The 144,179-nt window shown below is 41.0% G+C and overlaps 2 protein-coding genes, 1 long non-coding RNA gene and 1 pseudogene across 7 annotated transcripts in view; 1 reads left to right on the top strand and 3 right to left on the bottom strand.

Moving 5' to 3' along the window:
• Positions 1–21,943: 21,943 nt before the first annotated feature.
• LOC102919727 (PRELI domain-containing protein 1, mitochondrial-like) lies at positions 21,944–22,585 on the top strand (annotated as a pseudogene).
• An 11,389-nt stretch (positions 22,586–33,974) lies between these two features.
• Positions 33,975–56,663, bottom strand: LOC143268405 (uncharacterized). Its single transcript, XR_013044258.1, has 4 exons — positions 56,446–56,663; positions 55,490–55,642; positions 36,253–36,357; positions 33,975–34,371 (listed from the first exon to the last, which is right to left on the bottom strand). It is a non-coding gene; the product is annotated as an uncharacterized LOC143268405 (long non-coding RNA).
• Positions 56,664–57,305: 642 nt separating this feature from the next.
• Positions 57,306–109,959, bottom strand: LOC102920034 (protein transport protein Sec23A-like). Of its 3 annotated transcripts, none has more exons than XM_076550602.1 (20): positions 108,299–109,959; positions 106,746–106,991; positions 105,037–105,094; positions 104,453–104,539; positions 101,905–102,141; positions 98,591–98,670; positions 97,415–97,559; positions 92,200–92,358; positions 91,076–91,191; positions 88,753–88,876; positions 85,553–85,633; positions 84,643–84,732; positions 81,909–82,015; positions 76,706–76,859; positions 73,564–73,641; positions 72,025–72,186; positions 67,009–67,095; positions 63,706–63,861; positions 61,595–61,660; positions 57,306–58,631 (listed from the first exon to the last, which is right to left on the bottom strand). In XM_076550602.1, the coding sequence occupies exons 2-20, from the start codon at positions 106,964–106,966 to the stop codon at positions 58,542–58,544; spliced, it is 2,298 nt and encodes a 765-aa protein (XP_076406717.1). In that variant the 5' UTR covers positions 106,967–106,991; positions 108,299–109,959; the 3' UTR covers positions 57,306–58,541. The 3 variants fall into 3 exon arrangements, with proteins under 3 accessions (XP_076406717.1, XP_076406716.1, XP_076406719.1); XM_076550601.1 differs by lacking the exon at positions 108,299–109,959 and adding an exon at positions 107,482–107,548; XM_076550604.1 differs by lacking the exon at positions 108,299–109,959 and adding an exon at positions 107,482–107,519 and having other exon boundaries at positions 106,746–106,987.
• A 28,424-nt stretch (positions 109,960–138,383) lies between these two features.
• The window catches only part of LOC102920348 (SEC23 homolog A, COPII component), a 62,006-nt gene continuing 56,210 nt past the window's right edge, over positions 138,384–144,179 (bottom strand). For all 3 annotated transcript variants that reach the window (XM_076550595.1, XM_076550597.1, XM_076550598.1), the window contains exon 20: positions 138,384–139,742. In XM_076550595.1, coding sequence (XP_076406710.1) covers positions 139,653–139,742 — 90 coding nt within the window. In that variant the 3' untranslated portion in view covers positions 138,384–139,652. The remainder of the gene's footprint in view (positions 139,743–144,179) is intronic.

Raw genomic sequence — 144,179 nt, 5'->3', positions numbered from 1 at the left:
AAATGGCACCATAATTCTGCTCCCAAAAGTTAATCACTGATAGTATTTCTGCATGTTCTGTTCTAGTCAAGGTATCTCAAGAGGTCATTTGTGTAATTAATCAACAAATATTTGTAGTTCATCTCATACGTGTCAGTCATTACTCTAGGTATTAACAACACCATGATGAACAGAACAAAGATAACTGCCAGGGTGGAACCAGCCTTAGGTAATAAGCAAATTTATAATATAAGGATACAGATACTGTGGGGAAGAGGTATTTAAGCTAACCAGAGTCATTTGTAGCAATTGGGGGAAATAGAAAAAAGAGGACATTATAGGAAATCAAGAGTCTAGTTGAGACATGTTCAGTTTACAAGGTACATTAGTTGTCTGGTGGTACATACTGTTTCTAATGGTTCGTGTTCTGTTTCTCCATTTGACATTTAATGAGTACTTGCCCATTAAAAATTATATAGGGGCTGGAGAGATAGCTCATCCTTAAGAGCGCTCATTGTTCCTGCAGAAGACCCAGGTTTTATTCTCAGCACCCACATGGTAGCTCATAACCATCTACAACTCCAGTTCCAGAGAACCCAATGCCCTCTTCTGGCCTCTGGGTACCACATATATATGCAGTGCATGGACATATATACAGGCAAACCACTCACATACATAAAAAAATAAAATGAAAATATATATTCTGGACAAGTGTGATGAGCCATTCCTATAATTCCAACACTTGGCACAGGAAGATTGCCATGAGTTCAAATCCAGTCTAGGCTACAAAGTGAGACCAAAAACAACAACAAAGCAATATATATACATATATACATTCTCAAAAATAGAAACCTAGCTCAAAATTCACAAAATTGATGTAACTGATTACCTATTGCTGAATATTCATTTATGCTTTGTATAATTATAAGGAACTGTCAGCATAAATTCTCTTCATACATATTTATTAAAACCCCTGATTATTTTATTATAGTAATTCCTAAATGTGGAAATACTTGATCAAAGCATATGTACATTTTAATGCTTTTGATTAACACTGCCAATGTTTTTCTCCAGAAAGATTATACCAATTTTCATAGCCACAACTTGCCATTTTGTATGTTTTTCTTTCATAGAAAATAAAGCATTTTCCCTATTTTTAATATAATACAAAAAATGGTGGCTAACTATTGAGAAAATACTACATAAGAAGCCTTATGCTCACACAAACATTATGCGAAGCTTTCACATCTTTTTTGAAAGTTAAGAAATCCAAGCTCACAAAGAGCTAAATAATTTGCCAAACAACCCCCAGATGTTAAGACAGAACTAAGATTTGAAGCCAAATTATCCAGGTTTTATACCCTTTTCCCACTAAATCACACCCTGTGAGTGATTAACTTAATTGATGACTAATTGACAGTAAGTGTTTGGTAGTTGTGTCATTCTTTAAATGTGATATATATATATGTATATATATATAAATATATATACATACATATATATGTATTTGCTGTAATCTTTAAATGCGTTTATATAGATAGATATAGATAGATGATAGATAGATAGATAGATAGATAGATAGATAGATAGATAGATAGATAGATAGATAGATAGATAGATAGATATTTGCTGTAATAACATACCATGACCAAATGCATCTTACATAAGAAAGAGCTCATTTAGGCTTACGGTTTCAGAGGGAAAATCCATAACAGTAGAGGAGGCACCGGAGCAGACAGCTGGAAAGCTGGCCAATCATGTTTCCATCCACCCGTGTGTAGTAGAGAAAGTAAACTCGAAGTGGGGCACAGCTATAAGCCCTCAAAGCCACCCCAGTGACGTAATCCTCCAACAAGGCTGCACCTCCTCAAAGTGCCATCATCTCCCAAAACAGAGTCACAGTCTGGGGCCAAGTGTTCAAATACCGGAGCTCTGGGGTACATTCCTCATTGAAACCACCAGGCATATGTCTGTCAGTCACTTCTGCTTGGGGTTAACCATTCACTCATGCATCCGTTCTATACCATGATAGAGCCATAGAGATAGTACTGAGTAAAAACATGGACACTCATCTAATGGGTATTAAAATCCAAAGCAAGATAGGTAGAAAATTCAGGGTACAGGAAGAAATTTAGGCAAAACCAAGGGAATGGTTTGTTTGGTTTTTAGTTTTTCGTTTTGTTGGTGCTGCTGGTGGTGGTGGTGGTTTTTTGTTTGTTTTGTTGGTTGGTTGGTTGGCTGGTTGGTTGGTTGGTTAGTTGGTTGGTTGGTTGGTTGGTTGGTACGTTTTAATGCTTTTGAAACACTGTCAATGTTTTTCTCCAGAAAGATTGTACCAATTTTCACAGCCACAACTGTATTTGTTTGTTTGGTTGGTTGGTTTGGTTTGGTTTGGTTTGGTTTGGTTTGGTTTGGTTTGGTTTGGTTTGGTTTGGTTTGGTGTTTGGCTTTTAGCTTTTGGTTTTTGGTTTTAGTTTTTGGTTTTCTGAATCTGTTCCTGGTGTTGATAGTTTGAGAAGTTAAATCAGTACTACAGTTTGGAATGGATCAATTCTGGTCCCTATAATCAGCTGAGGAGCCTTAATCTAAACCTGTGGCTCAACTAAAAACCTCATTCCTGTGACCTAACACTCAAGCAAGAATTTGGGGCCTGTCAGAGGCTAGTGTATTCTTAGGAGGCACAACACAAGTCTGTGGTTTCCTAGACTGAAGATTAAAATATGGGAATGAGAATTTCTCTAGCTTCTCTCCCTGACAGAACCTCCACCTGTGTCAGCCATGGCACATGTTGTGAGGGTAGGGAAGGCTCAGGGTCGACCAATCACCTTACCACAGTAATCCTTGGTCCACTTTAGACAAGCTCCTCATTTCAACAGGCCCCTCTCCCGCAGGATCTTCAGTTCCTACCCCCTAAAGGAGCAGCATCTTGCAGAGAGGAAAACTGATAAAGTTGTGAGAAAAGTGATCCATCCCATCATCAGGGAGCTGATGTAATATGTGATTAAGAAAGATAAATGAATAGAGAAGACATTAGCTGGGTAGACAACTGGAAACATCCAGAGCTGCGCTAAACATTGCATTCCTGAGAGTATCTATCTGCTCAAATCTGCTGATGTGTAACTCTCGTCCGACACCCAGGGTGAGGAGCTACAGTTTCTCCTGAACACTCTTCCCTGTGTACTGTGTGTGCTGTTGTCAAAGAATGGAGACTCAGGGGTGTAAACGCTCATTAAAAGCACGGACTCAATCATTCTCAAGGAACGCTTCATCATCTTCCTACAACTCCAGCTAAGGACCCTCTCCAAACCCTTATTTTACATAGATCACTGAACAATTAAATAAACACAAACAGATGTATAACCCCTCTTAAAGAATGCCACAGGGCGTATTTCTCCTAAGCATGTTCCATTTTTTTTCCTATTTATTATTTCACTTCTTTCTTACAAAAGTCTTGGGATTATTGGGGAAATAGATTCAAAATGGATGGCCTGGCTCATACACACAACCAGTGAGTAAGGCCTGGGACTCTACTTCCTATTCAACTCCTAATCCAGTCTCTTTTTTTTTTTTCATTTCATCAGACTTTCATATATTATCACTCCTTTGAATTACATTTTTTAAAGAAAAATATATATATATGTGTGTGTGTGTGTGTGTGTGTGTGTATATATATATATATTTCAGTTCAATAAGCTTTATCATGAAACTTGCTTTTCCATGTGGAGGAACCAGTTGATGGTGACGGTTATAAAACCCTCCCACACCTTTAAGAGCTTTGTTTACTGCTCATTGATCGTGACGACAATGGCACCATAAATAACCCCGGAGAGATTGCTGTGTATAATCACAGAAGACATCCATATGCATGAGTCACCTGTCAGCTCTCCAATCCCATCATTTCCAATACCTGTCAACATGTCATCAAGGACTCTCTCAGCTGTGACACAAACTAAAACTTATTCTCTTAGGAAGTTGAAAATAATGCAGGGCTACACAAGTTTGTGGTTAAAGGACACAAGATAATTAACGTCCACCACTTAGGATGAGTGTGTATAGATTACCCAGGGCACTCAGAGTTGTTCTTTGTACTACCTCCATGATGTAAGGACAGTCTCGAGGGCAGAAATTCAGATCCACTTTTCACTTACGCTTAAACAATCCTCACTTGCTTTCTTCACATGAACCACAGAACCAAAGCATAGAATTCTCTCCCAATGTCTTCAAGGTTGCATTACAAGGAGCAACTTACCCTGACCTGTGCTTATCTACCACAAAAATTTTCAGGAAAGAATCTGATCATGTTCTCACGATGAGCTGTGACGGTGTGAGTGACCAAGAATATGTTTTGGGTGAGTGAGGCATATTATCCAATGATAATATGAAGGCAGGAAGCAATCTGAACTCAAGATAAAGAACCAGCCTTTGGTGGAGCAAGCCCAGCAAGGTGCCATTACACTTCAAAACAGAGGGGGAGATGGAATTTGAGCATGCCAGAGCCAGCAATCTGTCAACAGCAGAGAGAGAGAGAAGTAGCATTTAGACAATCCATGGGTAGGAGGAGGCAAGCAGTAAATGTCTCAGCAAGTAAAAATGCCAAAGCCAAGGCAAAATGATGCAACTTTGACTCCCAAAAAAGCTTTTCCTCACCCAAGAACCTACAGATACTTTCTGCCAAGCACGGTGCACAGGTGCCGGTAAGTGGGATCACCTGACTCAGACAGTTTCTGGTGGTTCAAAAAAAAGTGTAAGCTAAAAATAAAAATTCAAATATATTTGCATTTTAAAGTTATCTGGTAAATACATGTGAATAAATGCATTGTCATTTAAATATTTTAAAAGGCTAATGCATGAATCTATACCCTTGAGTCTATTTCATCCATTCTATAAAATGAGCAGTATAGATAGCAACAATAATGATAGTAATAATAGTAAGAACTAATGTTGCTACACATCAGGCACTTCTCATGAATGATAAGTTTGCTGGCTAGGTTTATGTCAACTTGACATAATCAGAGTCATCTTCGAGGAGGAAACTAAACTGAGAAAATGCTTTCAGAAGATTGGGCTGTGGGCAAGCCTGTGGAGCATTTTCTCAATTATTGATTGATGGGAGCGAGCCCAGCCTATAGTGGGTGGGGCCAAACCTAGGCTGGTGGTCCCGGGTTCTATAAGAGAGCAGGCTGAGCAAGCCATAAGGAACAAGCCAGTAAGCAGTGCTCCTCCATAATCTCTTCATCAGTTTCTGCTCCAGGTTCGCTCCCAGTCTGAGTTTCTGCCTTGGCTTCTGTGGTAGTTTGAATGTAATTGGCTCCCATAATCTCATAGGGAGTGGCACTATTGGGAGGAGGTGTGGCTTTGTTGGAGGAAGTGTGGCACTGTAGAGGCGGGCTTTGAGGTCTCATGTATGCTCAAGCCACACCCAGTGTCCCAGACTACTTCCTGTTGCCTGCAGGTCAAGATATAAGAATCTCAGGTCCTTCTCCGGTACCATGTCTGCCTGCACACCACCATGTCACACCATGGTGATAATGAACTAAACCTCTGAAAATGTGAGCCACCACAATTAAATGTTTCTTCTTTGTAACATTTGCCATGGTCATGGCGTCTCTTCACAGTAATAGAAACTCTAAGACAACTTCCCTCAATAGACTGCTTCAGGATATATAAGCCAAATAAACCTTCCTTCCCCAAGCTGCTTTTGGTTATGGTGTTTCATCACAGCAATAATAACACAGAACTAAGACAATAAGGAAATAGCAGTAACAACAGAACTAGGTACTTTTACTAAACACTGGTTAGCCACCAGCCTGTTTCCAAAGGCTTCACTTGTGAGGTCTTTCACTGCTCTCAGCAAGACTCTGTTATTAGTCCCCACTTGTCCCCGGTTTTGCTTTTGGTTTTTCTTACCTGAAATCAACCACTGTCCAAAATTATAAAATGAAAATTATAGGAAATGCATGATAATGAAATCTCATGTTGTCCCACTCCATCCTTCCTGGAGCATGTCCTTCCACTGCCCAACGTATCCAGGGACACACTCATTAGTCACTTGTTAGCCATTTTGATAATGAGATTGGCTGGTATTACAATACTTGCATTAGGGTAAAAGGTCCAGTGCTACATCACCAGTGTTTCCTTGTTAACTTCATCTCATCACACAGACTTTTAACCATCCCACACCACCATTAGAATGGTATAAGGGGTGAGTAAAGTTGCTTATCTCCAAGCCTGATAATATATTATCCCATAATATATTAGCACATGCCTGTAATCCTAACACTTAGCAAACAGAGAGAGAGATCCAAGACGGGCACCAAAACTGCACAGAGATCCTGCCTGGCTCTGCCTCCCAAGTGCTGGGACTGAAGGCATGCACTACCACTGCCCAGCCTGTTTCCAGTGTGGCCTTGAACTCACAGAGATCCAGACAGATCCCTGTCTGCCAAGTGATAAGATTAAAGGTGTATGCTAACATTGCATGACTTTTGTGTTTACTTATAATGGCTTGGTTTTTCCTCTGGTCTCCAAGCAAACTTTATTTATTAAAGCACAAATAAAATATCACCACAGCCGTATATGAATTTAAAATGTCATATAAAACCTATCACTTTGTACATTCAAAATACACTAATAAAATTTCTTTTAAAAAGAATCAAGGGAAAAGATAACTCTAATCTCTCATGAGAAACAATGGAATAATCTCATTCAGCTGCTAAGGAAGGCATCATTGACTATTCACATGAGATGATGTTCACGGTTTATTCTGCTTCTAAGTAGCAATGGTGCTCTGGCATTACCCCCACTTAGGTGAAATTTATATATGCTTTATAGATAATTTCTGCTCCAGATATAACCCCATTTGGAGTTAGGACTTCAGCATATGAATTTGACAGGGGCCCAATTCAGTCCATAAAATTTGTACAGTATCCCCAGCCCCAAGGTGCCTCTCTCTTCTCCACTGAGATCGCTCTCAGGCTTGCAGACCCCATCCAAGTACTTCCATCTTATTAAGGAGCCCATCAGGTGTTTCCCATGCCATTGAATGTAGCACTTAGGAGGGAGGCCGAGGCAGGCAGATCTCTGTGAGTCTGAGGCTAACCTGGTCTACATAGCAAGCTCCAGGCCAGCCAAGGCTCATAGTTAGATCAAGGAAAGAAGAGAAGAAAAGAAGGTGGGAGAGAGGGAGGAAGGGAAGGAGATAAGTGGGAGAGGGGGAGGGAGGGAGAGAGCTGGAATGATGGCTCAGCTGTTAAGAACACTTGCTGCTCTTCCAGGGAACAGGAGTTCACTTCCTAGGACCCACATTGGGAAGTTCATGATCTATAACTCCAGCTCCTGGGGAGCTATCACCATCTTCTGGCTTCTGTAGGCACCCTCACACACACAGACACATAAACTTTCTTTTCAATTTTAAAAGTGTAAAAAGAAAGCAAAAGTCTTCCACTGAACATTATGGCACATACCTCTAAGCCCATCACTTGGGAGGCCAACATGAAAGGATCATGAGCTCAGAGCAGCCTGGGCTACATAGGAAAAAATTGTCTAAAAAAAAAAAAAATAGTCTCACTGAGCCTAATAAAATTGATCCCTGGAACCAGCATAGTGGAAGGAGAAAACCAACTCCTGTAAGTTATCTTCTGACTCACTTTCATGCTGTGACATTATTGCACACATACAAGTACACACACACACACACACACACACACACACACACACACACACACACAAAATGAAAAGTCTTCCTTAATCTCAGCCATAATAATGTTCCCATAGTGGTGCTTACTCCATTATTGTATGTCTCTGTCCAGTAGTAACACACTGTGAACACCTAGAAACAGCCAGGATTCTGTCAACATGCTGGCCTGTAAGACCTGAAGAGTCTCATTCATCGTATTTGCTGCTTCTGTCACTATTCACAGTAGCCATCCAACGCATGAGAATACACCAATTCTCTCCTTTTTCTGCTAATGACATTTCATCATTCCCCATTACTAACTTTCTCATTCCTCTTAAACTCTTGTCTTTTCACTTTTTCCTTTTCCATATCATCAATTAACATTTTTCAATCCTCCCTGTTTAATTTTCTCTCTTCTTCCTTGCTCTTTCCCATTCTTGTATTCCTTGCACACAAACACTGAAAGCTTGAGGTATGAGGTCTATCTTTATTTATTCATTTTTCTGTGTGGGAATATAATCTTTGCATGTGTGTGCACATGTATATGAACGAATGCAGGTAAAAACCAGAAGCTGATGATGGCTATCTTCTCCCCCTTTCTAACCCATGTTCTGGTGCAGGTAAAAAGCAGAAGTTGATGATGGCTATCTTCTCCCCTTTCTAACCCATGTTCTGGTGCAGGTAAAAAGCAGAAGTTGATGATGGCTATCTTCTCCCCCTTTCTAACCCATGTTCTGGTGCAGGGTCTCTCAGTGAACCTAAAACTCAGTTTTGGCTGTACTGGATGGCCAATAAGACCTCAGGACCCATCTGTCTCTGCTCCCACACAGCCTGGGATTACCAAGGCACACCTAAAATTTACATGGGTGCTAGGGATCCTAATTCAGACCATCATGCATGCACAGAAGGCACATTGCCCACTGAGCCACCTCCCCATTCTCTGAGGTTATGTCTTCATTCTAACAATCCTGAAGTCTGTCTGTAGCACATATCTCCCTGCTGAGTGTCAGTTCTAAACAAAGTCCAAAGACAACCACCTATCGAAACAGAACCTACCCTGCATCAAATCAGCCTCCCAGTTCTGTAGATATGACCTTTTGCTTTCTGATACTTCCTCTATTGAACCACAATACCATGTGCCAGGATGAAGATACCAATGAGAGTGGGAATGAGGACATGATAAAGGTAGATGGTGTGATGATATTGATGATGATGATGATGATGATGATGATGATGACAGCAACAGTGGCACAATGAATAACACTTATTATGCCTGGTTGTGAGCCACAGCCCAACCCTGATATTATGGAATCTCCTTTTGATCCCACCATACTTAGCCAAATTCCCTGAAACACAAATGATACTGCCCATTCTGTCTCTATCTACTCCGCTCTGCATTGTCATCCTCCATCTCCCAAACCCAGTTAATTCACACTCGTCCTTTAAAATCAGGCTAGAGAGATGACCCCGAGGTTAAGAGCAGGTCCTACTCTTACCAAAGACCCAAGTTCGGTTCCCAGCATCTGAGTTAGATGGCTCACATCTATCTCCAGCTCCAGGGGAATGTGGTGTCCTCTTCTTGCACACAGGAGCACCTGCACTCACATACACATACACATAATTTAAAAGGAATTTTTTTTTTTTTTTTTTTTGGTTTTTTGAGACAGGGTTTCTCTGTGTAGCTTTGCGCCTTTCCTGGAACTCACTTGGTAGCCCAGGCTGGCCTCGAACTCACAAAGATCCGCCTGCCTCTGCCTCCCGAGTGCTGGGATTAAAGGCGTGCGCCACCACCGCCCGGCTTAAAAGGAATTTTTTAATTAGTTTAAAACAACACCTCTGGTAGGAAGACTTCCAGAAGACTGTTCCAGTGGCACAGGCAGCATATCTTGCACTATATTTGACTTGGGATACAGTTTGGAACACTAAACTAAGGTTTTTCTCTTCCTCATGGCTTTCTTGACTTTTTCTCTTTCACAATTGGACCAATGGTCTTTCCTTTCCCAGGAAAGATAACATACACATAAACTTGCACACACACACACACACACACACACACACACACGCACGCACGCACGCACGCACGCACACATAAACTAAGGAGTCGTTTACCCTTATAAAGAGAAATTAGATATAGTATTGCTTTCCCCAATCACTAGTCCAAGTTATTTAGAGTTCATAATAATACACTTTCAATTTTTAGAATGTAAATTGCATATTCAGTCATATTAGGTATATTTTTTTATGTAGAATTGATACCAGCCATCCTATATAACACTGTCTGAGGAGAATATTGAAATGAATGACTCTCGCGTTAGCTATTCTACAGCAATGAGATGTTCTCAAGACTGTCAGAGCACAGCTAATCTTGAAGTAAATTTGAAAGCAGTAAAATAGCTAATAGAGTTGCAAGGTGCTAGGGTTCCAGTTATATCCTGCAGACCAAACCAATTATGTATAAACTACAGTACAATTGTGAGGTCTGCCATGGCCACTGGTGACTCATGAGCTCTTGAACAGTTTCATCGATGTTGCTAAACACCCAATGAGGGAACAGATCACCGATACCTAGGACCTGAAACATAATCAATACAGCAACACAGAAGCTGAGTTTATTACATTTCAAAGTAGCAGGCTTTAAACAGATTACAAGAGAATACAAAACAGTTCTTTATGAGTGGACACAGAAGAAACCCTTAACAAACAGGATGAAATACTACCTCACCAGCAAGAACAGATTTTGATTAAATTGCCTCTCCCAACTCAAGGATTTCCCTAGACCTAAGAGCTGAGATTTACTTTTTAAAAAATGTCAGTCTAGGCAGACAAGCCCACACTGGGGAGAAATGTGGCAGATGTAGGTTCTATTTGACTAAGATTCCAAGCTGACCAGTCACACAAACAGCTTGATTACAAATAGCCCCCAAAATAGCTATACAATTGTCAAAGAGGGTAGTATGATCTTATAATCATCCCCAAACTTATTCTGTAAACAGTTATTTGCTAACAGACTAACAACTGAGATTTTTTTTATCTTAATTCTACCAATTGCTTTCAAAATTGTGTTTGATTACATTTAGCCTACATTATCTTTTACAAACTAATTTTCTAAGGCAGAAGAAAACTAAGAGGCTGTGTTGCAAAGAGCAACAGACTGCAATTGTGATGAGGCAGGCAGTCCAAAATACAACCCTTCTGGAAGCAGAGTATATAAATGTTTCCACAGCCTTCATGTGCAGATCAAGTATATGCTGTACAACACCTTCCCACACAGAGCAAAGAGATCCATAGATATAGGGGAACTAAGTATTAAAAAATGACAAAATTTATATTCTTAAACAACTTATAGTAAACCTCATTGCATTAGAATTGCAAGAGATAAGGCTTGAATCAAAAATGCTAATACCAAATAACCTTAATTTGCATCATGAGCTAGAGATTATCAAGAATCTCCATGCACATCATCTTGAGTGATCCTTATCATATTACCCAGAAATACTATTATATCTAATTTTAGCTGAAGAACCTAAAGTTTAGAAACTTAAGTGGTTTGCTCAAGGTCATTTAATCAGTAAGGAATGAGCCAGAGACTGGCTATGGAATCTCTAAACTCTAGCAGTTTTCCCAAAGTATCTACTTCTAACATATCTGGGAATACCTAACTACATCTATATTTTTAACACATTTATTCAATAATAGGTTCCTGTGCCAATGTGTTCAAGGCTACTTGAACAACCTATTGTAGTTAAGGTTATGAAAATGCACAATAGGTTCCACTAGGTTCTTAGCACAATGTTATGTACTGTGTACTCAAAAACAAATCAGATAACCTTGTTAACCCAGGGAGGCAGTAACATCATCAGCATTATCAACAGAGCCATTTTTCTAATGTACCATATGCCAGGCTCCATTATAATTTCTTAAAGAACTAATTCAACTTAATCTCATGAAAACTCTTTGATGTTGGGCAGCATTGTTATTGCCATTTTTATCTGTGGGATTAAAGGTTAAACCAAACTATTCTAGAAACTGAGAAGCAATGAAGAATAATTTATGGATTAATGAATTTTCAACAGAGTTGGTGATACTTCACTTGGGATCTAAAGCATGAACTGAACTGTAAAAGGTGGGAAGTAAACATTTCCTCTCTGTAGTGACTTGAATAAGAATGAGCCCCATAGGCTCCTATATTTGAATGCTTAGTCACCAGGGAGTGGTGCTGCTTGAGAGGGATTAGGAGGTGTGGCCTTGTTGGAAGAAGCATGTCACTGAGGATGGGCTTCGCAATTTTAAACCCAAGCCAGGTCCAGTCTCTTTCTCTCTCTTTCTGCCTACGATCAGCATGTAGTTCTCAGCTACTGCTCCAGCATCTGCCTGTATACTGCCATGCTTCCCACTGCCATGATGATAATGGGCTAAACCTCTGAAACTATAAGCAAGCCCCAATTAAATGCTTTCCCTTATGAGAATTACCTTGTTCATGGTGTCTCTTCACAACAATAGAACAGTGACTAAGTCACTCTCTAAATATAGACCACAAGAAAAGATGGCAGGGCTGAGGAGCCCCCCCCAAATATGTATTATGTGTTACTTAGCCTCCCTATCTTTGTGTTGTTTCTCTTATCTAAACTAACATATCAGTCAAAGCTTAGTTGGAAAGTTTATTGAATGATGGGGAAAATGTCTTTTTGTATGCTGTAAAAAAATATGTTGCTCTGATTGGTTGATAAATAAAGCTGTTTGGCCAATGGTGAGGCAGAATAGGGTTAAGCAGGACATTCTAACTAGAGAGGAGGAGGTTGAAAGGGAGAACAAAGAAGATGCTGCCAGCCAATGCCATGAGAAGCAAGATGTAAAGATACCGATAAGGCACTTTGCCACGTATACGTATATCTGGCAAAGTATAGATTTATAGAAATGGGTTAATTTAAGATGTAAGATCTAGCTAGTGAGAAGCCTGAGCTAATAGGACATACAGTTTGTAATTAATATAAGCCTCTGTGTGTTCATTCGAGTCTGAGCAGCTTAGGAACCACAAGGACACGGGAGCCAGGTGGGCACAGGAAAACTTTTAGTTACAAATGGCACCCAATGTGGGGCATGACCCTGGGATTAAGAGTCCCATGCTGTGCTGACTGAGCTAGAAAAACTTTCAATTACAATTGGATGTGGCTGAAAAGAATAAGGAAGACAAGAATGATTCCAAAATGTCTGAGAGGACCAGGAAGGATGGAGAGGCTGCTCAGTAAAACATAAAAGGGTGGGTGTTACTCTCTGAAGAGGAACATAAAGGAAGCTGTACATGTTGGTGCACACATGTCCAGCCAAAACTGTGCACCTCACACAGGTAAGAAGTCATCTGTCTAATTTTCTTTAAAATAAATGCCATGGAAACTCCTAAGAAATTGTTTTGGTCACAGGCATGGTAAGGGATTTACTAGACAGCCAAGTAATTTGTCAAATAAGCAGTTGAATAAACAAATCTGGACATCCTTGAACAGTTTCAGAAAGACATGGTTAGGAAGTTTCCAGCTTCATTACACTATTTAAAATCATGAGACTAGATGAGCTCATCAATGGAGAAGGAACAAGAAGAGTGCCAAGGCCTAAGGTCTGCAGTGCCCACTGTTGAGAGGTGAGATTGATGAGGAGTAGCCAGCAAAGTCAACCAAGAAAGAATAGCTAGCAACAGGGAACTCAGAATACATCATGGAGAATAAAATTAGAGGGATAAGGTCAAGTTCAGATGATAGATGAGTTTAAAAACACAGCTGGAAATTGACTTCTGGATTTAGTATTGCAGCTATCACTGGCCACTCCAACAAGAGTAATTCTAATGAAATAATGACAAAGAACACCGAAGCAATTTGGAGACAGGGAGATGAAAACTCGGAAAGTTCTGGTATAAAGGAACACCTGGGAATGGAGCACTTGTGAGTAGTTCTAGTAACTGGTACTGGCTGTGCTTTAAGTCGGGAAGCATGCATTCATGGCTGGATGCCAGCAAAAATGACCTAGTAGAGAGGACAATGGTAATGCAGAAGCAAAAAGAGAGAATAAGTGGAGCAATAATCTTGAGTCGATATGACAGGATGGAATCCACGCAAGTGAAATGACTGACCTTGGCTAAGAGTGCAAACAGTTCCTCCATAGTAATCGAAAAGGCAGAGCCCAGAGGCATACAGGAGTAGTGATGGGACTTGGAATGTGCCTGTTATTATTATATTAGAGAACGGAAAGATAAGTCAGCACCTAAAAATCAAGACTGAAAAATACTGTAAGAAGCATTGGCAAAAAAAATGTCTGACAAATACACAAAAAAGAATGAGGTGTCAAGGATGTGGAACAATGGATTCAGTCATACACTACTGCCAGATGTGAACAGTGGTGGGAACACTTGAAAAACAATGCCTTTATTTTTGTGAAGGCCAAAATTCATATACCCCATAGCCCAGCAAAGCCATCTTTAGAAATTAACATTAGAAAACTGTGAGTGTGTGAGCGTGGGCCTTCACAAGACTCAGGCTATGATTACTCTGACAGCAGGTGGTTAAAAAAATTACTAACAAAATAATATCTTCAAGGTATAAATTATTAAGAAAAATAAGAAAATGATGGTTACTACAAGAAAGAAGGAGGTCGGAAGGTGGTGATTGGTAAATGGGGGAATCTGAAACACTAACACGCCCATCTCTTTAGCTGGATGATTTGTTAAACTATGCAAATGTGTTTTGTTCACCTTCCTTTAAACATTTTAATGTTCAATTATGAGATGGGTTTTCAGTCTCTCAGTCTCCCGGCTTAATGTTAACCCATTCAGTTTTGATTTATAAGTCCTAGTAGAATAAACTCCATCAGTTCAAGATCCTCCCACCCCCTTCCACCTCTCCTTCTCCTCTGACCATGACATAATTTCCCTTGGGATTCCATGAAATCCCCGATAGCTAAAGGAGGTTAAATGGTCCACAGGTAATTATCTGGAATCACTAGTAGCTCATCTTCCCTAGACTTGGACAACATGCTCTGGTGTCTGATACACAGTATGCTCACTTTGAGAGCTCTGCTCTGTATTGGTCTTGGAGGTAGCCTGCCCTGAATCTGCTTGTATGAGTCCTAGGCTGTCTGTAAACTACCAGTCCCCTCAGCACTCTTACGTGGCCCTTACGTGCCTCTTACGTGTCTCTTACGGGCTCAGGAACTCTCAATTACTTCCTGTATGGTGCACTGCTGAGCGTAAAGCCCTAAAGAGGCTGCCTCTGCCTCATCTATCCTTTGCTTTCCATCTTCCTGCCCTATGTCATGGAAAGCTCTTTGGGCTCTAGGACGGTCCCAAATGCATGCTTCTCTAGTTTCATACCCCCAAGATGGATGCTCCAGACCTGCCCCACAGATAGCCACATCCTACTCTCCTCTGTGTTCAGGTTCATTTTGTAAGCATTGTCCTCTGAACATTATCAGATTCTGATTCTTAAGATTTAACAAGCCACTGGGCAGCTGGAAAATTCTGAAATAATATGCGTCATTGTCTTTAATCCCGTCGTTTTCCTTCATGCACTTTAAAACTCCATTACCAAGCATGCATTTGCTAGTGTCCATGATTCCTTCATATACTGACGTCATTTGTTTGTTGGCTTGTTGAGGTTTCTGGTAGTGGCAGTGGTGATGGTTTGTTTTTGATTTGTATGTTTGTTTTGTTGTGGTGGTAGTTTGGTTTGGTTTGGGGGGGTGTTTTTTTGTTTGTTTGGTTGGTTGGTTGGTTTAGAGTCTTGCTATGTAGTCCAGGCTGGCCTCAAATTCAAGATCCTTCTGCTTCAACCTCCTCACTGCTAAGGTACACAAGAATATGCCAACACACCCCCCCCAGCTGTATTTGACCTATTTAACGCAATGACGTTTTCTTTGTGTCTTATTACTTTGTATCTCAGTGTTATATCTGCTATTGTATAGTTTACTCAGCCCTCTTATGCTTATCATTTACATGCTGTATCTTTTCCCCCACTTACTTGTGACCTACAGGTCACTGAGGCGCTGTTCACGTTTCTCTTTGTCTTTTAGACTAGATAATTTCCTTAAAGTTCCCTAAATCTTACTTCTGTCATCTTCAATCTACTTTTAAACCTCCTCAGTAGATTATTTCAGATGTATTTGTCAATTCCAAAGTTTCCATTTGCTTATTTTTGTAGTTTCAATTTCTTCACTGGGGAATGAAGAACATTGAGTATGTGGGTGGGTGAGTGTGTCTTTGTGTGGGTGTGTATGTGTGTAAAACGTCATAGTGAAACCCATTGTTTGTGTGCTAACAAAAAATATTTTTTTAAAGAAAATAATAGAAAAGTGTTTTCTCTGGTATCTTTGCACATAGTAACTTTCTGCTTGGAGACCTACCTTTGCTAAGTAAAAAATCTGGTCATCCTCAGGCCAGTCTTCTCTCCTTGGTATGGGAGAAAGCATATATCTTGTATCTTTCTTGTGTCTTTATGGCCAATTGTTTTATGTCATTATTCAGAGGAATTTGTTGTTATTGTTGTTGTTTGTTAGAGATAGGGTCTCAGTATGTATTTGAAGCCAGATCTCAAACTTGAGGTCCTCTGCCTCTGCCTCCAGGTGCTAGAAATACAGATGAGCAGTGCCACACCTAATCCGCCTGTCCTGTAGGGTTTGGTTGAATCTAAGACATCAGAAATTATGGAGACTCTGGATTCCTGGTCTGCAAACATTATTACTCCTGCTTGTAGGTTAAGCAGGTAGAATTCAAGTATCCACTTCTGGCATCCCAATCCCCTTCTTTCAGTCTTAGCTAAGTAGCTTGGAGTCTTCTTTCATATGGATAATTCAGGGTTCAGACAGAAATCCAAGAAGTTGGTCCACAAAATTTTGAGCTCCCTTTTTGTGGCTCTAATTGCCAAGGTCCCTCCCTCCCTTTCAGTCACTGTGGTTGCCTCAAATTCTGTTCTCAGGAAGGCTGTGAGATTTCCACCCATGTTTGGCATCTTCATGTGCCAGCTATGACATCCTTCCAGGTTAAAATGTGAAAGAAATGGGGGAAAGACATTTTCTTTAGCACCGCAGCAACTAGGAAAGTATCTGTGTGCTCCTTAAACAAACTCCAACCTGAGCTCTTATAAGCAATCCTAATGAAACTCATTAGATCACACACACACACACACACACACACACACACACACACACACACACACGTGCACATACACGTGCACACGGGGTTGGGGGAGCTGGTTAGGAAAAGGAAGAGCATTAATGGGAGTGGGTGAAAGGATGAACAGTGGAAGACAAGAGAGAGCAAAAAAAGTGAACATGATGGAAATGCATGTTACACATATACAAGAATACCATGAAACCCATTATTATATAAATGGCATATTTTATATTTAAATCACATGATTAAAATAAAAAGTTCTATAAGAGATTAGAACTTGTCAGTGCTGTTCCTTCCCTTCAATTGTCCGTGTGAAATTCACAGGTACAGGCTTGTTCAGGTTGATGCTCTAATGCCTCCAGATGATGACTGTGGTTTGTACTTCTGCAGGATTTTGTCTATTTGAGAAAGTTCCCTAATAGGAGTTATATGCTTTTGCTGAAAGCAGAATCAAGTGCTTGCCGTTAAAATCCACAGTTCCTCTCTTGCCTCTAGAGTTCTAGTTGTCGCTTTTATCTTGTTGCTGTTTTGCTTTATTTTGTTTTTTCCTTTTCTTTTTCTCCTCCTCATTCTCATCCTCCTTCATTTTTTTAAAAGACTGGATCTCATGTAGCCCAAGCTGGCTTCTGACTTGTTGTGTTGCTAAGGATGACCTAGACCTTTCTGATCCTCTTGCCTCTACCTCCTGAGTGTTGGGATTATAAGGGTGTGTGCAGCCACCATACCTGGTTTATGTGATGCTGAGACTTGAACCCAAGACTTCATGCATGCTAGCCAAGTGCTCTAACAACTGAACTGCATCCCCAGCCCTGGTGGTGGTGGTGTTTGCCACCAAGCCTAAGGTCTTGAGTTGATCCCTGGGCCCACAAGGTTGAGAACCAACTCCTGAAAGCTGGCTTCAGACCTACGAACTGTGGCACATGGACCCATACACAAACAAAAAGACAATTGATTGATTAGAGATTAAAAAAAAACAAAAATTATTTAGGGCACAATGGACTCAATCAATTCTTTCTGTGTTTTCATTGTGTCCTTCCTTCCCTGGGGCAGTATGAATCAGGCTTGTTGTCTAACATTAATGCTGAAATACTAAAGGAAATATGAGGAGCAAGTATAGATGATTTTAAGTATCACTCTGTAAATACTGTGGGTATATTGTGATGTAAATATATCTCAGAGCATTTAAAACTTTAAAACAATCGCTCAAACCAATTAGGCTGCTGATCAGAGTCCCTGCAAAGGTCAGAACTCCAGCGCCCACACCCAGAAGAGTGGCAGACCTGGGTGACAGACACCTCTCAGTGTGGCTCGTGGGGTGGGAAGAAACGAGAAATCCAATGGGGGGAGTGCTCAAAGACACAGTCTGAGAAAATGGAGACATTCTCGGTTTTCACCCACAGCCTCAGGGTGTTTTCAACTAAAAGATACTTAATAGACTCCCCTGAATCCAAAGACTTTATTTCAGAGGCAAGGGAACTAAGTACCACACTTCACAGGCTTCCTAATGTAGTCAATCAAGGGCCTTCTCCCCAGGCACAGGCTTGGCGCTATCATGGCCTGTTCTACAGCAGCATGGGGCCTGTCCACTTTTTTTCTTTTTCTTTTTTTTTTTTCTTCTTCTTTTTGAGTAATGTTGTGCTGATGACTTTAATTTTGAGCTGTTTAAGTCATGCTAAAGCATGTTGGAGAGTTCTAATACAGAACGTTTTATTCATTCTCTGTTTAAAAGTTTCAGCCACAGCAGAGTTAATTGAGGCTTCTTTATGATCTTGTACGATAAGAGCCGTTCCAACTGTCTTTTCTAATTATAATAAAGCCATGTGTCCTCTTGTGGATTGTTTGGCATAGTGTCCGAGTATTGATGGCTCGTGGGATTTTACGAAGATTAATTCAGATGAGCTCATAAGTTTGTTGGCGTAGGTGTCTAGTGGGTGTTCCCATCTGTGTGCAGCTGATATTGAGGATTTTCATATAATGACACCAAGTTGAGGCTTCCCTGCTCAGTGCTGCCTTCAGGTTCGATCATTAGTCTGAATCTGCATTCTTCCTGGAGCATCTTTTTATCATCTCAAATGAGACTGACAAGCTGAGATCGATGAATCATGGAAAAGCTACGTTCAATTTTCCTTCCATGTCCATGGGCTGATCCCCTCGACATTCGAGTTATATAACAAATGCTAGCATCTTCTGGCCAAGTCAATAGACATCAAGGGAAGAATAACTAACTGTGTTTCTATTCAGAAGGCAGCATGTGCTTCCAGTGGCACCAGTGGTCAAGTGAAAAGAAAGTCAGCCACTCACAATACAAGATTAAGAATTCCTACAGAAGTGAGAAAAAAAAAAAAACCACAGTGGTTTACAATTATGAAAATGTATTCATGGAGCCTGTTATTTCAAATGCTAACTAAAGAAATTAACTTAAAAATGAAGGGGAAAATACCTTTCAAAATGATTCACTGAGGGCTAGGTTAGTTCCATGGTAGAGCATGTGAGGAACATGCACAGGGCTCTGGGTTTGATACCCAGCACCACAAAAGTAAGTAAGATAGAATAAAATAGCATAACCCTTTGTTCTGCTAAACAACTGAGCCCACTCAGATTACCCTAAGAGAAATTTAACAAATAACCCCAAATGCCTAGTGAAATTGAAATCAACCTAGCTTTGATGAAAAATAGATATAAACATTTAGGGCTTATTTTTAATTCCTTTCACTTATAATATTTTAAATGTTTAGGGTTTTTTTTAATGTGTATGGGTGTTTTACCTGCATATATGACTCCTCAGCTTGTTCATGCAGTGCCCTCAGAGACCAGAAGATGGCGATAGATCCCCTGGGTCTCTAGTTACAGATGATTGTGAGTTCATGTGGGTCCTGGGAATTAACATGAGTCCTCTGGGAAAGCAGCCAGTGCTCTTAATCACTGAGCCATCTCTCCAAGATCTGGGAGGAATTGGGGAAGGGGAAACTGTAATCATAATATAGTGTATGGAAAAAATCTATTTTCAATTTTAAAAATTGCTTTAAATTTTTTTAATTATTTGAAAAACATTATTTAAAGCTACAATTGTATATCTGAAAGAGAATTTAAAGTGTAACCAAGCCAGATGTGGTAGCTCACACACGTAGTATCAGCATTCAAGATGCTGGGACAGGAGGATTGCCACAAGTTTGACACCAGCCTGAGCTACAGAGTACTATCCTATAAAAGAAAGAAAGAGAGAGAGAGAGAGAGAGAGAGAGAGAGAGAGAGAGAAGAAAAGAAAAGAAAAGAAAAGAAAAGAAAAGAAAAGAAAAGAAAAGAAAAGAAAAGAAAAGAAAAGAAAAGAAAAGAAAAGAAAAGAAAAGAAAAAAGAACTTGGAACTTGAAAGTAAAAATGCTTGACATCTCTTGAGCAATGAGCATGTGAGGAGAGGAATGCATGCTTCAGATGTAACCAGTGAAGACGCAGGCCTCACTCATATCCCAAGGATCGCCTCTTTATGTTGTTGGGCTTTTGGGGTTACTACTGGATCCTCACTAAGCACTTCTCTCCAGTTCCCAGACCGCTGCTATTCACTTTAGCAACAAGCCAATGACTTCTACAACATTAACCACAGGCCACATGGGCCACAAATAAAATGCTGATTGTTTCTGAACAGAACATTATCCTGATTGAAATTAGAAATCATCAGGGAAAGACCCTGCAAAGAACAGTGATAGATGGCTTGTTTAAGTGTTTGCCTGGCAAGCACGAGGACCTGAGTTCTAGACCCGGAACCCGGGCACAGTGAGGAACACTTGTAACCCCAGGACTGGAAAGATGGGGTGTACCTGAGCTGCTGTGCAGACAGTCTGGCTACTTGGCAAACAACAGACCAGTAAGAGACCCTGTGTCAAAAATAAAGATAAAAAGTGACTCGGTACCTGAGGAACAACACCTGAGGTTATCCATTCACCTCCATAGACATATGCACATGCGCACATGCACACACACACACACCCCTACATACACACATACCTACACACCTACACATACATCTACACACACATCTACACACACACACCTACACACACACACAAACCACACATCTACACATACACACACCTACACACACACACACAACATACACACAACACCCCTACACACACATCTACACACACACACACACACACACACACACACACACACAAACATCTACACACACACACACAGATAATGGTGTCTATATGTGAACAACAGACAAGTACAATATAAATATATATATATATTCCATAGTAAATTATTGGTGTGTCCCAACGAGGGGGAATTTTAAAAAGACGAGGATTGTATAATTTTGAAACAGTGATCTTTTACCAAGATAACTAATACTAGGAGTAACTTCAGTCTGAGGTTCAGGTTGCTGAGTCTATGTTTTGTAGAAGTACTTTTGTGTGAGGTTGTGGTGGCCTCTGTGTGGTTGTAAAAGGCTTTTCCAATAAGTGACCAGGCATAGGAATCCTTCCTTTATAACCTCTGGGCTTCATTAACATTGATTTCAACTCGGGTTGACATAGCAACTCCATTTTTAACTCTGAATGTGGTGATATGAATGAGAATGCCCCCCCCATAGGCGCAGACATTTGGACACTTGGTCCCCAGGTGGTGGTGCTCTCTAAGGAGGAGGTACATCCCTGGAAATGGGATCTGAGAGTTTATGACCTCTCTCCACTTTCAGTTCTCTCTTTCTCTGCTTCCTGTTTGCGGTTGAGGATGTGACCTCTCAGCCTCCTTCCTAGTCTGCCACTTGCCGCTACCCCTACCCACCATGATGGACTCTCATTCTTCTGGAATAACTGTAAGCCAGATTAAATTCTTCCATAAGCTGCCTTGGTAAGTAGTGATATTGTATCACAGCAACGTAAGAGTAACTGTACACTGACAATCCCCACTTTTTTCTAAGTATTATTTTTAAATAGCTACCTATTGAACAGAATAAATAATACTTGGTTGAGAAAATTCACAACCCTGTAGTCCCTACGGCCATGGTAGCAACTGGGGCCTAGTGCAGCAGAGGCTGTGGTATGAGCCTGGCAGACATTCAGCAAGCCCTGTCCACCCCTGGCTCTGCACCCTGATGCTGTGCTGCTATGGTGCTAGGCCTCCCCAGGCCGCAATGATGGTGACATATTTCCTGGGCCAGGACATGCTCTAAGTCTGTGGGACCAAGTGTTCACTGTGTGTGACAATGGTACCTGAATCCCTACAGCAAACATAGCTTAACCAAACACATAGTGCACCGGGAGGTGGCCCCTGACTGGAATCTTCTGTCCCAGATTCTTCACCAAGACCAAGAGGATGGCACATGGGGCAGAGCAACTGTTCCTGCCAGTGTTGCTCACTTGGTGCACATTCTGGAGGACTCTATTGTGGGACCACACAATCACATGACCACCTTCACCTGAGACATCAGCCACATCCAGCTTGTGGTATAGAGGAATGATGTGTTCACTGGGTGAACTCTGAAAACAGCTGCTGGACAGAAACCCATGGGAGGCCTTGGTCTCCTCTGGCTTATTTGGCATCCCCAGAGCTGTCCAGGAATTGGGTCTTGCCCATTTCAAAAGCAATGTGACCAAGACAATGAAGGATTTTGAGGACATCTTGGCAAAGCTATTAGGTGAGGCTTGTTCTAATACACTTGTTGAGACAGCAAAAGAAGCCAAAGAGGAAAAAAAAAAAAAAGGAAAAGAGATTGGCAACTACAGAGGAGGCTGAGGACCTGGCCAACAGGGCTGCCATGAAGCAGCAACAGCAGTAGGAACATGTGCCCCATAACACTTGATTTGATTGACCCAGGGGGGAGAAAGAAAGGAAGGAAGGAGGGAAGGAAGGAAGGAGGGAAGGAGGGAAGGAGGGAGGGAGGGAGGGGGGAGGGAGGGGGGGAGGGAGGGAGGGAGGGAGGGAGGGAGGAAGGAAGGAAGGAAGGAAGGAAGGAAGGAAAGAAAGAAAGAAAGAAAGAAAGAAAGAAAGAAAGAAAGAAAGAAAGAAAGAAAGAAAGAAAGAAAGAAAGAAAAGAAAGTTAGTTAGTTTAGGAAATCATTCAGAGTACCCACCCCAGGTGATAAGATGCCACCTAGGCACCACCATGCAGGTCCTATGCACTAAAGAGGGGAGAACGGGAGGAGAGAGTTTCTCCCGACATATTCCCAATGTCTCTCTGACTCCACTTGATGGTTCTCCTATCATATCCCTGAATGTCACTGGACACCATCGCCCTTAGCCTCAACAAAGCCAATAAGCAATGCCAGCTCCCTCTAGGCTCTGGACAACCTCATCCTATGTGGATATAGTTGGTATAGATATTAATGGGACACACAGCAACATTTTTGTTGTTGTGAGTGTCCTGAGGCTGATTTGGAAACGTCCTATTTAATGAGCTCAGTAAGTAGTCCTGTAAGATGTCAGAGAACAAAAAAAAAAAAAAAAAAAAAAATCGAGGAAGCACTTGATAAAGAGGGGATGATTGGAGGGAACAGGAAAAGAGGAGGGAGGAGAAACTGCTGTCGGGATGTAAAACAAATGAAAAAAAATTAATTAATGATAAAAAAAAGAAGGGAATGAGTGAGTGATCGGCAGAAAGTATCTATTCTTATGCCCATCACGAGGATCTTTGCCTCCAGCCTCTCGGCAGAGCCTTACTTAGCTCTATCAATCACAGTCCATTCCATCTTGTAAGTACTCAGTAGTTCAGTGTTTTATTTACTTATAATTCAGTCCAAGTTTCTAATCTTTAAAAATTAACCCCCATAATTGCACAAATTTTTTGTATTTTTACCTGATGTCATTGTTTCTTGTAACAAAACCTTTTCTGATTGAAAAAATTAACCTCTTGTTTATTTACTAGGAAAAAAGTGACAACTTCCTATTGTGTCCTGACAAGGTAAGTGATTGTCAGTATTAAAAAAAAAAAAAAAAAAAAAAACAGATTTTCACATGGAAAATATATTTTTACATACATGTATTAGTGGGGTTGATAGTATAAATTTCAGATAAATAAATAAAGTGTAAATGGCAGTTAAGAACAGTCACACTGAACTGGACAGAGGGCTTCATGGTTAAGAACAATTGCTGCTCTTGCAGAGGACCTGGGTTTGGTTCCGAGCACCCACATGTGCTATGGATGATTGATTGATAAATAAAATGCTGATTGGCCAGTAGCCAGACAGATAGTATAGGCGGGACAAAGAGAGAGGAGAGGTCTGGGAAGTAGATGGCTGAGACAGAGAGACACTGCCAGCCGCCGCCATGAGAAGATGTTAAGATACCGGTAAGCCATGAGCCACATGGCAACTTATAGATTAATAGAAATGGGTTAATTTAAGACATAAGAACAGCTATCTAGAAGCCTGAGCCATTAGGCCAAACAGTTTAAATAATATAAGTGTCTGTGTGTTTATTTTGTAAGTGGGCTGCGGGACTATGAGGGCTTGGAGGGACCCAGAGAGAAACTCTCCAGCTATACACACAGTGGTTCATAATTGTCTGTAAGTCCAGGGGATCTGATGCCCTAGGCAAAACACACACACACACATACACACACACACACACACACACACACACACACACACATACACACACACACACACACACACACACACACATAGACTCACTCATGCACACACAAATAAATCTAAAAAATTTTTAAAGAACAGTGGTATTGCTATGACCTTTAAAATAAATTAAACTTTATTTCATTTTGAAAGTTCTATTTAAAGTCTCTAATATCTTCTGACTAAAATGTCTGAGTTAATCTATTTTCTTCACTAAGATATATGTTCTGTCCTTTTGAAGCTTTTGCAACAAAACAAAACTATGTTTTTTATATATCATAATTCTTTGGAGCATTTACAAAACTAATCCATCTTGAGACAAAATGGAAACATAACTAAGCACTAGATATGGTTTGACTGGAACAATTACATTTACAGTAATTACAATATGTAATTGCTGAAATTATACATTGAGGGAGGCAACCATTTATTTACAAACATTATAAACACAAGAAAAACACTGACAGTTCATAACACTTAAATTCAACTGTGTGTGATACAAGGTGTCTTACAAAGCAAATATAGAATGAATTCCCTTACGACTTCTGGCGTCTGGGTAAGTCTTTTTCCTATTTGTGCTACTTCTAATTTATTCTTTCAATACACGAATCTGAGCCAGAGGAGTGACTTTAAAAACTCTATGACAATCTGCAGTTTTTGAGATGAAGTCGATGTCTGTGAAATCCTGTCAGATCTTCACAGGGGACTGGCTCCTGCCAGCTTCTCTCTCTCCTTAAGGAAGGCAAACAGATGCCTCCTTCATCACCATGTGACCTTCATCCCATACTGCTCCTCAGGGGTGCCCTTAACCAGAACAAGCCCAGGCTCTGGGCTATTGGGAGTTCTAGGGCCTAGATGCAGCCTAGAAGACTGTTTTCCCTCTGATTTGGAGAGGTGTGAGAGCCAACATTACATTTTAAGTTTTAATGACTATGCCTAAGAGATCCATGAAACAAAAATGCCTCCGATCTGCAAGCCCCTTGAGCAAGAACAGATAGTTCCTGAAATGCTGGAGGCTCTTGTTTCTGGGAGATAACAAGCCACATTTTCACTCTCCTAAACAAATGTGTTTCACTCATCTGCACGGGATGTGTTTGATCACTGTCAGGGTCCATGAATCACCCCACAAAAGACGACTGCTCAGGTATGCAAATGCAAAAGCAAGTGTGTTTATTTCTCGAGAGAAAAATTCCTGCATGCAGGGGTCAGCCACACAACAAAATGGTGGTGACTCCAAGAGAAGCTGTCAGAATCCTTTTAAGCACAGCGGGGGGGGGGGGGGGGGGCGGGATTCCAGGGACAATTAGGTCATCTCCAACAAAGCTGATTGGCTAAACAAGCAACGGTTACATTAGTTTAAACTTGATGGGCTGTGGCATCTTTAGACATGTCAGGAGATGCCCAGAGACGTATCAAAAAGAAAGGGGGGGTGGAGGTAAGCAGGGTCTGCCCTTTTCTGGTTGGCCGGCTCCAGCCTGCCAGCATTGAGCAGGCTGCTGAGCTTGGGAGCCAGCCTGGGAGGAGACCAAATGGAGAAGTAGCAGAACGGAAGTGCAGAGCTGGGTGCTGTGCCAAAGACCTGCGCTGAGGCAAGCCAGAGCGGCCAGCTGGGGTTAGGCCCCTAGCTCTGCGCCCACACTCACCTAGGGTATCCTGCCTCCACGCTACCACCAGCAGCCATTGTAATCACATGTGGGCAGGAGGTTCACAGACAGGAAATATGTCAGGATCTACGCTTGCTCCTAATTGGATGTTGGCTGGAGATACGTCAAGATGTATGCTTGCTCCTGATTGAACCTGATAGGAAATACTTAAGCAGCTGCAAAACTTGAATTGGGGCCATTTTTTTCTGGGAAACCAGAGACGAACCTGGCCAGAGCCCAGCCACTTGGCCAGTGTTTAATTAAAGCTTGCTTCAGATTTGGCATTAAACTGTGGTGGTGATCTTGTTCTCAACTGGTAGATTTAACAATGAGATCTTCTCGCGCAGATGACCCTGGAATCTGGCTATCAGGGGCCGAGAACACATGAGGTGAACTTTGAAGTGTGCATGCACTGACAGTTCCCCCACAGCTCCGGGACCTGAGCAGTAACTAAATTCTTCTGGGGAGGGTCCTTTTCTGAGTGACGGAGGTGCCTCTTTATTTAAGGATATCACCACTGCCTCTGACCTGGAAGACTATGGACTCTCAAAGGCTAGCCATGGAAACTTGCAAGGAGATTTTCTAGGTAAGGGTCTTGCCTGGTCTCAATGATGATGTTTCCGGCATCCTGGAAACCAGCTTTGTGCTGCTTCATCAAACCGAGGTGATAACCCGGAAGTGGTCGTGCCCCAGCAATGGGCTTGCAGAGCATCTGTAGAGTGTGGTTCGTGGGCGGCGGCAGAGATTCAAAACGGTGTCTGTGGCCCTCCAGTGGCTGTTGGTGAAATAATAGTAAGGCTTTTGGGGACTGTGCGGTCTCTTTGGGGGGGGGGGGGTGACCATAGGTAAATAAACAAGACGCAAGCTGCATTTCTGGCCTGGGTCAGGCTCCTGTTGCACACTCTGCCTGGAGAGAAGAAACAAAAGATTTCCAAAGAACAGTCCTTCGTGTTGGGGAGCTTGAAGGAAGCTTGTGTCCCGATCACATCATCAGAAAGCAGGAAGAGGCTGAAGTCAGAAATTTTTAAAAACGGGGTATGACTAGTCAGTCAGTGGTGGCGCAGGCCTTTAATCCCAGCACTCAGGAGGCAGAGGCAGGCGGATCTCTGAGTGTTCAAGGACTGGTCTACAAAGTGAGTTCCAGGACAGCCAGGGCTGGTACACAGAGAAACCTTGTCTAAAAAAAAAAAAAAAAAAAAAAAACCTTAAAGCAGAAAGAAAGGAAGGAGATTTTCCTGGGGACATACACAAACACAAACTGTGCCCTGGGATCCCACAAATGCTTCCCTCTCTCCTGGAATTTACGTGTGAGAGAAGGAAAGACTTGAGAAAATCCTGTATCACAAGCTGTAATGAACCGGTGAGCACTAGGGGCCTCCGCATTGGGTTAGGGCTTACCCCTGGCCCCGACAGTTTATAGGCAGACTTTTATTCTAAGGTTTTTATTGTTAATTACTATAGACGGTGACAAAAATAAATGAAGACACTGTAAAAGATTAAGAAACCTTACCTGAGTCTTAAAAACACGGCCCACCCAGGACTCCAGTTCCTGACTTTTTTTCCCCTCGAGTCATAATGAAGTCACAGTGTTTACTTTGAATTGAAAACAATAATTATGAAGAAAAATAATCCATTTCAAGGGTGTCTTCAGCGTGATGGGACTGCACAAAAAAAACGTAAGCCTCTGTCCAGCCGGCGTGGAGCACATGAAGGGGCATCAGCCGTGTTGTCTCGGGACTCAGTCTGGTCTTTTAACCACCGCTTCCGGCTCCATGAAGCCTGTTCAGCAGGGACCGCTACTGATCATAAAGACACAGGGGTCGACTCTGACCAGGTCTTCTCATTCTCCCTGCAGCTCCTCAATAGTTGGGAAGTGACTAAGGAAAAGTGGAAGGGGTTAGGTGGTGGCACCATCAGAATTAATGGTAAGGAGCAGTATGGGAAGGAAGGAGAGCTGAGGTCGCCACTAAGTTCCTGTCGCTTCACTAAAAGAAAAAAGAATTCCCGAGGATCAGCAGCGAGAGTGGCCAGCTCAGAGCAAGCAAAGGCAGCAGGCCACAAACTTGGTGTTAGGCCTCTTCTAAGTGAGGAGACTGAGATGCAGAGGTTAAGAGAAATGCTCATGGGCGTAGCAGTGGTACAGTGCTTCTCTGGTATGAATGAGACCCTGGGTTCTTTCCTAGCACTGTTTGGTGGAGTGTGATGGGGGGGGCGGGGAGGAAGGAAGGAAAGAAGGGAGAGAGGGAGAGAAGGAGAGAGGGGGAGGGGAGAGAGAGGGGGAGGGAGGGAGAGAGGAGGGAAAGAGGGAGGGAGGAGAGAGAGAGAGAGAGACAGAGAGAGAGAGAGAGAGAGAGAGAGAGAGAGAGAGAGAGAGAGAGAGAGAGAGAGAGAGAGGATGGAAGGAGGATACCCAAGCTTACCCAGCTGTAAACTACAAATCATTCCCTGCATTCAGATCAGTTTGACTCAAACCTAACTCCCAGCCTCTCCCGCAGAACACCCCCTTCCAAAGCCTGGGGTCTTAGTCCCTGAGGTGCTTGCTAGCATACAGATCACTGCCTTACCCCAAAACATCAGAATCCGTCTCTCATAAAGGAAAATCAAGTCCCACTGGGGACAGCACATTCAGGTCAGCAATCTGATTTTAATAAAGAGGCTGGGTTAGCCCTTCAGAGAGGGCCCTGTCTCTAAAACCTTGTGTCCCCCTTGCGTTCAGAAGGTGCAGACTACGCACAGACTGAAGCAGAGACGGTGCCTGTGGGTTTATCGCCATCACCTGGTGAACTCCATGTGACTGCCGTGTGTGAATTATTCTCCTGAAATATGTGATCACCGCATTATAAAACTCTAATTGTTTTTTCCTATCCTGCATGAACTGCCTGGAAGATGAGATGCAAATTAACGCATAATATGATGATAGCTGCTCTCATCCTATTCAAAAGTATTTTTCTTTTCCAACAGACTCAGCTAAGTGACCCTTATTTTGTTTAATTTACAATATCCTATTCCAGCCCCCAGAACCAGGAAAGACCATGAATAGCCAAAGCAAATCTTTGGAAGTAAGAATGTAGCTGGAAGGTATCACAATACCCAAATTCAAGTTAAACTAGGGGAATAGAGTGATGAAAAAACAACAACAGCCTGGTGCTGGCATAAAAACAGACAACCAGACAGATGGAGCAGAACAGAGGACCCAGAAATAAACCAGCAAAGCTATGGTCATTGTGCTGGCTAGTTTCATGTCAACCTGACACAAATCAGAGTCGTTTGGGAAGAGGGAACTTCGGTTGAGAAAACACCCACACCAGACTGGCCTCTGAGCAAGCCTGTGGTGCGTTTTCTTGACTGATGGTCCATCTTGATTGGTGGTTGATGGGGTAGGGCCAGCTCACTGTGGGCAGTGTCACCCATGGGCTGGTGCTCCTTGGAGCTATCATAAAGCAGGCTGAGCAAGTCGTAGGGAACAGTAAGCGACACTCTCCTATAGCCTCTACATCATCTCCTGTCTTGTTCCAGTTACTGCCCTGACTTCCCGCAGTGATGGACTCAAAAAGAATCTACAAACTGAAATAAACCCTTTCCTCCCCAAGTTGCTCTTGGTCATGGTGTATTAGCACAACGATAGAAACCTAACTAAGGCACCCATCTAATTTTTGACAAAAGCACTGGGGAGTGGGGGAGGTATTGGGGGGGGGATGATTGCCTATTCAACAAATGGTACTGGTAAAACTGGCTATCCACCAACAGAAGAATAAAATTAGATTCATATCTTTCACTTTGTGTGAAAATGAATTCAAAAGACATCAAAGCCCTTAATTTAAAACATGAAATGCTGAAGCTCCTAAACAAAAGCCTATGAAATAGACTTCGAGACACTGGGGTCAGCAAAAGCTTTCTGAATAGAAAGACCTTCAGTAGCTCAGGAACCAGCCCCAAGGATGGGATGACATGAAATCAAGGTTTCTGCATGCAAAGAAAAATATCAGGAAAGCACACAGACAGCCCACAGAACAGGAGGAAATCTTTGCCAACTACATTTCAGATGATTCAGAATTTATAAATAAAAAAACTCAGAAATTAAATGCAAAGGGAATAAAACTGTCAATCAACAAGTTGGCTAATTAATTGAACAGATAGTTTTTCAAAAGGAGAAATACAAATGGCCAATAACTACTTTTTAAATGTGCTCAACATCTCTAATCATCAGGTAATCACAAATTAAAACTACTTTGAGACACCTCTTTACTGCAGTCAAAATGACTATCATAAAGAAATCTGACAACTAATGCTGGAAAGGGTATGGGGAAAGCAGAAACATCTTTCACTGCTGGTGGGAGTGCAAATTAATCAACACAGCCATTATGGAAATCAGTTCAGTGGTTCGCCAAAAAATTAAAAATATAACTATCTAAGACCAGCAATTCTATTCCTGGGCACATACCCAGAGAACTCCACACCTCATCACAGTGATTTGCACAGGCATGTTGACTGCTGCTCTCTTCACCAGAGCAAGGAAATGGAATCAACTAGATATCCATCAACAGGTGAATGAATAATGAAAATTTGGTACATAAAATGGAATATATTTAACTCTAAAAAAAACTGAAATCATGAAATTTACAGGAAAATTGATGGAGTTAGAACATATATTATTAAGCAAGTTCACCCAAACTCAGAAATAAAAAGAACAACATGTTCTCCCTTCAATGAGGACTGTACTTTATAATATAAACTGTATATGTGTAAACAGCTGTTAAGCGTGGATATTAAAGGTACATGGGTATAAAGGTACATGACTTGGTACCTTTTCTCAGTTCTGCCGTCACATCTTGCTTCCTCTGTGTCTGGCTGGTGACTCCTGACGCAGCCCTTTCTTCTACCCAGAATTCTCCTCTTACCTGGCCTATACTTCTTGCCTGGCTACTAGCCAATCAGTGTTTTATTTATCACCCAATCAGAGCAACACATATTCACAGCATACAGAGCAACATTCCATAGCAGGTAAGAGTACTTGTTGTGCAAGCATAAGAACCCGAGTCTAAATCCCCTGGAATTCACACAAAAATCCACGAGTGGTTATACATGCCTATAAAACCCAGAGTGGTGGGGCCAGACAGGAGAAGCAATTGCTGGAGTCTACTAGCTCCAGGTTCAGGGAATGTCCTTGTCTCGAGGGAATAAGATGCAGTGTGACAGAACAGGACTCCTGATGTCCTTCTTTACTCTCTGTGTGCATGCATGGGTGTGCACACATGCACACATGCACACTCATATACCACTCACCTATACCTCATACGTACGCAATAACAATAATGGAATGACAAAGTACAGACCTTGTGTTTCTAACAAGTATTTTTAACTGGGGGGGGGGACGGTGAAAATATAGAGGGTATGAAAACATTCTGTACCCCCTTATCTTCTTCTACACCCTTAGTAACCCCCTTCTGCTTTCATATTTTCTGAGTTCTCTTAGATTTGTTTATTTAATTTGTGTGAGTGTTTTGCCCATTTGTATGTATGTGCACCGTGTATATGTCTAGTGCTGGAGACCAGAAGAAGGCATCTGATCCCCTGGAACTGGAATTACAGGTGGTTGTGAGCCACCATGTGGGTGCTGGGAACTGAACCTGGGGCCTCTTCAAGACCAGCAAGTGCTCCTAACCACTGAGACACCTCTTCAGCCTCTCACATCTTTTCTTTTTTTCTTTTTCTTTTTGGTTAAATCTAGATTTTGCGTATGAAAGAAAGCATGAGATGTTTGTCTTTCTGGATCTGGCTTATCTTTAACACGACTATCTCCAGCTCCATATGCTTTCCCGTCATTAACATAATACTGTTCTTTACAGCTGCATAAAACTCTGGTGTGCACACATTTTCTTTAACCATCCATCTGCTGACAGACATCCAAGGTCACTCCATCACTGGCTGTCATGAGGAAGTGCTGCAGTCAACATGGACATGTAGCTGCCTCTTCAATACGCTTCCTAAGATTCCTTCCAGCAAATACTCAGAATTGGTAAAGTGAATCATTAGGTCTGTCTTTAGTCTAAGGAACCTCCATGGTGATATTCACATGGCTTCACCAGCTCACAGTTCTACCAATAGTGTAAAAGAGTTTTTTTTTTCCCCCTGCACTCTTTGTTGGGCTTTGTTTTCTTGAGGACAGCCATTCTATCCAAAGTGTGATGCAATCTCAAAGTCATTTTGAAGGGCTAAGGATGTTGAACTTTTTTTTTCATTTTTTTTTCATATATTTTCAGAGACATTTGAAAAGTTCAATTGCCCATTTGTTAATTGGATTATTTGTTCTTTGGGCATTTAATTTTTTAGTTCTTTATATATGTGGCTATTAATCCCATGTCTGATGAATAGTTGACAAGGACATTTGCCCATTCTGTGGGCTGTCTCTTCATGCTGGGAATTATTTATTTCACTGTATGGAAGCTTTTGATATGACATAATTCCATTTGTCAGTCCCAAGTCAGAAAAGCAAATCTGTAACAGCCTTAAAAAATACTCTCATAATAACCTCTCCATACTTTTTCATAATTGAAATCTGTAAATATTTCCTAGCCTAAAACAAAATTTTAGTCTTTTTGTACTTACTTCTCACTAATTTATTTTTGTCATATTTCCCCAGAATTCCCTGTGCTTGTGATTAATTTCTTGATTTTTTGTCTTGATTTTTACTGGTGATATTCAAATGTCCACAAGCATATTTTTATATAACCTTTCACCTTGGGCTTTCTGCAAATGATAAAGGTTACATGGGTCAGATAGTAGGGGAGAGGTTCAGAGCCCTCGCTGCTGAAGAGTGAGCATTTCCAGCCTATTCTTCTGTATGGTGGTTAGCCAAGAAGGTCAAACAGAAAATGAGTCACAGTTGAGAGTTTGTTGCTAACAGGCATGTAGGAGGCACACGGTCTTGCTCATTATTCTGTTTTGGATTCAATATTAACATGTCTTGGATCATAATGCTTCCTTTATTGTTTCCACCATTAGCGTGGTGCACCCAACGGGAACACAGGCCCACCACTAAAGAGCTATCCACAGGAGAAACAAGGCAGGGTACCAGGAGCCAAGGTAAAACAATTAGAGGGGAAGGGAGATGCTTGGCTCCTGACCTAAATTGAATTGCTTTTAAGAGACAGAAACAGATTTTTAATTATGTAATCTCTTTGGTTCTCATTTCCTTTAAATTGTAAAGGTCAAATTCCCCTTGCAAATGCTAAGGGCCGGAGCTGATATTTATTGTCTGTGCTGACGGCGTTGACTAAAACCAGAAGTGCCCCCATGCAGCCAGATGCAGCAAAGCTTGTTTTGTTGTTATTCATTCCTTTTTGTTACCATCCCAAGTGCTATTGGAATCATTAATAACGGCTGTCTCTTTTTCCTTCTGCATCTCATTTCTCTTTTCAGACACTATTCTAGGGTTGGGAATGTGGAAGTGTGTTTGCCGAGCATGTGTGCAGTTCTGGGTTCAAGCCACAACACACACACACACACACACACACACACACACACACACACACACACACACAAAATTAATTAATAAAACAAAATGCTATTCTAAGAGGAAACAGTCTGCCTTTTCTAAGGAAAGGAATTATTTAAAGTCATGAAGGTTTGCGATAAGCCGAAATCTAGATAGCTTCTACTTTTGCAAGACTTCACTTTGCCTACAGAAGCTGCCCTTCGCGGGCTAGTAAGATGACTCAGCGGGCAAAGACACTTGACACCCAATCTGATGACCTGAGTATAATCCTCAGGATCTACCTGGTGGATAAAGAGAGCGAACTCCCACAGGTTGCCATCCGACCTCCACGCATGGGGTATGACGTGTGCACATGCGTGCATCCGTGCACAAATAAGTAAATTTAAAAAGTTTAAAGCTACTCTCCTCTCACTCACATCTCATTACATTTCCATTTCAATAAAGGAAGAGGATTTTCTTCTCACACCTGCGTTTCAACCCTTTATTTCTCTCCCCTCTGCCCGCACCTTATCTCCCCCCTCCATCCTTGGAGGGCAGCAGAGATAACTTCTTCAGCAGCAGCCTCCCTCTTTCCATTAGCTCCCCTGTCTTGCTGTTCTGCATGTTGGAGCTGAAGCTCACATCACTTCATCTTTCCTTGCCAAGAAAGCTCGCAAGTGGGCTGCGTTTGTTCATACAACCAAATGTGAAAGGTATGAAGGTGCAGGTGTGCCCGGAGCTTGGATCCCCATCGTCAGACTCTCTTCCTCCTCTATTTCTTGATTCTGTTTTCCTTGCAGTTTCTTTTTCATTTGGGCTCCTCCAAAATGACTTGTAACCAGCACTTAGAGAACCCAAGAAAAAGGGGGTGCCATTCCTGCGGAAGATATGAAGACATTTCCCTCTGTAGTAGACGAGCCTGAAACATCAGACAGCCTCATCCTTGTCTTGACTTTGCCAAATACTTTTCCTCTTTTCCTTTGCCATGTACATTTCTTTCGCTGCTGCCCTAACCTCTGCCTAGTAAATGAGATGCCATATGGGGAATGAGGATTGACTAGGAAAACTAAAGCACAGCTATATGGAGAGAATATCAATCATCTGGGGTGGGGGGTTATTGCAGTCTGGGTGACCTTGGAGGCACATGGTTAACTGCCTCCCTCTTAGCGGCATCTACCAGTCTTACAAGTGTTGAGCTCATTCACTGCTTATCACTAGTTTTCCTCTGAGGTAAAAACATTCCATCTTAGAAGAAGGCTCCTTAAGATACCTGGTGTACTAGCCGGGTAGTGGTGGCGCACGCCTTTAATCCCAGCACTCGGGAGGCAGAGCCAGGCAGATCTCTGTGAGTTCGAAGCCAGCCTGGGCTACCAAGTGAGCTCCAGGAAAGGCGCAAAGCTACACAGAGAAACCCTGTCTTGAAAAAAAAAAAAAAAAAAAAGATACCTGGTGTACTAAACAAGAGTGAAACATTCCATCTTGCAGGGAAGTTTGTTGAAACCAGGGAAGTAAACAACTCAATCACTCTAGGAAGTTCCTGAAACTGAACAGATTCACTAGGCCTTTCCCTCCCCAATCATATATGAGCACTAGGGACTTCTAAGAGACACTCTCAGACATGCTGAGCTGACTATAAGAGGCTCAGACCAGATGAGCTACCTAGAAAAGACAGACCAGCCAAACTGCCTGTAAGAGGGGCTCTCTAACCTGTCAAACTGGCTACAAGTTATGTCATCAGCTCCAGATTCCAGCTTTCCATTTTTCCATGCTGGGCTGGGCTTTTGGCGATAAAGTTATCTTGAGTCATTTCCACTCGCAATAGAACTCATCGGTTCACCAAGTTGGACTTTAGAAGTAAGTGACACCTTACTTTGGTTTGTCATTGGTTCCATATCTAAGGTGAGTAGATGCTTCTTCACATCTTCTGAGAAACAATGCCACACAGCCATCACCAACATCCCTGGCCTTTCTTAAGCAATGTGGTGCCTATAGCAGTATTCTCTTAGCTGTGCTTTAGAGCTTGAGTAAAATCCGTAGCCTGAACTTTTTCTTAACCATACCTGTACATTCTCAGTATCTCCAACTAGGATGTAACAACTAGACATCAATTTCACTCCCTTGTATGATCTCCCCATTATCGATGTCTGCCCCGACAGAAATCACTGTGAGAGTCGATCAGTAGCCCCAGTGGATGATAACTCCCAATATCTGCACACTGTGCTTTCATCCCATGTACTTGACAGGTCACTGTAGGGCCAGCTTCAGTCACAGGATGCAGTAGAAGTGATACTGTGCCTGCCAGTTTCAGGTCTTGGGGAAATCTGGAACTTCTGCATTTGAGCCCATGGGGATTCTGAAGTAGTACAAAAGAGTCCCAGTGTCCAAATTTTGTCTAATCTCTAGGTGACCCAAAAGTCAAATGAGCAACAGCAGTGGCCACAGGCAAAACTACACAGCTGTCTAGCTCTATCGATACTGAAAAACTCTAAGAAAATAAAGCTTTTTTTTCCTTTAAGCCACTAAATTTGGGGGTTTGCTGTACAGCAGAAAACAAGTGCCAGCAAGTGCAGTGACTGATGAAGGACAAACAGTGTTAAGGTGTAAAATTGGTCTTCAAAACAAGTCTTTGTGCTGACAATTCCCATGCCTTCACAGACGCTTGCAGGCAGCAAGGTGTAACCACTATCTCCAGCTTCCCCACACAGTACCCTCAGTTCAATGGTACTGCTTTCAAGTGCATGGCAGTGGTTATACATACCTCGAATTCCAAATTTGGGAGGTGGAAGATGGAAGATTGGAGATTTAGTTCCAGATCATCTTCGGCTACACAGTGAATTCTAGGTTGGGCTACGTGAGATACTGTCTTTTTAGAAGAAAGATAGACTGATTAATGGAATGCGTGGTCACATCCTAACATACCCAACGGGCTCAGCAAATGAGTATGCATTTTGATTAGATCCTCAACTAATTCTAATACAAAGCCAAGTTTGAAGCCACTATGCTAGTACATTTGAAAATACACCAAACTCAAGTAAACTATTGGTATTTACTTCTTGGAGCATGTATTATACTGATGGCATGTGAACAATGATGTGGCTTTTAATTACATGGGTTGTTTACCCTTGACATCTTCAATTCACTGGATGTCATCAGCCATACTCTCTAATGCTGACTTGTTTAATAATGTAATACCTGAAAGCATGAGTTCTTAAAAAAAAATCACAGTAATCATCCTAAAACTGGAACCACTATTCCATAAAATGACAAAGGAGATTTAGGTTTGGTTCTTTGAACAGAAGCTAATGTATCTTTACTATCATGTTTCCAGCTATTGTAAGTCATGTATATAACAAAGATATTGCAGTAATCATTATACCACCTAAACAGTGGTATATACTATTTAGCCTAAGTGCACAGCAAGCTATATGATCTAGGTTTGTGCAAGCATTCTTTGATGTTTCTGCAACTACGGAGTCACATAACAATGCATTTTACAGAACACAGTTCCAGCGCTAAGCAACATACCACGGTAGCTCAGTAAATACACTTTAAGCCTGTTTTAAAATATATACTTGCCTTCATGTTTCTCTCTTTATTAACTAAATACTGTAACATCAAAATCAAATTTATTTCTGGTTAAAATCCTCCAAAAGAGCTACCTCTATATTCGCATGAAAGTGCCTATGAAGAATATGGGACAAGGGACCATTGAGATGGCTCACTGGCTAAAGGCACTTGACACCAGCCCTAATGACCTGAATTCATCCCTTGATACCCAAAACCCACATGGTTAAAGGGGTAGAATCAACTCCTGCAAGCTGACCTCCACTTGTGCACTGTGGCCTGTGTGTGAGCACACACAAATAAATAAAAATAAATAAATGTAAATTGTGTGTGTGTGACCAATCTGGCCACATACAACTGAGTGATGAATAACTTCCTGGCAGAGCCCCACAAATTAATGAGATAAAGACAAGCTTGAATATTGGGAAAACAGTTTAACAAAGCAATACCAAAAATATGACTGATGTATTTCTTTTCATCTTCCACAGTGATCTGAATCTTAAAACCCAGATTTTGCTAATAAAAACTGGGTGAGTGAAAAACAGTAAGATATTAGAAATTGAAAAGTAAACCAGTCCTCTCAAGTAAAGAAATCAAAGACATGGCTTTACTCCTCAACAATTAGAGAAATGTAAGTGAAGGGATGCTTTGGAAAACAAAATCTTAGAAGAAGACATATTAGAACAAAGTGTGGGGTGGGGGCGGGGAAAACTGCAATAATGAAACCCATTGCATTGCATGGTTACTTTAAAAATTAATTTTAAAAACATGAACTATGAGCTAGGAGGGGCAGGCCTGTAATCCCAGCACTCTATAGGCTGATTTGAGAGGGTGAAGAATTAAGGGTCACTCTCTGGATGACAGCAAGCTGGGGGTCATCATGAGCGACATGAGACTGGTCAAAAAATAAGAAAACACCAGCAACAAAACTTTGAAGCTGAGAGAAGAGGGAGGGGGGAGAGAGAGGGAGGGAGAGAGAGAGAGAGAGAGAGAGAGAGAGAGAGAGAGAAGATGAAAGCAAAAGAAAATAAGATCTGTATTTCAAAACAATGGAAGTGTAAAAACATAAAAACAAAACATGAAACAAGATGAGAGAGACTAGACATGCAGAAGTCAACAGGCTTCAGAATGAACACAAAGCTGCTATTTTCAAGAGACCCACAGAATATAAAGTGACGTGGATGAGATAAAGGGAAACTAAAAGGAAAAACACAGGGAGGACAGGGATGAAGAAGCCGTGATGGAATTACAAGTACCACACGCAAGACGTTTAATGCCAAGGCATTGCATAAGGCAAAGAGGAGCACTGTGCAGTATTAATAAACATGTTCCTTGGAGCCACATTAATAGTCATAAATGTAAATGCTGGACAGAATTGCTCTGAAATACTTACTAGAAGTGATTTTAAATGCCAGCATACATTTTCAGTAAGTCCGCACTAATAAGAGGCTGGCACAGCCTCCATTTTGACAAACCAAGCAGGCAAAACATACACCAGAACAATGCTGTAAAAATGGCTAATAAGACCAATTAATGGTAATTACCTGATGCAAATCACATTATGCACCGCACAAACAAAAAGTTACCTCTCAAAATCTTCTAACCTTTTATGTAGAAAAACAAGTAAAACTATCATTAGAATCTATTCAGAGACAGCAAAAATGAACACATGAATTATAAAAGAGTATGATATCAATGAGGCTCTGAGAGAAACTATCAATAAACTCTTTAAATAGTAACAATAAGGTGTCAAAATTAGCTGAACAATAAAGCAAGTTAAGGGTAAGCATGAGAAAAAACTAATGAAAGAACAGTAAGAAAACTGAGAAGATTAGAGTTGACGATCCCCAAAAGATGGCTTTCTGAAAGAACCAATAACATGACAAATTTTTGTTTCTTGATAATCTCATACATGTATACAATGCTTTTAGAACATATCCACCCCCCACTACTTCCTCCACCTCCTCTGGACTGCCACACATACATTTCCCTCTCAACTTCAACTTTGTGTCCTTTTATTTTTTTTAATAATCCATTGAATACAATTAATGCTGCCTATATGCTATGGGTTTAGGGCCATCTACTAGAGTTTGGCCACCTACCATGGGCCAAATAAAACTGACTCTAAAGAAAATCAGTCTCTCTCTCTCTCTCTCTCTCTCTCTCTCTCTTTCTCTCTCTCTCTCTCTCTCTCTCTCTCCCAGTTCCTCTGGTAGGGTTGGAACCTCAGGAGTTCCTTCCTGATCTGTGCTGAGATGCTGACTGGCTTGACTTTGTGCAGGTCTTGTACAGGATGTCACAGATGCTGTGAGATCATGTGTGAAACACCCTGTCACGTCCATGAGACACCACTTTGCAACATCCCTCTCTGACCACTGGCTCTTATGATCATACCAGCCCCTCCTCCAGGACATTCCCTGGAGCCTATAGAGTTGGGGCAAGAGGGAGCTATACTGTTGTTCCATTTAGGACCTAAAAACTCCACAGTTACTGTATTTCTGTGCTCTGACCAATTGTGAGTCTCTGTCTTAACTAAATTCAACTATAAAAAAGAAGCTTCTTCAATGAAGAATGAGAACCGCATTATCTATAGGTATAGGGTAAATACTTAGAAGGCAATTTGATGCTACTTCCATTTAGCAAAATGGTAGTAGCAGGTTCTCCCCCATGACCTCTATAGCCACAGATTCTTGGCCAGGCTCACAGTGCTAAGCATGAGTGCCCTCTTGTGGAGTGGGCCTTAATCTACTTAGGAAGCTGTTGGTTACTCCCATACCATTCATTCCACTATTACGCTCTTGCGTATCTTGCTAGGCTACTTAGTGTAGCTCACAGGGGCCACCACTGGGTAAGACTAATGAAAGCTATTCTCCCCTAGCAGCTTGTATAGCACCTGTCAGCACGATGAAAATAAAGCAAAAGAAAGAACTAAATAGTAAAAATCTAAATAATTGACAGAATTTTAACACACACACACACACACACACAATGAGGGAAGGAAAAAATTGGGTAGGATGAATTGTGCTTGCAAGTCAAATGCTAGGGGAATGGAGACCAATGTATTTTTGGCACTCATGGGCCAGCTATCCTAGCCTAGATGGCATATTCCAGGCCAATAAAAGAACCCCCCCTCAAAAAAAAAAGAATTAAAACATGTAAAAGGTCTTTACAAAAAAAGATATAATACCCTCCCATACACATCTCCAGTTACTCTGCAAAATTCTAGCTACTACTGCCTGGATATAGTTGAATGCATTAAGCTTGTCCCAAGGAAACTGCTTTGAATTTGAGAAGAGACAAGATAAGAGATTAAGGAATTCAAAGTTGTTCTCCAAAAACAGCAAACAGGAAGTGCAAAAGATGTCTGCCTAAGAGGTGGGTGGGGACAGGTGGTTCTCTATGACTTCTCCTATTCTTTCTATTCTGGCACACTGCAATCTCTGTTCACCAGGGGCAGAGGGGCAGAGAATGAAGGGCTTCCTGGCTGTTTATCCCCAAACCCATTAAAAGCTGAAAACAGTTCAAACTCGACAAGTTGACATGGATCACTGGGCTAACTCTAGGGCTGTGCCTTCACGCATACTGCAGAATCTAGGAGTTCTCATTTGTGCCTACTCGGGGGGCTTCATGAAAAGGCATGGCCATCATCTTTCACAGAGCAATATCTACAGCACTATTTGTTTTTAATTGACTCATTCCACTTATTCAACAAAAGAATTGCCAGACTTTTAAATGATAAACACTGTAGTAAACCCTAAAAAATTCCAGACTTAGGGGTAAGAATGCTCTTAATGGAACTCCCACAGAACATGTGTGTTTTCATGGGGAAGACAGACACAATGCGAAAACAGATAGGTCATAATATTGGTTCTGTATGTGGGGAGCTATGAAAGCAGGCCATGAAGGTCAAGGAAATGTCACTGAGACGGCATCTCTAAGAATAAGTGGGGGGCGGGGGCAAGTAAGACAGCTCAGAAGGTAAAGGCATTTGCCACCAAGCCTGGTGACCTGAGTTCAACCTGAGTTTGAACCTGGAAACCTACATGCTATAAGGAAAGAACCAACTCTCAAAACTTGTCTTCTGATCTCTGCATGTGTACACACCTATACAGAGAGACACACAATATAACAAAATAAACAAATAAGATGTAAAAACAGCAAATACTATTAAGAATGAGTGTGTCGACATTTAGGCTCGGTGGCAGCTGGTGGAGACATTCAGGCCCGGCGGCAGTCCACAGAAGTAGACAGGCCACGCGGCGAAGACAGGCGGACGCAGATCAGCGACCTGCGGAGGTGGACGGGCCTGGTGGCAGCAGCCTATACAGAGAGACACACAATATAACAAAATAAACAAATAAGATGTAAAAACAGCAAATACTTTTAAGAATGAGTGTGTCGACATTTAGGCTCGGTGGCAGCTGGTGGAGACATTCAGGCCCGGCGGCAGTCCACAGAAGTAGACAGGCCACGCGGCGAAGACAGGCGGACGCAGATCAGCGACCTGCGGAGGTGGACGGGCCTGGTGGCAGCAGCCTACAGGGACATACAGGCCCAGCAACAACCAGCAGAGACATACAGGCCCGGTGGCAGCCCGCAGAGGTTGATGGGCCCGGCAGCAATGACAAACAGAGGTAGGTAGGCCTGCAGTGGCAGCCAGCAGAGACATACAGGCCCGGTTGCAGCCCACAGAGGCAGACAGACCCAGCAGCAGCTGACAGGGACATACAGGCCCGGCAGCGGAAACAAGTGGACGCAGGTGGGCCTGTGGCGGCAGGCCACAGGGGTGGACAGGCCCGGGGACAGAGAGGGGCGGACGCAGCTTGGAACGGGGACACCCCTAGCCCCAACACCTGGGGAAGAGGCTATCTCCGTGGGTCGGAACCAGGGCGAGTCTGGGCACTCTGTCTGGGGACAACCCAGGGCCCAACTGTTGATCCTGTGAAACCCAACAACTTGGAGGTGTTGATGAGACTACCCTGCTCAGCTGAAACCCATCTGGGAGAGGATTCAGATGCCTACAGTTTGAAGTCTGAAGAAACAAGATCAGCTGAGGAGTTGACAAATGAACAAAACGTGACCTGGGAACACAGAAGAAGGCACTACCCAGTCACCAAACCAGATCACCAGAATCATAAGTATATAATTCACCGACTGAAATCAGCTGTCCCTGAAGAAACAGCCCAATAGCACCAATTAAACCAAGACTAAAAATTAGAACAAGAGAGGCACTCTCAGACACAGACACCACCTGCACCGCACAGAGGAAAAGATGAGTAGACGCCAGCGCAAAAATACAGGCAACAACATAAAGACCTATATGGCAACATCAGAACCTAGTGATTCTACACCTGCAAGACCTAAACATACCATGACAGAAGAAATAGAAGAAATCAACCCTAAAAATGACTTTAAGAAGATGATAGAGGCCCTTAAAGAAGAAATAAAACATTCCCTCAATGAGGAAATAAAAACTTTCCTTAAAGAGGAAATGAAAAATTACCTTAAAGAGGAAATAAAAACTCTCCTTAAAGAGGAAATGAAAAACTCTCTTAAAGAGGAAATAAAAACTTCCCTTAAAGAGGAAATGAAAAACTCCCTTAAAGAAATGGAAGAAAAAACGAACAAAAAATGGGAAGAAATCAAATCAAGCCAAGAAAAAGCAATTAAACAGATGAAAGAAACATTCCAAGATCTGAAAAATGAATTTGAGACAATAAAGAAAACACATGCTGAGGGAATGCTGGAAATAGAAATCCTGACTAAACGAACAGGAACTACAGAAACAAGCATAACAAACCAATTGCAAGAGATGGAACAGAGAATCTCTGACACTGAAGACACGATAGAGAAAATAGATTCGTCAGTCAAAGAAAACACTAAAGACAAAAAAGTTGTAACACAAAATGTCCAGGAAATTTGGGACAACATGAAAAAACCAAACCTAAGAATAATAGGGATAGAAGAAAGAGAAGAATACCAACTCAAAGGCACAGAAAATATATTCAACAAAATCATAGAAGAAAACTTTTAACCTAAAGAAAGAAATACCTATGAAGATACAAGAAGCTTACAGAACACCGAATAGGCTGGATCCAAAAAAAAAGTCCCCTCGCCACATAATAATCAAAACACTAAACACACAGAACAAAGAAAACACAGAGCAAAGGAAAAAGACCAAGTAACATATAAAGGTAAACCCATCAGAATAACACCAGACTACTCAATAGAGACTATGAAAGCTAGAAGATCATGGACAAATCTCATGCAGACACTAAGAGACCACGGATGCCAACTCAGACTATTATACCCAGCAAAACTCTTAATCACCATAGGCGGAGTAAACAAAATATTCCAGGATAAAACCAGATTTAATCAATACCTGTCTACAAACCCAGCCCTACAAAAAGCACTAGAAGGGAAAATTCAACCCAAAGAAGCTAAACACATCCATGAAAAATCAAGCAATAGATAATCCCACACCAACATACACCACAGAAGGACAACACAACACAACCACAAAAAATAACAGGAATTAACGATCACTGGTCATTAATATCCATCAATATCAATAGTCTCAACTCACCTATAAAAAGACATAGGCTAACAGAATGGATAAGAAAACAGAACCCATCCATCTGCTGCATACAAGAAACACCTTAACTTCAGATAGACACTACCTCCGAGTAAAGGACTGGGAAAAGGCTTTCCAAGCAAATGGACCTAAGAAACAAGCTGGTGTAACTATCCTAATATCTAGAGAAAAAGGATGTTTCAAAAGAGAAGAAGTCTTGTGGCAATGCCTCAGTGGTCCAGGTAACTACCAGAACTCGGAAATCCGCGACAGAGACTAAGGCAGCAGAGATCTAGAGTGGAGTGCTGAGTTCTGGCAAACAGCTGCATCTTTCTTCCAGCTTCAGATTTTGACAGTTGATGAAAGATACGACAAGCATTAATGTGTGGGTGAAAAGCTTGGCGAAAGTCTGAGTGAAGTTTTAGTTAAAGTTGGTTGAACTTGGGATTGACTGGGAGGCCAAAGTTTTAAAAAGCAGAAGATTCTCTCAAGACACAAGTTGTGTGATAATAATGTGTTTTGTGTGTGTGAATGAGAATTTGTAAATGTTGAATTCTAGGCTTCGACAATCGTCAGTGCAGATCAAGCTGCAAGTATTTATGTTTTAAAACTTAAATTATAAAGCTAGTTACGTCTTTCTAACAACTAGTTTTAATGTTTATGAGCATATTTTATCTACATTACCTTTTCAGGATGTTGAGAAAGATGCATCACAAGCACAGACTGGAGGCTGGGGGCTAGATGGTTTTGAGGAAGAGGTCTTGGTGGACTCTTTCATAGAGCAAAGGGAAGCAATGCCTTCTGGGAAATGAGCTAAGTTTTAATCTAGTCTTTAAGATTAGAAGTCAAAAACAAAAATATTAAGGAAAGGAAAACCTAATTGATCTTTGAAGTATTGTTATGTGGAATTGAGTGGGACTTTTGAGGCCTTTCTTCCAGAAAACAAGGACTTGGTTGTCAGGCCTATATTAGGCCTAAACCTTGGTGCCATGTAGTTGTACTTAAATCATTTCAATGGAAAGTGTCTTAGTGATTGGAACTTCTAGTGCAGTTTGGAGTTCTTCCATTTGAAAAATGTGATATTTGCATGGGATTGTTTGAATCTTGTTTTCTAGTCCCTCCCCATCACCACCCTCATAGTCTGAAGGTAGATTTTTCTCTTGATAAAGGAACGAAAAAAGTGAACATCTTGTTTGTAAATAGGTATCTAGTAACTAGTGGTAAACTTGAAATGGTAGAATTCTTTAAAGCCTAATTCTAGGTAGCCTTAAGAAAATGTATCTTAATTATTTTTGAACCTGTATTCACCTTGTTTTTTTCAAATATCTTAAGTTATATTTTCTTTTTCAGAGCTGCTTCTTATTTGTGGCTACTTTTTTTTTTAATTGAGGCATAATTCATAAAAGGGTATATTGTTTTGATGAGACTTGTTACAACTGTGGCTGGATGTCTTTCTTTAGTCTTCCAAGAAGGGCCATTTTACTTTTTTAGAGTTACTTTTTAAAGTCATGAGGTCAACAACTTGGACTTATTATGCATGTAAGTGCTAATGCAAATTAAAACCCAAGTTGACCTCCAGCAGCAGTTCATTCTATGTTGACAGTGAGAGAACACTTTGCCTGTTAGGATACTGTTACTCGTGGACTGAAATGCTGAAGAAACCCCTCCCCCTATTTTGTTTTTTGCAAAAATCAAGGTATATTCTTGGGTTTCCTGGTTGACCTCAACAGATAAACTGAGATGATAGTCTTAGTTCAGAAATTATCTGAATGTAGATTTACAGTCTACGTGTACAGCTGGTTAAGTGAGATCGCTTTCACAGTTCTGCATGTATCCCATCGGCTCCCCATTAGTCACTGAACTCTTAAAACTCGTATTGTAACATTATCACAATGTTTTGCGCCAATTTTATAAACTTTACAGTGCAATATGTGTTCCTTTTCTGAGGCAAACCAAAGGTATATTTCTCAAAGGTTCTGATGCTAACAGCAGCGTTGATGGAGGATTTTTTACACATTTGTAATAGATAGAAATAAAGCAGAAAAAAAGAAGAAAAAAAAGTGGTGGAGGAAAAGGTGAACACTGCAAGAATACTCAAAAGGGCTAAGAGTTGCAAACGCCAAGAATGGCTTTGCATAGTAAATGAAATAGAACAGCTCTGAACTATAGCTTACTTTTCCTGGTTTGGTCTGACAGAATGATTGAATGCTTTTGTACAAAAATCAGAGCCTTAAAAACAAGGATTTGGTGAGATTGTAAAATGGTGTGCCACTTTGGCAAAACAGTTTGGTGGTTGGTCAAAATGCAAAACATTGTTACTCTGTTACTCAACAATTCTACCCTTAGGAATATATCCTCAAACTACTGAAAATGTGCACCTATGAAACATGTACATGAAGGTTTACAGCAGTGTGTTGCTAATAGTAAAAAAGTTAAAACAACTCAAATAGCTATCAAATACTGGAGAGAAATAAAATGTGGCTTATTCATACAATAGAATATTATTAAGACATAAAAATGAATGAGAAACTGACAGATTAAATGACTTTGGTGAACCTTCATAATTTCATTTGTAGATCTTTCCATTTCTAATTTATAAATACATTTGGGGTTATAAATTATAAATGTACTGCCTCCTGTCAACATTGTATACTTCTATTTGATGATTTCTGTGTCAAACATTATATGGAAATGTTTCCAAGTATTTTCTGTATTAACTGTGAATGAATAGAACAAAATTAATTGCCTGTGATGGAAAAAAAAAAAAGAATGAGTGTGTCAATAGTGAAATAGTGGTATTTGTCTCTTGAGGTTAACCAACTGCTGTCCAGTTGGACTTAAGGCCTACTTCTGGGAAGTGGAAGGCTAAGTCAGGAGATGCTGCCAGCCGCCGCCACCGCCTCAGCCGCAGCCGCCACCACCATGAGAAGTAAGATGTAAAGTACCAGTAAGCTACAAGCCACGTGGCAACTGATAGATTAATAGAAATGGGTTAATTTAAGATATAAGAACTAGATAGCAAGAAGCCTGCCAATACAGTTTATAAGTAATATAAGTCTCTATGTGTTTACTTGGGCCCAGGCAGGACTGGAGAAAACTCCAGCTACACTCACTGACCAAGAAGGAGTTCATGCCTGCTACTGTATACCTAGCCAGTTACCCATAGCTGGAGAGATTATAAACTCAAGAAGAGAATGTACTTCTGCCAGTGTCCTAAACTACTATAATTTCTGTTTCCTAAATACCTGTCTTTATACTCATATATGTATAGCTCTCACCAGCTGACCTGAGCTCATGGGAGCTCACCGACTCTGGACCACCAGCTAGGGAACATGCATAGGACCGACCTAGGCCTTCTGCATGTGTGTGGCAGCTGTGTAGCATGGTCTGTTTGTGAGGCTCCTAGAAGTAGAATCAAGACCTGTCCCTGGCACTTGAGCTGACTTTTGGGAACCCATTCCCCCTGTTGGGTTGCCTCGCCCAGTCTTGATGCAGGGGGGAGGAGCTTGTTCCTGCCTCAACTGGATGTGCCATGCTTTGTTGACACCCATGGGAGGCCTGCCCCTTTCTGAATGGAGATGAAGGAGGAGTGGGGGGGGGGTAGAGGAGAGGCAGTGGAGGAGGGAACTGGAGGAGAGGAGAGGGGAGAAACTGCAATCGGAATGTAAAATAAATGAAAAACTTTAATTAATAAAAAAAGTATAACTCTCACACACACCTATCAAAGAAGTTTCTTTTTACAACATATGGAAACCATTGCAAAGACCCACAACTGGTCAAAATGCAGAGAATAAGTGATTGTGGGGTTCCCAGCCCCCCCCCCATACATCTGTAAAATAACCCATACACCTAAAGTTCAAGAAAAATCACAGAAGCGAGGGAGAAAAGATTGTGAGAGCCCGAGGTTCAAGACACCTGTGGATAGACAGCGCCCTCTAGACACGACAGAGAAAATACAGAAGCTGCCAGAAAATCTAAAATCAGCACAACAGATTTGGTCGCAGTGAACAGTTACAGACCGTGGACACAGGGACAGATCTGGAAAGTTGCCATGGCCCACAGCTAGCAAAAGGACATCAGGGTCCTAGTCACCAGGAAATCTGTGCTGATGTCTCCAGGGATGTCACTGAGAGAAAAACCTTAGAATATAGGGTGACCGTCAGGTAAGCTAGAGACCAAATGGAACAGCCCCTTAGGCAGAAGCCACAGAGGACCCCAAGTCAGTGAAAACCAACACATTTGGACCACTGTCAGGGGAAAGGGACGGAGAGGGGCATGTGTTCAGGGACAAACACCCTGCTGGCAGCTCAGGTGGCTCACAAAGAGTGAGATGGTGCCTATCTCAAGGCAGTCCTTAGCACACAGACCACATGCTCTCCGTGTGCAGTGAGTGCTCCGTTCTTGTTGTCAGACACTGCTGAAGACGTTATCAATTTGCCATCTGTGAGCAATCTCCTGTCCACAGTGTCATCTGTGGACTTTACTGTTTGCCAGTCATGAAACCCTCCTTAAGATCCGTAAACATGTGTTTCCATCTCTGCAAAAGGCAGGTGACAATGTAGTGTAGTTCTCACCCAAGAAAGACTCAGAACCAGGCCTCCTGAGACCATGAGGACGGAGAGTACTTATAGGGCATTTATTACACGACAGTGTTCTAAACACATTACAGCACTCAGCCATTCAACTCTCACACACCTCTATGCAGGTCTATGATTTTTTTTCCCCTCATGAAGGTAAGGAAGCAGGCCCAGAGAGTTTAGGAAACCTCCCCAGAGTTACTCTGCAGCAGATGGCAAAGCTGAGCCTTGGACCCCATTTGGTGTCCCAGAGTTTCTGCTGAACTCTGTTACTTCTTATTTGTGGGTCAAGTCAGCATGAATGGGATTCCTCCTTAAAAGAAATGGCCGGGACCTGTTTCCCCTCTTTGCTGGGAAAAGATACATCTGAAAATACTTTTTCCTTACTCAAAGTCTGCTGCCAGTGGCCATGTCCAAGGAGCAGCAGAGGGCAGCTGACTTCAGGGGATTGGCCCACGAGGAAACAAAACCCTGCTGGGTAGATCTCGGATAGACAAGGCCCAGGGACCACAGACCCCAGAGTATCTTTTGCCTCTGCCACTCCTCCAGCATGGCCACTGGCAGTCTGCCGTGTATTTTATTAAATAATGCTAAGTGGATGATACATACAAGAACTGTGAACAACCTATAAATTTGATTGGATCTGGCAAATGAATGCAGCTACTAGAGCAGAAGAGAAATTTCTGATCCCAGAAGTGCCAAGTCAAACCTAATAATATAGAAACAGTCTATTCCCATTGGAATTAGCTCTTCGTCTTTTAAATACCCTGCATATACATTGAAATGCATGACCATTGCCATTCTAAAACAGTTGTTACATTTATTCTTGCTTTGGAGAATAATCACTAAATAATGGAACTGGTTCTCATAACTTGGTGAGAGAGACAGAGACAGATGGAGAAAGAGAGAGGGGCGAGGCGGGGAGAGGCATTTCATGCTAAAGCACTGGGTTTCTCAAAAATAACCCCCAAATGAAGGGGGGGGGACTTGTTTTCTTTTTGTTTCAGGAGCAAGTATCCTACGTAGCACATCCACCTTGGTAAAGGTCATTTCTTAAATGGTGTACCGACGGTCAGAAAGTTGAAGTGACCTTCCCACAAGCCAGTCATTGGTTCTTTTCTTGCTGACAAAGTGGACCTCGAATGGAGGTATCAAATCTTCCTTACTGGAAACAAACAAACCAAAATGCAGAAAAAGAATTTTCTGGGCAATTCTGGTTTTTTGTCTTTCATTTAACAATTATTTTTTTTAAAGGCTAAAAAGCTATTATCCTCCAATCCTGATAATGCTTTTTAAAAGATTTAGTCTCTTATTTTATGTACATAAATATTCTGCCTACAGGTATGTATGTGCACCACATGTGTGCCTGGGGCCTGCAGATGCTGGAAGAGGGCATCAGATCCCCTTGAACTGGAGTCAAAGTTTTTAGCTGCTGTGTGGGTGCTGAGAACTGAACGCAGGTCTTCTGAAGGAACAGCAAGCATTCTTAAGTACTGAGCCATCTCTCCAAGCCTCTAGCAATATTTACAAAAAAAAAAAAAAAAAAAAAAAACTAAGGGCTGAAGATGTAGGCCAGTTGGTAAAGTATTTCCCTAGCATGTATGAAGTACTGGGTACAGTCACACACACCTGTAATCCCATCACTTCAGATGTAGAGGCAGGTGGATCAGAAGTTCAAAGTTAGTCTTAGTAACATAGTGAACTGAGACCATCCCAGGCTACTTGAGACTTGTTCTTTAGGAAACAATCTTGGGGGCTAAAAAATGATTCAGCAGTTAAGAGTACTTACTGCTCAGCTGGGCAGTGGTGGCACACACGCCTTTAATCCCAGCACTCGGCAGGCAGAGGCAGACCTGTGAGTTCGAGCCAGCCTGGGCTACAAAGTGAGTTCCCGGAAAGGCGCAAAGCTACACAGAGAAACCCTGTCTCGAAAAACAAAAACAAAACAAAACAGAGTACTTGCTGCTCTTGCAGAGGACCTGAATTCAATTCCCAGCACTCCACTCAGGATGGCTCACAATTGCCCAGGACTCCGACTCTGGTAGATCTGATGCTGCTAGCCTCTGTGAGCACTGGCACTCGAGGACATATACTTACATGCACAGTATACACACATACATATCATTAATAGTAAAATAAATCCTCTTTTAAATTCTCTATATGAACTGTTAGGCTATCCAAACTGGATCCAGCCAATACTCAGACACTGCTGATTAGAAATAGCTGAGATTCTCATGCTCCCCAACACTTACCAGAGTTGCCTCTCTGCACAGAAGACCTCCACTCACATGGCAGAGGGACGCAAACATGGGAACTGAGCCGGAGACAGCTTTGAACTGTACAATCATCCGCTGACTGTAACTTTCTGACATGAATTCCCGGTTGTGGCTGACTCCTGCTGAATTAGGAACAGCCTCATACCTTATATTTATATTCAGGTTGTAAATAAAATGGAAATTCAGCCAATATAGTAAACATTGTACATGAAGATGTAGATCAAACTTGTGGTCACATCTAGAGATGCAAGATGATGTGACTTCCATCACCACACAGGCTTCCCTGTGCTGCGGGCTCACAACTGCCACTTTGAAAGGAATGGAGTCACAAAGAAAATTGAAGTCTTCACATACTTATCACTTTTCTTTGGGGACGCAGACTGAAAGCTTTTCACTTATGATAGGGAGCTAAAGTGTTTTCCCATTATGTACCTTTTCAGCAAACTTTTAAGGTTCAATTATTTCAGACAGAAACAGATATTAGCTTTTGAAAAATCAACAATTAACAAAGTGTGAATGTTGGTAGGGAGGCAAAATCACTTAAAGTATTCGAAAAAATACAAAATTTCAAGTATAGAAAGGAGTCCCGAGTTTCCTGTTACGTGGTAACTACTGCCGCCTGGTGGGGCAAAAGTGCCTGTGCATCCAAACTTCATCTGACGCTTGATGGACATGATGAAGTCTTTTCCTGTTTACTTTCAGTGTGTCTTTCCTTCTTTCATTTCTTTAGTAATTGCATCCTTTGTCCACTGAAAGATCCCTAAGGGACCAGAGTGAATGTAAATGTTTACTCAAGAGCTATGGGAGCAATTCTCCAAGTTTGTGGACAACAGAACAGAGAGAAACATAATGACACATCTCCCAGCGGAACACGAAGCACAGAATAATCTGCATCTCTTGATGAGTTTTGCTTCCCAACCCCTCTAAAATTTAGCAATAAAGAAAACTTGGCTGGAGATAAAACTCCATCACTAATTTTGTAAAGTCACAAGATTCAGAAATAAAGGACAAAACTCTAATGCCTGAGTCACCTAGCGCATGGAAAAATCTTCCACTGATTATTCGAAATGAGATCATGATTTTTTTTTTTCTTCCCAGAGAGTTGGGGGAGGACAAATGATTAAATACCGTATGCCCTTCTCCCTGAAGATATATGACTGGTAGGTTATTTCTATTTCTAACTTTCCCGAATCATCAGCAACTGATATTTTTAGCACAGGGCACTGCTCTATAAATCATTTCACCTCTAGCTTATCAGCGCCTATGTCGCCCACATACATTACATGGAAGATGACTGAATGGTAGCATCCCTAGGCTGACATTTACCAGTGTTATGCAAGGCAGAATAGTGTCAGGTGAGAGTGCGGACTCCAAGCAAGAAGGGATTTTCCTCACCTTTCTTTCTCGTGACTACAGTCTACAGAGGATAGGAACCCCCAGCCCCACCCTGCCCCAGAACAAAGCCAATGGGCAGAAACCCTCAACACATAACGGGCCACATGATGTTGTAACCTCTAGTAACCATTTTCACTAGGAGCAGAAAGGGGCCCTTGCCCAGCATCTGGGAGACAAACACAAATTTTCTATTTATTTATTACATGTGTATTGTGTGATACCATACATGCCTGTGTGCATTTTTTGCATATCTGGGCATGCATGTGTATGTGCAGGTTCACAAGTATGTGGAGGTTCAAGGCTGACAGTGAGTGTCTTTGTTGGTCACTCTCCACCTTATATAATGAGGCAGAGTCTCTCGATGAACCTGTAGATTGCTGGTCCTCCTAGTCTATCTAACTAGCTTGTCCCAGGGATTCCCTGTCTCTGCCTCCTGAGCGCTGGGAACCAGCATTTACATGGGTCCTCACACTTGTATGACAAGTGTTTTCTCCACAGCCAAAGCACAAATTTTTGTTAGAATTGGTTGACATCCAATTCTTGCCATCATACACATGAATGAGAAATCATATTATAATCCACAAATATTTGCAATTATTATGTGTCTGTGTTTAGAAAAAATCAGCCTCTAAGATTTTGGGGGACAGCTTATAAGCAAAATCTGTGACTAAGTATGAAAATATTTTTATAAGAATTTTTATGGACTAGAGAAGTGATTACGGAGCAAGAGTCAAGTGGATGGATCTCAGTAGAAATCTCCATGAACTAAATGAAGAATACATAGAACAGAGCCGTTCCCAGGACAAGCTGATTTAGAATCATCCTTAGGAATCAAAATGATGAGAATTTTCTATGTATCACTTATACTCTTCTGGTACATAAATATGTAGCAAATGACTTGGATTAAAGCCAAGATGATACAGTAGATTCCACGAGAGCTATGGGCTAGACCATCACATGGAAGCGCAGATGAAATGACTTCTTAACCCAACACGGGACAAAACGAGGCCATTGTTAAGCGGGACTGTCTGTAACTGAGAGGCTTCTAAGTGATGCAAAAATCGTCAGGCTGATGGCGCTCACCGAGTGATTAGAGGTGTGATGCCTCACACACTAAACAAGCTTAAAGGGACAGATGGAGACAAAACACAGTATTATGGACTTATTAAGATATAAATTGAGGAAATACACTCACAAATACACAACAGAGTAGACCCCAGAAGTCGTCCTCTGATCTGACTAGGAGCGAATCCACTTCGCAGGCAGCAACAGGGAGCAAGAGCATGTGACCCTTCTCCATCTCCTTATAAAGAGGTCATACAACAGTAGGAAACACTGCCTCCATTGGGCCCTATAGCCCAAGGTCATGGGCAGAACAAATACCATCACATTTCCCCTTTTTGTCTAAGTAAGAAGGTTCTAAACTTAATGAAAATATATACAATAAGAATGATTATCAAGTATTATCCAGGAAAAACATAGGGTAATAACATAAACAAAAATGGAACTACAACCAACAAGAACAACATCAAACAAGAAAGACACGCTAGATGTCCAGAAATGTCCAGAACATAGGCAAATGGCAAATTACTAAGATTACTCCAATAGCTGTCTTATCTTGAAGATTCTGACTCTAGTACTAATGTGTTCTAGCTAAGATATGAGGAGATTGTTAACTGTAACTATCTAGTCTTCAAGTCCATCAAAGACCTGAAAAGGAACATAATAATACCTGAGAAAATGAAAAATGCAAATGAACAATTTCCGAAAATTCTTGCAAGAATAGACAGAGACAGCTGGAAGCCTGGACAGTCACCTAAGGTTTCTCAGCATCGTAGGTGCCTTCAAATTGGCTACAGGCCTATAATATCTAACAGGCCATTTTAAGAAGGAGGAATTTTGAAAGACCATCTTACCCTGGCTTGGCAGAGTTCAACAGTCACTTTCCTTGTGTCCTGCGTGTCTAGAAGGGACAGCATTCATACTGTCAGCAGTCAAGGCAAGGGCAGTTCTTTGCCCAGCAGGCCATTTTGTGCCAAGAAGAAGACAAACTTCCAAATGGAAATGTCTAGAAGCCCAACATTCTCTCAAGATCAGATAGGTGCTGCCAGGAGCAATCACGTCTCACGTCAACAGAATTCTGAGTTATTTAAATGTCATATTCTCTAGGTCTATGAAGTGTTTGAAGATTACCTATCCATCTGACATATGTTTCTGTAAATCTGGAGAACCTAACTAATATAACTATAGAAATGGCAAGCATGGGTAACCTAGTTCTGTAAGTCTTATCTACCTAAATAACTTAAGAACTAAGGCTTCACATTAACAAGGTAAACAGTCTGTAAGCAGATGTACCGTTTAAGAACAATGACCTCAAAACTGTGACAATACACAAAATATCTTAAACAGAGAGAGAAATGTATAGTACAACATTCAATATGACAACAATACCCTTAATATGTATCGATATACAAAATATTTCAAATACGAGTAGAACTATATGTACAATACAACAAATATAGTTTTGTATTTGTATCAGTATACAAATTATATCAATAAGAATAGTTTACATTTGTATCAAATATACAAGAATCCATATCAGTGCAAATTATCCAAGGCTGATAGTTTGCTAAAACAGTTTACTAGTAGATACAATAATCTACCTTAATATACTATACCTATCCATTCCCCTTTTTCTTTTCTAAAGAATACTGAGTGTAAATTTTATTGTTCCACCCCCAAACCTACAACCATCCATCTATAACCCTGAGAAAAATGAAACCTTTGGAAGAGGAGGCGTCATTTTCTTAGAATTGCTTCCTGCTGTTTAGGGGGCAATGGTTTAAATAGTTAGGTCTCAATAGAGCTAGCTGTATAGTCTGTAGCCAGTCTCAGAGTAATGGATAAGATTGTCTGAGATTCTGGCTGGAAAGGGGGAAGTGCTGTGGGATGTCTTTCTGTATGCTGTGAATGTGTGTTGCTCTGATTGGTTGATAAAGCTGCATTGGCCTATGGCAGGGCAGGATAGGGTTAGGTGATACATTCAAACTGAAGGGTGGAGTGGGAGAGACCAGCCTGCCACCCAAGGAGCAATACGCCAGCAGACCAGCAACGCCACAGCCACATGGCAATACACAGATTAATAGAAACGGGTTAACTTACCAAGAAAGAGCTAGCTAGCAAGAATTCGCAGCCTTAGGCCATACAGTGGGTAGTTAATATAAGCCTCTGAGAGATTATTTTATAAGTAGCTGTGGACGGAGGGTGGGAGAGATTCATCCCGACCACAGGACCAGGCAGAACTGGAGAAACTTCCGGCTACAACACAGTAGCTTTTTTTGATAGGGCCTGGTAGTCTAGTTCAGCAGTACTCTGTGGGTAGCACGCATAAGGACCCAGACTCAAACCCCAACATTACACACATTCGCACACACCATTTTCAGGGCCAGGTGTAATAGATCACACGCCTTTAATCCCAGCACTAGGGAGGCAGAGGCAGGCAAATTTCTTTGAATTTAAGTCAAGCTTAGTGTACAGTGAGTTCCAGGCCAGCCATGGCTGAAAAGTAAAAGCATCTCTCAAAAAAAAAAAAAAAAAAAAAAAGTTCACTTTCCATGGTTGTGTGCTAGTTACAAAGGTCTGTGTTGAAGTACATGTGTTTTCCATTACTGATGAAGACCTTCTGTTGTTGGAAACTGAGATGACTCAGCAGGTAAAGGTGCTGGCCTCCAAGCCTGATGACCTAAGCTCAATCCCTGGAACCTGCATGATAGAAGGAAAGAATTGACTTCCACAAGTTGTCCTCTGATCTCCACACATAGCTGTGCATACAAATAAATAAAAGTAACTTAAAATTTTTTTAAAGTCCTCATCTATTTAGAAAGTTATAAATATTAATTCTGCTGGATATTGTTAAATAAAACAACTCAACTGGGTGAAATTTGTCTTTCCTAAGAAAATAGATGCCATGAACATGTGAGGAGTTTGCATGGCACTCAATAAATAAATGTAATTTAAAAAGCATTGCACAGCAAACAGAAGTCTCTGGTCCAAAATCAGATCATAGTGAAATTTACTTTTTTAGCTTCAGGTAGTCATGTCCATAAACTCTGTACTAGTTAACTAACCAATTTCTAAGCATAGACTTAAGTAGGAGCATTTCACAGTATGCATTGGCATTCTTCTACAAACCCCTAAAAAGTGAGAGCTTTCTTAATTAACAACAACTGTTAATTGAGCCATTTCACAATTTATTACTCAGGATCTTATTTTCTTAACATCCCTATTAAAATACAGAAAATAATTCTGGGTGTTACAGCCAGGATTCAATCAAAACATTCTCCTCAGTTAAATAATATTGTACTCCCATTAATATTTCAGCAACTTGATAGCTTTTTAATAGAAATACTTCCTTGCTGAAAAATATATATTTGATAAATCAGTAGGGCTTAATGTTCTCATTAAAAATAGAGTTTTAGAATTAAACATCGTAAGAGCCCATGCGTGACAGCATAATCCATGCCCAAGGGAAGAAGACTGTGTCTGACACTCTGCTCCCTACTTACCTTGTTAGTTCCTAATAAATAGTTAAAGAAGGGCCATCTCATCTAGCTGGATAACTTAAGATGTCAGTTCCATGCCCATGGTCCCCAAACCTGAGTCTTGAGATTTGAAAATGCACATAACCCACTGTCCATCTTCCCAAGAAAGTTCCAGAAGATGCATTAGACTCCCACGGTGGCAGCGCTGACATCTCATTGGAGCTGTTAAAACTGAAAACTCTCTGAAAGAATGTATGGTGGTATTTTCTCAACACACACACACACACACACACACACACACACACACACACACACTCACAATCGCACACGCAGTGTTTCTGTACAAATTCAAGCAGAAGCAGCACTGAGTGGGATGCTCGTGTTTCTGCTGAATTTTACCTCTTCACAAATATTTCCAAACATTTAACTATCAGCATCTTGCAAAGATTTAACGAAGATTAATTTTTAAACTTCTAGAGATTAAGTGATTTTTAAACCTCCTTGAAGAAAGGAATCTAAGCCATTACACAAGGTGAAATGTGATCCCTCCTTTTTGGAGGTGCTTAGGAGATGTTCCACTTCAGAGAGATCTTTATTCATAATTAATCTCCAGATTTGTTATTCTTAAGAAAGGATTATAATCCCTATGACAATTGATTTTGTGGATTTTTGAAACAAACAGCAGAGGCAGATATATCTATATGAGTTTGAGGCCAGTATGGTCTACATAATGAGTTCCAAGACAGCCAGAGTTACATAGTGAAACTCTATCTCAAAAAAAAAAAAAAAAAAAAAAAGTACAGTGCTCTAGTTTTACATTAAGCTTTCCAGATATTATTAGATTGTAAAATAACCAAAAACAAAAACCAAAAAACAAAAACAGAGAAAGAGAAAGGTATGTTTTATTGGCATTTTGGCCTAGCACAGTTCAATTCCAATAACACAGAACAAAGCAATTTATTTCAACAATTGACTATGACAATTAGATGTTCCTGCTTTCCCATCGTCTGATTGTGTTCATGCAAGTACAATCACAGTCACCACTACTGTCCTTGCATTTGCAGCACTTGATACATAAAATTCATTGTCAAACTTATCTACTTTAGCATTGTAAACATTTGCTACAAGTAAACTTTAAAGGTAAAAGTGAATGATACTAATCAATAAATCAAATAGAACTATCTCCACATGATATAACTAAACATTATATAATACTGTCTCAGTAAGAACCACAAATTAATAAATTTCACAAGGAAGAAACCTGAAACAAAAGTGAAGTGAAAACTCCTAAAGTAGTGTTAAAATACTGAAGGATACAATGGAAAATTTATCTAGGAAGGGAAAACAACAAAATGATATAACAAAAACAAAATATGGTTAATAATTACAATAGTCTTTTTACTTCCAAGAATTTTTTCATCACCCTGACAACATGCTTTATTTTTTTAGCTTCCTTACAAAATTACTCTGGTTAGTCACATGAGTTGGGTAGTTGGTGGGAATTTCACATTTAATGTCAGCTGTGAGGTTGTTACCTCACTCAGATTTTTTAGCTCTAAATAATTTTTGCAAGTAACCAAAAACATTAAGTTCCCTTCATAAGAATTACTAGTATAAAGTCAAATAATTCCTAAATAAATCCACTTTAACAAAATAAAGAATAGGTTATATATGTGTGCTAAAAAAAAAACAGAAAAATTACTTGACAAAGAAACAAACTCTTCATATACCATGACTACTAATTTGTTCCTTTCTGCCTACTTTAAATACTCCTAACAGTTCAGTGAGGATACCCAGTGCCACTTTGGATCTGTCTGCAGTATACAAATAAGTGCTATCTGTAATACAAAGCAGACCATTCTAACTCTTTAAACATATTAAATCATAAAGACCTCAAATTTATAAAAACCAGTTATAATACTGTACCAAGCAAAACCAACTTGTTCTCATTGCTCTTATTATATTTCAGCTTAATCATAGATATTTGTTCATATGTCACTTCAGATCATACTGCCACAAAACAGATTTGGAGAGAGATCTCTGTTGCTTCCACAGATAAATGGAAAAGCAAAAGAACCTGGAATAGCATTTCACCTTGAGTGTCTAACACGTCTGGCATGTCAAGCAGCACTTGACACAGCAAGTTTCTTCAAATGATCCATAAACACTTGTAAACTAACGTCATCTGTGAGAATAGGTGCTCCAGACTCCTGGAGGAAAAGAGAAGGATTTGTGATTAAAACACAGGGCAGTACTAAGGGATGCACATGGAAATCTACAACAGACAAGGGCCTCATTTTAAATAGAGTAAAGGCTACCACAGGGCCCTGCTTCCTGAGAGGGAACTCATCTAAATGCCCAGGATGGCCTGAGCAGCAGGACTGTCTGTGGTGTAGGGGCTGCTCCTGAAACTCAAGCCTCTGCTAGGAAATGACTGTCTCAGGATGGGGCTGGTCACCACTAAGACCAACAGTGTCAGAGTGGAGGGTTAGGGCTTTCAGATGGCCTGGGCTGGTGAGGATGCAGGGAAGGAGGAGCCATCGCTGCTGAGGGAAATGTGCAGCCACCCTAGACACATTACAGATACTCTTCAAAAAACACTGCTTACTATTTTCACTTAAGTGTGAACCACTGAAAATGTTAGAGATTCATTCAAACAACACAGCAAAAGCAGAGCTGCCCTGTGACCCAGCTGCCATGTACCACCGCTGAGCATTTACCCAAGGATCTAAGTCCTGCCACAGAGATGATAATGCTTGCATGCTCACATTTATTACTGAACTACTACTCACAATAGCTAGGCTACGGAACTAGCCAAGATTTCTATGAACAGATAAAAAAAAGTGGTACACATGCACAGTGGAACATTATTTAGATGCAAAGAAATCATAACATTTACAGAAAAGTGGATGAAACTTGAAATTATTATTAAGACAAGTAAGCAAGACTCAAAAAATACACATTTCTCTCACCTAGGCTTGAGAGAAAGAGAGAGAGAGAGAGAGAGAGAGAGAGAGAGAGAGAGAGAGAGAGAGAGAGAGAGAGAGAATGAGATAAGACTAGGAAGGATACAATGAGAGAGGAAGAAGTAATTTTAATGAGGGTGTTGCAATGGGATACAGTTGTCATAGAAGCAGAAGGGGTACTTGGGGCAAGAAAAGGGAATAAGACGTGGGAGACTAAAAAGGCAGAGGAACAGAAACAAATTAGAACAAAATATGAGGGCTAGAGGGATGGCACCAACTGTTCAGGGAGCTCGATACTTTTGCAGAGGACCTGAGTTACATAAAAAGGAAGGACCCATACCAGGCGGTGCACAATTCACTGTAACATCAGCCCCATGAATACATTTCCATCTTCTGGTCTTCACAAGCACGGCTCTCTCTCTCTCTCTCTCTCTCTCTCTCTCTCTCTCTCTCTCTCTCTCTCTCTCTCTCTCTCTCTCTCTCACACACACACACACACACACACACACACACACACACACACAAACTCCAGGAACAAAATTTAAACAAAGACAAATAAAATACATCCAAGATTATAGACATTGAGACTCAAGATTTACATCACTTAGGATATGAAGCACTGCATAACAGTGTTACAGTGATGCCCTCTTCAGGCCATTCACGGATAACACTTATCAATGGAGTTTGTGTGTGTGTGTGTGTGTGTGTGTGTGTGTGTGTGTGTGTGTGTGTGTGTGTTTCCTTTTTTATTATTATTATTATTATTAAAAGTCATCATTAAAAGCCTTTTTCCCCACATCTGTCTCACAAGCCAGGATCCTGTTTCTATATTTTGATTATTCATCAACCTGTTTCTTATTTCAGAAGCATACATACCATTCAAAATGTTTCTGATGTCCTTACTTCTAACTTGGTACTGGCTGAATCAAAGCAGTTGAATTTGAAACAAGTTCACTATCATACCCCGCGAGGATTAAATCACCTTTCTGGGACTGAGATACTGAATAAACAACATGTGTCCTCCTATGGACTCGGGATATTTACACTGATAAAATGTGAGCACACACAGACCCCATCCTGTGAGGAAGCCCATATGACGCCCTCCATCATGTTGTGCACTGACTACAGACAGTACAAACAGCAGCCAGTTCCTTTCCATCCCCCACCAGCCAGCCCTCAGCCCAGAGCCACATCTTATTCTTCCCAAGGAAACTGAGTTCAACACAGATGTGACTGAAGTTCATCCAGAGACTTCCTTGGAAGTCCTTCACAATAACTGTACATACCTTCACAGTGATGTGGACATTGTCTGGAACGCTGACATCTGAGTGCTGAGAATGCCCTTCATCCTCATAGCACAGGAGGCAGAAAAGAGTTTCACATTTTTCCCTAGGGGCATTCAAGGTCCTCCACAATTCACTCCACAGTTTTAAGTTCTACACCTCATCTCTACCTACACTCTATCACTTAGCCCCTACTTTCTGAATTCTCTACTCTACATAGATTTCCACCCATGGAGAGAAAAGCCTTCCTTAAAGCAAACAGTCCTATTACTGAGCTCTTTCCTCCTCACACACCCTCTCCTGTCACCACCATGGGGCCGATTCTTCTTCCACCCCTCCATCCTTTCTAGTTCCCTGTAGTCACACTTTGCATATTCTGTCCTGTCCTGCACTGATGTGGCTTATCTCTAGTACTGGACCACAAGCTCCCCACAGGCTGGGGAGGCTGTCATCACACACCCTGGAGTGCCAGCACAGAGGCCATGCAGACTGCATATTCCAAAGTGTTGGCATGTGCCATCAAGAGGAAGCACTTGAACCAATCTAAGACATGGAGATAATCATTTCCAGCTTCTTGTCTCCTTCTTAACCACAATCCTTGGGCCCTCCTGGTTTACTGTGGTCTTCTGTAGCTCATAGCTTCACATTATACTTGAGTTATCATATGCCTGTCTTTTAGACTTTATTGCTTTTTATTTCCAGTGTATTGGTGCTAAACTTGGAATCTGGAGAGGTTCTATGTAACAAGATTGTTTTTTTTATTTTCTAATAAAATACTATCACCAAATACTAATTATATTTTCTACTCTTTCCTTATATTTTTCCACAGAAATCATCATTAAATACACAGGGAAAATGTGGCTTTTACTAAAATAACTAAGAACATAAAAAGAAATTATTTCCAGGACTCTTATTCACACTAACCTGCCCCCAGGCATACATGTTATTATGAGTCTGTGAAGGGTTCACCTTTGAAAGTAGTAAACGTGCCTAAAAAGCAAAAATAAATAAATAAATAAATAAATAACAGTACCAAACAGAAACAGACTTAGTAAGATAAGCTACATAAACATACCATCTAACACCAACTTAACTGAATATACTGGTAAAATTAACTTTGTTAAAATTTAACACTTAAAAAGATTACATTTTAAAATGCACAGGCCACAGTATAATTAATATACTCTTTCAACATTATGTATTTGTAACAGTCATAAAATAATACACCACTGAGTCCCACACTCAGCATATAAAATTATATGTATAGAAGTAGAGAGATGGTTCAGCATTTAAGAGCACTGGTTGCTTTTCCAGGGGACTGGGGTTGGATTCCCAGCACCCACGTGACTCAAAACCACCTGTATCTACAATCCTAGGGGGAACCCATTCCCTCTCCTAACTTTGTCACTGCATGAATGTGGTGCACAAACGTAAATATTGGCAAAACACCCAAACACATTAAATAAGTTTTTTAAATGTTTCAAATGTAAACATAAAAATTATTTTAAAATAAGTCTGAAAACACAGTTTTTACCAACTAGTCTGAAGCAGCAGAAATCTGAGACCTCATAAAATGATGCAAACAAAAAAATATGAAAATCTATATTCTTTACTTTAATGAACCTCAAACTTTTTATGCTACAGGTGGTAACTTTGGCAAAATTTTCTCCATCCTCTACTGCAGCTAATCATCATGAAATTAATCAGCAAGTAAATAAATAAGGAAAATAACAATACACATTAGGATATTGATAAGCGAATTTATCAAAATTTTTAATTCATTTTAGAAGAACAAAAACAATCTGATCTTTTGAAATTTAGAATCATACAACATCTTTTTCTGCTCTTAAGTAGCACTAGTCCTAGGGTAAGAAACCTAGAATTCAATTACTAAGTACTAGTGTTGGCTGGCTTACAAATGGAATCTCAGTATCAGGAGGCTGAGGCAAAAGGAATGTTCAAGGTGAACCTGAGCTACACAGTACGATACCGTTTCTTAAAAAGGAAAAAAAACTTAGCTCCATCATTTAATGTGCTTCTTTGACTACAAATAATACGTCTTAATTCTATTACACATAAAGTAGAGAGAACAGTAGAATTGGCCTGAGGCTCAAATGAAGGAGGCATGCAAAAAGCAGTCTCGATACATGATAGGTCACATTGTAAATACAGTAAAACTAATCATTAACACTGTATCTAAACTTGTGGAATATCACTGTACTAGATACGTGGGACACAACAATAAGCAAACTATGTCCCTGCCTTATGTATGGAGCAAGAAAACTGTGTAACAACTTACAATTAGAGTGCTGTTATACCTCTGGCCAGAACAACACTGGCCAAGTTTCATGAATGCATGCTAAGCAGCCCTAACCTGACCATGTATGAGTATATGCACAGATCTGAACTCTAACAACCGTGAAGCCTTTTTTTTTTTTTGGGGGGGGGGGGGGGGGTATGGGGATTTTTTTTTTTTTTTTTTTGTGTGTGTGTGTGTGTGTGTGTGTGTGTGTAACAGCCCTAGATGTCCTCTGCCTCCCTCAGTGCTGGGATTAAAGGCGTGCACCACCACTGAGCTGCCTCATAAAGCCCTTTTTAACACCAAACCGAAACAAATTACCAAAACTTCATATTCATAGGCCTTACCAGTAAACAGATTTAAGGAGTAGGAGAAGAGGGAGAGAAAACTGTGGTTGGTATGTAAAATAGATGAAAAAATTAATGGAAAAAGGTACCCTAAATGATTTTCCAAACTGTTCTCACATTTTTTGCTAACCTACAGCTGGCACATGGTCAGGGTGGCCAATCACGGCTGCTGTAAGAGCTATGATGGGAGCAGAGCTAGAGAATGCCAGCTGTTTCAGGAAACTAGGCAATAACTGTAACGCTTTGTTCTCAAAGCATTGCCAGAAACCGCCCTCCCCTCCCGGCTCCTTCCCTTGCCCTTGGCCCATGTGGAAGATGCTCTCATACAAACATCACAAGCAGGAGCCCCTCACTGCAGTCTGCACACACAACACAGGGACGCTCCTCACCTGGCTTCCACCATGCTCGGTGTCAATGTATCTCGGCATTGGAAATCTGGAGTGAAGAATCTCCTGGGCATCATCTACTGGGGCTTGCAGAAGGTGCCGGAAGTTCTCATATTCTGGCATGTCCTGGTATCCTGACTTCCGCCACTGTGCTATAGTCTAATTTGACAACAATTAAAGCAATGATTTTAAATTTTTTGGTGATCTAAATTTCTTGAGTAGATTTTTCTTCAAATGAAGTTATCAGAAAACCAGATAAGAGAAAATACTCTCACTTACCTAAACTTCTAAAGTTACAAGTACTTATTTCAACAGAGAAAATGTAAGTAAAGGAATATATTACTAAATATAAAATTAGCATATTTCCTCTCCAATTTAAGAGTAAAACAAAAGAAGGTGCAAGAAACACACCTTGTATTCTCAGCTTCTCAGAAAGCTGAGGCGGGGTTACTTAAGCTCAGAGTTCAAAACCAACACAGACTACAAAAGAGTTAAGCCTCAGGAAGGAAGGATGGACTTAAGAAAGGAAGGACTTAAGGAAGGAAAGGAGGGAGAGGGAGGGAAGGAGGGAGGAAGAGAGGGAGGAAGAGGGGGGAGGGAGGGAGAGAAGGAAGGAAGGAAGGAAGGAAGGAAGGAAGGAAGGAAGGAAGGAAGGAAGGAAGGAAGGAAGGAGGAAGGAGTCTAATAGAAAAACAAGTTTAAAGGCAGAGCAGGCATGATGGTGCACACCTGTAACCCCAGCACTGAAGAGGTAGAGGCAGCAGGATCAACACAAGCTTGAAGCCAGCCTGGCCAATCTACCAAGTCCCAGACCAACCAGGGCTATAAAAGATGACGATGTTTCAAAAACTGAAAACAAAAGGAACAAAAAGAAACGTAAAGTAAAATTACACTGTGTTTAAAACCTAAAACAAAAGAAATAGAAATGCCAGAAAAAAAGTTAAAACACTATCATATCAAATTAGTATTTACTAAAATATATCCTTCCTTTTCTAGGAGGGGTTTCTATCAAGAATTCCTACACACTTCAAAAGTCGACTTTCAAGAAGTCTTCACCAATGGAGTTACATTCTTTTCTTTTGATATTGTTGTTGTTGTTGACAGAATCTCACTGTACAGTCCTGGAACTGGCTATGTAGTCCAGGCTGACCTCAAAGTCACAGAGATCTGCCTGCCTCTGCCTCCTGAGTGCTGGGATGAAAGGTGTGCACCACCATGCTGCTAGAGTTACATTCTGATAAGAGAAATAAACTAAAAACAATGATAGCAACAATATTATAGAAACAATGCATTGAAGAAGGGCAACTGTATCTACTTTTATATTAAATAAAAGAGTCTAGAGCCATATTAATTAATTCAGAATTTTAAGGCTGGTTTGGAATCCAAGTTATCTGACTCAGTCAATGTATAATCTGTATAACTTTATATTCTGCAACTCAAAGACTAATGTACTTTGGACTTCTCATATTAACAAATTTAAAGCAAAACTTACCATTAAAGAAAAAGAAAAACACTGTCTCTGTTATTCTTCTTAAAATATAAGGTACATTAGAAGCTGGCATCAATTAAACAAAACACACACAAAGAAAAAATAGTGGTTGGAGAAGTGGTTCAGTGCTCAAGAGCATTTTGCAGAGGGTCCAAATTCAGATCCTAGCACCCACATCAGGAAGTTCATAGTTGCCTGTAACTCCAGCTCTTCTAACTCCATTAGCACCTGCACTCATGGGTACATGGGTGCCCATGAGTAAACACACACATTTAATAACAAATCTTAAAAAATACAAAACAAAAATATAATTAAAAATTTTTGAGACAGGGTCTCCATGTAGCCTCTTGACCTAGAACTTGCTATGTAAACCAGATTGGCCTCAAACTCACAGAGCTGACTTCCAAGTGCTGGACCAAAGACATGTCACCAAGCCCAGTGCATAAATCCTTCTTAAAATACTGGATAGTACTATTTAAAAGGATATTAGAAGGCCAGGTGTGGCAGCTAACACCAGTAATCCCAGCATAGGAGGTTGAAACAGGAGAATTATGAGTCCAAGGGAAGGCTGGACTATCATATCACACAGTTTCTCAACACTCAGCCATCCTTGTCAATAAATAAAATCTAAAATAATTTGCAAATATGGTAACCACAAAAATAAATCCATAAGTTATAAAACACTACACTACAAGCTCAAGCATGGATCCAGGAAAAATGGATGTACCTTGCAAACTGCCCGTGGCAGTATTTTCATACATGGGGGATAGACTGAAGCATTGGCTGGATGAATAAATGCAGGAATAGACTTCTGCTAAATACCCAAAGTAAAGCTGAACAACTATCCACTCTGGTCTTTCAACCACTCAGCACTTCAAAGTTGTAAATTTCCATTTACGCCTTAAATAAATTTTCAGGTTATATTGAACATGTAGAAAAGCCTTTAGATTACATATAGCAATGAAAAAGCAAGTTTGCCCACTGACAAAAGCTGACTTTTTCCCTCCATTTCTTTAGGTGAAACCCAAGAGTGTGACAGGTCCATGGTTATACTTTCATAGTACTGTGCTTTGTGTAAATCCATTTGTCCACTAGTGTGTGAACAAAACAAGAAAGTAAACACAAGCAGGCTCAGTATGATTGACACCCAAAATCCTACACCATGAAGAATCAAATTGTATATGTACTGGTTGGGTATTTTGTATATAAATCCGTGAGAGCAGAAGCACTATGGATTTCAGGTACTTTCATGTATTTATATGTATATGGGATAGGCATGTGTAAATTCATATTAAGATACTTTGGGGGATAGGTACCAAACCTAAATACAAAATTCACTTAGGTATAAATACTTCTTATGCCTGAAGACATTTTAAATAATTTTGAGCATTAGGGCCAGCAAGATGGCTCAGTGGATAAAGGCAAATCCCTCCAAGCCTGACGATTTAGTTTGAGGCCAGGGACTCATAAGGGAGGGAAAGAACTGATTCCCACAAGTTATCCTTTGACCTCTGCACAAATAAACAAACAATTATTTATTTAAAATAAAATAAACAAACAAAACTAGTTTTATTCAAAAAATTTAAATAATAACTATCAACATGAAAAAACAGGATTTTCCATCTGTAACATTTTGTTACTCAAAATGTTTGGATTTTGGAGTATATTGAATTTTTAATTTTTGAATTAGTCAACCTGTATCTTATTATAAATCAAGGTTTAGCATGGACTAAATATGAGCCACACATTAGACAGGGAAAACTTTTTACTCCGAGTAAATAGATTTTACATACAAAGCTTTAATGCTATTGTCTTACCTCACCATGATAAATCAAAATCTGGAAAAAAGTGTCCATGAGAAGAATGCGATCTGCAAGAATGCTGCTGCTGTCCAGAAGAACGGGCTGAAAGGAGGCAATGACAGAGACGAAGGTTATCGTTTGCAGTTGTTATTTTGTTTTAAATTTGCATACTAGGTATTAGATATTACAGCATCATCCAGCAAAGTGTGCTGTTGTAGCTCCTTATCTCCCTCATCTTTGTTCTTCAATGTCAAATTCATCATATGTTGCCTGACATTGTGAATTCTCAGTGCATTTTATTTTTCTAAGGAATCTCTCTAACACTGAAGTAACAATTTTAAAGTCTATGTGCCAGGCGTGATGGTGACCAACTTCAATCCCAGCACTTGGGAGGCACAGGCAGGAATCTCTGTGAGCTCCAGATCTGCCAAGACTATATACAGAGACTCTGTCTCAAAAAATAAAATTTAAAAGAATTAAGGGGAAATCAAAGATGGTCCCTAAGCCTGGGGACAGTAACACTGAGGAAATGATGAAAACTTTGGATATAAAACATTTAGGGTGCATGAGAAAATAGCTCTGAGTATGAAATGGAGCATCCTGAATTGATTATAAGTTTGAGTAACACACACACAGAGACAGCAACCAAGCTATAGTTTTAGACTGCATCACTTAGAGAAACTGAAGATAAGGAAAATGAAAAGACTGAGCCCTTGCCAAGTAAAGGGGCTTATGCCTGTAATCTCAGCACTTGGAAGCTGAGGCAGAAGAATCAGTGAGTTCAAGGCTAGCCTGGGCTACACAGTAAGATGCTGTCTCAAAACAATAACAAAACAGATATTAGCCTCTTAATCTCTTTTTAAGGACTTAGATTTAGAAGTCTAAAAGGGGGAACCAGCAAAAATGAGACTCAAAAGCTCTCTGTGGACAGAAAGAAACTGGGAAGGAATAGTAGTAGGTGACAAAAGCCCAGAGCAAAAGTTTTTGAAGGGAAGAGTCCTCTCCAGAGAAATGCTGTGCAGTTCGTTGAAGGAAACTGTTCAACAAGTTTGCTGGATATAAGTTGAGAAGAGAATGTGAGTGTGGGGAAAGGGGGCTGGCTAAAGAAACCCACCCTGACCCTGGAGCCCAGAACTAGAGAAAGATGGCTCAGTCAGATCAGAGCCACCTCTGCCCCTGGCCAACTGACTTGTGAAACCAACCAATCACAGAGCAGGATTGCAGACCCCTGGCCAGGCAGGGGAAGGGGGATGTTGACTCCACCCCTAAGACTTCCTATGAAAACCGCCCTGCCTAGTGAGTTAGAAAAAAAGGCTATTCTCTCCAGCCTGGCAGAGGCAGCTACTCTCCTAGACTTCTCCTTCCCAAATAAATCTCTTTCTCAAGAGTTTCTTGGGTGTGAAGATCTTCATTCACTGGCATATCGAAGATCCTTGCCGAGATGTCCCCCAGGGAATAAAAAGGGAAAGCTGAAACAGCAGAGCAAGGAGGAGCTAAACAGATCTTTGCTGAAACTTGCTGTGGGGTGTTCTGTATGTCCTGTGGGAGCCCTTCTTGGGTTCTTTGTGGCGTTACCCAGCAGGTCCGAATAGAGGATGATTAGGACAATGGGCCTGAGTGCAGGTGTCTGAGATGGTCTGCACTTGGCTGTGCTGGGGGATGGTCTGTATGTCAAGTTGTTCTGATTGATCAATAAATAAAACCTGATCGGCTGTGGCTAGGCAGGAAGGATAGGCGGGACTAACAGAGAGGAGAAATAAAAGGACAGGAAGGCAGAAGGACTGACTGCCAGATGCCGCCATGACCAGCAGCATGTGAAGATGCCGGCGGGCCACCAGCCACGTGGCAAGGTATAGATTTATGGAAATGGAATAATTTAAGCTATAAGCACAGTTAGCAAGAAGCCTGCCACGGCCATACAGTTTGTAAGCAATATAAGTCTCTGTGTTTACTTGGTTGGGTCTGAGCGGCTGTGGGACTGGCGGGTGACAAAGATTTGTCCTGACTGTGGGCAAGGCGGAAAACTCTAGCAACAGAAACTCGACCCTCAGTGGATAGAGCAAGAGCTAATAAGTAACACTTTTCTCTGGAGCCAGATGAGATTGCTACATTTCTGCAGGGGTTTCCCCTTTTGCAGAGTGAAGCAAAAGAAGCAACATCTTAAGCCAGAGAAGCAGAGCTCTGCTAGGAAGCCCCCTTAAGTGAGGGCTGAGCAAAGGTCAGCTGTAGAGGCTCTCCAGAAGAGGAGCAGGATTGCTATATCCTGCAGGGGAGACCATCCCCCATCACACCAGGTATACCTTGACTTTCCCAACGAGTCAGGATATCCTTCCCTGCTGAAGCAGTTCCAGGCCTAACTCTCCCGAGAAAGTCGGAAAAATTTTCCCTTCCAGGGTTGGGCTGCTTCTTTGCAGTTCCAGCCATCAGAGTTGTGCTAAATAGCTCCAGGTGTCTGGGACACCTTCAGGGCAGAGCTGTTGTTCTGAGCAGCAGTGTGCAGGATACCTCGCCCTCCAGGGCTGAACTGTCTCCTTGCAGTTCAGCCATCAGAGCTGTGGTACACAGCTCAAGGTGTTGCCTGACTCCCCAGGTAGTCAAGACACCTTTCCAGAGTTGCAAAACGTGCAATTTACCTACCTTTTTGGTGCCGAAACCCTGAACACCAAATCCAGAGTTGCAAAACTCACGTTTTGCAACCAGTTTACTAACAATGAGGTCAGAAAGCATAGATGCTGTGGATATCACTCTATATAAATAAAACACTGATGGCCAGTGACCAGACAGGAAGTATAGGTGGGACAAGGAGAGAGGAGAATTGGGGAAACAGGAAGAATGAGGGAGAGACACTGCAGCCACCGCCAGGACAAGCAGCATGTAAAGACTCTGGTAAGCCACCAGCCACGTGGCAAGGTATAGATTTATAAAAAATGGGTTAATTTAAGATAAAAGAACAGTTAACAAGAAGCCTGCCACAGCCATACAGTTTATAAGTAATATAAGCGTCTGAGTGATTATTTTATATGTGGATTATGGGACTACAGGGCTTGGTGGAACCTGAAGAGAAGCTCTCCAGCAACACATAGACAACAGGGTTAGAGAGAGAACAGACAGTACTTGCTGCTGTTTCAGAGGTCCTGAGTTCAGTCCCCAGAACTCACATCAGGCAGCTCACAACTCCAGGTAACTCTGGCTGCAGTGGACACAACAGCCTCCCCTGTGTCCTCCATGACCACCTGCATACATCTGCACATAGTGACACACATACACACATATGTAAAAATAAATTTAAAGTATGGGGGGCTGGAGAGATGGCACAGCAACCACATGGTGACTGGGAACTGCCTGGAACTCTACTTCCAGGGATCCAACACCCTCTTCTAGCCTCCTCAGACACCAAGCACACACATGGTGCTCAGAAATAAAAAAAACTCAAATTTAAAAGAAAATATTCTTTTAGCATGGACAACAAATAACTTTGAGTTTAACTGTGTTGGGGAGCAGAGAAATCAAGTGATAATTAGAACAAAGTGAGTTTTTGACGATATGCTTTCAAAGATAAGTGTTATTCAAGTTACTATGTTAATGAGAATGGCTCAGAAACTTGAGAGAGAAAGAGAACTAACACTAAAAGAAAAACATAAGGCAAATGCAGTTAATATTTGGCTGGGGTTGGACAAGGACAGGTGCTCGAGAGGAAGGACTCAGTTCTCTTCCACTCTCAGGTGCAACAGGTAGTAACAAGCGAGGCATAGTGGTGGTGCATGATTTAATCCTAGTACTTGGGAGGCAGAGGCAGGAGCACCTCTGTGAGTTAGAGGTCAGCCTATTCTACATAGTGAGTATTTTACTCACTAATTTATGAGAATTGAGGTATAACAATCCAAAAGATATAATAAACACACCAGTTATCCAAATAGTACATCAATTATATAGGTTTTTACAGAGGCCCTAATTACTCAGGGTCAGAGAATCTGAGCTTGCTTTACCCAGCATAGCTGCATAAGAAGATGGTTTGGCCACAGGCATGGTTACCAGGTACTTGAAAGGATCTACACTTGGCTGTACGCTGTGCTTTGATCTAGCAAGGGGAAAGTTTTTTCTCTCACCCCTTGGCATGTTATAAAAAGACTTTTGAATAAACCTTCTAGGCTGTTGGATATTAATCCAGGCTCTCCCGAAGCTATCCTGAGTTTCTGTTTTTCTTCTTTCAGCTAGGTCTCTCTTTCTAGCTAATATTTTCTCATTCCTCTCTCCTTTTTCTAAGAACCCTTAAAAAAGGTGGGAACTGGCCTCCCACAGGTTTTTAGATTTTTGGTTTTGGTTTTGGTTTTGGTTTTGGTTTTGGTTTGTGAGACAGGGTTTCTCTGTGTAGCTCTGACTGTCCTGGAGCTTGCTTTGCTTGTAGACCAGGCTGGCCTCAAACTCACAGAGATCTGCCTGCCTCTGCCTCCCGAGTGCTAGGATTAAAGGTGGTTATGTAGTTTTAAATGGTAAAATGGACAATTCAAATTATGAAAAGGAAAAACTATTTATTTGATAATAGATAAAAATGTGTGGAACAGTTTCCCAAAATAACTCAGAGGATGACTTTATCACTCTTCCAAATACATATCTTGGATCAAGTGTATCTTACCTTCTCAAAGGACCAAAGGAAAATAAGGTATATGAAAACAAGAGACTTAACTATGACAGATTGTTTCCCAGACATGAAGCTATGAAGTTAGCCATCTCCTGCAGAACCATGGTCATTTCTGAGCCTTCAAAGACTAATCATAAACTCTGGGGAGTTTTGTCAACCAAACACTAAACAGTCAACCAAGAGTATCTTCTATAATACTTTTGTATTATTTAATGATATAACCTACCACACCACCTACTACACAGGGAACACTCAAATATTTTTAAATTAATATCTTGCAATCATAATTTAACAAATTCCAAATTCATTTAAAAACAGCAGTTGTTTTCACTTTGTTAATACCACACATCACAGTAACAAGACAAATCAACTGTCTTGTTTTTACCTCTTACCTCTGCTGGACCATTAAAAGAATAGGCATACAGAGTAGGCTGAATCATGATTAGAGACTGTGTCAGATCTTGACGCATGAAATGGTGACGATAATATGAACTCTCATCAGGACTATTGTTAAAAATTTGCAAGAAAGGAGATCTTCTCAAATGAAACATAAACTACAAGACAAAACAGGTGAGATAGCTTTTACTGATTTTAATATGGCAATAGCAGTTCCATAACAAAACATTTGGTTATATTACTGCGTCACATTAGCAACACACACAAATAAAAACACCGTCTGTTAAAATATATACTAAAGTAGGATTGCAGTGATGGCTTAGCAGTTAAATGCACTTACTAATGGACTGAGGGGTATCGGGGCTTCAGTTACCAGAACCCACACTTGGTTCAACAACTCCCTGAAATTTCATTTCAGGGCATCAGAAGCCCTGGACTCTGCAGGCAATTGCACATACATGGTGCACATAAACTCATATGTGCATATACACAGACAATTAAAATAAAAAATAAATGGTTTTTTCAAAAGAATACTCTAAAGTATATCCCAAGAAAGCTTGTTCATGAGCTATGTCTGGGCTGGTGAAACAGCTCCACAGTTAAGAGAGCCTGCTAGGCAAGCATGTGGATAGGAGATCTGCTCTGGCACCCAAATAACAAGCTACATGAGGAGGTCAAGGCATGCCTAGGCTGGAAACCTTGCCTCAAGAGAAAAAAAGGGGGGGGCTGGGCAATAATGGCACACACTTTTTATCTCAGCTCTTAGGAGACAGAGGCAGGGGGATCTCTAAGTCTGAGGCCAGCCTGGTCTACAGAGTGAGATCCAGGACAACCAGGGCTACAGAGAAACTCTGTCTCAAAAGACCAAAAGAAAAACATTAAAAGTTGAAGTTTCAGGACAAAGATTTTATAGTCAAACATGAACCTTACTGAAGCACTAAAGATACAAGTGTATAACCCCAGCACTTGGAAGATGAAGGCGAGAATGTGACAAGTTCAAAATGAACCCTGCCTACAAAAGAGACCCGGTCTCAAAAACAGGAAAACACACACACACACACACACACACACACACACACACACACACACACACACAGAGTGAAAGTCTGTAAGGCAAGCTAAGCTCACATCTCCTACCTGGTATGGCACTATAAAATTGTTCTCAGTGATGACTATATGCCACCAGATTATCTCCTCAGTAAAATTACAGCACACATCTTCTTTTGGCATAGCTGTAATTGGAACCTCTTACCTTCAATAGCATGCTAATGGGCTTTAATCTTGTTTGCACCCACAGTAAGCTTCAGTTAAATCTTCAGGCACCATAAATAGTGACTATCTGTAAGGCCCATATAGGGATATTGTATTCTTTTCATTAACCACAGAGCATAAAATTAATTTGAGTTATCCCAAAATTAAAAGAATAATCCAATAATATATGTTCATAGATGATTATTAAAAGATAAACAACAAGAAAGATGAAACTCAGTGCTATTGGTAACAAGAGAAAAGAGCATATTCTTTGACTAGCTTACCTGTGGATAAAGGGAAAATGTTCCTGAAAACCGGAAGGAACTTGGGTCATCCTTGTGATATTCTCCAAATTTCTGACACTAAATAAAATAAAATATTAGTGATTAGTATAATAACTAAAATTCTGCCCATAAAATTCTATATATAAAAAGTTGCTAACTTTTTAGGAAACAGATCCTCAAGATAGGGTAAAGTTGGAATACTATGTATTGACTTAGCAAGAGACTAATTACAACCAAAAAACCATTTGAATTTCAGAAAGGCAACAACTTGCTCCAAAATGTTTAGATTTGTTTTAAACAAGTGTCTTTTGTAGCAAACAAGGAATACGTAAATGCCAATGGGGGGAGAAGGGAGAGGCCAACAGAAGCTTCCTGAGACTATCAGAGTATCTTTTCTCAATACTGGCCAAGGACAGAATGAAGCACAATCAACACACCACAGCAGCTACAGAAGTAAGCTGCTGGTCCAAAGTCTGCCACCCTGAAAGTGCCCAAAAGAAAAAAAGTCTGATAAAGAGAAGGATTTACAGAAGCAAAACTTAGAATGAAATAAGGTCACTCGCACAGGCAACAGGGAAGTGAGTCACCTATGAGAATATGACAAGGGGCATCATCCTGCCGCCTTGCCCGATCACGAACTCTTACTACAACAGGCAATGAACCTTAACCATCAACCTCACTTTGTCAAGCAAAAGTCTCAGCCCTGGAGGCCCATTTGTTGGAGGCTTGGTCACCAGTTATAAGCACCAGTAGGAGGAAAAGGGACTAGTGGGAGGTATTTTGATCCCTGGGGGCATGCCAGAAAGGGAACTCAACAACCAGTCTTCCTTCCTCACTGCATCCTTGAAGGGAACTCAACCAGTCTCCCTTCCTCACTGCATGTTTGAAGGGAACACTATAACCAGTCTCCCGTTCTCACTGCAGCATCAAAACAGTCTTAAAGCAACAGGGCCAAGGATCACAACCCAAAAGCTTTAAATTGATGAGCCAAAGTAAACCCTTTCTGTGTTGTGGGGAAGGAAATGTGACTAACACTTGGATGATGCCATTCTCCGTTCTGCACACCATATGGCTAAGGCACAAAGAAATGAGAAGAGATGTTTCATAAAGAGTTCAACAGTGCTTTGACTGTATCAGGCTTCTCGGAATTCCCTCCACTTGTCTCCTGATGTGACACAAGAGCAGAGTAAACTCTTCCTGACTCCATCCACAACCTCTTCTCTAGCTCAGCTGCCTTGCTGCTCTGCTGTGTTGCAAAGTGTTCAGTGTGTGACTAACAGCTGGCTATACATGGTGAGGAAACTAATTTTGTGGCTCGTGCAATTGTCTAATTCAGTTATTCACTAGGACCTTTTGATTTTTATTAATGTTTCCCTTTTTAAAATATACCAGACAATTTAAGCCATTTGTGAAGGGAGATGTGAGATAGAAAAGAGCCTAAACCTGCTAAGAACTCTTTAAAAAAATTATAGTCCTGAGTCTTTTGTGCAGCAAAGGACAAAGAAAAAAAGTCGTTTTTCTCTCAATAAAAGGGGTTTGGTGGGTTTTGTTGTTAATGCAGAGCGTACTATAAAATTCTAGTGTCGTATGTGACAACCTATGGTTCCAGCAACATGGAAAGAGCACTTTACTACAAATCACAGCGACTGCCCAAGTACATACCCCTGATACTTCAGCTTGTAGAATCTCAAAACAATAGGACATTTATGAAGACAAAGTCAAGGTCAGGTGGTGCAGGCCTTTTATCCCAGCACTCTGGAGGCAGAGGCAGGCAGATATCTGTGAGTTTGAGGCCAGCCTGGTCTATAGAGCTAGTTCCAGGACAGCCAAGGCTATTACACAGTGAAATTCTGTCCCAAAAAACCCTAAATAAATAAATAAATAAATACATACATACATACATACATACATACATACATACATACATAAGACTATTTCAGAACACAACTTACTATCCACAAAAGGAAAGCTTACATAGTTGGTCAGATCCCAGATACACCAACATATAAAATTACAGTCAGTAAAATGCTAGGGCAAAATGCAACTTAGGAAACAGAAACACCCCTATTTGAGAGCACATTGCTAGAACTATGCATTGGGCATGATGGACAAGGCTTGAATATGATCACCAACACAAGAAATGTTTTTTTTTTTTAAAAAAAAAAAAAGACATTTAAAACAGTGCATTGACTCAAAGCACTGGCTCCATGGCCCATGACACGAGGAGGTGTGTGCAAGAAACTGGAAATAGCTTTTGTAGGCAGGTTGGAGGCTCAGGAATGTATATGGATCTATTGATAGTGATAGTCAAGGAAATTTTTCTGCTATGAATATATCTTGTTTTAAAGAAGCACAAGTAAGATTCTTAATCATTTTTCCCCATCTAGAATCAAAGGCCCAGGGAAGACCTGTGCCAGCCTTGGTGGTGACAGTGTTCCATCACTGGTGGCTGTCCAAGGTTAAAGCTCATTTGAAAAGACATATTGTATATCACAACACCGCTTTCTTCACTAAGAGGTATTGGGAGAAGGGTGTGATCTTAGGTTGGAGAAATCTAGACAATATTGCAAAAGTAGCTAATTCTAACCAAGCTCACCTGTTGACACCTGAGGGAAACGTTAAAGGCAGCTCTCTTGGTAGCTAACAGACAATTCTCAACCATGTGTTTAAGTTGAAGACAGAATAAGAAAGTACAGGATAGAGTTTACAAGGTAAAAAATGAAATGTTAAGAACTGTTTAAGCCTACAGTTCCAGGATATGAGATTAACTTTAAGGACAGTCTACATAGTGATATTAAACTGAAATTAAAACAGAAAATAGAAGCCAGAGTAAAGACTAATCACACACACAATAGTAATAGGAAGCTCCAGACCAGCCAAGACTACACAAAAACTCTGTCTCAAAACAGAAACAAAATTCATAGAATTAGTAATATAAAATTAATTTCCACACTATTCCACACCACAAAAATAATAGTAGCATAATTACCATTCATTTTCAAGGAGTGAATACTTCTATTCACTAGGTCATACTTTGAATTCGTTCTTCGTACAGTTCTTCCACCCACTGTAAGTGCTTTAAAGGACATTTACTATAAAGGAAAGCTGACAAGCTGAGAAAAGCACAATGTCCGCTTCTTACCAGTCGAATGAGTTGTCTGTCCAGCCATCTAAGCACATCTGGCCCTTCCTCTGTTTCTGCTCTGTATATTGCCAGCCGGGCCATGAGAATGGCAGCTGCTTCCTGGTCAAAAGATGCAGCAATGTTTTGGATTTGAGTTTGAGCATCTGCCCAGCTAAAGAAATAAGAAAGCACAGAAACAGAAATGAATTATATCATAATACCACAGTTGGCTACCACACAGAGCTACACTTAAGAGAATACAGAATGCCTCCTCAACATTTCAAAATTCTAATACTACACAGATTAATTAGCATTATTAAAACATCACAAATTAGCTGTTCATTACACTGGTTTTCATAAAAACAAAACCTTAAAATATTTTTTAAAATAACTCTAAAGGAACTTCTCGAAACATATTCTGTAAGACATCAAGATTTTGATAAGTAAATAGAATGGGTCAGGAGGACGGCTCAGTGAGTAGACACACCAGCACAAAGACCTACAACCTCAGTTCAAGTACCAGATCCCACAATGTGGCAGGAGAAAACTGACTCCTAAGAGCGCTCCTCTGACCTCTATTTGCCTACAGTGACCTGCACATGTGCACACATAAATAACAAATCAAGATCATTTTTAATGAAATAGCATCAGTGAATGTGTATGATGTAGAAATCCTGACGGTGACATCATTCCTAAGAATTCTTTTTACATAAAAAAGTCCATACACATGCACACAAATACACACTATAGACAGAGAATACCATATACATGTGTATAGACAAATACTAATTCCTATCAGTCTTTATCTTTAATTTTTATTGATTCTTTGTGGAATTCATATCATGTACCCCAACCAAACTCATCTCCCTGTCCCTTTGTATCCATCCTCTGCCCTAGCAACCTCCCGCCAAAATAATTTTTTTTAAAAAAAGATAAAACATACATACAAACAAAAATCTCATCATGGAAGCTGTAGCGTGTCACTGTGAGTCACACAGTATACCCTTTAGTCCAGACATCTTTACTTGCAAATGTTCATTGCAATAAACCACTGGTCCAGTTCGAGACCTCTGGCTTCTGCTACACTATCAATACTGGATCCTTCCTGGGACTCCTCTTTGATATCCTATTGTTGCCCTGTCTCATGGAGATCCTGCAGCTTTGGATCTCAGGACTGGCCCCCTCTCATGCTCCAGCAGTTCATAAGTGGGATGGATGTTGGAGCTGGCCAACTCATAGCTCTGACTCTGGGCCTGTATGGTAGCTGAATTGGTCAGACTGCCAGCTCTCCCACTACCTCACCACCACGGTGAGCTCTCTAGTGCTGCCCCAGCTAGCTCACTCAATGATGCAGGTAGTAAGGGGTGGGGCCAGTTCTCCCACTCTCATGCCCTCAGGGCCAGCTCACAAGTACCCACACCACCAGGACCACCAGCTCTATTGTACTGCCCAGATGAGGTAAGGGGCCCACTCTTCTGCTCTCCCAATCTCATGTCCCTGAGTGATGCAGCTGGTGAGGGTCAGGGCCAGCTCTCCCACTCTAGTGTTCCCAAGGCCAGCTCTCTGGCCTGCCACAGATGGCGAATAGGGGGAGAGCATCTTTCTCGCCCACGCCACTGAATGGCAGTATTAGTCTTTATCTTACTATATAATGCTATGTTGAATTTTATCATATTCAACTTTAGAAAAGCAAAACCTTAAAATAATAAAATAAAGGTTTTATTCTCAACCGTGGTAAACAAAACCTCAGAATTTTATTCTCATTAGTCTTTAGTTCTATCATCAGTGATAAAAATCCCATATCTAAAGCTGCTTTGTACTCTTCTCTTTCCCTGTTAATACACTGACCAAGACAGATCAAAAGTTAAGGGAGGGAGTTCAACCTGACAGTACAAGCCTATAATCCCAATACCTGGGAGTTAGAGACAGAAAGATCAGGAATTCAAAGACAGACACAGCTGTACAGAAAATTTGAGACCAGCCTGAGATACATGAGACCCTGTCTTTCAGAAACAAAAGAGGTTAAAAAAAATCATGGAAAGCAGTAGTAAGTCTCCTCAAAAGATGAAAACTACCACACCTGGGGCTGGAGAGACTGTTCAGCAGTTAAGAGTGCCTGCTTCCCTGCCAGAGAACTTGAGCTCAGTTCCCAGTACCCATATCTAGGGACTCATATTTGCCTGTAATTCCAGCTCCCTCTTCTTACCTCCACAGATACCTACACCCACATGCACACACCCCCACAGAAACACAAGCACACACATAATTCAAAAATGAAAATATTTTTTTAATAAAACTTCCATATGATCCAGCAAAACCACTCTCAAAGAATCAGTCTGCCCTTACAGGAGACACCTACACATCTGTGTCTACTCTGTATTCTCATCACATTACATTACCTAACCAACTTAGGCACCCATTAATGAGTGGATGGACAAAGAAAACAGCATGCTGAGCACAATGGTGAAGGCCTATGATCCTAGGACATAAGAAGCTGAGGCAGGCTGGGCTTAGTGGTTGCATGCCTCTAACCCCAGCCTGATCTACATAGTGAATTCCAGGACAGTCAGAGCTACATCGAGGTGCGGGAGGGGACTGACAAGGGAGATCACTGCAAACTTCAGACCAGCCTGAGCTACAGAGGAAAAAGGAAAAAGAAGGAAGGGGTAGGAAATGTGGCCTTAGATATACTACAGAGATTTATTCCACTGTAAAGGAGAATGAAAATACACCAGGAAAATGGGTAACTAGAGAGCTATCATGTTAATCAAGTAAGTCAATCTCATAAAGACAAGTATTGCATTTCCTTCCATACATGGAATTAGAGGGGTCAGTAACAGGAGACAGTAAAAGCAGGACTATCACAGACGAGGAAGGGGTTGGGAAAAGGGAGAGTAAGAAAGGAAAACAAGAAGGACATGACCAAAGTGCATAAGGTCATAAGGAACCCCAGCACTCTGTACAAATGACATATGCTAATGAAGTGATGGGCTGGGAAATGGCTCAGCGGATAAAGTGCTGGCTGTGTAATCATAAGGACCTGAGTTCCAACCCCCAGCACCCCTGTAAAAAGCTTGATGCTGAGGCAGGCCTGTAACCTAGTGCTAGGAAAGCACAGACACGCAGATCCCAGGGGCTTGCTGGCCACCAGTCTAGAGCAACAGCAAGCTCAGGGTGCAGGAAGAGACATTTTGTATCGAGCACTAACTAAAATGAAAAGTGATAGAAAATGATACTTGATGTTGACCTCTGGCTTCTACAAGATCATACATGGATGAATGCGCACACACACACACACACACACACACACACACACACACATACACACACACACACACACACACACATACATACACACACACACACACATACACATACACACACACACACACACACACACACACACACACACACTTATATACATACAGGGGAAAAAGATTTGAAAAAAATTAAAGTGAGAATCTCAGTCTGAGTGGCTGATATTATAAATAATGTATTACTGTGTAGGCCCTGCTGGCCTGGAGCTCACTACGTAGCCTATCTTAGTTAAGGTTTTCATTGCTGTGAAAAGACACCATGATCACGGCAACTCTTAGAAGGAAAACATTTAATTGAGGGTGCTCGCTTATAGTTTTATGCATATTTGTGTGTATGTTGGATAATTTTATGCCTGACAAACCAAGCAATTAAAAATAACAAAATGTGTTTTCAGTGGCCTTTAAACGTTTTGTTTTCATACTAACTCACTTTTATTGTACTTAGTAAAAGCATTCATTCCAAAGGATGGGAAGAAAAACCACAACTAACCCTTCAACACAGACAGTTTGAAGAGCAGTCTACACCACACCGTCATAGTGGATCAAGCCCCTAATAGCACCTAATCCACAAAGCAGGAGCTGCATGATGGTATGATAAAAGAATTAGAGCATCAATAACACATGGGAAATTATAGTTATAGACTAAACATCAGCTGAAAAGAAATGTCATTAATCATAGCACTATATTATTAAGTATATATGATATATACTTCACATATGTGTATGCATGTATAAAAGTGTATATGTACATATATGTATATATTAGTGTCTATATAACATACTTCACATATGTGTATGCATGTATAAAAGTGTATATGTACATCAATGTGTATATTAGTATCTACTAAATACAATGTTTGATTCTCCCTATGGGGATAAGGTAAATAAAATTTGTTCACTTTTTTTACTGTTGTTATTAATTTTGATTTAGGAGTGTGCATATGTAAACCTGTCTGTGTATGTATGGGTGGGTGCCTGCAGAGGTCTTAAGAGGGCATTAGATCCCCTGAAACCAGAGTTATAGGCAGTTGTTAGCTTCCCAACACGGATGCTGGAAACTGAATTTGGGTCTTTTCTAACAGCAGCAAGTGCTCTTATCTACTGAGTCATTCCTCCAGCCTGGGGTGTGTGTGTGTGTGTCTGTGTCTGTGTGTCTGTGTGTCTGTGTGTCTGTGTGTTTGAGGCAGTTTCATGTTTGCCAGGATGCTCTCAAACTCCCTGAGAATGACCTACATCTCCTGATCCTCCTGCCTCTACCTTCCAAGTGCTGGGATTACAAGTGTGTGCCACCATACCTGGTCATAATAAACACAATTTAAGTGTGTGACTCAGGAGCACTCGTGTGCATGTGTGGTTGCACATTTGTGCACATGGATATGGAAGGCAGGGAAGAGTCCCAGGTGGCATCCTCAGAAGCCAGGCACCTTGTTCTTTGAGACAGGATTTCTCATTGGCCTGGAGTTCACCAAACTGGCTAGGCTAGCAGGCGAGTGAGTCCCAGCAATTCACCCATCTCCATCTCCCAGAGCTGGGATTACACGTGGGTTCCACCACATCCAGCTTTTTTCCCATGGGTTCTGGGGATCGATCTCAGGTCCATATGCTTGTAAGGAAAGCATTTTACCAACTGGGCTACCTTCCCAACCCTGAGGAGTACTTTTTGTTTTGTTATGTTTTTAAGACAGAGTTTCTCTATGCAGCCCTGGCTGTCCTAGAAGTACTTTTTAAAAAACTGCTATTACACTTATCATTGACTATTCTTCAAAATAAGCTAGGTTTGAAAGAAACAAATATTTATTTTCTAGTGATAAATGTTACCCAAATAAGATACCCAGATGGAGAGTATGACCTACAATAGTTTTTATATATAATTAAACCTCTAATAAAATAAAATAAAAACTTACTTCCTAGCAATTGTGGTCACTCGAATACGTCTCTGCCCACTTGAGTGCTGATACCGGGTCAAAAATTGAACTGCACCTCGCCCTCCTTGAGGAATTAGAGCATTATGCTGTATAAAAATAAAGAAGTAAGAACAAAGTCTAAAAATCTGCTAACAACAAAAAGCAAAATCTACTACAGCCATGTCACTGTATCAAAGACTACATATTTTCTAGCACTAAAAAAAAAAATAAATTTCAGGGCAAGGAAAAGCCCAAGGGCTGGAGAGCTGGCTCAGCAGTTAAGAGCACTGGCTGTTCTTCCAGAGCACCAGGTTCAGTTTCCAGAACCCACATGGCAGTTCTCAGTCATCCATTACGCCAACTCCAGCCATTTAATGCTCTCTTCTGGACTCTCAGGCACCAGGCACACATGTGGTGCTCATGCATATATTCAAGCAAAACATTCACACACATAAAATAAGTATAAAATAAAGCTCAGTGTCAGATGCTGTGGTGGTTTGAATGAAGATGGTCCCCATAGGCTCATGGAGTGTGGCACTGTTGGGAGATGTGGCCTTGTTGGAGGAAGTATGTCACTGGAGATGGGCTTTGAGATTTCTGCTGCTCAAGCTAGGCCCAGTGTCACTCTCTCCTCCTGCTATCTGCCAATCCAGATGTAGAACTCTCAGCTACCTCTCCAGGACCATGTCTGCCTGCATGCCACCATGCTTCCCACCATGACAGTAATCAACTAACCCTCTGAACTGTAAACCACCCACAATTAAATGTTTTCCTTTATAAGATTTGCCATAGTCATGGTGTCTAACTAAGACAGAAGTCTTCACTACAGAGCCCAATAGATATTTAAAGAACTGTCACAACACAGTCCATGAACAAAGCTAGGTGAGACTTCTGAGACCTTGTGAGAAAACAAGACAGAAGTCTTGTAATCTCTGCTCCTCCATAACTTGGGTTGTTCCTGGAATGTGTTTTGATGCCCTTTCCATGTGTAGGGGATAGGAGTGAATTCATTTAGATTATTCATTACAGCTGGCTATCTGTTTATATGCCTCTATGGAAAAACATGTTTTTGTCACGTGCACCCTGTCCTTGTCACTGTACACTTTACTCAGGTGACTCTTCTTAACCCTCTGAGTATAAACTGTCTGATGCTCTGAATAAAGTTGGCTACTGTATGAGACTTTAGTCTGCCTCATTTTTAGCCCCTCCACTCTCCCTGGTTCACATTGCTAACTACAGCAGCAACAAAGAACTAATACTAATCTTCTCAGAGTGAGATTCTTCCTATGGAGTGGTTCGACATATGCAACTGAATAAATGATATGATAGTACCATAGCAATAAAGTGTAAGACAAAAGGCATATGACATCACCTCAATAGATGCAGAAAAGGCATTTGGTAAAATTCAGCACTCTTTAATAAGAATGCTAAACACATTATGTATAGAAGAATTCTACTCCAACATAACAAAAAGCCATGCATTAAAAAAGGCCACAAATGACATCACACCTTCGTGAGAGAAAATGAGCTTCTCTCTAATGTCTAGAGCGAAATAAGGATTCCTATTTTCACCAGTCACTAAACATTGTACTACAAAAAGTCCTTCCACAAAATCAGGCAAGAGGAAGAAAACAGAGCATCAAAATTGGAACAGGAAGTCAAACTGTCACTAAAATAACACAACCTGTCTCTCACGTAGAGATCTCTACACATTCAACTAAAAATATTAAAAATCATGAAAAAATAACCTCTTTTTAATGTTGGGAGAGGGAGGAGCTGGAGATAAGACAGCAATTAAGAGTAAATACTGTGGGTTTTCCTGCGATGTCCCTGACCCCTCTGGCTCCTAAAATCCCTCCTCCCTCTCCTCAGCAGGACTCCCAAACATGAGCCAAAAGACCCAATGTTTGGCCATGGATTTCTGAATCTGCCTCCATCAGTCACTGGATGAAGGCTCTCCGATGACAACAGGGATTGTCACCAATCCAGTCACAGGAGATGGCCAGTTCAGGCTATGCATCTACTGCTGTCAAGAGTCTTAGCTGGGGCCATCCTTGTAGCTCTTAGTTTCTCTTGCATCAGGCTTCTTCCTGACCCCATTAAGCCCCCCTTTCCAGTCATGTCTCTTGGCACTCTTCCCTCTGTCCACCCCACAACCCAACCCCTCAAGTTCCCATGCCTACCTACCCTGTCCCAGGTCCCCCTGGAGATCTCCTCTGTTTCCACTTCCCAGGGAGATCCATATGCCCCCCACTCAGGCCCTCCTTGTTACCCAGCCTGTCTGGAAACTGCTAGCCTGGCTCATGGGAACTCACAGAGTCTCATACAACAACCAGGGAGCTTTCGTGGGACTGACCTAGGCTTTCTGCATATATGTAACAGTTGAGTAGCTTGGTCTGCTTGTGGGACTCCTGGCAATGGAGGCAGGGGCTGTCCCTGGTGCTTTGTCTGCCTCTTGGGAACCTGTTCCTCATGCTGGATTGCCTTGCCCAGCCTGAATACAGGGGGGGGTACTTGGTCTTAAGGCAGCTGACCCTTCCTAAGCAAATATGGAGGAGGGAGGGTAGGGTAGAGGAGAATTGGGAGGGAATGGGAGAAGAGGAGGAGGGGAGACAGGCAGAGCACTAAGAATTTGAGGCTGGTCTGGTCTACATAGTGAGTTCCAAAGAGCTAGAGCTACATACTCTATCTCAAAATACCAAAAACATGTTTTTTTAAATGTAAGCAGTCATACCTGATTAACAACTTCAAAATACATGGCTAAGGTTGTAGTGGGACTGAGTCCACATATCTTCCACTGACAAGTGCCGCCTGTTCCAATCTCCTATAAAAAAAGAAGACAGGGTGCTTGAAAGCCAAAGAATATTATTTATTAATTTATAGGAAGAAGAAAAGCAGGGATAAGTCTCCAGTAAGAAAAAACACACAGCTTTCAGATTTATTCAATAAATACTAATAGCTTAAAAATTTTAACACCATATCACAAACACATAATTAAAAATAATTAAGCATTGTACACGACAAAAACATTAAGATTATTAAATGGTTTGCTAAGTAAATTAAAAGGATACAATGATACAAGGTTTTTTGAAGCATGCACTATTTAACAAGTGATTAACCAATAACATTACCTTTCCACCCAACTTTCCTATCTGTGTCAAGGGATCCTATATATATGCATATATGACTAGGTATATAGTCTATAGTCTATAGGTCTATAGTTCTGTCTGCATCAGAACTATAAGCATTCTAAATGCCAAGAAAATTCAGACACAAATCTTTACCACACAAACTGCATATAAACTGATTTTTTGCTTTGTCATTTTTGAAAGCTGATTGTCTATTTTGTGCTGTCTTATCATCCTATCTACAACTACATGACTGTAATTTTGGAATGCATTACGGTCTCTCAACAGGCAGAGAAAAAGAAGGGATTGAAACCTAAATCTCTCTGATTTGGTTGTTCTGTTGTTAAATATGGTGACAAACAGTGTGAGGGAAAGAACAACCACACATGGAAGTGTACAACAGAAGCTCAACCACATACAACAGTTGAGAAGGAAAATCACAGGCTTCCATGATGGGCCTGTCTTTGTATTAGCCTAGAAATTAACTGTGTTTTTTTTAGAACAAACATTACTTACGTTTTCAGACACGCAGGGTCCTTTAGAGTTAAGAGACACACAGGGTCCAATAGCTCCTGAAATCTTTATTTCTCTTGAGGTCTATAAATAAGAACATGGTACATTTGGTTTTCTCAAAGATAAAGTCAGGGCTTGAAAGATGGCTGAGTAGATGAAGGTACTTGCCACCAACCCTGACCACCTAAGTTTAAATCCCAGGAAACACATGGTAGGCAGAAAGAACCAACTCCTCTAAGTTGCCCTTAAACCTCCATACAAGCATCATAGCATGTGCATGTGTGTGTGTGCGCACACACACACACACACACACACACACACACACACTAATAAATATAATAAAAATTTTAATAAGTTCAGATGTTTATAAGTGTTTAAGAATATAAGACATCCTTCCATATTTAAAACTTGAAAGTCAGTGAAGACCCAGGTATAGTGGGGGACACCTTTAATTCCAGCACCTGGTGGAAGATCTATGTGAAGCTGAGGCTAGCCTGGTCTTTGTAGGAAGTTCTAGGACAGCCAGGGCTACACAGAAAAATCCTGTCTCAAAAACAAGGCAATGAAAATATGCTAAAATTAAAAATACTTAACCATTAGGCTCTAATTTAATTCCAGCCTTCTATTTTCACCAGCCACAGGAGGACTCCATGTGGGAATCCAACCATGATTTCAAAGTCATGCCATGCCCTAAATTCAAACTGCATACATCAAAATGCTGGGCTTCATCTATTGCTTCTCCACAGAAAATTCTGTCTGTAAGATTGATCTCTTTTTTAATTATGTTATGTGTAGGAATGTTTTGCCTGTATGTATGTCTATACATCATGTACATGTCTAGTGCCCACAGAGACAAGAAAGCATTGGATGGCTGGAAACTAGAGTTACAGGCAGTTATGAGCTGATGCTGGAAATCAAATTTGAGTCCTCTGGAAGAACAGCCAGTGCTCTTAACCACTGAGCCATCTCTCTAGCCCCAAGAATGGTCTCTTTCCAGTTTCTCCTGCTATTAAATGTAAGATATTACATTGTCTTGTAACTAAAAATTAGAAAACACTGGGACTGTAGCTCAGTGACAGAGCACTGGCTTAGCACTGGAAAGGCCCTTTGTTTAATTCCCAAGACTGGAGAAAAAAAAATCTACTTTGCTGGGCATGGTGGCATAGGCCATGAATTCTAACACTGGGATACAGTCAGGTAGAGCTCTATGAATTTGAGGCCAAGCTGGCATACATAGTGAGTGCCAGGCCAGCCAGGCTATACAGTGAAATGTGGTTCTTCATTAACCCTCAAATGACAGATACATTTATCTCCAATCTACAAGCAGCTCACAGAATTAATACTATGGTTCTAATATTTCAACACAAACTGTCCACTCTCACCAGGCATTCTTCCCAAACATCTCATGTTGATGCTCGCCTCCATGAGTCTCCTCAATTTGGGCTACTGAATAACATTCATTTTCCTCTCATCTATCAGAAAATAATATAAGCCACACTCCCCTGGTGTTTATTTTGTGTTTTGAAACACAGAGTTTCTCTGTGTAGCCCTGGCAGTCCTTTATAAACCGATAGGCCTCAAACTCAGAGATCCCCCTGCCTCTGCCTCCCAAGGGCTGGAATTAAAGGCGTGAGCCACTATGCCCAGCTCTCACTTCTCTTAAACTTCTACACCACTTTGTTTTCTACTGTTACTTCATCTCATCATATACATCAGCTTAGTCTCTCTCTCAAGACAAAGTTTCCCTAATAACAAAACCTCTACCTTACAGATCCAATCACATCTCCACAATTTCCTACCATCATGCTGATTACATGGTAAGAAATATTTAATGAAAATTCAAAACCAGGGTTTTTGTAATATACATGTAATTAACACAAAGCCTTCCAAGTGTTTTAAGTCAATATTTGAAATTCATGATGGAATATTACATACAACCAACACTAATTACAAAACCAAAGAATAATTTCCTCTCAAGTTAGTTCATTTCTGCCATTATAAAAACTAACATAGCAGGACAGTGGTGGTGAATGCCTTTAATCCCAGCATTTGGGAGGCAGAGGCAGGTGGATCAGATCTCTGATTTCAAGGCCAGACTGGTCTACAGAGCAAGTTCCAGGACAGCAAGGGCAACACAGAGAATCCCGATTTCAAAAAACAAAAAGAAAAAGAAAAAAAAAGAACCCCACATACACACACACACACACACACACACACACACACACACACACACACACACAAAATTAACATAGCTAGGCATGGTGTTGCATGCCTTTAATCCTAGCCTTCAGGAGTTAGAGGCAGGTGAATCTCTGCATTTAACATCAGTGCGGTCTACAAAGCAAGTTCCATGACAGCCAGGGCTACACAGAGAAATTCTGTCTCAAAAAACAAGACAAACAAGTTGATGGTAATGTCATTCTATATGCTCTGATTTGGTTGATAAATAAAACGCAGGCAGGAAGTATAGTATAGGCAGGAGTAGCAGAGAGGAGAACTGTGGAAACAGGAAGGCTGAGTCAGGCGTCACCTGCCAGACACAGAGGAGCAAGATGTGAAGGCAAAACTGAGAAAAGGTACCAAGCCACATGGCTAAACATAAATAAGAATTATGGATTAATTTAAGTGTAAGAGCTAGTCAGTAATAAGCCTGAGCTAATGGCCGAGCAGCTTTAACTAATATAAGCCTCTATGTGTTTACTTGAATCGAAGCGGCTGCAGGACTGGCAAGTGAGAGAGATTTGTCCTGACCACGGGCCAGGTGGGACACAGGAAAACTTCAGGTACAAATAAACAAACCATCAAAAAAATTAACATATAAATTTAGTATAAAAAAGATATATAATATGTAGTGCCAGGCAGAGTAGAACACACCTGCATCACAGCACCTAGAAAGCTGATGCAGGCGGGTCAGGAGTTAGAAGACAAACTGATAAGACCTATTCTCTAAAAAATGAAAATACATATCCAATATGAGTAACTTTACTTACATGACTCTACTTTTCTAACCATTATTCAGAATGATCCCAGTCTCATGGGTTTTTAATGACAGCACCTTTTTCTGGGAAACAAAATCTCTAATCCAAGGTCAAAAGTAACCATTATGTTTAAAGTACATCTGAATTTGATGTTTTAAAGTTATCATTAAGCCTACAATGATCTCACTTGATAATATATCACACATGTCAAGTTTGGATTCTTACCTTTATTTCTAATGTTCCACCAAAGCCCATTTTTAACTCTCCGTGTATATCTTTGGTGAATACTCTTTGAAAAGTTTGCTTGAATAAAGAAGTGTTGAAAGAGTCACCCATTACCATGTATCCTCTGCACAGGAAAAAGGCAAACACAACATACATAACACAATTAAATGGGCTCATGTATTACCTGAAAAATAAATTAGACTATGAACAAATAGTAAAAACATTCCCCCAAAACAAATGTAATTAACTCAATTTCTATTAATAATTCATTTAAAATATAATTACATTTATTTATGTTATGTGTATGGGTATGCACACAACACAGTGTGTGTGTGAAGGTCTGAGAACAACTTCCAGGTACCAGTTCTCTCCTTCCACCATGTGGGTCCCAAGTATCCACCTCAGGGCCTCAGGCTTGCCATCAGGGCTTTCACCCACTGAGCCATTCACTGGTCCAGATTTTCTCCTTCCACACGCATCATCTAAAATTAACCGTGTTGTAAAATACTTGCTAATGCATCATGCATTAATGACTGCTCCTTTTCTCAGTAAGTATCCACAAAAGTTGTCTATACTTCTACTTCTCAAAGTGTGGTCCTTGGTCCAGCAACATTAACACCAACAACAACCTCATCTCAAACATACTAAATAGCACTGGTTTTTTCATAAGAAACCCTAGTTTTTGTACAAGTTAATACCTGAGAAGCTCTTGTCCCTATCAGCTTCTTCCAACTCTCTCCTCCTGTTGTCTTTTTAATTCACTCTAGGTCAACTGTTTTTAGTAAGATTCTCAATGACCTTTACAATGCTGAATTACGTACTCTGCACCCTGCATTATTTTGTGTCTGTAATGGTTAGCACAGATGACCATGGCCTTTACCTTCTAGTATTTTCCCCACTGAGCTCCTAGTTGTTTGCATTTCCCTAGGTATATGTCTCAGAGAACACTGAATGAAGCTGAACCCCTACTTCACTTTTTTCAGCAATAAAAAGAAACACTGGCACATCGCAAATGTGCATAAATTAAAATGCATGCTGAATAAAAGAAGCCAGTGGTGGGCTGGAGAGATGGTTGAGTGGTCAAGAGCACTGGTTTCTCTTGTAGAAGATCCCAGTTTGGGCTGGAGAGATGGCTCAGCCGTTAAAGGCTAGGCTCACAACCAAAAATTATAAGAAGATCCCAGTTCAGTTCCCAGCACCTACAAGGTGGCTCATATCCTCTGTAACTGCAATTCCAGGGGATCCAACTCTCTGTTCTAACCTCCTTGGATACCACACATACACACAGCACACATACATACATAGGCAAGACATTCATAAACATATTTTTTTTAAAGAAGTCAATGGCCAACACCACTTATTACTCCACTTACATGAAACATGCAGAGGAGGCGAGTAGTATCGCCTAGGGCAAGAGGATGGGGTGAGAAAAGAGAGAGGAATGGAAAGTAACAGGTAACAGGCAGTCTCTCCAGAATCAGACAAATGTTCTAAATTCAATCACAGTAATGGTCATATAACTTGTGAACGTACTAAAACCTCATCGAACATTTTAAATGGATACATTTCATGATGTGCTGTTGCAGAATATTATTTTAACTAGGCAAAGATGTGTTACATTTTTTTATGCTGCATTTGTTTAATTGTGAAAGGATATATTGCTAGTTTGCCTTGCCTGCCTAAGACACCTGATAAAGAACTGAATAGCCAATAGCTAGGCAGATAAAGGACAGGCAGGGCTGGCAGGAGAGAGAATAAACAGGAGGAGAAATCTAGGCTCAGGAGAAGAGAGAAGAAGGAGAGAACGAGGGGAAAAAAGTGGCACACGCCCGGGGCCAGCCAGGCAGGCAGCTGCCAGACAGACAGACACAGAAGAAGCAGGAAAAGTAGGACATACAGAAAGAAAAGGAAAAAGCCCTGAGGCAAAAAGTAGATAAAGAGAAACAGCTTAATTTAAATTAAAAGAGCTAAGCTGAAATGAGCCTAAGCTAGGCCAACCATTCATAATTAATCAGAAGTCTCTGGGTCATGGTTTGGGAGTCTCCACCATGGTTGGTAGACCAAAAGAAAGCCTGCTACAATGTGCTATCTCAAAAACATTACTAAAACAACTAAGAAACTTTAGAATAAACTTTTTCCAAAGAACTTGTGCCTTTATAAGCCTGTCTTTTCAGAAAAAAAGTGTAACATGAGCTCCAAAGAAGACACAGCAGAGCTGTCAGCAATGTTGCCACAAAGCAGAAGACCATGAGTGTGTCCTCTCCTAAGCTGTCAGTGTTGGTTTACACTCTAAGCAGTTGTTATTAGATATGCACATACATACCCAGTAAGGTTAGGACAGCACTTCATCTCCAGGAGACCTGTCTGATCTAACGCACATGCGTAGATATCAATAACATGCCCAGTCGTAGCAGCTCGATTGGCCAGTGCTTCAAAGTGCTACAAAAGATTTTTAATAAAATCAAATATATAACCTAACTGTCCAAGAAATCTTTTTCCTATTAACAGATCAAATAATTTAAGAGTAAAAGAACAACTCATAATTTACAGATCATCTTGTCTCATTTAATTTCCTAAAATATAGTTTTATAAAAATAATAAAATGACTTCTAGAAGTAAAATGACTTCTAGAAGTCTCATTTCCAGCTAGACATGTGGTACATGTCAGAAATTCCATCACTGGGGAGGCTCCAATAGGAGCATCATGGGTTGCACTATATAGAAAGATTCTGTCTCCGGGGGTGGACTGGGGGGAAGGGGAGGGGGGCAGGAAGGGAGAGAACAAGGGAATCTGTGGCTATTATGTAGAACTGAATAGTATTGTAAAATAAAAAAAGAAAGATTCTGTCTCAAATAAATAAATAAATAAATAAACAAAGTATGATATTTTAACTTTCTTTGACTTAAAAGCCATTATTTTTAGATATATTATTAAGTGAAACAAAACTAAAGAGAGGTATATATTCTCTTCTTCAACACAATCACACAAAAATAAGGGAACAACACAAAACTCTTTTTCCTAGCTAAATCCACAAGCAAGTAACAAAGACATCTGAAAAGAGGGAAAAAAACAGAAGATAAGCCAATCTAAAGCATCTTTTTGCAGCTTTAACAAAAAAATAAATAAAATTTCTGAGCTCAAATGGGAAACTCATTAGCAGAAAAAAGCACTCATAGTGTCAAAAATATGACATCAATTATTGTTAAAAATATAACAATGACTATCAAAAATTATCAAACAGTACAGCAAAATTAAACTAAAAGTCTGAACTAAAAATAGCAAAAATAACAATAACAATAATAATAACAAGGGCATCAACAAGCAGAAACAATACAAAGATTCAAGAATCATCATTAGTGAAATATACCTTTGCAAACCACCCCTAAAAATGTAAAGTTACAAAAATAGAAAACAATTCACAAGAAAACAACTGAATAAAGAATTACCTTAGTTCCCTTTTTAACATATTTGGCATTATCCTTTTCAATGTCATGCCAGGATCTTATTGGAGTCTTTAATTCATCTTCAACCACCATTCCAGGCCCCTGGGTAGCAGGACCACCAATGAACATCATGATCCGAGCACCAGTGTTGGGGAAAGTACACTATTGGAGGAAAGGAACTCATTCAAAAAATGCAAAGGATAACAAAAAGCAGGTATATACACTCCTGTCTCAAATAAATTCCCAGCACCACATGGCAGCTCACAACTCCCTGTGATCATAGTTCCAGAGAATATGGCACCCTCTTGTGTCTTCCAGGGGCTCCTGCATACACAAGGTACATATGAACTCTCTCACTCTTTCTCTCCCTCCCTCCCAACCCCCTTTACACACACACACACACACACACACACACACACACACACACACACACACAAATTAATTAAAAAGGCATTCTTCTCCAAGGTCTAACCAGGGAAGTATAGTCCTCACTCCCCCATCAAGGAAACTCCTCTTGCAGCAGAGACCATTACAGAAAACCACAAAGGATCAAAATGCAGAGTGGTAGAGTCAGTCCCAACTGACACATCTACACCATACCTCCTGCACCTGAGGCTCAGGGATCATAGCAGAGGAGGGAGAAGAAAATTTTAATGAGCCAGAGGAACAGGAAGTTTGCCGTAAGATTGTGTCTTCTGTTGTGTGACTTGGTCTGTTTGAGGCACCCCTGGCAGTGGGACCAGATCCATCCCTGGTGCATGAGCTGGCTTTTGGGATCCCATTCCCTATGATGGGACACCTAGCTCAGTCTTGGTGCAGAGGGGAGGGGCTTGGACCTGCCTCAACTGAATGTACTAGGCCTTGCTGACTCCTCATGGGGGGCCTTACCCTTTTGAAGGAGGAGGTATTCTAGGCGGAGGAGTGGGAGGAGGGATGAGAGGGGGGATCTGTGGATGGTATGTAAAATGAATTCAAAAATTTAAGTTAAAAAATATATAAAATCTTTTTTAAAAGATTGTGTCTCCTAGAAATGTCAGAGAAGCTACACCCAACGAAGTCTCATCAACATGGCTGTCTAAACATGTCCTGAGCAAGGAAGACACCAACAGACATGTTAACATAGGGCGGGAAAAGCCCACATGGCCTCAATCAAGGAGGAGGAGGAGGAGGAGGAGGAGGAGGAGGAGGAGGAGGAGGAGGAGGAGGAGGAGGAGGAGGAGGAGAAGAAGAAGAAGAAGAAGAAGAAGAAGAAGAAGAAGAAGAAGATTTTTAATTTATTTAAAATAGAAAAATATATTACCATAGATACCAATGAAATTCATGTAGTCATTTGGACATCTTAAAAACCTTTATTCTACAAAATGGACGAATTTGTAGTTTCGTATGATGTATCACAATTAAATCAAGAGGAAATACAGTAATGAGTTTGTGATAGTCTCCATTAGAAAAGATCCCACAGACTCAGGCATTTGAATATTTGCTCTGAAGCTGGTAGTGCTGTTTGGGGAGGCTATGTGGAGTTGCAGCCTTGCTAAAGAAATGTATCTTTAGAAGCTCACAACTTAGTCCTCTTGGCCAGTTCACTCTCTCTGCTTGTAACTGAATATGTGATCTCTCAGTTTCCTGCTCTGGCTGCCTGCTGCCATTCATCCTCAGCCATTATGGTCTCTCTCTCTCTCTCTCTCTCTCTCTCTCTCTCTCTCTCTCTCTCTCTCTCTCTCTCTCTCTCTGGAATAATAAGATAAAATAAACTCTTCTGTTCAAAAAAAAAAAAAAAAAGAGCCAGACATGGGAGCTGTGCTGGCTAGTTTTTACATGAACTTGAAACAAGCTACTGATGACTAATTTGAGAATTGCCTCCATAAGATCTGGCTGTAGGCAAGCCTGTAGAGAATTTTCCTAATTAGTGATTGATGTGGAAGGGACCAGCCCACTGTGGGTAGGGATACCCCTGGGCTGGTGGTCCTGGGTTCTATAAGAAAGCAGGCTAAGCAAGCCATGAGGAGCAAGCCAGTGAGCAGCACCCCTCCATGACCTCTGCATCAGCTCCTGCTTCCAGGTTCCTGCCCTGCTTGAGTTCCTGCCCTCACTGCTTTTGATAATAAACTGTTATATGGAACTGTGAGTGAAATAAACCCTTTCCTACTCAAGTTGCTCTTGGTCATGGTGTTTCACTACAGCAATAATAACCCTAACTAGGATAGTAGTGCACATCTTTAATACCAGAACTCAGGAGGCAGAGGCAGGCAGATCTCTGTGACATAATTTTCTAGGCCAACTAGCATAACACAGTGAAACCTTGTCTCAAAAAAAAAAGGAAGGAAGGAGGGAAAGAAAATTAATAAATATAATCCAGGAAAGTGCTACAGGAATAAATCACATGGGCCCAACAAGTACTAGAACAAATTATCTACAACAATCATCCTACTAATAGATTTCAAGAATAAAGAAAAATTACAAGTTGAACACCACCAGCCAGCGATGCAGTCAATCTCCCCTCTTTAGTGAAGCTCCCACAACCAATCGTGGGGTGCAGGGGCCCTGGAGAGATGGCTCAGTGATAAAAGCACTTGCTGTTCTCTCAGAAGACCCAGGCTTGGTTCTCAGCACCCACCCAGCAGTTCACAATCATCTGTAACTCCAGTTCCAGAGAACCAATGCCTTCTGACCTCCATGGGCAACCAGGCATGCACAGGGTGTACAGACATACATGCAGGCAAAACACTCATATACTAAATAAAAACAAATAAATCTTTAAAAAAAAATCAGATAAATCCAGTTACTCTGAACCTGATAGAAGAGAAAGTAGGAATGACTCTGAGATACCACCTTACACCTGTCAGAATAGCTAAAATCAAAAACACTAAAGACAGCTTATGCTGGAGAGGATGTAGAGCAAGGGGAACTCTCCTCCACTGCTGATGCTTGCTGATGCAAGCTTGTACAGCCACTTCAAAAATCAATATGGCGCTTTCTTAGAAAATTGGGAATCAATCTCCCCCAAGACCCAGCTATACCACTCTTGGCATATTCCCAAGGAATGCTCAATCATACCACAAGGGCACTTGCTCAGCTATGTTCATAGCAGCATTGTTTGTAATAGTCAGAACGTGGAAACAACCTAGATGCCCTTCAACTGAAGAATGGATAAATGTGGTACATATACACAATGGAATACTACTCAGCAGAGAAAAACAATGACATCATGAGGTTTGCAGGCAAATAGATGGATCTAGAAAAATTCATCCTGAGTAAGGTAGCCCAGACTCAGAAAGACAAACATGGTATGTACTCATTCATAAGAGGATGCTAGATGTAAAACAAAGATGACTAGACTGCTACTCACAACTCCAGGGAGGCTACCTAGAAAACAGGACCCTAAGAAAGACATAGGGATTGCCCAATGACAGAGAAATGGATGAGATCTATATGAACAACCTGGACATGAGTGGGGGTAATGAAAGGCAAGGGTCGAGGGAAAGAGAGCTTAGGGGAGCAGGAGATCCCAGCTGGATCAAGAACACAGAGGGAGAACAAGAAATAGGAGAACATAATAAGTGAAGACCACATGAGAATAGGAAGAAGCAAAGTGCTAGAGAGTTCCCCAGAAATCCACAAAGATACCTACACAATAGACTACTGGCAATGGTTGAAAGAAAGCCTGAACTGACCTACTCTGGTGATAGGATGGCCAAACACCCTAACTGTTGTGCCAGAAACCCCATCCAATGACTGAGGGAAGTAGATGCCAAGGTCCACGGCCAGGCCCCAGGTAGAGCTCTAGGAGTCCAATTGGCGAGAAAGAGGAGGGTTTATATGAGCAAGAATTGATGAGACCAAAATTGGAAAAAGTACAGGGACAAATAGTCAAACTAATGGAAACACACGAACTATGAACCAATAGCTGAGGAGCCCCCAACTGGATCAGGCCCTCTGGATAAGTGAGACAGTTGATTAGCTTGAACTGTTTGGGAGGCACCCAGGCAGTGGGACTGGGACCTGTCCTTAGTGCATGAACTGGCTGTTTGGAACCTGGGTCTTATGCAGGGACACTTCGCTCAGCCTGGGAGGAGGGGACTGGACCTGCCTGGACTGAATCTACCATGTTGAGCTGAATCCCCAGGGGAGTCTTTGCCCTGGAGGAGATGGAAATTGGAGGGTGGGCTGGGGGGAAGGCGGTGGGGGGGGAGGGGGAAAGGACAGGGGAATTCATGGCTGATATGTAAAATTAAATTAAATTATAAAATAAAAAAATTCAGGGTGGAGAGATGACTTACCAGAAGAACCAAGTCTGATTCCCAGCATCTATGTCAGGTGGCTCACAAAGACCCATAACTCCAGCTCTGCCTCTGACCTCTGAGGGCACTTATACTCAGACGCACACACACATGCACACAGATACACACACACAGACACACACACACACACGGAATTTAAAATAATAAAAATAAATTCCTTTTTAAAATCATATGGACTGGATTTGGAGTTTCTGGGTGGCAGAACTCATGCGGCTTTCTAGTGTGTGGTGTGCAGAGGGGACATGCCCATTCATGTTGCAACTGTATGCATTTCTCCTATCAGGTTGTGTCTTTTGTAACTCTCTATAAGTAAAGGGTTTCCCTAAGTTCTCTGAGCCAGCCACTATAGCAAATTAATCCAACCTATAGATACCCAACATATAGACAGAAGTACAAGTAATAAACTACTACTTTAGCTGGAATTTGAAGTGAACAGTCTGTTCATGGAAACGAGCCCTTAATCTGTGAGAACTAATGCTACTTCTAGTAAACAGTGTCAAACTCGAATTGATAGAACACACAGCTGTTTCTGCCACAGAATTGCCTGAAATGTGGAGTTTAAAAAAAAAAAAAGTATTGTACACCAATTCCTGAATGAGAAGAGAAGAGCCACATATGGTGGTGCACAGCGATAGTCCTACACTCAGAGGTCTAAGGTCGGAGGAAGGCCGTCAGTTCAGGTTCAGCACTAATTGTATTATATAGTGAGACAGAAGAAAAGGAGGAGAAAGATGAAAGTGGAGCAAGGAAGAAAAAGATAAAAAGAAATAAGAAAGGAGGAAAGAATAGACCTTTACACCAACCACCACCACGGTGTTTGGCTTAACATCTTTACTATTCCACATGTGCACACACACACTCATGTGTGCAACACACACAAGGACTCTTACATTTCAAAACCAAATTTTCATCATTACTACCTCAAGTAGTCCTACAGCTATGGAAAGGGCCACTCCTGAGGAACGCAAAGGTCTCTTCCCTTGTGGCACAGGCCACGGGTCTCGCTGAAGTTCTCCCAAAAGATCTGTGAGATTCATGTCTATTTTCTGTACTGGCTGTAAGAATCTGCAAAACAGGAGTAAACCAAAAGCCATTTATAAAGGTGATATTGCAAGAACTTTTCTTAAAACCAGAAAAAACTATTTGATACACAGCAGACCAAGAGTTCACAATCTTCTGTGTGCAGCAGAACGCACTGGAGTGTTTCCTTGGAAGCAGCTTGCTCTTGGAGATGTAGCTCAGTCAGTAGAGGACTTATCTAGCAGGTCTGAGAGCCTAGGCTGGATCCCCAGCAATACACACACACACACACACACACACACACACACACACACACACCCAGCAATACACACACACACACACACACACACACACACACACACACACACAAATACACACTCCAAGGGGTAGGGAAAAGAGCAGGTAGGAAGAGAAGGAGGCAAGAGGAGAAGCGAGAAAGAAATGAGTCAGGCATGGTAGTACACGCTTCTAATTCCAGCACTAAGGTGGACGTAGGAGAATCAAGAGCTCAAGGTCACCAAACCAAGTCTAAGTCCAACCTGGCTATAGGAGACTGTCTCCCCAGAAAGAAAGGGAGATGGCTATTACTGGGCCCCATACTATAGTCTGTTTATCACTCTAGTCATACTGCTGCTACCAACCAAGGAATCAATACAACTGTTACCAATTTCTTTTAAAGTATTAAGGTTATCAACATAATTAGAAGATACATCAATGAATCAATCAGTTTTATTAACAGCACCTCTGATCAGAAGGTTAAAGCTACCTGTAAAAAGAAAATTATAAGCTTTTGAGGCCCTATTTTTGCATAGCCACCCTCAAACCACATAAAGGTTTTATGAACTTAAAAATAAAAAGAAACATATCAAAACTAAACTCCTAATATCATAATGATTGAAAAAAGTGCCTCAAAAAACTATAGCTTGTTTTTTTACAACTATATAGTACTGTAATTTATTTATATCCCTAACATTACTAAATATTATACTATCACCTAATGCCTTTGTTCAAGTTGAGGGCATGGTCTGTTTAAGTACCTGCTTGAATTATAGAATTCTGTTTGCCATATTAATTACCTATTGGAAGAAGGTGGCAGCTGGACCTGAGGCCCACGTGTAGCTTGAGTAAGAGGTACTTTAGAGAGCTCCAGCCTTTCCTGTAAAGAGATTATTACAGTGAGATCACAATATTTGTCAACTTCTTAAGATATTCAAGGTGCTCTACTACAAATTAGGAACACAAAATGAGCATAAGGTCTCTTTTCCCCAGAAAGCAAACAGTCGAGCTGTGGAAACTGAGCTCTCTCAGTAGCAATTCACCAGGAGAGAGCAAATACAAGATCTGATGGAGTGAAAAGGATGCTAATTTAGAAGTACTTCTTATCTAATACAGTCAAAATGCATTAATGATTAACTTAAATGTCTTTCTTCTTAGCTTATATGCATTCATCCTTTTCAGCAACTATTGCCTTAAACACCTACTCTGTAGCAGGAATACAGTGGTTTAAAAAAATACTCACTGCTCACATGGTAGTTAAAATCTAGAAGAAAGGAATGAAGTTATCTAATAAAGCAGTGTAAAATCATAACTGCAGCACTATGAAGCAGTACATCAAGGACTGGAGAGACAGCTCAGCTGTTCAGAGGCTTGCAGCTCTTGCAGAAGACCAGGGTTTGACCCAGCACCTCTATCAGGTGGCCCACATATTAGCCTACCAGCCGTTATCAGCCTATAACTCGAGGAAATCCAATGCCTCCTTCTACCTCTGCAAATACCTGCACTCATGTGCCTGCATACATACATACATACACACACACACACACACACACACACACACACACACACACATACACACTTTTTTTGTTTTTTTTTGGTTTTTTGAGACAGGGTTTCTCTGTGTAGCTTTGCGCCTTTCCTGGAACTCACTTGGTAGCCCAGGCTGGCCTCGAACTCACAGAGATTCGCCTGCCTCTGCCTCCCGAGTGTTGGGATTAAAGGCGTGTGCCACCACCGCCCGGCTCATACACACTTCTTTAAATTTAAAAAAAAATCTTCATTAGCCGGGCAGTGGTGGTATACACCTTTAATCCCAGCACTCAGAGGCAGATGGAACTCTGCGAGTTTGAGGCCAGAGCTAGCTCTAGGACAGGCAAGGCTACACAAACAAAAACAAACAAACAACAAATCAAACATTTAAAGGTATAATCTATTTTATTGTCATGACACTCCTGAAAAGCAGACATCGTTATCACAGGTTATATATCTAATCCAAAAACTCAAACCTGAAATGCTCCAAAACCTACAAGCTTGTAAGTGTCATCTAGATGCCACAATAGAAAATTCCACACGTGACTTCACATGATGCACTAGAATCAAAATACAGATGTACTAAACATATTCTATACAGTTATGTTCAGGCTGTGTCTATAAGCATATACACATTAAACATCAATTATTTTAGCTTGCACTTGGGTGTCATCCCCAAAATATCTCTTTATAGACAGTGTTATGCCATAGAATGACATCTCAGTCAATAATGGACCACACACAATGATGAGTCCCTAAGATTACATCACCTATTGTACCATAGATGCTTAGTTGATATAAGTACTCTATGTTCACACCATGATGAAAATGGCTAACGATACATTTCTCAGAATGTATCCCATCTTCCCATACCCATGTTCACAAATATTAAAAAAAGAAAGAAAGAAAAGAATGGAAGGAAAGAGAGAGAGAGAGAGAGAGAGAGAGAGAGAGAGAGAGAGAAAGAAAGAAAGAAAGAAAGAAAGAAAGAAAGAAAGAAAGAAAGAAAGAAAGAAAGAAAGAAAGAAAGAAAGAAAGAAAGAAAGAAAATAGTACACATGAGGCAGAAGCAGGGCAATCTCTGTGGATTGGAGACAAACTTGGTCTTCATGGAGTTCCAAAACTTCTAAAACCCCAAACACATCTGTTTCTAAGTATTTTAGATAAGGAATACTCAACCTGTACCAATTCTCCTGCTTCATGAAAATAAATGATCCTCCTTTCCAAGTCACTATGAAAGGAAGCCCACACCCTCTGAAGCCTCACTTTGCTCATCTCTTGCCTTCACTTATCCTCTTCAGTCTCCTTCCCTTCCGAGTGTAGACCCTCAACCACTTCTCAAAGTATCGTTACCAATTCACAAACTGTCTCCTTCCTTATCTTCAACAAACCTAAGACAAGAACAAACTTCAGAGCCAGGCACAGTGACACCACCCTGTGCCCTGCACTCAGGAGGCTGAGGTAGAGACCAGTAAAATACCCCCAGTCACTTCAAATTGTAAAGATACAGTTAAAAGTAGATAGTTTTAGGCAAAGGAGACAGTGTAGTTAGGAAAGTGTTTATGATTTAGTAAAATAATTGCCTCAAAAGCATGAAGACCTCAGTTCAACCCCATAATACATTTAAAAAAAAATCAGGGTGAGCCGGGCAGTGGTGGCACAAGCCTTTAATCCCAGCACTCAGGAGGCAGAGGCAGGTGGATCTCTGTGAATTTGAGGCCAGCCTGGTCTACAGAGCAAGTTCCAGGACAGGCACCAAAACTACACAGAGAAACCCTGTCTCAAACAAACAAACAAACAAAATCTGGGTGTAATGGTGCAAACTTGTAATCTACTACTTGAGTGATAGAGACTGGTGGATGGTACCTGAGGCTTAATGGCCACCCAGCCTCACCTAATCATCAAGCTCCAGGCCAATGAGAGAGCCTGTCTCAAAAATAAAGTAGAGTGTGTTTGATGAATAACAATGCCTTAGGTTGTCCTAAAGCCTACACACACACACACACACACACACACACACACACACACACACACACACACACACCTGCACATACAGTCACTAACTAAACAATGCACACAGTGAAATCCTAATTAGGAGCATACACTGAAATTCTAATAAAGCCATTACAGAAATGAAGCAGGTTATATATGTGGTCATGAAGAGATATCAAGACACACTATGAAAAGTAGAAAGTCTTCAATTTGGATGACAGCTAAATTACACAAGAAACAAAACTGATGTTAATACTAAAGCTAAAGCCTTGTCATATTGCAATCATAACAAAGTGAACTCACCATGGTTTTTAAAAGTACATGCATCTAGGGTCTGGAGAGATGGCTCAGTGGTTGAGAGCACTGACTGCTCTTCCAGAGGACCTGGGTTCAATCCCCAGCATCCACATGGCAGCTAACAACTGTCTGTAGCTCCAAGATCTGAACCCTTACACAGACATACATGCAAGCAAAACACCAATGTATATAAAATAAGAATAAATTATTTTTAGAAATACATGCATCTAGAAGGTATTTATTAACATACAATAATCCACAAAAGAATAGGTTGAGCATTCCCATTCTTACCCACCTGCAGTTGTTTGGCAGATAAATCCTTTGTTCCCCTGAAGACATAGCTTTTTGAAATGCCTTCACATCCAAGTTGATGAACATGGACAATTTTCCCAAAAGTAATAAGTCCAACCAAAGCTGTAGGTGGCAAAAGACTCAATGACATCTGCAAAGATTCCTTTAGAGCTTGTAAATCTTCATCTTCTATACAAGTATCAACCACATAGAGAAATATCAAAGGCATCTGGGGACCACGCTTGAAAAAAAAATGCAGTAAGGAAAGGACTTATAAAGGTATTAGCATTGTATAACAATATTCAAGACAGTCAACCAGGGACTAATTAAAACTGAAAACAGTGAAATATTAATATGTGCATGCAGTGGAATTCTAATAAAACCATTATAGAAATGAAACAGGTAATATCCGTAATCCTGGAGAGAGCTAAGACATAGCACTGAGTGAAAAAGGAAGTGTAAAGGGCTGACAGGGTGACTCTGCAGGTAAAAGCACTTGTGGCACAAGCCTGAGGACCTGAGTCCATCCCAAAACCCACAGTGGAAGGAGAATACTGACTTCGGGAAAACTCTCTTCTGACCTCCAAACACACACACACACACACACACACACACACACACACACACACACACACACACAAAGACATAGACACACACACAGAGAGAGACACACACACACAGACACACACGGGGGTGGGGCATGGCTTTGGTTTTCTATTTAATTACATGAAGTTTATTTTCTTGTAAGCATTTATTACTTTTCAAACTGAGTGTAGTAATGCACACCTGTGACCCCAGCACAGGACCACCAAGAGTTGAAGGCTATCTTCATCTACATAGGCAACGTGACATACATGAGACTTTGTCACAAATAATAATAATAATTTTAAAGTATTTCAAATAATAATTTAACAACTACAAAGTTCAGGCCAGGTACAGGAACACCTATGGCTTCAGCTATCGGGGAGATTTCACTTAGAACAACAAATTCAAGATTAGCTTTGCTGAATAAAAAAATAAATGAGATAATATTTTATTTTAAAATCATAAACCATGTACCAAGTTTTTGGTCAAAACTATATAGAATAAGTTGAATAGCATTCTACCAAAAACAGCACACAAGTAATATGTGTATTTCTACTTGAGTGAATTTCTGTAAGTATAGTCATTTTTTTTTTAATTATTTTTGTTCGTTTGGGTTTATTTCACTCTTTTGTTTTGTTTTGTTTTTCAAGATGGGGTTCTTTCTCTGTGTAGCTTTGATGCCTGTCCTGGAACTGGCTCTGTAGACCAGGCTGGCCTAGAACTCACAGAGATCTGCCTGCCTCTTCCTCCCAAGTGCTGGGATTAAAGGCGTGCGCCACCACCGCCAGACTTCATTTCACTTTTTAACCACATATCTGTGTGGATATGTGGAGGTTTAAAGCCTAGAACAGAGCATCAGATGCACTGGCGCTGCAATTACAGGCAATTTTAAACAAACGGACACAGGTGCAAGAGCACCAAGTCTCCTTAACCACCCAGTCAGCCCGGCAGTTATGGTTAAATAATTTTTAAAATAATAATAATAATAATGAAGGGCTGAAGAAATGGTTCAGCAGTTGAGAGTGCTGACTGCTCTTCCAATGGACCCAGGTTCAATTCCCAGCACCCACATAGCAGCTCACAACTGTAACTACAGTTCTAGGGGACCCAACACCCTTACACAGACATACATGCAAGCAAAACACCAATATACATAAAATAAAAAGAAAAAATTATTTAAAATAATAAGATAATGTTTATAAAAAAAATTACCTAAGCCTGGGATGACTTTTCAGAAAATCAAAACCTAGCCAGGTTTGGCAAATGTAGTAACTAGTTCTAGTGAACCACAATTCTGTTCCTGTACCACATTCAGATATTTTTTATTGGCCAGCCATAATGATGCACACCTTTAATCCAGGCACTATAGAGGCAGTCAGAGGCAGCCTGCTCTACACAGGGAGCTGCAGGTCAGCCAGGGCTTTAGAGACAGGCACTGTCTCAAAAATATATTTATACTTTTAAATTTCCACACCTTTTTTGATCTTTATTGTTTAGAGATATGTCTCATAAAGTCCAGGTGGACTCATAGACCAAGATGACCTTGAACCCCTGATCCTTCTGCTTCCATAAGCAAAGTTCTGTGATTACAGGCATGACCTAACCTGCCCAGCTCTCCACAATAAAATCCATAAGCAACAAGGGTATGTTCATTCATAAACTCCTGAACACACAGCAGAATTTAGTATTCTATTAACCAAATATATGTCAAGAGACCTCCAATTATAAAATGAAGCTGAAATGTTCTTCCTAACTGATCAAATCACACCATCCTACCCAGTATCTGAATAATCATCAAATAATTCCAGTCAGAAATTACCTTCATCAAATTGATCTTAATGTTTCTTAACTGTGAAATGCTCAATTCGATTTGTCAGGCCCTTAACAGGACCTCCATTTTCAGAATTATCCTGACATAAGTCCTTGTCACTTACAGCTTTCTTAAATACCTACTCTTATGTTCTTACCAGAACTACATATTCAATGCTTGAAAACTGGGGTAAAAGCTCAACAGGCTGACTCAGTTCAGATATCCCAGCATATGTAGGTGGAAACTGCAAACAGGAAAAAAAAGTTACCAAATTATTGCCAGAAATAAAGTTTTAAACTCAAAATTGTTTCCTCATCATTTAAATTTTTGTCTGCATTTTATGTTGTTGTTGTTGTTGTTTGTTTGTTTTTGAGACAGGGTCTTCTATGCAACCCTGGCTGTCCTGGAACTCACTATGTAGACCAGGCTGGTCTCATTTAATTATTAAAAAGATATTTTTCAGGCTGGTGAGATGACTTAGTGGCTAAGTGCTCTTGCTTCTAACCCTGACTACCTGAGTTTGACCCCTGGAGTCCATATGGTATAAGTAGAGAACTAAATCCCTCAAGTTTCCTCTGACCTACACATGCTCAACCTTGCATATGCACACCCACCAACACACAACCCATACATGGAATGAAAAGAAGGATTGTTGTGTTATAACCATTTTATCCTTTTTACATAAGCATTCCCCTACAGGACCAGCACTACAGCATTAGCATCTGTAGGAGATGTCCTTACCTGATTCCTTTGGTAACAAAAGTTGCAAGCCCAGAGTTTTGCTCGATAATCCACTTGACTGTTTTAAGAAAAAACAGATTAGTTAGGCAATGTTTCAGTTCAATTTTACAAGGACCTTAATTTAAATAAAATTAATTTCATTCAAAAACATGGAGTGAAATTGATGATCAAAGTGATTTGCTTTTTATTCCTGGGGACATGAGCCCAGGGCCTCACACATTAGACAAACATTTACCACTAAACTAAATTGTACCCCCGTTTTGTTTTGAGACAGGATCTTCCTAAAACATCCAGGCTGACCTAGAACCCACAACCCCTCAAGTCTTTAGAATTGTAGGCTTCTACTACCACACCCAGCTGAAAATACTACTTAAGTAGCAATAATAAAGATTAAAGGGCCAGCAAGATGGCTCACTGGGTCAAAGTGCTTGCCAAGAAAGCCTAACAACCTCAGTTTAATATCCAGAGCCATGTTAGGAGGAGAGAACTAACTTCCAAAAGTTGTTCTCTGACCTCCATAGTACCACACATGCATGCACACAAGCACATATACATGTACACACAAACACAAATTATTTGTTTTAATTACACAGACAAAAAAACAAAGAGAGCTATTTCTAGAGAAAGTGTTTGGAACAGCTACTTTAAAGCAGAGCCTTCCTGGGTATGCACGGTAGTACATTCTTGCAATCCCAACACTTGGGAGGCAGGTGCAGGAGGACTGTATGCAGCACGTTCGAGGCTAGTCTAGTCACATAACAAGTTCCAGGCCAGCCGGGGCTACACAGTGAGACTGTCTCACAAAACATAAATCAACAACAACAACGAAGATAATAACAAAGAAAACCAAAGGAGATCCTTCAAACTTGAAGAGCAGCCTGAAGGAAAGGAAGCCAATGACAGGAGAACACAGGCAGAATGCTATATGAAGAATTAACAAACACTTGCAAAGTGCCAGGTGTAAGTTTAGTTGGTATGCTCAAGGCTCAGAGAAAAGCTGGGAAGATGTGACATTGATAGGAAAGACTGGGTAAGCCTATAATCCCAGCATCAGCAAACACCAAGTAAAAGTCAGAGAATCCACAGCGCTCTGGAGGTAGAACTGACTGCATTCACTAACAAACTAGATGGGAGGAAAGGCAGAAGAAAGGGAAATTTAAAAAATGTTTCCTGAGATCTTGCCTTAGGAATAATAGCACCTTTTGAATACCACCCCAACTCATTTATGACTTTTCCAAGTCATAAGATAGGTTCATACACAGCCAGTACCATTAATAGGATATAATACTTTTTATAATGACATTTGTATCTGGTCTCTTCACTTTACTAATTCATTGTAAGTAGAATACTAAAACTTAAGCTCTTGGGATTCCTAGACTACAACCGTAAACAGAAAAAGCAGAATTCTTTACATAAATGAATAAGAAACCATTTATTTTCCTTTTCTTTTTGTTGAGAAGATGTCATGTAGCCCAGCTTGGCTTTGAATCTGCTATGCAGCTGAAAATAATCTTGAATTTCTGATTGCCCTGCCTCTACTCTCTGAGTGCTGAGATCTCAGGTGTGTGCTGGTTTATGTGAAGCAGGGGACTGACCCCAGGACTTTGTGTGTGCTAGGTGAGTACTCTACCAACTGAGCTAACCCCTCAGCACAAATTACAGTTCTGAACTATATTACCACAGTACTTCCTCCCATGTATTTTGATTACCATAAAGGATTCAAAACTGCTCGGCAAGTTGTCCTGCTGCACAGGACAGGCTCGTATTGAATGGGTGGTAAGTCGGGTCTCTCCTTTAGAGGTGTAAACAGGGCTGCCACCGGAACAACCATTCTTGTAGCTTCCAGCCGACTAGATGGCCAAACATTCCAACTGAACCGGACCCCATCTCGTTCTTCATTTTGTTCGATAAATTCCAAATAGGTTGTCATTGTAGTGCTTGATTCTTATCTCTGTCTGAAACATACATTAAAAGATAAAAATCTAGAAGCATCATAAGAAACTCAAAGTAAATATGTTTTTCTACCTTCAGCAAAATTAACACATTAAAAATTATGACCAAATTAAAATATAGTAACTCCACTCATAATCATAATGGCTCTACAAAGCCTAATGCTCAGAGGCTTAGTAAGAGGAAAGGATTGTAGAGGAAAGGGGCTGGCTAAAGAAACCCACCCTGACCCTGGAGCCCAGAACTAGTTTAATAAACACAGCCTAGACCTGAGACCTGAGCCAGAGAAAGAAACACTTTATCCCTGAACCCAGAACCAAAGAAACATGCCCTGACTCTGAAACCAGTGCCAAAGAAGCTCTCTTTGTCCTTGGAATCAGAGAAAGTGAAAGAAATATGCCCTAACATTAGAATTAGACAAAAAGCTAAGAAAGGCCAGTAAAAGAAACAGTTTGGCTCTGAGGTCAGAGCCATCTCTGCCCCTGACCAACTGACCAGTGAAGCAGACTCTGCCTCTGACCAACTGACTGACCAGTGAAATGAACTCTGCCCCTGACCAACTGACCAGAGAAACCAACCAATCACAGAGCAGGAAACCAACCAATCCCTAAGCACTCTGACCCTGGAACCCAGAACCAGGGAAAGAAACACAGCCTGGATCTGGGACCTGAGTCAGAGAAAGAAACACTTTATCCCTGAACCCAGAACCAAAGAAACATGCCCTGACTCAGCAACCATGTCAAAGAAACACTCTTTTGCCAGAGTCCAGTTCTTCCCAGACTGGCTCTGACCGGAAATGGCAGCCCCTTGTCTCATGACATGCCATAAATGTACATAATAAAATGAGAAAGAAGAAAAGGCAATGCCCACTGGCTTTTTTGTATCTACTACCCTATTGCACCTGGAGAAGCATCAAAATGTCACAAAAGTGACCAAAACTATTATTTTAGGTTCTCTGTCAGCCACCATGTGGTTTAGCTGAAATTAGAGGCTCCTGACAATCGAGGACAACCAGAAGGAAGTGGATGCAGAGCACACTTCCGCACTGCTGCAGAGCTGATTTCTCTCCTTTAGGATTGAGATGCACTGGGAACTCAATCTCCAGAGTCAGTTTCTTTAACTCATGGGTAGAAACTTAGGGGAAAAAAAACATTCCCAAATTTCCAATATCCTTTAAAGACAAATTTCGTGGACTGTCTCTGCAATCCAGAATTCCCAAAGCACCAGTGACTCTCCAGAAATGTGTGCCATACCGTAATCATGGGTAATGGCTGCAAAGGAAACACAGTAACAGTGATTTCACAGAGCAAACCTTCAGCTTCTTTCTCCCCTGTGGACACACCCAGGGTTCATGGGGTTGCCAGGCATCCAAACAGGTTAGGTATCACCTCGACGTGCTTGCTTTCCAGAACTCTGTGACATGCACACTGCCTGCTGAGTGTCTGGAAGGAGATGAGTCAGAGAACAATGAAACAATTCCAGGTGTCTACACATTCTGTCAAAGTGAACAATGCAAAGTGTTTGTCAGTACCATTTCTCTAACACCAAAAGAAAAAACAAGATTTTGAAATCTCCTTTTGGTCTAGAACACTCGACTGCCACTCCTTGCATAATAACCAAGGACAATTGCATATCAACACTGCCTCATGTCATTTGAAGGAAATCATTGAGAGAAACGTGGCTTAGTGACCTTGACCCTTCATGCCTCCAAAATTAATATTTTACATTTAAAAGATAGTCTGGAGATCTTCATCTCAGTCACTACTCATTCCTAGTTGAAGAATGAACTGATAGGTGTGGTAGTTTAAATGAAAATGGTCCCCATAGGTACATATATTTTCAGGCTTAGTCCCCAGTTGATGAACTATTTGGAGAAGATTAGGAGGTGTGGCCTTGTCAGAGAAGGTGTGTCACTGGGGGTTGGCTTTGAGGTTTCAAAAGCCCAAGCCAGGCCCAGTGTCACTCTCTCTGCCTGCTTCCCGCTAATCAGAATAGCTCTCAGCTACTTCTCCAGCACCATGTCTGCCTATGTACCACCATGCTTCCTGCTGTGATGATAATGGACTGACCATCTGAAACTGTATGCCAGCCCTCAATTCAATGTTTTCTTTTATAAGAGTTGCCCTAGTCATGGTGTCTCTTCACAGCATGTGAACAGTGACTAAGACATTATCTAAGTGCATAGTTTGGACATATGTACATACACATGGAATCACCACTATAATCTCTCATCATGATATAGGAAAATTTGTGGATGTCTTTGAGAGGGATGAAGTTTTTCAACACTCGGGTGGGCTTTAACTCAGGAGTTAGGGTGCCGTGTGCTCAGGTCACACAAAATTTCTTCTGAGTCTGTGGCTTCAGGGTGTCTTGAGAATTCAAAGAAGGAAATTCACAGACAGAGAAGATGAGTATTAAAGAGATTTTTTTGATTCATAACTGAGAGCTAAAGAGGGGAAGAGATACTTTAGATTTATAGCAAGAGGGGTCCCCAGGGCTTGGGTACCGTCAAGGTGCTGTTCTCGGAGTCTTTTAAAGGACTTATGGCAGAAACTGGGGCAAGGTTTGGGAAAGGGAGTAAACTGGTTAGTCCATTGGTCCAACTCTGCGGTGTCCAGGTGCCTTCTCTAGGATTTGGTCCTCACCTATAACATCCAGGCAAAGGTAAGAGATAGTGAGCAACCAGGAATCAGAAGACTCTTTGGCATCCCTGGCCTCCAGCAAGAGCTTTACTGAACATGCTGGTGTTGACTGGGAAGGGGTGGATCCCTGTCCTTGCTCCTGGCTTAGTCACTCATTTCTCTTCATATTGCTTCTTCCTGAGCTTCCATGGTTCTCCTTTCCCAAACCTAAGCAACTATTGTTCTGCCTTCTGTCATGTGAGTGGAGTTTACATTTTTACAAATTTTATCTCTGTAGTATATAGTTTGTAGCTTGTTTCTTTCACACAGCATAGTTGTGTCAAGGTTCATCCATATTGTTATGCCATAGTATTTTATTTCTCAGTTGTATTCCACTGCATAATCCCACCTCTGCACTGGGAATCAAATCCAGGACCTCCAACATTCTGAGCAAGCACTCTACTACTGACATACATCCCCAGTATGAGCTATGACACAATGTCTTTATCTAATCACCTCTTAATGAATATCTGAGTTATTTCTAGTTTGGGGTATTACAAAGAAGGTTGTTAAGATCATTGATGTACATATTGGTGTTTATACATAAGCATTTTATCCTCTTGAATAAATAAATACATAGATGCAAAGTGGTATAGGCAATGTGTAAAATTATGTTTAACATTTACACAAACTACAAAGCTATTTTCCAAAGTGGTTATTGATGGGAATATCTTTCTGTATGTTGTGAATATATGTTGCTCTGACTGGTTGATAAATAAAGCTGTTTGGCCTATGGCAAGGCAGCTTAGAGGCAGGCAGGAAATACAGATAGACAGGAAGAGAAAAAAGAGCAGAGGAGACACTTCCAGCCGCCGCCATTAGAAGCAAGATGTAAAAGTACCGGTAAGCCACAAGCCATGTGGCAAAGTATAGATTTATAGAAATGGGTTAAATTAAGATATAAGAACTAGATATCAAGAGGCTTGCCATGGCCATAGTTTAAAAATAATATTAGCCTCTGTGTGTTTACTTGGGTCTGAGCGTCCGTGGACAGGGGGACACAGGAAAATTCCAGCTACAGTTTACGTTCCCGTTATACATGTGAGAATTTTAGTGCCTCCAAATCTTAGCCAACTCTTGATAGTATCTTTTAAACTTTAGGCATTCTAAAGGTGTGTAGTAATATCTCCTTGTAGTTTTAATTTGCAGGTCTTCAATTATTAATGATATTGAGCATATTTTCAGGTGTTTATATGCTACCTCCATGTGTTTGTGGTTATGTCTCTTTAAAATCTTTGGCCTGTTTCTAAGTTGAACTGTTCATTCTTCATCAAGTTTATGCTCTGAAAATATTTTCTTCCAGCATATGGTTTATATTTTCATTCTCTTATATTGTCTTTTGAAGAATAAAAGTTTTTCATTTTAAGGAAGTCCAATTTTAAAAGTTTTTGTTTTGTTGTTTCACATTTGTTAAGACTTTATTAATTTTATATTTGTATTAAATATATGATCCATCTTAAATTAATGTTCATATATGGAACAGATAGTGATCAAAGTATCTTGAGTTTAGATGACTGATAGATAAATGATAGAAGATGATAGATAGGTAGATAGATAGATAAATAGATAGATAGGTAGGTAGATAGATAGATAGATAGATAGATAGATAGATAGATAGATAGATAGATAGATAGATAGATACATGATAGATAGCCAGCCATATCTAATTTGACCTAAAGCCCACTCAATTGGAGAGAACTTGTGTGTGATAAACCAAGCCAAGAACCCATCATGGCTGGAGAGATCACAGGCCCTAGAAGAGAACCTACTACTGCCATATTGCCAAAGTGATACAGCTTCCAGCTGCCTTCTAGACAGTTATTCTTGTATGTACTAGTTAAGTGCAGCTCTCACATCTCCTCAAAGAAGCTTATTTTCACAGCAGATAGAGACCATGTGAGAGACACACAACTGATCAAAATGCAGAGATCATGAGGTGCCCAGCCACAAAAGGGAACTCTACAACAAGCCTCCTAACCTAAGGCTCAGAGAGCAGTTCAGAAAGCGGGGAATATTTCAGAAGCCTGAGGAACAGGTGACTGCTGCATGATAGTTTCTTCTGGAAAGAACAGGGATGTTGTGTCCATGAACTCTCAAGAGTATTGTTGCCAGTATAAGACCTGCAAAGACAACACCAATTGACATGCCAACATGGATGGAGGAAAAGTGCTGAGAGCAGAAAAAACAGTCTCCTCCCTTCCCCCAGGGACAATACCCCAATCTTAGGCAACATTAATTGGACACAGTGGATTGTACATATACACTTAGATGTGTACAAAGATTATATAGATACCATAAAAACATATATAGAAGAGGTCATTGGGGCTGGAAGGGTGGTACAGAGGTTATGGGTACTGATGGTCTTGCAGAGGGCCCAAGTGTAATTCCCAGCACACACCTGGTGGCTCACAACTATCTGTATCTCCAGTCCCAGAGGATCTGGTACCCTCCTATGACCTCTATGGGCACTGCCTGCTGTGGTGCATAGACATACATGTAAGTAAAACACACACATAAAATAAAAGTATTTTTTAAAGGAGGTTGTGGTAGTTTGAATGTAATTGCTCCCCCATAAACTCATAGGGAATGGCACTATTGAGGTGTGGCTTTGTTAGAGCAGGTCTGACCTTGTTGGAGGAAGTATGTCACTTTAAGGTGTGGGTTTTGAGGTCTTCTATACCCAATGTCTCAGTTCACTTCCTGTTGCCTGCAGATCAAGATGTAGGATTCTCAGTTCCTTTTCCAGTACCATGTCTGCCTGCATGCCATCATCCCCCACCATGATGATAATGGATTAAACCTCTGAAACTGTAAGCCACCCCATTAAGTGTTTTTCTTTATAAGAGTTGCTGTAGTCATAGTGACTCTTCACAGCAATAGAAACCCTCACTAAGACAGAGGTCATTAGTTCAAGAGAGGATGGTTGGGTGAACATGGGAGGAATTAGAGAGGAAGAAGGAACTGTAAAAAGATGGAAATACAGCATACTCATGTATCAAAAAATAGTGATTGCATAAATGTGGATATACTTCTGACCTCTATTCTATTTCATTCATTTATTCTTTATTAGTGTATATTGGTAGACTAAAATAATGGATTTTTATAAGATCTTCAAGCATGCATATAATGTACTTTAGCCATATCCATCCCACCCATTACACTCTGCTGTCCCCTTGCCCTGCCCATTTCCCAAATAGGCCCCGTGTTGGTTGTTTTTCATCAATTGGACACAAGCTGGAGTTATTGGGGAAGAGGAAACTTCAACTGAGAAAATGCCCCCATCAGACTGGATAACTGTGGGGCAAGTCTGTGGGGCATTTTTTTTGACTGATGATTTGTGTGGAAGATCCCATCCCAAGGTGGGTGGTGCCTAGACAGGTGAACCTGGGGAAGAAAACAAACTGAGCAGGTCAGGATGGGCAAGCTAGTATGCAGTGTTCTCCATGGTCCCTGCTTCAGTTCCTGCCTTGAGTTCTTGCCTTTGCTTTTTCTTCTGATGGACTACTGTCTGTAAGCCAAACATACCCTTTCCTCCCCTAGTTGTTTTGATCATGGTGTTGATGTTTTATCACAGAAACAGAAACCAAACTAAGACATCCCTCATCTGCTTTTGTATCTTCTTTTGAAATCTAGATTCTGTATATGAGAGAAAATATTTATCTTTCTGACAACAATGATTGGATCAAATTTGCTTAATATAGCTCTTTAGTTCTATGCATTTTCCTGCAAATAAAATAATTGTATGCTTCCTTACAACTGAATAAAATTCAATTGTGGTTCATTGCTCTTTGTTTCCTGCCTGGGAATATAATGTAACCAGCCTTCTCACACTTCTGCTGGCATGCTTCTCAGCCATGGTGGACTGTATCCTTTCTTTATGTATTTCATCTATATGGATGTTTTGTCTGCATATATGCACACAAGAAAAGGGCATGAGATCCCATGGGTCTACAGCTATAAATGGTTGTGAGCCACCATGAACTCATGACCTCTGGAGGAGCAGCCAGTGCTCTTGACCTCTGAGTCATCTCTCCAGTCCCTGTAGCTTGAACAGTAAACTATAATGAACCCTCTTCCTCAAAGTTGCTTCTGTCAAGCACTTTTGTCACAGCCTTGAAGAAGTAACTAATACAGGATTATTACAGAATTATAGGGCTACCATTAGCATTTATCTAATTTAGCAAACACCTAAAGATTTCTTAACACTTAGAAGAGATTTAACATTTTCTAACAAGACAGAATAATTTTCTACTTCTTACTCTTAATTATCATCACTATCTCTATTGGAAAGATTCTCTTAACTAGACAGGAAGTACACAAATAATTTCTAAAGTTCAGAGCTTATAGTCAGCTTTGATAGTTCTGAGAGTTCTTTTGAAAGGAGAATCTATTTCTTTAGTGGATTTCTTAACTCTGGGATTTAGTGAGTTCTGTTGCTAAACAGTAAGTACGATATGCATTCCAGATATTCTATAAAAACTCTATTAAGAGCTATTTCAGTTTACAGCAAACCCAAAAGAAAGAAAAGAGGTGGGGGGGAAACCTTGTAAGGAATATTCTGTTTCTGAATTGTTTAGCTAGTCATTCCATAACAGGTCAATTTCCCAACAGGAGAAGATAGCTGTCTAAATTGGATTCGGGTTCCAGACCTGCAGCTTTCAGCAGGTCTGAAAACACTGCTGAAACTTAGTTACAATTGTCTCAAACTCCTCAGCAGTCTGGAAGCCTCTTTATTCTTCTACTATCCCCGGACTGCAAAATGGAACCTTAATATCAAGAGCTTTATTTTAGCTGCTTTTCACACTCACAGTTTTTTATTAGCCCAATATTTCTTAGCAAGATTCAAGAACATAGATGTTCTTTCATGAAACATATCCTTTATTAGCTTACTTTGAGGAAGAGCATTTTCATAATTTAGTATTTTCACTTCATTAGCTTTAACTCCTGATGTAATTGTTGTTAGCAGCTTTGATATTTAGCATTGATTTCTTATAAGGAACTTTCAGATGAAGCAACTCTATTTTTTAAGACAGCTAGATTTTCTGAAGTTTGTTCCCATCTATAAAGCAGTCATTTATTTTTGAATGCCTGTTTCCTTGTCTCCTTATTAGATTTGCAAAGGAATCACTCATTGCAGGCTGTTTGTTCAAAAGTTAAAGAACTTTTTTAATTTCCCATATGTTTCTTCTAAAACAATGTTCAGTGTATGAACTGCTTTCCTTTGCTTTCTTAAGGATTTTAAAATGGCTTTTTGACAGTTTCTAGTTAGAGGCTGTCCCTTTACCCAAATTCATCACTTCAGGATGAGGGTGAAATTCCTGTTGAACTACCACAAAGCTCTTAGCAAAAATTCTTGCACAGCTATTAGGAAAATAAGGTATTCTTTTAAAGGCTGTATTTTAAGTTTACTATGAACATATTTTCGAGGTGGAAAGTTTTTCAAGGCAATGTCGCCATCTTTGGTGGAAAAACTACCTTTCCCAGAATGCACTTCTCTTACAACAGTCCATTGTTACAAGCTAGCTTTTGTACTTCATTTCCCTATAGTTCCTTTTGGGTATGAAAGTCAACTTCTAGTTCTCTTTTACCGGGCTTATAGTCAAAGTTCTTGCCTGGGAGGTTTGAACCAAGCGTTTTATGTTTTCAGTTATGGGACATTGGGAGATCTCTGTTCTGAGCTAGCTTCAACAGGTGTCTCTCCATCTGACACCGGCCGGGGATCAGAACGGTACCTGCCTCATTAGCATATATTGAAGTATCCTTTCACCAACTTTCCTCAGGGCTTGTGTTTGCCTTAGCCAGTCAGTGAAAAACAAAAGCATTTACAACAGAGCTTTAGATTCTTTAGAGAGTCCTTTACTGATAGATGTTTATCTCATTTTGCTTGTTCCTTCCCCCAACACACACACACCAGGTGCAGAGCTTCAGATACCTCAGGCTGTGGCTCAGTTCCTCTGCTAGCTGCCTCTGGAGATAGGGGCTCCCCCCCCCCCAATCTGCCTCAAACTGTAGCAGCTTTCCTCAGGTGATACATTTTCTGGGGAGGAATCAGTCCCTTCTCCGTTTCTTCTTCAGAGAGTCTTTCTCCCCAACAGTTCCCAGTTTGGTCTCAGTTTATTCCCTCTGCACCAGAAACAGTTTCCAACACTGCAATGGCAGCTTTCCCTGCTACTGAAGGAGATTTTAGTCCATCTCTATCTTCAGGGTCTGTGTGGTTTGCATACAGACTGAAAATCAAGCTTTTGCTTTTTTAATAAGGGAGGGTTTTGCCATCTCTCAGCTGGCATTAGGACAGGTACTTTCCTAATCAGGCCTTCACCTGGCCCAGTTCCCCAGTAGATTGTTTTCATTTGCCCCTGCTCTCAGACAGAGCTTATTACCAGAGGCAATCACCCCTTAGGACTATACTCCCTCATCTCACCAGGAGTCAGTGGAAACAAAGCTTTTCTCAGAAAGATGCTTTCTCTGATGAAAAAGAACTTTATTCCTGGTTTGTTCTCCGTTCTGCCCTGGCTGGGCTCTTTCCCCAGACAGCATTCTGACTCAGCAGCACAATAAATGAATAGTCCCAGAAATCCACAAGGATGACTCCACCTTACACTACTAGCAATAGTGGAGGTGCCTGAACTGGCTATCTCCTGTAATCAGATTGGTGAATACCCTAACCATCTTCAACAGAGTCTTCATCCAGTAACTGATGACAACAGATGCAGAGATCCACAGCCAAACACCAGGCCAAGCTCCAGGAGTTCAGTTGAAGAGACAGAAGAGGGATTCTATGAGAAAGGGGTATCAAGATCATGATGGGGAAACCCACAGAGACAACCAAACCAAACTAGTGGGAACTCATGAACTTTAGACCAACAGCTGTGGAGCCTCCATGGGACTGGACTAGGCCCTCTGCATAAACGAGACAATTGTGTAGCTTGATCTGCTTAAGGGGCCCCTGGCAGTGGGATCAGGATCTATCCCTGGTGCATGAGCTGGCTTTTTGGAGCCCAGTGCCTATGGTGGGAAATCTTACACAGCCTTGGTTCAGGGAGAGGGGCTTGGACCTGCCTCAACTGAATGTACCAGGCTCTGCTGACTCCCCATGAGAGTCCTTGCCTTGGAAGATGTGGCAATGGGGGTGTGGTGATATTTTATTTGTACTGAAATGTGATTTTATCTGTATGTTAATAAATAAAGTTTGCCTGAAGATCAGAGGTCACATAGGAGCCAAAAGCAAAAGTCAGGTGGGTGGTAGCACACGCCCTTAATCCCGATCACATGGCAGGCAGAGTCTCTGTGTGGTCAAGAACACAGCCAAGCATGGTGACACAAGCCTTTAATCCCAGTACCAATCATAGAGACCTGGAGGTCTGTATAGACAGGTCTGTGACGAGGAAGTCATGTGACTGGTCTTACAGCCAATGAGAAGGCAGAACAGAAAGGCAATGAAAACACAAGTCAGACAGGAAGAAGCTCTCTCTGGGGAAGCTACTGCTGGTGGTAAGCTAAAGCTAGTCATAGCTATTGCTCTGATCTCTTTGGCTATTACCTCTATATTTGACTCTGTGGGTTTTTTTTTTGTTGTTGTTGTTGTTGTTTTGAGACAGGGTTTCTCTGTGTAGCTTTGCGCCTTTCCTGGAACTCACTCTATAGACCAGGCTGGCCTCAAACTCACAGAGATCTGCCTGCTTCTGCCTCCCGAGTGCTGGTATTAAAGGCCCCCACCGCCCGGCAACTCTGTGTTTCTTATTTACTAAGACTGTTTAGAATTTAATCTACAAATGGCACCAGAACGTGAGGCAAGAATTTCCACCTAAAACCTGAGAAATAGGTTCTAAAATGGAGCTAAAAACAGCTTCCTAGTTTGCTGTGGGATGGTCTGAATGTCAAATGCTCTGATTGGTCAATAAATAAAACACTGATTGGCCAATGGCCAGGCAGGAAGTATAGGCGGGACTAACAGGGAGGAGAAAGGAGGGAACAGGAAGACAGAGGGAGTCACTGCCAGCCGCCGCCACAACAAGAAGCATGTGAAGACGCCGGTAAGCCAAAAGCCACATGGCAAGGTACAGATTTATGGAAATAGATTAATTTAAGATATAAATTAAGAATTAAGAACAGTTAGCAAGAAGCCTGCCATGGCCATACAGTTTGTAAGCAATATAAGTCTCTGTGTTTACTTGGTCAGGTCTGAGTGGCTGTGGGACTGGCAGGTGATAGAGATTTGTTCTGACTGTGGGCAAGGCAGGAAAACTCTAGATACACTAGATGTCTCTCTGAAGTTAGTGGCAGCTTGAGCTACTACTCTATGGTGGGTTCATGGCGTGCAGGCTTGACCTACACCACCTTACACAGAGGTATCTCCAAGCTGTGCACTATGCTACCTGGTGGATATAGTTCTTGTTAGTTAAAAAATAAAAAAAAAAAATTTAAAAGGTTGAGAGATTTTTCTGTCCCATATCTGAGCCCTCTGGTGTGGGACAGAGAAAAACCAATATTTTTATTTAAAGCAGGTTGATTATAAATGTAATCTCTTTCTAAAGAAAAAAGGGGATATAAATATGATAGGATAAATAGTAACAACTTGTTTAAAAATGTTTTACATTGCTATGAATTTTAGTTTATTGATACAAGTTTAAACTTAATTTTGTTAGACTGTATATATATTTCTACTCTTGTTTGAGATATTATGTTTATGTAACTCATTTAGATTGTAATGGATAATTAAGAAATACAAATTAATAACTAGTCTTCTATGATAATCAAACTTATAGTCATGTTAGTTTAGTTTTCTAGGTATATATAGATATATAGACAGCTAGGTAGTCTTCAAACACTTCAAAGACCTATAGAATATAGCATTTAAAATATTTTAAAAATTTAGACTTTCTGGACAGTGAGACATGTCTGCTCCTGGCAGCACCATTTACTTCAGAGAAGAGGATAGGCATCAAAGACACTCTATATGGAGTTTATCTTCTTCTTGGCTAAAATAGCCATTTGGGCAAGAAACTGTTCTTGCCTGGACTGCTTGATTGACTAGAGGAAGGTGACTACTGAACTTTGCTTCGCAGAGGAACTGCCAGACATTCTACAGGACACAGAGGGAAGTGACTGAGAGACTCTAGGCCTGTGGGCTGAAGACAGATACCCCAACTTTACAGATGAACTTTGGATGACTATCTAGGCTTCCAGGGGTCTCTGTCTCTCACAAGACTCCCGAAAGTTGCTTGTGTCTTCCTGTTTCTCAGGTAATATTATATCATTCTGAGGTCTTTGATGTAGTTGAAGACTAGATAGTTATAATTTCCTTAGTTATGATCAAAGATAAGTTAGATATAAAACCTTAGACTCACAAATACAATATAGACAGGATATCTTCTTTAATTTTGCCAAATACAAATAGACTAGATATTATAACTATAATTCTCTCTTGATAATTGGTTTTTTATATGTAATTTTACTATGTTAAAGTTAAAACCTTCCTTTTTGAAAAAAAGAAAAGGGGAAGTACTGGGGATGTCTTTCTATATGCTGTGAATGTGTTGCTCTGATTGATTGATAAATAAAACACTGATTGGCCAGTAGCCACCAGGCAGTATAGTATAGGCAGGACAAGCAGAGAGGAGAATTCTGGGAGGTGGAAGGCTTAGTCAGGAGACACTGCCAACTGCTGCCACCATGAGAAGTAAGATGTAAAGTAGTGATAAGCCACAAGCCATGTGGCAACTTATAGATTAATAGAAATGGGTTAATTTAAGATACAAGAACTAGATAGCAAGAAGCCTGCACCATTAGGCCAACCAGTTTAAACACTATAAGCATCTGTGTTTATTTGGGTCTGAGTGGCTGCAGGCCCAGACAAGACTGGAGAAAATTTCAGCTACATTGGGGGGGGGGGGGGCGGTTGCGGGGAGAAGGCTGGGAGAAGGGAAAGGGGAAGAGAGGGGAATCTGTGGTTGGTATGTAAAATGAACAGAAAATTTCTTAATAATAATTTTTTTTTAATGAATAGAAGAATACACCTGATGCTATTCAGGACATCTATGCTAATGAGGTTTAACTAGAGGTTTTGTTGGTGGTGTGTGTGACTGGGAATTGAACCCAAGAAATTGCCTTGCTGAGCTTTTTTTTTTAACTTTGCACTGATGCTCTAATGAAATGAGACCTTTGGAAACCTTGGCAGGGGACAAATGTATTTTACCTGCGGGACAGGTAGGCCTGCCTAGAGACTAGAAAACAGACTGTAGCAATAGTAGATAGAACCTCCCAAAATCCTATTCCTGGAGTTAATGGACATGTTAGATTGTATGGCAGAGTAATGAAGGTTGAAGTCAGATGACCTAGAAATAGGGAGTGATCCCAGATCATCCGGCGGCTGCAGCGTAACCACAATTTTAAAGTGGACGTGACAAGGGAAGCAGGAGCAAAGGTGCTCCCCTGCTGTGCTCCACTGCTGTGCTCCACTGCTGTGCTCCACTGCTGTGCTCTGCTGTGCTCCACTGCGGTGCTCCACTGTGCTCCCCTGCTGTGCTCTGCTCCACTGCTGTGCTCCACTGTGCTCCACTGCTGTGCTCTGCTGTGCTCCACTGCTCTGCTCCACTGCTCTGCTCCACTGTTCTGCTCCACTGCTCTGCTCCACTGCTCTGCTCCACTGCTGTGCTCTGCTCCACTGCTCTGCTCCACTGCTCTGCTCCATTTCTGTGCTCCACTGCTGTGCTCTGCTCCACTGTGGTGCTCCACTGCTGTGCTCTGCTGTGCTCCACTGCGGTGCTCCCCTGCTGTGCTCCACTGCTGTGCTCTGCTGTGCTCCACTGCGGTGCTCTACTGCTGTGCTCCCCTGCTGTGCTCTGCTGTGCTCCACTGCGGTGCTCCACTGCTGTGCTCCACTGCTGTGCTCTGCTGTGCTCCACTGCGGTGCTCCACTGCTCTGCTCCACTGCGGTGCTCCACTGCGGTGCTCCACTGCGGTGCTCCACTGCGGTGCTCCACTGCGGTGCTCCACTGCGGTGCTCCACTGCGGTGCTCCACTGCGGTGCTCTGCGAACTGGAAAGTGTGGGGAGCAGGCCACTCTTACTGTCCCAGGACAGAAGGAGAGCAGGTGGCCCTGTACGGAAGCCCGCAGGAACCACATCAGCACAGCGCTGCACAGACTGTAGGGCAAGAGCCTGCTCTTCCCCAAGCCTCTGTGCCCTGAGTCGTTGGTGCAACAGCGGCCGGAATCACACAGCTCTCTTCTGTCTGCCTTCAAGGGTCTCCTCTCACCGTACTTTTGATCCTCAGCATTTTTACACACCGCACACATCTTCCCACATTTTCCTCAGAAGATAATTCAAAGAACAATTTTTTAAAATGTGCCATTAAAGAGAAAAGCGATGCCTGGGAAGAGGAGAAATTTAAACCCTACATAGTTGAATGTTTTATACAAAGCAAAAATTTTCTGATGAAGACAGACCATAAAATGCTCATCTCTGGCTAAGTGCAGTCAATATCAACAATACTTCTAGAAGATTATACATTATTATCAAAGTCCTAAGACTTTACCATAAAGAAAGAAAAACAAGCGCACATTATATTAGGGAGCAGAGTTCACTAATCAATAACATAAATGGTTGACCCACACCACGGAATGACATGTGGTGGGCTCTTTTGCCCTAACTCAATAATTCAATTTATTTCAAGAATAATGCTTTACGGTTGGAGATGCAGCTCTGTTGGTAGAAGTGTCCACGAGGCATGGACAAGGCCTAGATTGATCCTCAGTGTTAGGGGAACTGGCTGTCACTGCACATGCCTAGGATCACAGCACTTGAGGGGTGGTGAGTTTGAAACTAGCCTGTGCTATGCAAAACCAGATCTCTCAAAAAGAAATGTTTTGATAACGCTATTTACTGATACATCTACTAACTTTCTTTCAGACGTGCGTGTGTTTTGCCTGAATGTGTGTATGCATGCCATATGCCTGCCTGATACTCACAGAGACCATCAGGTCCCCTGAAACTAGAGTTACAGATGGTTGTGAGATACCATGTGGGTGCTGGAACTGAACCCAGGTCCTCCTCAAGAGAAGCAAGTGCTCTTAACGACTGAGCTGGCTCTCCAGACCCTCATTTAACAACTTTATATTTGATCCACATATGGACATATATTGAGGTTTTTGGGTTTTTTTATACTTTTCTTTCTAAAGAGTTTGGAGAATTTTTGTATATATAGATAGCTCTAAATGACAGGAAAATCCCAAAAACTTTATCAAAAGGGAATAAATATTCCCAAATAAAGCCTTTAAATGCTAACACTGGAATCAGGAAAATGTTTTGCTTCTGACTACAGAAGCCCTGGAGATAGCTTAATCTCTGTGATGGGGGGAGAGTGTATATGCATATGTGTATGAATGCAGGCATACGCACCACAGGACCTCAGGTATCAGTCCTCACCTTACACCTGCTGTCTCAAAACAAGGTCTCTTGTTTACTACTGCGTGTGCCAGGCTAGCTGACCCACAGGCTTCCAGGGACTCTCCTGTGCCCACTTATCTTGTCATGGGAGCCCTAGGATGCACACAACCACATCAGGCTCTGGGGATTGAAACTCATGCTTGTGGGGCAGACAACTCTGCTGTCTGAGCCATCCAAGTAACTCCCTAGGGATACAGTAAAGAGAGTTAAAGTTTAAAGGGCACATTTGATTGTATAAGACAAATTTTGGCAAAATGAATTCACAACTTTCAGGTAATTTGATGTAACTTATTTACATGAAAATAATTTTAATTTAAAAAATAAGGTCAGGCATAGTGGTGTACATCTTTAATTCCAGTGTCTTAGTTAGGGTTTCTATTGCTGTGAAGAGACACCATGATCATGGCAACTCTTATAAGAAAAACATTTAAATGGGGTGGCTCACTTACAGTATCAGAGGTTCAGTCTATTATCATCATGGCAGGGAGCATGGCAGCATGCAGGTAGACATGGTGCTGGCTACATCTTGATCAAAAGGCAACAGGAAATGGACTGTAACACTGGGTGTAGCTTGAGCATAGGAGACCTCAAAGCCCACCCGACCCCTCACGGTGACCTACTACCTCCAACAAGGCCATACCTACTCCAACAAAGCCACACTTCTTTTTTTTTTTTTTTTCTGGAGCTGAGGACTGAACCCAGGGCCTTTCGCTTGCTAGGCAAGCGCTCTACCACTGAGCTAAATCCCCAACCCCAAAGCCACACTTCTTAATAGTGCCATTCCTTATGAGCTTATGGGGGCCAATTGAATTCAAACACCACACCCAGCCCTCATGAGGTAGAAGATGTGGAGCTCTGTCTGAGGCCAGTCTAAAATACATAGGGAGTTTCAGGCCAGTCAGGGCTTCAGAGTGAGATCCTCCCTCAAAAAAATGAAGAGGAGGAGGAAGAGGAGGAGGAAGTAGTCGTGGCTGGTTTTGGTAGCACAGCCTTTAATTCAAGCACTCAGGAAGCAGAGGCAGAATGATTTCCATCAGTTTCAGACCAGACTGATCTATATAGCAAGTTCCAGTCCCTATATAATGAGACTGTCTCAAAAATACATATATATGGCCAGGCGGTGGTGGCGCACGTCTTTAATCCCAGCACTTGAGAGGCAGAGGCTGGCAGATCTCTGTGAGTTCGAGGCCAGCCTGGTCTACAAAGTGAGTTTCAGGACAGGCTCAAAAGCTACAGAGAAACTCCGTCTCGAAAACCAAAAAACAAAACAAAACAAAAAAAAAAAACCCACATATATATGTCATATATGTTTATTTTCTAAAAACTGGGAAATATAATTAACGGTGAAGAACATTCACTCATAAGCCCAGTGTCTACTGCTGGAATGTCCCCCAGCCTGTGTGCCACTGGGAAGTGGTGGCATCTCTAGGAGGCAGGTCTAGTAAAAGCAAGTCAGAGCACTGGGAGGATGCCCCTGAAGACGATCTGGGGACTCCTCCCTCACCCCTTCCTGACTGACAGTGAGTGAACAACACTTTCCTACCCCAAACTCCTTACCATGGGGTCCTGACTCACCACAGATCCAAAAGAAATGGAGTTGGGCAGCAACAGACTAAAACCATGACCAGGACAAATCTCTCCTCCCCTAACAGCTGCCTGTCTCGCTTATTTTGTCACAGTAGTGGGAGCTGACTGACCACCGAGACTCCTCTGTTAGCATGTGGACAGACATTTGCTGAACTGGACAGTTTGTTTATCACACTAGTTCTGCTCCCAATCCTCGCGGCCCTACTGTGTGCATTAGGAAACTGATCTACATGGAACGCACCAAAGGATCTCTTTACAGTCTGGCTTCTGGTTGGCCTTGGAGAATGAGAAGTCAGACAAAGGAAAAGAGAGGAGCCAAGACAACCAATCATTTCTTAGGAAAGTCTCAAGACTGTCAAATAGTCTTCTCACATAACTCTGCATGTCTAATTCCTCTTGCTTCTTCAGGAAGGCCTAGAACATTCTATTCCTACACCCTTAAAATCTCTAGATTCTATAACATTTCTTGTGGTTTCCATATATTTTGCCTATGTGCTACAAATAAACCATTTCTGTGTTGAACCTCGCTCAAATCCATTTGCGTGTGCCACCTCGATCCTGCTGCTGTCTTTACCAACACCTCTACCCAGATGGCTGGGTATGCACATGCACACACTTACGTGCATGGGTATGCACATGCACACACTTACGTGCATCACATTTGTAATGTCTGCATTACAGTCCAACTACCACATAACTATAGCAAATCTATACTTTTTCTCACTTTTCCTTATAGGTGTGTGATGGTTAGTGTTAATTGTCAAGTTGTCAAATCTTAAATCACCTGGGAGATGGCTTCTACATTAATTGTTCTCTGTTTCTGGACTAGGGATACAATGTGACCTGCCATTTCAAGCTCTTGCTGCCATGGCTTCCCCACCATGATGTATTGTATCCTTGAAGTATGATTATAAATAACCCCTTCCTCCCTTTAATTGCTTTCATCATTGTATTTTAGCATATCAGCAGGAAAAGAAACCAAGTCAGGAATTGGTACCAAGAAATAGGGCTGTTACTGTGGTAAACCTGACTATGTGGTTGCAGTGATTTGAATAGGAATGGCCCCCATAGGCTCATATATATTTAAATGCTTTCTCATTAGGGAATGGAGATGCTTGACAAGAATTAAGAGGTGTGGCCTTGTTAGGGGAAGTTTGTCACTAGATATAGCGGCAATTAATGAGGCAATTCCACATAGTTTATCTGGTAATTAAAAGAGGTTTATTTCAGGGGTAACTTACAACCAATAAAGGGTTGTTACAGGATCTAGGAGAGATGAGGTGTAGTCCAGCATGGTTCTCTGGAGAACTCTGACTTGGTCTCCAGTCCAGCATCCAGGATCACGAAGAGCCAAGAGAGCAAGCACATATGCATCTTCAGGTCTTAAGGGGTCTTATCTCGGCCATGCCCCAGAGGCAGGTCATAGGCAGGTGTGGCAGCTACTTGCTGCCACCTAGGGGCAGTACTTCCAGGTCAAACCTGGAATTGCTACCCATTACAACTAGAGGTGATCTTTGGGGTTCCAAAAGCTCAAGGTAGGCCCAGTGTCTTTCCTTTCCTGCTGACTGTAGATCCCGATGTAGAACTCTCGGCTGTCTCTCCAGCACCATGTCTGCCTGCACGTCACCATGCTTCCCGCCATGTTGAAAATGGACTAAAGCTCTGAGACTGCAAGCGAGTTCCAGTTAAATGCTCTCCCTTATAGGAGTTGCTGTGGTCATGGTGTTTCTTCACAGCAACAGAACAGTGACTAAGACAGTGGTTGTTAGGCCATTGACAACTGTTTTGTGTCTGGAATGTGAAAGAGTTTGGAACTTTGGGATATAAAAGCCTTTGAATGCTGGAAACACAGTTTAACTGACCATTTTGGTAAGATCTTGAGAGACAAGAATTTGAGAGACATGTGGATTATGAAGGCCTGGCTAATGAAATTTCAGAGGGAACAAGAACTCTATTAAGAATGGGACTTGGGGCCATTTATGTAGTATTTTGGCCCATAATCTATCTTAGATAATGGACTAACTTAATCAGCAGAAGAGAGGTGTGAGAGCAAGGTTCAAGTTTCAGCCATGAAGAGTACAGGCAACAGAGCGGCTGTAATTGCTGAAAAGAGGAGCTCCATTAAAGAGAAACCTGGAGCTCTGCACTGAGACAACAGGAAAGGTGCCATGAGGGCAAGACCCCACCCACAAATGGCTCTAACTTGTGCAAATTCATGTGACAGAAGAAAGCTTGAACTAAGAAAGCCGCTGAGAGGGTTCCTTGCTGCTCTAAATCAACTTCATAGGAGCGGGTTTCCCGAGGATCAGGACACAGAAGTCCACACAAATGTGGTGCAAGAGGGACGCACTCCACCTTGAACCGCCAGCAGAGCTTGGCAGTGTTGTCCCCACGATACTGTCTTGGAGGCATGGAAGACACGAGATTGAAGGGGTTCATGGAGTCTTGCTCCACAGTTTCAGAAAGCAGCTGAGGCCAAGCCATGTGTGGCTAGTTGAAGTCCCTGTGAGAAGGCCTTAAGAGGCCATTGTGTAAAGCTGTCAAGATGAAGCCTAAACTTCAGTGAAGACCTAAAGATGTTGTAGATGCCAGGACCATGGGATGTCTACCAAGGAGAACTGCAGGCATAGATAGTGGAGCTGGCCCAAGAGAGGGGCTGTTTGTATTGCAAATAGCTAAGCTGGAGAGATGGGGCTACTTAAGCCTTTAGGAGCCCAACCAGTTCCATCCTCTGTGTGGACACAGTTGCAGACTACAGTGTGGCCATGCTGGATTTCGGTCTTGCTTTGATCTCAGTGCTCCTTGCTGGGCTCTGAATCTTCCTTTTAGAAGAAGAATGTTTACTCTGACGTCATAGGTTGGAAGTGTGTTGCTTATTTTTTATTTTATAGGAACTCACAGCTAAAAGACTCTAGATTTTTATTCATTTTGTGAGCATGTGTGTATGCGTATATGTGGACAACATACATATACCTCAATGTTCATGTGGAGGTCAGTGGATAATTTGCAGTTGATTTTCTTCTTCTACCATGTGGGACACAGGGTTCAAACCCAGGTCACTGAACTTGGCATCAGGTACCATTACCCACTGAGCCATCTTACTAGTCCAACTTTAGACTTTTAAAGTGTTAGAAGTCTATGGGGACTTTTAAACTTGGACTGAATGAATTTTACTTTATAATATGGTCATGTCTTATGGGGACTATTAGGTGGAAGCCCCACCTCTCTCACTCCCCAGACCCTGTCCCCTCAAACCCACCCCCTCAAACCCCGCCAAACAGCAGCCCCTCCCCTAGAGCTGCCCTCCCATTATAGACTCCCCCCTGCCCTGAGGAAGCCTGCCAAAAGCCAGCCCCTCCCTGGGGCTGCTCAAGACCATGCCTACAGGTTACTTAAGGCCTGGTAGCCATATTTGTTACGTGATTCTTCCCCTGCCTTTCCAAGGGTCACCCAGAATTGCTTTGCTCTGTTCATTAAACCTAGATTTATTATTAATTTGGCTTGATTGGCTTATTATATCAGCAATGGTGGGAACCCAACAACCAGGGATTCGAAACTTATCAGCGACAAGAGGTAGAATGTTATGGTTTAAACTTGGTATGTTTAAGTGTCAAGTTGACAAGGAGTGAAATTGTGATAATTAGTGTTAATTGTCCACTTGAAAGAATCTAGACTCACCTGAGAGACAGGCCACTGGGCTAGCCTGTGGAGGGTTATTTGGATTGCATGAACTGAATTGAGAAAGTCTACGGGTGGTGCTATTCCCTGGGTGGGATCCTGGTCATGTAAAGAAATGAAGCTGCAGAGCAGGGTGTATCTGTTGTTCTGTTTCCTCACTCTGGGTGCAATGCAGCCATCTCAAGCCTCTGCTGCAGTGACTTCTCCACCACGCTGGAGTGGACTCTTGAACAGTGTGTGAACTAAAACCAGCCCATTCTGCCTTAAATTGCTTTTGTCCAGGTATTTTATCACAGCAATAGAAAAGTATGACAAGACATGTCCAGCCTTTTGGAATTGCAACATGACGCTGTCATCCACAAAGTTCATACTGTGGAGAACTTCACAACCATGTTTAAAAAAAACAACTCGATGTTTTAAGAAAGTTTATGATTTTGTTTTGGGCCATATTTACAACTATCTTTGGCTACTTTTAACCTTATGCAGCCTGTGGAGCACATTCAAGTATATACCTATACCTTTCTCTCTGTCTATACTTTTGCCATTTTATAAATTCCTAGCAGCAGTATTTTTGAAATAGGTTTATGTACATATTTAAGGCATTTGTTACAGAAAGAAAATTAGCCTCTGAAGTTCTGTTGTGTTCACAGTGCTCAATACTGTGCAATAAAACCATATTCAGGGCTGGAGATATGGCTCAAAGGTTAAGAGCACTGACTGCTCTTCCAGAGGTCCTGAGTTCAATTCCCAACACCCACATGGTGGCTCATAACCATCTGTAATGAGATCTGGCACCCTCTTCTGCATACATAATAAATAAATAAATCTTTAAAAATATTTTTAAAAAACCATATCCAATGTCACAGAATTGCAAGCTGGAAAACAACTAAACAATTATCTCTTAATTTCAATTTCAGAAACTATATAGTAGGTTTGTCTATTCTGACATCTCCTTTGTCTTAGTTTTTGTTGTTGTTGTTTTTCTGTTGCTCTGATGAACTGACAAAAGCAACTGGAGAGATGGCAAGATGGCTCAGTGGGCAGAGCCTTGGCTGTACAGGTTGGTTTTCAGCTACTTTTCTGTTACTGTGATAAAACACCAGGACCAAGACGACTTCTGAAAGAAAGGTTTATTTTGGCTTATGGTTCCAGAGGGTTGGAGACCATGGCAACAGGGACAGCAGGGCAGCAGGTAGAGTGGCAGGAACAGGAAGCTGGAAGCTCCCATCTGGAGCTGCAAGCACAGATCAGAGAGAGCAACCGGAAACAGCACAAGTCTCTAAACTCTCAAAGCCCGCCTCCAGTGACATACTTCCTCCAACAAGGTCAAACCCCCTAAATCTATCCCAAACAGCACAAAAGGTGGAAACCGCATTGTGGGGGACCCACCCCCACCTTCTTCCCCCAGGGTACTATTGAGGAGTTAGGGATAAGAGATTTAGATAGAAATATACAGGGGAGAAAGAGACAGAAACACAGAATAGCCTCAGAAAAGCCTTAACCACTGGCCCCTTCTGTCTCTTCTAAAGAGCTTTTTAAAGGAATGCCAGGGGAGAAGCAAAAAACCTCCCCCTAGCACAGCCAAGTACAGACCCTTCCAAAAACCGGGTCACCATGCACATGGTCAATCCATCCCCTTATGCAGCCCTGCTGGGTAAAACAAGCTCATATCTCACTAGGAAACCTCTGGGCTCCCACAAGTCCCTCTTTTTAATTTTTTGAAGAGCCCCTCAGGTCCCTCAGATAAACTGAGTCTGTTTTGGTCATCCTCCTTAATTATTCTTCCATTACTCATCATGAAGATATGCTTTGCATATCTTCAAACATACTTTGGATTAGGTTGGAAGCTATCAAGAAGAAAGTTGCCCATCTCTGACCACCAGACTCTGGCAGGAGGGGGTAGAGAGCTTAACTCAACTCTGACTCAGGAGCTTGCATGTAGTTTGAACAACCCCGTGATCCCCAGGCTGCCACACACCCCAGTAAAGGAGTAGAAGAAGACCAAGATGGAATGTTCTTTTTGGAACGAGTTTTAAGATGTCTATAACAGTCTTAGCTGTGCCAAGCCCTTTTTTAAATCAATAAACTCTTGATGCAAACTATATCAAGTAAATTGCATCAAACTTAAAGATTCCCTTAAATTCACCAAACTCTAGTTCATTAATATCAACATAATTCTAGTATGAATATTAGTATACATATTTACAACTAGCATGACTATTTACTATATCTATATATATGTGTGTGTGTACATATATTTACACTTTTTACAAACTTACATTCTATAGGACTACTTTATAAACCTTAGCAAACATCTAGAAGAGATCTCTGAACTATTATCACTGTACATATTTACACTTTTTACAAACTTACATTAAACATTTAGACTGACATTCAACATTTACATGTTTCACAAACTCACATTCAACATATACTTATTTATACTTCTTACAAGCTTATATTCAAAAGGAAACTCTATAGAACTATTTTACAAACTTATATTCATAAGGAAACTATTCCATAAACTTTAGCACATATCTAGAAGATATTTCTTAGAAGAACTATTTACCAAATTTATATTCAAGAGAAAACTCTATAGAACTATTTTACAGACATCTAGAATCTCTTAACAGAACTAATTTACATTAGAAAGAATCCTAAACAGAACTAACTCATTTTCTTTCAACAAGATAGAGAGTACACAAATCATAAGTTACCATAGTAAAAATTATAAGTGAACTCAACACTGCTTTATTTCTAAGTTCGGAGTTCATGGTGAGCTCTGATATGAGGTTCCTGTGGGTAGCTTCATTTGGTGACTAAGGGTACAATTTTCCCCCTTCTTAATTTTTTAAAGCTGCTTTTTAAGATTACCATGAGTTCTTTTAGTGATGCCAATGTTTCCCTCTTGTATCTTAAGCACAACTCAATCCTGTAAGTTTTATTCACACCTGAAGCAATTCCCCAGTGTAAGGACCATTTCCCCTGTTTTCTAAAAGATTACAAAGTAGCTTGTTGACAAATGGTATTAGCATTTTAATTATCTCCTCCTTAGAGGCAAGCCGTTCACCTGTTCTTAGTTCTCAGGAGGTAAGACTAAGCTTTCTAACATTGCATTGAAAAGAAACCACACTTTGAGATTTGGGGCAGTGTTGCCATTTTGAGCTGAAAAACTACATTTCCCAGCCTGCCTTTCTCTATAGCATCATGCTATTACTACGTTTCCCAAGGTGCTTTTTGAACTACATTTCCCATACTGCCTTTAGGGTATGCTGCACTCCTCCCATTTACATGGTTTGTTTTTGTACTTTTGCTTTTACCATGGAAGGTTTTTGAGTCAAGATTTTGCTCTTTTACCATGGGAGATTTCTGTTCTCCCTGAGCTGGCATTGATAAGTCTATTTCCTTCACCTGACACTCTTCCCAGAGTGGGCCACATCCATCTGCCCACTCGATTTGGTTCCAGAAGCAAAAACCTGTCGGGGCTTGCCCCCCTGCCTTTCCAGGACATTGATAGTACTTAAAATAAAAGTCTCTTCAGAGAGATTTTTGAGAACTCAAGCCCTGCCTCCCTCATTGCAGGAAGACCACCAGGTCATTCCATCCCTTTATGCAGCCCTGCTGGGTAAAGCAAGCTAAGATCTCACTACATAACCTCCCTCTGTGGGCTCCCACATGTACTTACTATATCAACATTTTTCTCCAGTGCTGAAGATTGACACCTGGACCTTGTGCAGGGTAGGCAAGTACTCAACCACTGAGCTTCACCCCAACCCTTTGTTGTATTAGATTTTTTTGTCATAATTTACCATATATTCCTTTCCAATTTTTTTTTAATCAAATAAAAACAGTTGCTGTAAAGCATCTTACAACTCAGGTTTACCCCATCTCTTGGCTGCATCAAGTGGCTGCATTATGTGACTGGCCTATACTATCTAAGTGTGTAAGTGTGCTCTATGGTGCTTGTACACCTGCTGAAATGCCCTGTGGCACATGTTCTTTCGTTAAGTGAGTCACTGGCTGTTCTAAAGCACATCATTCCTTACCCCATCCACACTCCGTCCTCCAGGACAGTGGACCTAAAGCCATCATTCAGGTAGCATTAGAGCCTCCACTACTGTCAACAGGAAATCTTTTCCCTGCTAATCTCTCAATATCCAGTGTTAGACTATCTGCTGGACTGATTCTTTTCAACACTGCTAATCTTTACATAGAAAAGAGATTTAAAATCTATTTCCAAAAGATTTATCTCTTCCACTGCTATCTCTTTTTAATCACGTTAATGCTAAATAGTAGTAAAATGTCTCAAAACCAATAAAACAAGAGAATCCTGGAATATCAAATAAAATTGGCATTATAATAGTTAAATGAGAAAAGTTGTTAGGCATGTTCTTGATATCAAAATGTACATATGAAATCATAATCCAATTAAGCTTTCAAAATAAGAAATCAAACTAAATGCAGATGTTCTTATCTAGAAAAGTGTTTCTTAATTAGAAAGCTGATACTCTGAGAATTTAACCCTAAAGGATGAAAGCAATAATTCATTAAAATTTTCAAAAAGATGACAGCAAGATAGCTTATAGGCTGCATGAATAAACTTTAAATTTAAATTAACACTTAAAAAGTAATTTCTAGTTTTCAAGTTATATTTTAATTACAAAGTTCTCTTTTTTAATGGTTTATTTGTTTTTTGTTTTATGTATGTGAATATTTAAGCTACACAGTGTGCAGTGCTCACAGAGGCCAGAAGAGGGCGCGTGATTCCTTGTAGCTGGAGCTAACTAACAGCTGTGATGCTTAGAACCAAGGGTCCTCTAGGAGAGCAGCTCCCTCTCATCAGTTGAACCATCTCTCCAGCCCCACTAGGTATTCCTAAAGTTTTCATTAATTTTCCATTTCTTTCCTGCCTTAATACTTTTTGTCTGAAATGGAGTCTTCTGTATCCCAAGGTTACCCTCCAACTCTATGTAGCTAAGTGTTGGGAACACAAAGATTCTTGTGCTCACAGATAATATGTAGGGAAAACAAGAATGTTAAACACAGTTTTCCACCCAGAAGGCTGGAAATGGAGGTGGACTAGGTGAACATTGGGCTATCTGTATGGCCAGCAGGCTCCCACACACAGGACTGGAGATGGCCAACTGTCTAGATAACCTCTGTGCTATCTGTATGACCAAGACCAAGATTTTCCCCGAGGTCCTTAAGATAACATGTTGCTGTGGATATGGCTCTGTATCTGTGAATGTGTTGCTCTGATTTGGTTGATAAATAAAATGCTGATTGGCCAGTAGTCAGGCAGGAAGTATAGTATAGGCGGGACAAGCAGAGAAGATGATTCTGGGAAGTGGAAGGCTGAGTCAGGAGATGCTGCCAGCTGCCACCACCATGAGAAGCAAGATGTCAAGTACTGGTAAGCCACAAGCCACGTGGCAACTTATAGATTAATAGAAATGGGTTAATTTAAGATATAAGAACAGTTAGCAAGAAGCCTGCCGTGGCCATACAGTTTATAAATAATAAGTCTCTGTGTGTTTACTTGGGTCTGAGCAGCAGCGGGCCCTAGTGGAACTGGAGATAACTCCAACTACAACAAGTGTAGCCTATATTTAGAACCCATCTTCATGGAAGAAGTAACATGTACTTTGAGAAGAGTTTCCATGTAATTGTGCATCCTTGTGCACAAAGGATTGTGTTACACCAGGAATCGTTTTCCAAATGTACTATATTTAAATATGCCTAAAATAAACTGCCTAGTATCATACTCTAGAAGTTTGAACAAACACTGGCTACTGAGTCATGTTGAACTAGATTTTTTCTCTTGCTTCACATGGATTGTTACTGTGCTGGCCCTGGTATTTGCAGAGACCCCAGCTAAGGCTGGCCTTGAACTCCTGATCTTCTTTCCACTGCCCTAGTGCTGAGATTATAGGTTCCCCACCAACCCAGTTCATGTAGTGCTAGGGACTAGAACCAGATGTACACTAGCAAACACTCTAACAACTAAGCTGCATTGCCAGCTGATATGGTTTTTTAACCCTGAAAATTGAATCTCTACCTCCTAAGTGATAGGATTAAAGGTGAGTGCCACCACTGCCTGGAATCTATGTTTAATCTAATGGCTTGTTCTATTCTCTGATCTTCAAATTTTATTAGAGTATACAATATATCACCACAACATTAGATTCTAACGGTGGCAGTGCTGATATCTCCTTAGAGCTGTTAAAACCAAAAGCTCTCCAACAGAATGTATGGTGGTATTTTCTCACCACACACACACATACACACACACACACACACACACACACACACACACACACTCACAATCGCACATGCAGTGTTTCTGTGCAAGTTCAAGCTGAAGCAGCACTGAGTGGGATGCTCGTTTCTTTTGAATTGTACCTCTTCACAAATGTTTCCAAACATTTAACTATCCGTATCTCATGAAGATTTAACAAAGATTAATTTTTAAACCTCTGGAGATTAAGTTATTTTTAAATCGCCTTGATGAAAGAAACCTAAGCCACTACACAAGGTAAAATATAATCTCTTCTTCTGGGGGGTTCTTAGGAGATGTGCGACTTCTGAGAGATCTTTATTCATAATTAATCTCTAGATTTGTTATTCTTAAGAATAGATTCTAATCCCTATGACAATTGATTTTGTGGATTTTTGAAACAAACAGTGTGGTCCACAGAACAGGTTAATGGCCCAAATAGGAGCAGCATGTGGATGCGTTCCCAGTGTGGCCAGAGAGTTGGTTAAGAATACTTATGGCTTGCCGGGCGGTGGTGGCGCACGCCTTTAATCCCAGCACTCGGGAGGCAGAGCCAGGCGGATCTCTGTGAGTTCGAGGCCAGCCTGGGCTACCAAGTGAGCTCCAGGAAAGGCGCAAAGCTACACAGAGAAACCCTGTCTCGAAAAACCAAAAAAACAACAACAAAAAAAAAAAAAACAAAGAATACTTATGGCTCTTGCAGAGGTCCTGAATTCAATTCCCAGTATCCACACACACGGTGGCTCACAACCATCCATAACTCCCAGGCACTCACATAGTGTGGATTCATAAACATAAAACTTTCTCCCTTTTTTTTAAGGCCATACAGCACTTAATCCCAACACTCAGAAGGCAGAGGCAGGAGGATCTCTGGTCTATATATTGAGTTCCAGGACAGGATCTAGCCAGGGCTAGATGGAGAGACCTGGTCTCAAAAAAGCCAAAAAAAAAAAGAAAACAATGGCTTCCCCAGTACATCAGGCCATTTTCCCAAAGGAAGAAATCCATAACACCAGGCTTAACAAAGTTCTCTTCTCTGCCAAAATATCCAGGTTACTGCAGTTAGGAAAAGGCTGACCTGTTCTGTGGGAAGTGTGTCTCTCTGGTGGACTGACTCAAACATTTTTTCCAGCTAGTCAAAACTCAACTGGGGCCGGGCGGTGATGGCGCACGTCTTTAATCCCAGCACTCAGGAGGCAGAGGCAGGTGGATCTCTGTGAGTTCAAGGCCAGCCTGGGCTACCAAGTGAGTTCCAGGAAAGGAGCAAAGCTACACAGAGAAACCCTGTCTCGAAAAACCAAAAAAAAAAAAAAAAAACAACTCAACTGGCTGCCCTAAATTCCTTAAATGACAATATCATAATATGTGTCAGGTGGCTTCATAGGTCAATGACAGTTATAGCCCTTAGGAATGTGCTGGTTTTGTAAAAGAGATTTAAAGATTGCCCTGTAAAAATCCTGGTCAAAGCTCACTTGAGTATGCAATATTTAAATCCTACCCAATATATTGTTTACTGGTCTAAACATATAAGCTGCCCACAGCACTCAGTAACTGATTTAATTGAAGGAAAAAGAAAAGAGAAAAAAAAAAACCTTTGAAACTGACAAAGGTGCTCTTCACCAGTGAACAAGGCTAGGGTAACAAACCTGGTAAGTTCTGTGGAAGATGGCTATGCTGCCATCGATCCTCTTGTGCCATTTGCAAGAAACTGAGTTAAGAGTACCTGTAATGCCATTAACTCACTGCTGTGACAGACTAGAAGTTACCTTTTGCATTTTCATAAAACACACTAAAAAGTATTAATTAGCCTGTTGATTTTTGTTGTTGTTTACTGACCACATTTTTCCTTTGCTATTCTTTCTTCATTTTGATAAAGTCACATTTATCCCCTGCTTTCCTCTACTAGTTTGGAAGTTGTGTGTCCGGGTTTGGGTCATCCCTTCCTCTAGTGTATGTTTACTCTAGCTTCTTTTCTCCTTGTTGTGACCAGAAACCTGACAAAAAGCAGCTTAAGGAAGGAAGGAAGGACTGACTCTTGGTTTGGTGAAATGGCCCCTCGTGGTGGGGAGAGTTTGATGGGAGCTGTCTCCAACCTTTGGCTGCAGGAATGAGGCTGCTCCCATCTGGACAGATCAGAAAGCAGACAAAAGGGAATGGCATCTCTCTCTTTTCCTACATTCAGGTGGACCTTACCTCAGAATCAGTCTTCTCTGGAAACAACCTTGTGGACATACCAAGGGTGTCTCCTATGTGATTAAACTTAGTCAAATTGGCATTAAAAATTAACAATCACATATTAAAATTATTACCAGTTATTGAGGGAGAAATGATATAGAAGATGTAAAGACAAAGAAAGGAAAAAATGAATTGAACTTTAATAATTAGATGGTTAAAACAGGTACAAAAGATAAAAAGTAAGTCAAGATGATCAAAATAGACTGTTTTTAATCTGTTATCCACTGCCTCTAAAAGCATCATGATCAAGGCAGAATGGTATGAAATGTTCAGGAGTAAATAAAAGACAACATCAGTTCAACAGAGGGCAAGCTGGTGTGGTTGTGTTAATGATACAAAGTGACATAAAGCAGTATATAGGACAGAGCAATCACTATCCTACTGCTAATATATGCTGTTAGGGGAAACTGTAAAATCAAAGAAAGCATACTAACATAAAAAAGACATATGAGTCATACAGAACACCACAGAGAACAAGAACATACACAGGCATACTGCAGACATGAAAGATAAAAATAATTCCCAAAATGGGCTGGAAAGATGGCTTACAGGTTAAAGGCATTTGTTGCTCTTTCAGGAGATCTGGTTCAGTTCCCAGCACCCACAAGCATCCATAACTCCAGTTTCCACTGATCTGACATCCTCTTCTGATCTCCAAGAGTACCAGACACAAACATGGTGCACAGAACATGCATGCAGACCACACTCATACACAGAAAAAAACTATATATACATTTTTTTAGTTCTAAGAACACTAGAAAGATGAATAAATCTGAATTTTCAACATTATTTTTAAAATAACTAAAAAACTACATACTTATAGATGTGACAAATGCCTGTAATCCCTGCCTCAGAAGAATGAGGAAGGAGGATCATGAGTTCAAGGCCAGCTAGAAATACATAGCACTCAAGAGGTAGAGGCAGGCAGATTTCTGTGAGCTGGAGGCCACCCTGTGCCATGGTTTACAGAATGAGTTCTAAGACAGCCAGGGCTACAGAGAGAAGGCCTGTCTTGAAAAAGCCATGAAGGAAGGAAGGAAGAGAGGGAGGGAGGGGAGGGGGTGAAGGAAGAAGGGAGGAAGGGAGGGAGGGAGGGAAGGGAGGGAGGGAGGAAGGGAAAGGGGGAGGGAGGGGGAGGGAGGGAAGGAGGGGGGAGGGAGGGAGAGAGAGAGAGGAAGAGAGAGAGAGAGAGAGAGAGAGAAAGAAAGAAAGAAAGAAAGAAAGAAAGAAAGAAAGAAAGAAAGAAAGAAAGAAAGAAAGAAAGAAAGAAAGAAAGAAAGAAAACCAAGTGTAATATGCCACAGCATTTAATTTACAACAATCAACAATAACATGATTAGCAGCCAACTAGATGAAAAATGCTTACTATGTATCACTAATCATCAGAGAAATGCAAAATCACACCAGGATACCTCACACCAGGCAAGTGGCTATTACCAAAGAAGTGAAAGCTAGCACGTGCTAGTGAGAACACAGGAACACGGAACTTCTGCAAACCTATAGTCACTAGAGTGTAGTAGTATTTACTCATCCGGACTACCAGCCTGCAAATATGAAAGCATGGCCTTAGCTTAGGCTTTTTCCCAACTAGCTCTTATAACTCAAATTAACTTGCCTCTATTAATCTACATTCTGCCACGTGGCTTGGTTACCTGTGCTCTGTACTGTATGCCCAACTTCTTCAGAGTCTCACTGGTGTCTCTCACCTCTCTTTCTCCCAGAGTTCTCTCTCTTACTGCAAGTCCTGCCAATTCTCTCCTGCCTACCTATGAGTTTAAGGCCAGCCTGAACTACAGAGGACATTCTAGGACAGCCAGGGCCACACAGAGAAACCCTGTCTCAAGAAAAAATAAAATCATCCTCAGACCTCTATAGGTGCACTGTGGCACTCATGCACCAGAATTCACATTTACATATCACACACATACACACACACACACACACACACACACACACACACACACACACACACACACTCTCATACTAAAGTAGCATGGTGGTCATTGGAGACTAGAAGGGAAAGAGAGAAAGATCAGGTACCAAAATATAGCTGAACAAAGTTCCAGTATTCTTTAGCACAGCTGAGTGACAACAGTTTACAAAAATTTATTGCATATTTTATAAGAATTAGGAGAATAAAGTCTGAAGGTTTCCAACACAAAGAAATGCTGTTTAGAAGAAATAAAAATGCTAATTAAGATAATCTGATCATAACTACACACAGGTATTGAATTATCACACCATACTCATAAATTTGTACAATTCTGTGTCAATCAATCAAAAAATTTAGGCCTGGTGTGGTGGCCCATGCCTTTAGTCCCAGCAGAGGCAGACAGATCTCTATGAGTTTGAGGCCAGTACAGTCTACATAATGAGTTCCAGGACAGACAGAGTTACATAGTGAAACCCTATCTCAAAAAAAAAGTACATTGCTCTAATTTTATATTAAGCTTTCCAGGCTTTACTATATTGTAAAATAACCCAAAGAACAGAGAAAGAGAAAGGTATGTTTTATTGGCATTTTGGCCTAGCACAGTTCAATTCCAATAACAAAGAACAAAGCAATTTATTTCAACAATTGACTATGACAATTAGATGTTCCTGCTTTCCCATCGTCTGATTGTGTTCATGCAAGTACAATCACAGTCACCACTACTGTCCTTAGCAACTATCAGAGCACCACCTTGCATTTGCAGCACTTGATACATAAAATTCATTGTCAAACTTATCTGCTTTAGCAATGTAAACATTTGCTACAAGTAAACTTTAAAGGTAAAAGTGAATGATACTAATCAATAAATCAAATAGAACTATCTCCACATGATATAACTAAACATTATATAATACTGTCTCAGTAAGAACCACAAATTAATAAATTTCACAAGGAACCTGAAACAAAAGTGAAGTGAAAACTCCTAAAGTAGTGTTAAAATACTGAAGGATACAATGGAAAATTTATCTAGGAAGGGAAAACAACAAAATGATATAACAAAAACAAAATATGGTTAATAATTACAATAGTCTTTTTACTTCCAAGAATTTTTTCATCACCCTGACAACATGCTTTATTTTTTTAGCTTCCTTACAAAATTACTCTGGTTAGTCACATGAGTTGGGTACTTGGTGGGAATTTCACATTTAATGTCAGCTGTGAGGTTGTTACCTCACTCAGATTTTTTAGCTCTAAATAATTTTTGCAAGTAACCAAAAACATTAAGTTCCCTTCATAAGAATTACTACTATAAAGTCAAATAATTCCTAAATAAATCACACAAATAAATCCACTTTACAAATACAGAATAGGGTATACATGTGTGCTAAAAAAAAAAACACAGAAAAATTACTTGACAAAGAAGCAAACTCTTCATATGCCATGACTACTAATTTGTTCCTTTCTGGCTGCTATTAAATATTCCTAACAGGTCAGTGAGGATACCCAGTGCCACTTTGGATCTGTCTGCAGTATACAAATAAGTGCTATCTGTAATACAAAGCAGACCATTCTAACTCTTTAAACATATTAAATCATAAAGACCTCAAATTTATAAAACTAGTTATAATACTGTACCAAGCAAAACCAACTTGTTCTCATTGCTCTTATTATATTTCAGCTTAATCATCGATATTTGTTCATGTATCACCTCAGATCATACTGCCACAAAACAGATTTGGAGAGAGATCTCTGTTGCTTCCAGAGATAAATGGAAAAGCAAAAGAACCTGGAATAGCATTTCACCTTGAGTGTCTAACACTTCTGGCATGTCAAGCAGCACTTGACACAGCAAGTTTCTTCAAATGATCCATAAACACTTGTAAACTAACGTCATCTGTGAGAATAGGTGCTCCAGACTCCTGGAGGAAAAGAGAAGGAGTTGTGATTAAAACACAGGGCAGTACTAAGGGATGCACATGGAAATCTACAACAGACAAGGACCTCATTTTAAATAGAGTAAAGGCTACCACAGGGCCCTGCTTCCGGAGAGGGAACTCATCTAAATGCCCAGGATGGCCTGAGCAGCAGGACTGTCTGTGGTGTAGGGGCTGCTCCTGAAACTCAAGCCTCTGCTAGGAAATAACTGTCTCAGGATGGGGCTGGTCACCACTAAGACCAACAGTGTCAGAGTGGAGGGTTAGGGCTTTCAGATGGCCTGGGCTGGTGAGGATGCAGGGAAGGAGGAGCCATCGCTGCTGAGGGAAATGTGCAGCCACCCTAGACACATTACAGATACTCTTCAAAAAACACTGCTTACTATTTTCACTTAAGAGTGAACCAATGAAAATGTTAGAGATTCATTCAAACAACACAGCAAAAGCAGAGCTGCCCTGTGACCCAGCTGCCATGTACCACCTCTGAGCATTTACCCAAGGATCTAAGTCCTGCCACAGAGATGATAATGCTTGCATGCTCACATTTATTACTGAACTACTACTCACAATAGCTAGGCTACGGAACTAGCCAAGATTTCTATGAACAGATAAAAAAAAAAAGTGGTACACATGCACAGTGGAACATTATTTAGGTGCAAAGAAATTATGACATTTGCAGAAAAATGGATGAAACTTGAAATTACTATTAAGAAAAGTAAGCCAGACTAAAAAAAAAATAAAAAAAAAACACATTTTCTCTCACCTAGGCTTGAGAGAGAGAGAGAGAGAGAGAGAGAGAGAGAGAGAGAGAGAGAGAGAGAGAGAGAGAGAGAATGAGAATGAGATAAGACTAGGAAGGATACAATGAGAGAGGAAGAAGTAATTTTAATGAGGGTGTTGCAATGGGATACAGTTGTCATAGAAGCAGAAGGGGTACTTGGGGCAAGAAAAGGGAATAAGACGTGGGAGACTAAAAAGGCAGAGGAACAGAAACAAATTAGAACAAAATATGAGGGCTAGAGAGATGGCACCAACTGTTCAGGGAGCTCGATACTTTTGCAGAGGACCTGAGTTACATAAAAAGGAAGGACCCATACCAGGCGGTGCACAATTCACTGTAACATCAGCCCCATGAATACATTTCCATCTTCTGGTCTTCACAAGCATGGCGCGCGCGCACGCGCACACACACACACACACATACACACACACACACACACACACACACACACACACCTTATACATGTAACTAAAAATAAAATCTAAAAAAAAATAGCAACAAAAACAGGCAGCGGTGGTACACGCCTTTAATCCCAGCACTCAGAAGGCTGAAGCAGGCAGATCTCTATGAGTTCAAGGCCAGACTGGTCTACAGAGCACATTCCAGGACAGCCAGGGCAGTTACACAGAGAAACCCTGTCTCAAAAAACAAACAAACAAGTAAATAAATAAAACAAATCTTGTCAGTGTAGTGGCACACATCTTTAATTCCAGCATTCAAGAGGCAAAGGTAGGTCAATCTCTGTCAAGGATAGCCTGATCTACATAGAGTTCTAAGACAGTCAGGGTTATATAGAAAGACCCTTTCTCAAAAAAATACATAAACAAAATTAAATTAAAAAATAAAAAAGTGGCAAATATAAACAACATAAAGAAACATATCACTGTGTATGCTAACCTAAAAAATTAATAGTAATTGAAAAGAAAATAGCTAGAAGTTATAGAGATGACCCAGCAGTCAAAGCCCAGCAGTTGCTCTAGCAGAAGATCAAGGTTTGGTTTGCAGCACCCACATAGTAGTGCATGAGCACTCATGACTCATGTTCCAGGAAACCCACACCCTCTTCTGGCCTCCTGCATACACATGTGCATGTAATCTCACACAAGTATGCATGCACACACAAATAAATAAATAAATAATAACTAATCTCTCTCTCTCTTTGTGTGGGTGTTAAGTTTGGTTTCCAGACTCCCTTCTCCCTGGCATTTTTAACAGAAATGTTAGCCAGAAGGAAGCAAACTCATACCATTCTTTCGTTTTTTTCATCATGTCATACATCATATTATATTACATTCCCTGAGAAGCCTGTTTGTTTTCTAGTGAGAGATGGAAAAGTAGTGGCTCTAGACAGGAGAGAGGTGAAAGGAACTGGAGGAGAAGATGGAGGGAAACATAATCAGGATTTATTACCTGAGGGAAAAATCTTTTTTCCTTTTTCTTTTTTTGTTTTTTGTTTTTGTTTTTTTGAGACAGGGTTTATCTGCATAGCCCTGGCCATCCTGTAACTCAGTTTGTAAACCAGATGAACTCACAGATCTGGCTACCTCTGCCTCCCGAGTGCTGGGATTAAAGACATGCACCACCACTGCCTGACAAGCAATGTCAGGTTATTTTTTATTTAATTTTTATTTTATGTCCATTGGTATTTTGACAGCACTCATGTCTGTGTGAGGGTGTTGGATCCCATACATGGAGTTGCCATGTGGGTGCTGGGAGCTGAACACGGGTCCTCTGGAAGAGCAGCCTGGGCTCTTAATTGCTGAGGCATCTCTCCAGGACCCCCAAAAATCTATTTTCAATAAAAGGGAAAAAATAAAATATATCCAGGGGTTCAGCAGGGAAAGGTGCATACCATGCAAGCCTGAAGACCTGTATTCAATCCCTTACACACACATAAAGGTGAATTAGAGAGCTAACTTCAAGCTTGTCCTGTGACCTCCACTGTACTGTGGCATGTGTGCAAAGGCGCGCACACACACGCACGCACACACACACTCCAGAAACAAAATTTAAAAACTAAGACAAATAAAATAATCCAAGATTAGACATTGAGGCTCAAGATTTACATCACTTAGGATATGAAGCACTGCATAAAAGTGTTACAGTGATGCCCTCTTCAGGCCATTCACGGATAACACTTATCAATGGAGTTTGTGTGTGTGTGTGTGTGTGTGTGTGTGTGTGTGTGTGTGTGTGTGTGTTTCCTTTTTTATTATTATTATTATTAAAAGTCATCATTAAAAGCCTTTTTCCCCACATCTGTCTCACAAGCCAGGATCCTGTTTCTATATTTTGATTATTCATCAACCTGTTTCTTATTTCAGAAGCATAAATACCATCCAAAATGTTTCTGATGTCCTTACTTCTAACTTGGTACTGGCTGAATCAAAGCAGTTGAATTTGAAACAAGTTCACTATCATTCCCCTCGAGGATTAAATCATCTTTCTGGGACTGAGATACTGAATAAACAACATGTGTCCTCCTATGGACTCGGGATATTTACACTGATAAAATGTGAGCACACACAGACCCCATCCTGTGAGGAAGCCCATATGACGCCCTCCATCATGTTGTGCACTGACTACAGACAGTACAAACAGCATCCAGTTCCTTTCCATCCCCCACCAGCCCTCAGCCCAGAGCCACATCTTATTCTTCCCAAGGAAACTGAGTTCAACACAGATGTGACTGAAGCTCTTCCAGAACTTCCTTGGGAGCCCTTCACAATAACTGTACATCCCTTCACAGTGAAGTGGACATTGTCTGGAACGCTGACATCTGAGTGCTGAGAATGCCCTTCATCCCCACAGCACAGGAGGCAGAAAAGAGTTTCACATTTTTTTCCCTAGGGGCATTCAAGGTCCTCCACAATTCACTCCACAGTTTTAAGTTCTACACCTCATCTCTACCTACACTCTATCACTTAGCCCCTACTTTCTGAATTCCCTGCTCTCCATAGATTTCCACCCATGGAGAGAAAAGCCTTCCTTAAACCAAACAGTCCTATTACTGAGCTCTTTCCTCCTCACACACCCTCTCCTGTCACCACCATGGGGCCGATTCTTCTTCCACCCCTCCATCCTTTCTAGTTCCCTGTAGTCACACTTTGCATATTCTGTCCTGTCCTGCACTGATGTGGCTTATCTCTAGTACTGGACCACAAGCTCCCCACAGGCTGGGGAGGCTGTCATCACACACCCTGGAGTGCCAGCACAGAGGCCATGCAGACTGCATATTCCAAAAGTGTTGGCATGTGCCATCAAGAGGAAGCACTTGAACTAATCTAAGACATGGAGATAATCATTTCCAGGCTTCTTGCCTCCCTTCTTAACCACAATCCTTAGGCCCTCCTGGTTTACTGTGGTCTTCTGTAGCTCATAGCTTCACATTATACTTGAGTTATCATATGACTGTCTTTTAGACTTTATTGCTTTTTATCTCCAGTGTATTGGTGCTAAACTTGGAATCTGGAGAGGTTCTATGTGACAAGATTGCTTTTTTATTTTCTAATAAAATGCTAGCACCAAATACTAATTATATTTTCTACTCTTCCCTTATATTTTCCCACAGAAATCATCATTAAATACACAGGGAAAATGTAGCTTTTACTAAAATAACTAAGAACACAAAAAGAAATTAT

The sequence above is a fragment of the Peromyscus maniculatus genome, chromosome 14 (genome assembly GCF_049852395.1).
Source record: "Peromyscus maniculatus bairdii isolate BWxNUB_F1_BW_parent chromosome 14, HU_Pman_BW_mat_3.1, whole genome shotgun sequence".
Classification (NCBI taxonomy): Eukaryota; Metazoa; Chordata; class Mammalia; order Rodentia; family Cricetidae; genus Peromyscus; species Peromyscus maniculatus.
The sequence above is the reverse complement of the archived record's forward strand: the minus strand, read 5'-3'. Positions and strand labels throughout refer to the sequence as shown.

What these genes read in the sequence shown, in the direction of transcription:
- LOC102920034 (XM_076550602.1), bottom strand. Translation starts at nt 106,966, where the DNA reads ATGACAACCTATTTGGAATTTATCGAACAAAATGAAGAACGAGATGGG. An exon ending in CATTTTCCCTTTATCCACAG is followed by an intron (nt 72,187 to 73,563) that starts GTAAGCTAGTCA and finishes TTTGTCTTGTAG; the next exon opens with TTTATGTTTCATTTGAGAAG. An exon ending in CCGAGCATGGTGGAAGCCAG is followed by an intron (nt 61,661 to 63,705) that starts GTGAGGAGCGTC and finishes TTTGCTTTTTAG; the next exon opens with GCACGTTTACTACTTTCAAA.